The sequence below is a fragment of the Doryrhamphus excisus genome, chromosome 17 (assembly GCF_030265055.1).
Source record: "Doryrhamphus excisus isolate RoL2022-K1 chromosome 17, RoL_Dexc_1.0, whole genome shotgun sequence".
NCBI lineage: Eukaryota > Metazoa > Chordata > Actinopteri > Syngnathiformes > Syngnathidae > Doryrhamphus > Doryrhamphus excisus.
Genome location: NC_080482.1, coordinates 2,055,063 through 2,198,409, shown reverse-complemented (window position 1 = coordinate 2,198,409; position 143,347 = coordinate 2,055,063). Strand labels below are relative to the sequence as shown.

Sequence of the window (143,347 nt, the reverse complement as noted above, 5' to 3'; positions counted from 1 at the left end):
TCTGTTATTCATTCTGCCATTCATGCCAAGGTAGCAATGGCCGTCTTAGCATTCTTTGGCACATCAGCTGTGACGATCCAACTTTCACTCGCTAGCAACCATAGCCATGATACCCTCTTAAAAAGTCTTTGATGCACTCAAACGCTCAAACATTTAGGTTTCACGTAGAATAATTTCAAGTGTTAGGAAAACCGCAGTCTCACAGAGATGACAACCAAAGCCGGAGGACAAAAATCTCTGGGGAAACTTTTCCATTTGTTGTTTCTGGGGGGAATTTTCTTCGAATAATTCTTAAGCCACTAGGATTATGGTGATGTCCTCAACACACAAAGCTCAGCCACAGACAGTACAAGTATGGATATTGGCCATACTTTACTTTATTAGCTTGTGGTCGCTTTGATTCCCACGTAAGAACCACAAAAACCTACAACAGTAAAATATTTCGATGTTACAATGTGTTCACATTCTCCATTTATTGGGCTTCAAAACAACCTGATGGTAATTGTGAGACAACAAAGAATGTTTAATGAATACGCTGCTGGTCTTCCCATGCGTGTTGAATGTCTGGCAATGACATTTCATTGTCTGGTTTGCCCTTTGCTGCTATCCATTGTTCTTCACATTCGGTTTGGCGGTGGGATAACGTTCTTATGACGAATTAACTCGGCAATGTCTGCATCGACTTTGCAACTGTGGAATTTCATTTTCAGGTTACTTCTAGTTCGGGTTCTAGTTCAGGGGTCGGCAACCTTTAGTATCAAAGGAGACATTCATATTCGGTTTGGCAGTGGGATCACGTTCTTATGACGAATGAACTCGGCAATGTCTGCATCGACTTTGCAACTGTGGAATTTCATTTTCAGGTTACTTCTAGTTCGGGTTCTAGTTCAGGGGTCGGCAACCTTTCGCATCAAAGGAGACATTCATATTCGGTTTGGCGGTGGGATAACGTTCTTATGACGAATTAACTCGGCAATGTTTGCATCGACTTTGCAACTGTGGAATTTCATTTTCAGGTTACTTCTAGTTCTGGTTCTGGTTCAGGGGTCGGCAACCTTTAGCATCAAAGGAGACGTTCATATTCGGTTTGGCGGTGGGATAACGTTCTTATGACGAATGAACTCGGCAATGTCTGCATCGACTTTGCAACTGTGGAATTTTATTTTCAGGTTATTTCTAGATCGCGTTCTAGTTCAGGGGTTGGCAACCTTTAGTATCAAAGGAGACATTCATTTTCGGTTTGGAGGTGGGATAACGTTCTTATGATGAATGAACTCTGCAATGTCTGCATCGACTTTGCAACTGTGGAATTTCATTTTCAGGTTACTTCTAGTTCTGGTTCTGGTTCAGGGGTCGGCAACCTTTCGCATCAAAGGAGACATTCGTATTCGGTTTGGCGGTGGGATAAGGTTCTTATGATGAATTAACTCGGCAATGTTTGCATCGACTTTGCAACTGTGGAATTTCATTTTCAGGTTACTTCTAGTTCTAGGTCTCGTTCAGGGGTCGGCAACCTTTAGCATCAAAGGAGACATTCATATTCGGTTTGGCGGTGGGATAACGTTCTTATGACGAATGAACTCGGCAATGTCTGCATCGACTTTGCAACTGTGGAATTTCATTTTCAGGTTACTTCTAGTTCGGGTTCTAGTTCAGGGGTCGGCAACCTTTAGCATCAAAGGAGACATTCATATTCGGTTTGGCGGTGGGATAACGTTCTTATGACGAATGAACTCGGCAATGTCTGCATCGACTTTGCAACTGTGGAATTTCATATTCAGGTTACTTCTAGTTCTGGTTCTAGGTCAGGGGTCGGCAACTTTTAGCATCAAAGGAGATGTTCATATTCGGTTTGGCGGTGGGATAACGTTCTTATGACGAATTAACTCGGCAATATCTGCATCGACTTTGCAACTGTGGAATTTCACTTTCAGGTTACTTCTAGTTCTAGGTCTCGTTCAGGGGACGGCAACCTTTAGCATCAAAGGAGACATTCATATTCGGTTTGGCGGTGGGATAACGTTCTTATGACGAATTAACTCGGCAATGTTTGCATCGACTTTGCAACTGTGGAATTTCATTTTCAGGTTACTTCTAGTTCTAGGTCTCATTCAGGGGTCGGCAACCTTTAGCATCAAAGGAGACATTCATATTCGGTTTGGCGGTGGGATAACGTTCTTATGACGAATGAACTCGGCAATGTCTGCATCAACTTTGCAACTGTGGAATTTCATTTTCAGGTTACTTCTAGTTCTGGTTCTGGTTCAGGGGTCGGCAACCTTTAGCATCAAAGGAGACGTTCATATTCGGTTTGGCGGTGGGATAACGTTCTTATGACGAATGAACTCGGCAATGTCTGCATCGACTTTGCAACTGTGGAATTTCATTTTCAGGTTACTTCTAGTTCTGGTTCTGGTTCAGGGGTCGGCAACCTTCAGCATCAAAGGAGACATTCATATTCGGTTTGACGGTGGGATAACGTTCTTATGACGAATGAACTCAGCAATGTTTGCATCAACTTTGCAACTGTGGAATTTCATATTCAGGTTACTTCTAGTTCTGGTTCTAGTTCAGGGGTCGGCAACCCTTAGCATCAAAGGAGACATTTTGTGTCCATTTCAGATGCAACTCCAAACTCCCTTAGCTTTTTCTCTCCAGTGAGACTCACTGTCGACTTCTCGTGCTCACCCAATCAGCAGTCACAACATAGCCCAGATGCATTCACAGACTTGCGGCGAGTCGGATATTTCATATTCCTTTTCAAATTGCACATTTCCTATACTTCAGTGTTACAAAAAAAATAATCACAGGACTCAGCAAAGGGAGCCGCAACAAGGAGACTGAAGAGCGGGTTCCTGACCCCTGTTCTAGTTGAACAAAAATTGCGGCGAGTCGGATATTTCATATTCTTTTCCAAATTGCACATTTCCTATACTTCAGTGTTAAAAGAAATGACAGGACTCAACAAAGGGAGTCGCAACAAGGAGACTGAAGAGCCGCATGCGGGTTGCTGACCCCTGTTCTAGTTGAACAAAAATGTACAATTAAAACACAAAAATATTCCAAACATTCAACATTTTCACAATATAACAAAATCATGATTTTAACTGATGTGACAAAATGAGAATCCCGATTTATCAGCCGGAATGCATACAAGGAAGTGATCTTGGAATTGTTAGTTTGTGGTACATTTTGATAAAATACTTCCAGGCTCTTGGAAAAAAAACTGTGGCATACAACGTTGTCATCAGACAGTGACAATCTACCATCTCATCAAAAGCGGCAGTACGATGCCAGAACGTACTCCTCCGAGAGGCCGATTACCTCACACTGTGTTACAACATGTTCATTCATGGAATTCTGTCTCAAGATTATAACCTGCCTGGTCCTGATGGATGATAAATGTGCTTACATTGGGAGGAATCGACATTTTATTCATTGTCATTTTGAAAGTTTGCTTGGTTAAAGTATTCCAATTATATATATTTATTATACATACTGTTGTTCAACAACATATGTAGACTATCCTGTAATGGCGACATCTGTTTTCGGATCTCTCCAATGTGAGTAGCATGCAACGGGTGTAGGTTCTACAATGACCTTACCAGGTAAAGTCAAGTCAAGTCATGTCAAGTCTAATGAACAACCACGCAGTACAAAGAATCTTAATTCGAATCAACATGCTAGCAGGGCATCTGTCCATCAATCAACTGAGGTAAGTCGAGACCTTTGCCCTTTTACTCAGCTCTCTTTTCACTATAATAGACTTTTACAGCGACTGCGTCCCTAACCTGAAGCAGAACTTTGCTCTCAACCTGGTGAGTTCAAGGCTCCCCTTTCTGACCGAGAGCCCTGGTCACAGATTGAGGTGTTCCTGGTAACTTCATACATGGCCATGATCCGTTTCAACAAAAGCTCAACAATAAATGAAAGCAACAGAACCACAGTAACTCTGAACCGAGGCATTCAATAGCACGAGGAAGTAGGACCAAAACTTTGTCTGGTAGGGTACATGGTATACAGTCGGGCCCCCTGCTGTTTTGGAAGCCTTAATATGTGAGTAGTCCAGGCGTTTTTATGGTAATGGTAATGGTTTAATTACATTTGAACATGCATCAGATTACAATTGAGTGCATCCCATAATCAGTTCCCAGTTCCACATGTCCAAAAGGAGTAGGAAGAAGCAAAGCTTATTAAATCCTACCCCTCCATCTGGTACTTTTACAATCAGCAACCGTTACATTTGTTCACTTCCTGCTTTCTGTAATACAGTTTAAGGTTTTGTTTTATTTTTGTTTTTTTAAATTTTGTAATTTTTTGTCCCATACCAAAGTACGAGATGATATGACCATTGACCAATGACATAATGGGTACCATAGTAACTTTAGTATAGATTTTTTAAAATTTTAGAATAAATAATGCTTATCAATGAATTTGTGTCTTTTGGAGCTCTATGTAAGATTTTCCATCGTGGGATAATTTTTTTTTCAGGTAAATGGGAGGGATAGCTTCAGAATTACACGGGAGAAGCTTGTGAATGACCTTAAGGGTTCTGGGACTACAAAGGCTACAAAGATTCATATAAATAATTTAGGGTCCAAAAATGAATAGGACATTCTGTAACACTTTACAATAAGGTACACAAAATTAGAGTAGTTAATGAGAAACTACTCATTAGATTACATATTATATACATTTTACATACATTCATGTACTACCTTAGCTCCTCAGTAACTACTGCACTCATTAGTTCATCATTAGTTCCTTAGCTGTGGAACATCAGCAGTCAACACGGGACAACATTTCACAAGAGGAAATAACAGTGGAACCTCGGTTAAGTATGCCTGGAGAAACACCATTGAATTCCAGAAATAACTCATGGCAAAACATGAAGGTGGTGTTCGTGTTGATCTCTGCTCGCCGGCTGGCTCGTAGTCGCCTTTGTTAACAATCAAGTCTTCAATCAAGGCAATTGTGGCGCTAAATGATCATTTATCCCTTTCATTCATCATTCATAAATGCACTTTATTGTTTTGTCTTCATATTTTTGGGTCTCCGGAAAGCATTCATTTGATTTGTATTGTTTCTTACGGGAAAAAAATTCAATTAGAGCAGGCGTTGGCAGCTCTTACTATCACGAGGGTTGCAGGTATGCTGGAGCCTATCCCAACTGTCTTCGGGGGAGAGGCAGTGTACACCCTGGACTGGTTTCCAGCCAATCGCAGTCATTAATAACTCATTAGGTTAATTTTTGAATATGCTAAAAGCCAATAAGAAACAAGCAGTAGGCTGATAATGGCCCCCGGGCTGCACTTTGGACACCCATGCCTTAACCTATAGTCCTGGATTAAGAAGCCCTACCTTAGAATGTATTGTCAAGTGCTAGAATGGTCAACGTAGAGACAAAACCATCATCATTTCAAACGTAGTACATCTGCGGCGGTGTATAATATCTGTTGATATTCGGGATGCTGAGTTATTGCAAAATACTTGCCTTGACTGCGTAGCTGCGTCAGCCAGCTCCCGAGTTCAGCATCCCATTAAAACAAAACTCAGCCGTCTCAAAGGCGCAGAGGAGTACTTAAACAGGACGATTTAACTCAAAGGAAATGAGCCGGACAGTGCAGTACATTTTTCTCTTGCAGGCTCAATCTGCACACCAATTCATCAAGAGTTTGAGCTGCTCCGTTCAGCACAATGACACTTTGGGCTTGATGTTGAAACACAAAAAACAATGAGATGTTAGCGTTCGTTCGGACTTCTTAAATGCTATTTAATCACATGAAGAAGCAAGCGTAACCACGCAACCCAGCACTTAAGACTCCCTAATGTGCCTTAACTCAACTTAATTATTGGGAAGAAGGTTGATGGATGTGCTTAATAGCGGAGAGAACTAGACCACTTATGAGGACCATCAGTTTTAACCTACGTGGGAAGAAGACGACAAATCACTTCTCCGTATCGCTGCACCTTTTAGGGGGCCAAACCCTGAGATGAATTGACTCCCTTTGGAGAGACAATGAGATAGAGATCACAAAAATAGGAACGAGGTGGAGTGCAGGCAAACGGAGTGAAAGGACCGCGATGTATAGTGGGACGACTCTACAGTGGGGTCCCAATTTCCGTCATTAGTCTGTTCCAAAGCGTGTAAAAACAAATCGGAGGACACTAAAACTGATACTGGAATATCTTATCTTCATTTCTGCTAAAGGAAACAATGGAACGCCAATGAATGGGTTCCAGAATTCATCAAAAATTAACATTTAGGGCTCTAATTTCCTAGACCAGGCTTACAACCAGGCCTACCTCGCGCCAACGAGGTGTAGCCAGCGCAGTCTGGCGCAGCGCCACACCCCCACGCCTCCATCCGTCCCACCGGCGCAAGTGGCAAGAGACCCGACTAGACCAGGTCGGAACTGGCGAGCTTTCTCTGCACCTTTGGCGAGCTGTTTTGTCACAAAATTGTCAAGCTGAAAATTGGACTCCTCCAATGGTGCGCCACCACGCCCATCTTGGCGTAGTCCAGTCGACCAAATTACCAATAAAAAAAAAACCTTAATGGGCGGCACGGCGGTCTAGTGGTTAGCGCGCAGACCTCACAGCTAGGAGACCAGGGTTCAATTCCACCCTCGAGCATCTCTGTGTGGAGTTTGCATGTTCTCCATGCGTGGGTTTTCTCCGGGTACTCCGGTTTTCCTCCCACATTCCAAAAACATGCTAGGTTAATTGACGACTCCAAATTGTCCATAGGTATGAATGTGAGTGTGAATGGTTGTTTGTCTATATGTGCCCTGGGATTGGCTGGCGACCAGTCCGGGGTGTACCCCGCCTCTCGCCCGAAGACAGCTGGGATAGGCTCCAGCACCCCCGCAAAGCGGTAGAAAATGAATGAATGAATGAATGAAAAAACCTTAATGTCACTAATGAAGAGTCTTGAACCAGTCATGATGTGCTATCTTGACGGTTACTATGGTAACCATTATGTCATTGTATGGTCATATCACCTCGTACTAAATTAGGAAAGCAGGAAGTGAACAAATGTAACAGTTACTGATTGTAAAAGTACCGGATGGAGGGGTAGGATTTAATAAGCTTTGCTTCTTCCTACTCCTTTTGGACATGTGGAACTGTGAACTGATTATGGGATGCATTCAATTGTAATCTGATGCATGTTCAAATGAAATAAAACCATTACCATTACCATTACCATTACCATTACCATTACCATTACTATTACCATTACCATTAGCATTAGCATTAGCATTAGCATTAGCATTAGCATTAGCATTACCATTAGCATTACCATTACCATTACCGTTACCGTTACCATTACCATTACTTTTACCTTGACTTACGACTCTTCTTTGAAGGGACCAAAAATCGAGTCATTCAACGAGGGTATTCGAAAACCGAGGGTCTACCGGATAATTATTCTAAGGTCACATATCATATCCAATCAAAGCTGATTTTGAATATACACATACAGATATCTCACAAGATGATTAGCGGTCTTACGACTCGGGGAATTTACGGAGAAGTGACCGTTTGACCCACACAACCAAGTGTAACGTGTTAGCTTCATGGGACGCTACCGTACATATGGATGGCTTTATAAATCTGATGAAAGGAATGTGTGCGCACACTTCTGTCGGCGTCCATTCATACAGCTTTAGTCACAGTGTGTGATGCATTTAAAACCTTGTCAAAAAGTTGTAGCGTGTCCTACGTTTCAGCCAAATTCCATTCCGCAGCCATTTGTTACGACCACACAACTTTAGAGACGTTCAAACGGAGATCTCTTGACTGGGAGGTGTGCTAACCACTTCACCACTGCGCTGCCAGAAGAGAGAGAGAGAGAGAGAGAGAGAGCGAGGAGTGTGGTACCAGAATGACAAATCATTTTACATATACGTACTCCTTTGGAAAGTTTAGATGCTGAAAGTACTGCAGATCTAATCGTGGCTACTTTGAGTTCACAGTACAATTTAGAAATGAAGAACAGATGGCAAAAACGTTTACCTCCGACGTGCTCTTTCTGTGATTTGAAATAAAAAGCGAAAAGCTGTGTCTTTTTAATTTGGCTCTCGGAAAAAGGAGCTCAATGAATTTTTTATGAGTTTGTTTGAAAAAATAAGCCTGACCCGCTATCCCACTTCCTATTTCCTAACAAACACTATAAATCACTCATATTTTGCACCATATTATATCCAAGTCTGGCAGGTCAGTAAATCCCATGTTATTTGGTCACGGCTACTTTTCTCTACTCTGCTGATTAAAAAAAAACTCATGTTACTGCAACCGTATACTTGTGGTAGTTGGATATTAAGTATTGACAGAAACGGATCCTAATGTGATCTCCAGCTTGTGAACAGCTTAATAAGACTTTGGGGTCGAAACCAGGGTCTTGATACATTGCAAACTAATTTTTCCCTGACACCCTAGAAAAGGTTGGGGAGTTGTCGAGGTAGCAAGTGGAGACCAAAGCTGGGACTAACACCTGCTTGCAATTTTACTGAAAAAAAAAAAAAAAACTCCACATTTGGCGATGCTGGACACGGCATTGGAACACGGCGTCGTTTTCAGATCATGCTGATATTAAGCTGACATAAACGCCGGCATCCTTGGAGGACAAGCCAAGTGTTGACATTTTTGACACTCGGCCCGTTTAGGTATGGCTAAATTCGAGAGTAAGGAAGCGTGATGAATGTCTTTCGCTTCCCCATTTCACACTACTGGAAGTGAAGCTTGCCCATATGTACTCTGCATTCCAGGAGGAAAGAAAATACCACAAGACAAGTGAGATGTTGGATAGAATAGAAGAAAGTTTTTCAAGCAATCCTTGTCTCACACTGCAATGGTTACCTGAGCCAGTTTGTGTTTTCGTAATTATGCAAATTAAGAAGCCCGAAACTTGAAAAGTGTTCATGCTATGAGACTTAGATTTGTAATTAAATAAAATAGAATCATTATAATCGTATTATAAAATCTGAAAAACAGATTTGCTTACACATCTGAGTGCAAAAACTACGATGGTCTTGTGTGAGGGTTTGGCTGGCTGCTGAGTTTTTTGTTATTGGCACATTTACGCATCTGTTTATTTGCACTTTGAGACACTGAAAGATATGAACCAACCCAAACCACAGCGATGTGAATCCCTGGGACTGGGCCGTCTTTCTGTCTCATGCTCTACACTGACTTAAAAAAAAAATAATCATAAAAAATTTTAAAAGAAATGAAATAAATAAATTAATTAATTAATTAATTAAATAAATTAAAACCTTAAACTGTATTATGGAAAGCAGGAAAAAATTAAATAAATAAAATAAAACCTTAAACTGTATTATGGAAAGCAGGAAGTGAACAAATGTGAACAGTTACTGATTGTAAAAGTACCAGATGAAGGGATAGGATTTAATAAGATTTGCTTCTTCCTACTCCTTTTGGACATGTGGAACTGTGAACTGATTATGGGATGCACTCAATTGGAATCTGATGCATGTTCAAATGAAATTAAACCATTACCATTACCATTACCATTAATGGCCGCACCAGCACAGGCAATATCAGGCATTTGGCTCCAACTGTCGTGCAAGTTGGGCAAGCCTTCTCCATGGAATATTAGATATTCTGTTGAGGACTTCAGCGTTGGCCACAGTAGTGCAAATGTTGACAGTTTACCTCTTTTGATCCAACCCAAAAGACCCGCCACGACCACATCAGAGTCCACAGACACGCACAGATCTCATCTTCCAGATGCTCCACCTTCCAAGTGTTGAACTTTGTACAAGGTGTTCATGGTGACTGCATTTGGTGTACATTTCTTCCCAGCTGGACCAGAACCAGCTGCAGGCCAGTTGTGCTACAATTTAGCTTAAGAGGACTCGGCTTCAACAATGCGTCCAATTGTAGACCTGAGGGATGGTGCACAGTTGCACACATGCAGACTTAATAAACTATACACTATAAACTTATTAGATTTTCTATATTATCTTCTCACTAGCACAAGGGTACAGTTTCTTAGTTGTTTTGGGTTTTTTTTTACTGTACTTTCAGCCAAAAGAGACACAATTCAGCACCCTGGACAGCGTTAATTATGTAATTATATATAAAAAACTTAATAATTCTACATGCTGCTCAGCTGTCATCAGCTCAAGTATCATCTTATTTTACACTTGCACACATTTTGTCCCCACAGTGTAAGTAAGATGACGTGCTAGTGAGTAAATTCGTCACAAACTAGTGTAACGTATGTTTAAACCGCCCCCCTCCGTGTAGAAATGTAAAAAAAAACTACTTTTGAATGCAATGTGAACGCACCACGAATGCAAAATAATCAAACTAGCTGTCAAGTCGTAGGACAAAGTCGATTCTTACTAGATAGACAGATAGATAGACTTCCTTTATTTTCATTGCACAATAACACAGTGAAATTGCCAACAAAATGTCATTGTCTGGCTCCCGTATAATAATAAATAATAATAATTAATAATACTAAATAATAATAATAAGCCCCATATCGTGTTTTCTTTCAGTGAAAGCCTTTTCTCGAAACCATTTCTCGAAACTAAAAGTTGTTGGCAAAGGGCAAAATGGTATTATACTCAAGTTAAGGTATTTTTTTTAATATTAATTCTGATACTGTTCCCTTGTTGTAACCTAATACCGATGCTACATTTGAAATAACGTTGTTTTTAATATAATAATGTGGCTCAGTAAGTTAAGTACAAGATAATTCTTAGTCCCCATCAACCCCATCACCATTTTATCTGATACAGTAAACCTCGGATATATCGGATTCAATTGTTCCCACTGGTTTTGTCCGATATAAGCGAAATTCGTTATATGCGTATACCGGAAAATGTCCGTTTTACGCATATATCGGATTTATATCCGGTATATGCGTAAATGGGATTTTATCCGTTATAAAAAGGCACTTCCTTGACTATGTTTCCAATGTACCTGGACGCGCAGGCAACGCTGCAAACGCTGCAAATGACGTCGTATAGCGGCCTGTCACGATTCGGCGAATCGGAGCGCCACAATGCGGCCATGCGATATATGCGAGGGAAATTTAATGGAAATGCATTGGAACGGGACTGGAGATTTTGTCCGAAATAGGCGAAATCCGTTATAAAAAATCTGATATATGCAATGAATTTTTATTGGAAATGCATTACAGAAAAATTTGTTCTTTTTTATCTGTCCGTTGTGAGCGAATTTCCGATATATCCCAGTCCGATATATCCGAGGTTTACTGTATCAGACCAGCTATAAGTGGAGGTTTATTACAATATCTGACATCAGTCAGTCACATCGCATAAGCAATCAGGAGCAGGAATAGCTGGTCTTCTTATAATGATCTAATAATAGAAATAAATCTACTCGGTCTCTGCTCTTGCTTGCCTTCATGTGACGACAAGACACCCCCAGTACCGTGAGTCGAGATGAAAGGCTAGTCTTTCAACACAGAACGGAAGAAAACACACTGCAGAGACATCAACCCCCATCACCCCCCGTTCGAGCATTCTGTGTACCTTCCCATCATTCATAGGGGGAGTCCTCCAAGCCATCAGTCAAAGCAAAGACAACGACTGTTACTTTCCCATTAGAGTGGCCCACAAACAGCTCAATGATCTGCTCTCCTTGCTCTCCTGTCTAAACAAAAGTTATCACACGACACAGCAAGAGCAGTTCAAACAAACAATATGTTTCTTTTAAAATCACAACTATTGCACGTTGCATCTGCTCGGTTCTTTGTTTACTGCACATAGTGTTCTTCATTTTGTAAAACATTACGGTCTTTGCACATTCAGAAGATAAGCTCACATGGACATGGAGCGGCACGATACACACAAAACGGCAAAGTACCAAAATAATGAAAAAGGTTAGGAGGTACAGCAAAGGCAAACATGCAACTCACCATGGGAGGTGGCAACAGGAACGTGCAAGAAAAGGAGAATAATACCAGGAAACAGGAAAACAGCCAACAGAGATGCTGCGGAATGCATCAAACACAAAAGTAACCGTGGTCCAAAGAAAACTAACAAACCGGCGACAAGCAACGAAATAGAGGTCTGATTAGCAGATGTGGTAGAAAGTCCGTGTTTGCATGTCTCCAGTAAGGACATGCGAGTCCAATTCAAGTCGAGACAAACCAGGTTGGGTGAAGTCCGAAGCCCAGTTGACCAAATAAAATACCACGACTTTGTACTTAATTCTCCTGGTTAGCATGTTGACACATCCTGGTGTTAATCACTAACAGAAATATAAGCCACACCCTGGTTGGTTGTTCTTAAAACTTACTTAATACATTAATAGATGCATTCAATGACACAGATTATGTGGGAAAATTTGGTGTCTTGCTGGAAAATGGTCAATGGTATTCCACTTACAGTCACATTAATTGACTTCTTGAATGGGTACATATTGTCAGGATTGGCGTGACGGGGTTTGGATCCCAAATGCGGAGTAGATAAAAACACCTTCAATGTCTTAACATCAAAAAACATCAAAAAAGGTTTTGTACAAAAAGTGTCCTCACAAAGGGGTAAAAATAGTAGTGCCCCCCAGCCCCCTCTAACCAGAGTAAAGGTAATGTCGGTACAAACAGGATATGAACATTAAAATGTGCCATTTTTAGCTCATAGTTGAAATCCTGAATATTCTCATAAGCACATCAAATTTTAATTTAATCCAAATAAAACTCTGATGGTCCCCCTGTGAGTTCTGATAAGCACAGAATGTCTCCACCTAAATAAATACCACCGTGACAACGTCAATCTAAAATGAGCATTACTGACACAGAAATGACATTTATGCGCAATATTAATAGACGGCATTGACATTTTTAGGTGTTATAATAGACAACAAAATGAGCGGTAAATTAAAATATACAAGACATACTTCAATACGGAATCAAAAAATAAAAAAATCACTCTATACTCTATCAGTGTCTGCTTTTAGCATATCATACTTATTGTGTAGCGATATTGAGAAATAACAATAAAATTACACTTCACAAAAACGCATATTGTGTTCTGTGACTTTCTGGTGTATTCAATCTGTCAGTGATTGCTAGCTGCTAGCGATCATACATGCTGAATGAAGGCAGAAGTTACCTGGTTGTGCCCTACTTCCTTTGTCAGCTGAGTATCTTCTAAATCTTCAGTTCATGGAGGACAATAAGGAAGGATATGGTTTAACAAGGACATAAAAACACTACAGGCTAACGGCGCCTGAACAAGCCACAATCAGAGTCACTTAATTTCTTGTGTGCAATTTCTATTCAAATTCAAACAAAATTTGAAATAACAATTGTTTCAACATGATAGAATGCGATCAAACGTTAATGCCGGTCTGAGAAAAGTGGTGCGTTGTGGTGTGTGTAAGGGTGTGTTGTGTTTTAAGCAAGGATAAATTACCTTAAGAACAAAGTACAATACACAGACTGCAATGAATAACAATGATTTATTAATTTAACGTAAATACATTCAAAGATGCCCTTTGTGTACAACTCGTTCCCCGTTCAACCTTCTATTGTTCTCCATGACCTCAAACATTCCCAGAACTTCCTCGCTGACTTCATTTAGTGACTCAGGCGGTCTTCAGCGACCTCGTCACAGGGTACGAGTACGTCTGATCCCGAGATGAAAGCGTCACAAATCACTCGGTAGACCTTCTTGCTCATCAAGGAGAGGCTTGGACTTCAAACGGTGAAAGAACACCCACTCAAGGATGGAAAGCAACCACCTTCTGCTCCTCAACTTCCTGCTTATGTTTGTTCAATAACATGTTTTATGTTATGTTTTTTTTTTCATGAGTTAGACAGGATTCATTGCAATAATTTCCTTCTCTGCAAAACCAATGAGTGTACTTTTGAACGTCACACACGTATCAGGTTATCTGTGGGCTTGGTGCTCTTCTCATGGCTTAAGCAAAACACAGCAAAGAAATGTTGCCTGCACCCAAACATGCTTTAGAGAGCGTTCATCCCCCTTTAATCGCTTACGTTGTGAGTGTCGTTTCTCGACGAGGCGAGAAGCAGCGCCTGCATTGAGGGTCACTGCTGAGTGCGAACTGGTTCAGGAAGAGGAGACACATACGGGTGGGCTGGCGGTACCGTGACACAACACGTTGGCTGGAGAGTCACATCGATGTGTTGCAAATGTAACCAAAATGTAGCCCAGTGGTCTTAGCCTGGATGCTAACTTTATCATCGTCATGGACATTATCCTGCGACTGGAGTTACCAGTGATACCAGTGCCAAATCGGTTCCCTGAAGGCAACACTCAATGATGTTGAATGGAGGTCCAATTAAAGCTACAGCGACGTTTTTTGTCCACCTGAACCTTAGAAATCTTAGCCACATAGAAAACATTGCTGGATGCACCCAAACATTGGGGGCTGGAGCCTATCCCAGCTGTCTTTGGGCGAGAGACGGGGTACACCCTGGATACCTGGACACTCTCGCGAATGATGCATTCAAAGACTGATGAAATGATGAGTTCCATGAGACACAGAGGGAAAATAAATTAAATTCCCCCTCCCATTGTGTGTGGAAGTGGTACATCTTTGACTTCTTATTTTGTCCTTCTTGCCCACTCAGTTTAAAATAAAGAAATGGAGCTTGGTAGCATGCAAGGTATAAAGTGTGTGATTGCATTTTTAAAAAGTGTGGAAGTGAAAACACGGCCGTAATATTTTAAAAGGCGAGGGCCCTTCAGTCGCCCACTGGATTGACCAGAAGTTCAATAGAAATTCAGATTCATTCATTTTCTACCGCTTTTCCTCACGAGGGTTGCGGGGGGTGCTGGAGCCTATCCCAGCTGTCTTTGGGCGAGAGGCGGGGCACACCCTGGATACCTGGACACCCTCGCTAAGACTGATGAAATTATGAGTTCCATGAGACACAGAGGGAGAATAAATTAAATTCCCCCTCCCATTGTGTGTGGAAGTGGTACATCATTGACTTCTTACTTTGTCCTTCTTGCCCACTCAGTTGAAAATAAAGAAATGGAGCTTGGTAGCATGCAATGTATAAAGTGTGTGACTGCATTTTTATAAAGTGTGGAAGTGAAAACACGGCGAGGGCCCTTCAGTCGCCTACTGGATTGACAAGAAGTTCTATAGAAATTCAGATTAATTCATTCATTTTCTACCCCTTTTCCTCCCGAGGGTCGCGGGGGGGGGCTGGAGCCTATCCCAACTGTCTTCGGTTGAGAGGCGGCGTACACCCTGGACTGGTGGCCAGCCAATCACAGGGCACATATAGACAAACAACCATTCACACTCACATTCATACCTTCACAAATTCACAATTTGGAGTGGCTAATTAACCTAGCATTTTTTTGGAATGTGGGAGGAAACCGGAGTACCCGGAGAAAACATGCAAACTCCACATTGAGATGGCCGAGGGTGGAATTGAACATGGGTCTCCTAGCTGTGAGGTCTGCGCGCTAACCACTCGACACCCGTGCCGCCCATTTGGAAAACAATGAAAAGGAAATCAAACTCACACCTGAACACTACTATCACCCTGCTAAAGGCTACTTGGTAAATTCTCTGCCGCCATTCACTGATGTTCACTTCAGCTCTGCGAGATCCTGATGAAGTCATCAGTCGGCCAGACATCTTCAATGTGCGCCTCTCACGCTCAGCATGGGGCCATGCTACTGATTCCATGCATGCCTTCTCTGTGGGACGCCTCATTTTACATCAACTCTCCCCTTCTTGCTCTCTCACTAATTCCATGTTGTCTTTTGTTTATTTCTTGCCCTCTCAGACTTTGTCCAAACGGCTGACGTTGATGAATGCATGTAAAGGATACGCTGCAGGTAGGATACGGTTACAGGCTTAGCTAAGAGGGGAGGGAGATAGAAGGGGAGGAAGGGATGGAGGAATCGTTTTTTTTTTTTTTTTTAACTGGAGGTGGGGGGGTCAGGATGTTTGTCTTCCAATGAGCCGTGACTCAGAGAGAAAGACCAGTGGAGAGTGGGATGAGAGAGGAGATGAAGGGAGGCTTATGAAGGCCAGATGAGTGTCAAAGCATCTTGATTGACAAGGCAAGAAAAGGTTTTTAATGATATTTTTTTTAATGTGTTTTATGTATTTTTAGGTCATTGTGTGTGTCTGCTAATATTTTGATTGTATGCGATTTCGAATAGTGCAAAGGGAGTGTATTACCGATAGTTTGGCTACATTTTCGTAATCAGTTCTTGTGTTATTGATGTTCTACCATCACCTTCTGACACACTAACGGTGTGTCTGCATTGACCGAATCCGAATTGGGCTTGAATGTAATGGTTAGTAATTCACTTTTTAGCTCCCGTTCTGTAAAACAGAGTGAGATCCGACCTAGCGGCATCGCACCTCGCACATCCATGGTTCATGGATGCCGTCAGGGTGGACTGACTCCGCACTGACCACTTGCAGTCAACTGCCTTGGGGTAGCGTGGACCTCTCAGCAGCACCCGCTGCTGCTCACCGAGAACAGAAACTGCAGAACAATACGTGCTTTCAATTTGAAGTCACTTTTGAGAAAGTATGTCACCGAGAGGGTTTGGAACCTGGCAACACTGGCAACACTTGGCAACACAAAATTTACTCTGTCACACAATGAACAAAAATAAAACTTAAACCAGAATTGGCGTATAAAACCAGAGAAAGTATATTTTAGTGACGGTCCGGTCGTGGATGGGTGTCCCTCCTCCTCCTCCAGACCCGGAAGACGTGATGACATAAAAAGTGATGACATTAATGTGTTTTGATGTCATGAGCATTTTAAATCTCCCAAGAACAGGACATTAGATTATAACGAGTGAAGAAGCTGTTCCTTTTTATGGCAATAAAATGTACAATGTGTTCTTTAGTCGGCATTTTTGCTTGCAGTAGCGCTTCTTTTGCAAACACGATGAGAACACACTCGAAACATTCTGCATACATAAGAATGTGTCCACTCTTTAAATTGGTCATGTTCATGTCACAAGTAGTTTCAACGACAGTTGAGGGGCACCGATGGACCACGCTTCTAACAGTTTTCCACTGAGAAAGTCTACACCGCAGGTATCAAACTCAGGCCCAGGGGCCAAATCTGGCCACGCTGCTGTTTCATCTGGCCCATGGTACTATCAGGAAAATAGTATCGAGTTGACCTACTTTGCAGATCTGCATAAGTGATCATTTAAACTCCAGCAAAGCATGATTAATAGGCTTGGGGTTTCTGCACAATTAAGCTATTCTTCCAAATATTCCTAAAGCGTTGAATTGTTAGTCGTCATGTTGACAGCTTCTTTCCCAAAGCCATCTCTGCAATGAACAATCATAAATGATCAATACTCCTTATTTTATTTTTATTTTTTTCGTTATTTTGTATTTTTACTTTGTACATATATTTACATTTATTCTGAACAGCACCTGCCACTTTTTATATTTATATTCTTATTCCTTATTTTATTTTTATTTTTTCCTTTTTTTTTTTTTATTTTTACTTTGTACATATATTTACATTTATTCTGAACAGCACTTGCCATTTTTTTATTTATATTTGTATTACTTATTTTATTTTAATTTTTTTCATTATTTTGAATTTTTTCTTTGTACATATATTTATATTTATTCTGAACAGCACATGCCACTTTTTATATTTATATTTTTATTCCTTATTTTATTTATATATTTTTTCCTTATTTTGTATTTTTACTCTGTACATATATTTACATTTATTTTGAACAGCACCTACCACTTTTTTATTTATATTCCCATTCCTTATTTTATTTTAATTGTTTTCCTTATTTTTATTTTTTCTTTGTACATATATTTACATATATTCTGAACGGCACCTGCCACTTTTTATAGTTATATTCTTATTCCTTATTTCATTTTTATTTTTGTCCTTGTTTTTTATTTTTACTTTCTACAAAATGCACCATGGAGTTGCACTCAAATTTCGTTGTATGCAATACAATGACGATAAAGGCGTAAAGGCAATTCTGATTCTGATTCTGATTCTGATGTTGAATTATCCACAATATTAAATATAGCACTAATTATGCAGCCATTGTTGTGAAGGGTACCAGATTCATAACCTAAAGTAGATTTGAGTTTGACACCCCTGCTCTACACCATTAAAACTCTTATTTACTAGACTGGTTCCTCCTCCAAAACTGCGTGCACATTTGTTTTGCACACAGCATTGCACAGCCATAAGGTGCTGAAGATTAGATTCATATGCCTGTTTAATAATATGCCCGTTTGGCGTCATAACTATACCGTCAAGAGGAAGCAGCTTGATTAATCAGACCCAAGCATGTCATCACATCCAGTTCAGCACAGGATATTTATCATTTTCCATTCTCATATAAAACCTTAATACTTTCCATAAATCTCCTCTATTAAACTTACGCTGCTACATTTTGATGAAAAGTAGGAATATCGTGTCATTCCTCATAATGCATAGTGCATCCAGAAATGATACATAAAATACTTCCAACATATGGCCTGCCATCATAAAGCTAAAATGGAGCGGTTGTATATAGGCACACGTCTCTCTTTACATTCCTACGCAGATTATCAGCTTCTTCTCAAGCATCGAGTCTTGGATGAAGCAACGCTAGATTGCTGAATCATTCTTTTTTATAAATAAAGTAAACAGCCCATGGAGCAATGCAATAAAGCACCTTTTTATGACGCACATTTCAAATGGTTTAAAAATTCCTGTGACGAGGTATTTCATAACTGAGATAATACATAGCATCCATACTTTGGAGGTCATTCCACCCTTCCTCTGCAGTTACAATCCATTCCTTGTGTCAACTCATGCTTATTCATGGTGTAAATAAGGGGAATTTCCGAGGCATGATGAAGGGGGGAAAAAAAGAGTGTAGAGATCATAAATTCTTCTTGGCACAGAGTGAGAAAATGTTTTATCTGTAGAAAGCAAAACGTACATACACTCCAGCACCAGCAGCAGGGAGTGGAGCCGCAATTCAGCTTATGAACGTTACAGCCTAATATGTTTGATTTAAAACTGCACATTATGGATAGATCCAGCTGCATTAAAAAAATTTAAAAAGAACAAAAAAAAAACTTAAATTAGGAAAGCAGGAAGTGAACAAATGTAACAGTTACTGATTGTAAAAGTACCAGATGGAGGGGCAGGATTTAATAAGCTTTGCTTCTTCCTTTATAGAAATTATAAATGGTATGGAAATTATGATTGTATGGTCATATCACCTTGTACTTCGGTACCTGACAAAAATTTAAAAATTTAAAAATTTAAAAATTTAAAAATTTAAAAATTTAAAAATTTAAAAATTTAAAAATTTAAAAATTTAAAAAATAAAAAATTACAAAATTACAAAATTACAAAATTACAAAATTACAAATTACAAAAATTAAATAATTAAAAAATAAAAAAAATAAAAATAAATAAAAATTAAAAAAAATAAAAAATTAAAAAATTAAAAAATTAAAAAATTAAAAAATTAAAAAATTAAAAAATTAAAACATTAAAAAAATTAAAAAAATTAAAAAATTAAAAAATTAAAAATTAAAAATTAAAAATTAAAAATTAAAAATTAAAAATTAAAAATTAAAAATTTAAAAATTTAAAAATTTAAAAATTTAACTACATTAGGAAAGCAGGAAGTGAACAAATGTAACAGTTACTGGTTGTAAAAGTACCAAATGGAGGGGTAGGATTTAATAAGCTTTGCTTCTTCCTACTCCTTTTGGACATGTGGAACTGGGAACTGATTATGGGATGCACTCAATTGTAATCTGATGCATGTTCAAATGAAATAAAACCATTACCATTACCATTACCATTACCATTACTTTTTTGTCCCTCACAACATCCATAAAAACGACATCATCGCCAGTTGCAATCACACCATGACGTCCCTCCACAAAGAGATTGCAGTCCTACGGGAAACTAAAGTATCCAAGTATATAGTAGAAACCATTCTAACCATAATCTAGTACTCCCAGATAAGGATGATGTACGTTGCCAAATAAAGCATTCAAGTAAAACATTACTGTCAAGCATAGCCTTTCAGTTTTCATATTTCTGAGTCGTATGAGCCTTTTCCAACATCTAATCCTTTCCCTGTGGACGTTTGAGGACAGTCTCTATAACTTCACTGATTAAAAGAATTGCAGAAGGTTTCATTTATAAGCGAGCTTGCCATCTTTTATGTCATTTGAGGACTTCAGAAACTATTTGAGGCTCTTTGCCACAGATAAGCCAAGACTAGTATTGGAACACTGAGACACTGAAATGGGATATTAAATGTGAATATTTATGTCATTAAAGACTTAGGAATAAACACTGTCACACTTGGAAAGTGACGCTTCAGGAGGAAGGCACTAATTGGCGAGGCAAAAATGTCAAGATGTAGTTACTTCTTGGCGGCAGGGGGGAAGCGACGATCTGGCACCAAAGTTCCACTGAGTTCAGAGAGTGCATGGACTGATTAGCTGGCAGTAGTGCAACAACCTAAAAGTCAGACGCACACACACAAAAAACTTACTACAGAGACAGTTACTGTGTAAAAAAAACACTTATACTTCCTTCCTCGTGTATCGCAGTTGGTTTGTTCCAGATCCACCAGTGATAAGTGAATTTCAGCAAAGTAGGATTCCTTATTTATAAACAAAAAAAAAGCCTTCTTAAGAAGGTTTTTAACATTACGAGAGCCCTCCAGATATGCAATAACATCCCTATAGTTACCTTTACACTTGTATTACTCATTATCACATACTACAGTATTAATTAGCACTATACCCTAGAAACCGCCCATGATACTGTGTCAAAGCCCCGGGCCAGTGATACTGATAAAATATAGAGTTTAACCAAGTCCAGTATCATCACCACTAGCGCACTGCTCTGGGATCAGCCCCGGGAAACAACCAATCAGAGAAATCAGAGAAATATTACTGTTAATAAAAACATTCCTAATGCTTCTCCAGTCACCAAAAAAACAAAATTTTGTTTAATAGAACTTTAATTGTAAGACATATTGATAAGAATGTTGATAAATTTTAGTTAAAAGTTTACATATACATGGAATACATGGAATAAACTGAAAAATGTATTGAAATAAAATGGTCTTTTGATTAAATAGTATGTGATAATAAGATCGACCTTCGGTCCGGGGTGATACTGGCACTTGGGGGGCATGATACTGAGCCTGATACCAGACAAACCATGTGATCACCTATAAATATAAAATGTCAACAATGAAACACTGATCATTTATTACCAATAACTATTTTTTTGACAAAAAACACGATAGAGTGAGAGTGAATGGCAATTTGACAAAAACCTGCCACACAATCAGTGGGCATAGTATAAAAAATATATATACATATATACATAATAACATATATACAACAACAGAAAATCACCAAAAATATACCCCAACAATATGAAAGGGGGGGCGTGTTCTGGAAGTGACTTCACATCCTCCTCCTTCTCCACTCGCCAATTGTTTCTAAGTGGCTGAATATAACATTCAAGTGCACATCTAATGCAGGAAATATGGCTTTCGGTGATATTTTGCACGTCAAAAATAACAAGATTAGCTGGTATTTTGGTGTCACGAACACTTTAAATGTGGGAACAAACCACCAACCAGAACTCGGAACAACAGGACAGCAGATAAACACTTTAATGAGCATGGAGACTATTGCAAAATAACAGGAAACGACCCCCCAACAATGTTCTTTCTTTTATTTATTGTACTTTATGGTGAGGTTCAGTTGAAATGAATGAAAAGAAATAAAGTGCAGGTTTTTATTTTTTTATTTTTTTTTTCATGATGTAAATAATATATTATCTTTTGGCACATTCCAAGTCTATTTGATGATGGGTATCTATTGCGTTGCAAAAGACTACATCTGGTGATTTTCCTTTGGGCTCCAATAAATCAGCGGAAATACGAGTAACAATATACCGCTAAGTCCAAACGATAAAAAATGTTTTATTTCTGAATTACGTCTACCTCAGAAAAAATATACGGCGCAATCATCTCCCCGATATATCATTAATTATTTCCCTGTTCTACGAGAAAAGAGAAGACGTTTTCAAAGAAGATTTACATATTTGGGATTGTGCTGTCAAGACTTTTATTACCGTCAATCCAGTCGGGAATGTATAGCGGTGCTTAAAGTGGCGACCATGTTGAAGGGATTTGCCTAACACTGCGGTGTGATATGGTAATGGTAATGGTAATGGTAATGGTAATGGTAATGGTAATGGTAATGGTAATGGTAATGGTAATGGTAATGGTAATGGTAATGGTTTAATTTCATTTCAACATGCATCAGATTCCAATTGAGTGCATTCCATAATCAGTTCACAGTTCCACATGTCCAAAAGGAGTAGGAAGAAGCAAAGCTTATTAAATCCTACCCCTCCATCTGGTACTTTTACAATCAGTAACTGTAACATTTGTTCACTTCCTGCTTTCCATAATACAGTTTAAGGATTTTTTTTTTGTTTTTTTTATTTTTTTTTAATAATGCACCTTGTATCGAAGTACAAGGTGATATGACCATCCAATGACATAATGGGTACCATAGTACCATGACTGGTTCAAGACTCTTCATCCTTGTATTTAGCAAACGTTTGTTAGAGGGCCTTACTCAATCCATTCCATAGTTTGATTCCACATACTGAAATGCTATGGCTAGCATAACGTAGTCCTAGCATAGAAGTATTTCAAATGTACTTCTTCCCTGAGATCATATTTCTCCTCTCTTGTAGAGAAGTATTGGATGACATTTTTAGCTAATTGGTTATTTTTTAGCCTTATGCATTACTTTAGCTGTTTGAAGATGAACTATATCAGCAGGTTTAAGTATTTGTGATTTTAGAAATAAGGAGTTAGTATGTTCTCTGTAGGCGGCATTATGAATTATCCTTACTGACCTTTTTTGCAGTACATTTAGCCAGTGAAGATTGCTTTTCTAGTTATTAGCCCATATTTCCACACTATAATGGATGGATGGATGGATGGATCGATGGATCCCGTATAATAATAAATAATAAATAATAATGTGGAGAATAAATAGATGACATCAAATATGAACAATGTACAGCGTAAACAGTAATTTGTACAAATACTTTAAATAATTTGGAATAAATAATAATAATTTAAAGTTTTGTGATATAATAAGTAAGATACTGTAGAACCAGAGAGCAATAAATGAGTGATTTTTGATTGAGAACAAATTTTCAATATTTAATATTGAAATATTTCCGGCCACCTTATGTTGTATATCTACTTATGTAGATATATGTTGTATATCTACCTTGATATCTACTTCCTGTCGCCATCGCACTCGAGGTGAAGCCACCTTCACGCCAAGTACGACTTTAAAAATCAGAACAATGTTTTTTATTGTCTGATACATTGCAGTAAAACGTTGCTCCTGCATCACGTACCTTGTTTCCAACGGCGGAGTCACATGCGTAATTAGCCTACCATTGCTTTTATATGGAGGCCATTATCACTAGCTATAAACAGCCACTGTTGTCAGTCGCCTTTTCTTTTCGTCCAATGCGGGATCGCTGTGGTTTTACTGGCCCCATGTGCGCCACATACGTGGAACATGTGTGCGCTCAAAGGCTGGCTGGCGGGCTGGCTGGCACACTGTGTGAATTTCACATTTAGTCGGGGATTACGTCCAGATCGAATAAAGATAACGTCGCTCTTACAGACACTTGCTCAGAAATCCAAACGCATTTCTCCTTCCAATTCACTTTGTCAAAGTAGATCATTTTTCTATTGGAAAAAGTGGGAATATTTCATATGACGGCAGTCTAGTCGGCCCGCCATCGACAAAATCCTTTTCTCCACTAATGATTCCTAATTACAGATGTTATGATACGACTTTATTTATGTCTTCTACGGCTGCTTAGGACAACTTAAGATGTGGATTTGTCGTGCACGCAGCGCACCGCAATTGTTCTCGTTCAACTCCCCCACTCTGCTCATTAGCAGACATGAGCTTGCTTTGATTTTAAAAACAGCCGCCCTTGAATACCACTCATTTATGGGTTCTTGGTATTTTTATATGACTGTTTTTTGAACATGAAATGGCTTGCTTGTGTGAGAATAATCAACACTCGCTCGGCTTTATCGTCTCAGGTCCCGGGAGACGTTCGCCGTCTTTAGTTGGTTGAAATCGCAACATGCGACCGTAATCAGCGTTCCATCTGTAATAAATCTTTTTTTTTTTTTGGTGTCACCGCAGCCTGGTTAAATGTTGTTTTTTTGATGGGTTTAGATTTGTTACGTAATCTTTGTCGAGATGTGTACTTCTGTGTCAAAATGATAAACACATTCTAGTAACTCAGTGTACCGCCAAGAAAAGTCATTTTTTTGTGTGTTTTATGAATTCTGATTCAACCAAATTTATCTTGTACCACCCACCCTCACGCCATAAAGTTGGTATAGTCCACGATGGATGGCTTGGTCCAGACTTTTGTGGGCGTCAGAACATCAATAATAATCTTGACCCTTAATCAAACCCTCTAGCGCAGGGGTGGGCAAACTTTTTGACTCGCGGGCCGCATTGATATAACAAAATTTCCAGGGGGGGGGGGCAGACTATACGTATATTTTACACGTAACAGTCCACCTGGTATTATTGTATCTGTAAAATTGTCATGCAATCTGCTATTATTATTTATTATTTTATATTTATATTTAAATATTTTAAAAATAATTAAATATTATAATAATTAAAATAAAATTAAAATAATAATTATTATATTATTATTATGTAAAATATGCAAATATAACAATATTATTATATATAATTAATATAATAATTAGCATTAATATAATAAATATAATCATCATAATAGTTATAATAATAATATAATAATAATTATTTTAATTTTTATTATTATTATGTGCTTGTGTCTCTTTTTTCAGGAGCACTTTGTAAACAACAGACCATGTGGGCCATATTCAAACACTTGGCGGGCCGGATGTGGCCCCCGGGCTGTAGTTTGCCCACCCCTGCTCTAGCGCCACCATGTGATTGACATTTGTGGTTGGGAGTAAAATGACCAAAAAAAAAAAAAAAGTTGCACAGATTATCACGCAAAGTGCTTGAGCTTTTCCATTTCTGTGCCACATCAAAGTCTAGACAAGATGTGTGTTGCCGGTTAAATCCTCGCAAGGACACTTCCTAAAGCTGCGGCGGTGGAGATGTGGACAACGTGGAGCTTTGCAGGAACATACAGTATCTGCATCGCTTTGCCTATTTTCATTTATTATATGAATTAGAGTTATAATTATGCCTTGAAGATGAATTGAATATACACTTGGGTACTTACAGTGTGTACTGTACTGTACCCGCCACACAGACCACACACACATGTACGGATGCAAGGAGAAATGGCAGCTGAACGGTGGATGCACCTTTGAGCTTAGTTTCATGCAGGTTCGGTGCCCTGCTCATGGGCACCACAACAAATATTGTCATTTTAGTCTAAGACAGTAAAAGACTGACTGACTTCATCAATTTTCATTCATTCATTACCTTCACACCGCATGCAAGCAGCCATGGCACATCCGACACGACAAGGATTAGACTGCCAAAACAACAGGCTTTTATTGCAAGTTTGAATTGACTTTTGACTAGTAGGGTTAGACTTTGTTTCAGGTTTTTTTTCGGGTTTTGTTAACACATTTATTTATATCTTATTTTGAAGGCTGGAAGTACATTTTATGCTTTAAGGAAGTCCCTTGTCTTGGAACTTTTGCGTTTTGCTCTTCTGTCCCCGTCCTCCCATTGACATATTCCCGTAAACTGCTCATATTTTAACGTTCATCAGCTTCTTCGCAAATGCAATTTGCGAGAGCAATGGCACGTCCGACATGACACAAGGATTAGACTGCCAAAACAACAGGCTTTTATTGCAAGTTTGAATTGACTTTACTAGGGTTAGAGTTTGTTTCGGGTTTCTAATGATTCTCACTTTCTCACAAAAGAAAAGTACAAGTTTGTTTGTTGCCTCCATGTTGGTGTTAGCCATTTTTTATGTCAGCCTTATTTTGTTAACACATTTATTTATATCTTATTTTGAAGGCTGGGCTTGGTACTCCTGCGTTTTGCTCTTCTTTCCCCGTCCCCCCATTGAAATATTCCCGTAAAATGCTTGTATTTTAACATTCATCAGCTTCTGAACTTGACAATGGTGACCGTTCCCAAATGCAATTTGCGAGAGCAATGGCACGTCCGACATGACACAAGGATTAGACTGCCAGAACAACAGGCTTTTATTGCATGTTTGAATTGACTTTACTAGGGTTAGAGTTTGTTTCGGATTTGTAATGATTCTCACTTTCTCACAAAAGAAAAGTAGACGTTTGTTTGTTGCCTCCATGTTGGTGTAAACCATTTTTTATGACAGCCTTATTTTGTTAACACATTTATTTATATCTTATTTTGAAGGCCGGAAGCACGTTTAATGCTTTAAGGAAGTCCCTTGGCTTGGAACTCCTGCGTTTTCCTCTTCTTTCCCCGTCCTCCCATTGAAATATTCCCTTAACTGCTCGTATTTTAATGTTCATCAGCTTCTGAACTTGACAATGGTGACGGTTCCCAAATGTAATTTGCGAGAGCAGTGGCATGTCGACATGACACAAGGATTAGACTGCCAGAACAACAGGCTTTTATTGCAAGTTTGAATTGACTTTGTTTCGGGTTCCTAATGATTCTTACTTTCTCACAAAAGAAAAGTAGAAGTTTGTCTGCTGCCTCCATGTTGGTGTAAGCCATTTTTTATGACAGCCTTATTTTGTTAACACATTTATTTATATCTTATTTTGAAGGCTGGAAGCACATTTTATGCTTTAAGAACCACTTGTTGATGCTTTTTATGCTCTCCCAAATGCAATTTGCAAGAGCAATGGTATGGTCACGATTGGCTGTGACTTGTGCCTTTTACCTTTTATTTCTGTTATCGGGTGTGTCCGGGTTTTGTTGCTATATGGACCCTTAATGCTTTTCGGTCACCCTCCTTGAGTCGGGCGGAGCTACCAGACGAGCGCAGCTGTCCTCAATCCACCTCATCTCCCATCTCCTTCTTAACGCCCTCAGCTGCTGCAGGAGGGTGCTTAGGGTGGATGCGACACCCCGCCTCCCAGCTGTCCCCCTGACTATTGTGTCTTGCAGTGCTGTCCGAGCCCCCTTAAGGCTGATTTCTGGTTTTGTTGCTTTGTTTTGTACCCATGTGCACTCAGTCATGGTTGCTCTTTTTCTGTGCTCCGTCGTCCTGGGTTTGATTAAAATACATCAGTTTTACCTGAGTCTGCTTTGTCCTGCATCTTGGGATTTGATCTCCACGCTACGTAGCCCAGCCGGACAAAATGTCCGTTATTTTAGACTTGGAATACTGTAGACTTTTTCATATAACCTTAATAACCTATATCTGCAGAAAAAATGTTTTTCCTTGCCTCACCCCTGACAGTTGGTTATCAAACCATATCTTAATTTTATCTCCAAAATGCTCCACCTTATCTTTTATCAAACCTTCTACATGACACGTACACAAATGACGTGTGTGGCTATACAGTAATTTGACGTGTGTACGTATGTGCCTTTTATCATACGACTGCCCCCCTCCCCGGGAGGAATTCCCTCCCCAGGCCTGACTAATTTGGACAGGAGTGCGGCATTAACTCCACATTCCTCCTGAAGCACCGTCTCCACTTCTCCACCGCTCCTCATAGCCGGACTTGAAATAAACTATGTGCTACGCTGTTGCGAAAAGCTACCGCATTCTGGGTTTCACCCTCGGTGTGACCTTTTTTACGATGTATTTCCGTTCCCATTTGGTCTCGTTTTGGAAAAATCCTGCCCGTTAAAGAAATCCCCGAGTTTGAGACTTCTTTATAAATTGCAGAAAGTTAGTAAAAAGTGATTGAGAAAGTTTTGTGGGCAGCAAATGGAAGCACAATGGGAATCAATCACGGCTACCCAGGAAATTTTAATCATCCCGGTGACGCCACATTTTTCCCCCGTTAGCTGTCACCCAGCAACAAGCTAAGTAATCCCCAGGTATTCTCAGTGTGTGTGTGTGTGTGTGCATGTTTGTGTGGTACCGCCGGTGTGTATAAGAAGCGAGCTCTGGGTTATTTTATTAATCTGCATGGGGAGTCTTTTCTTTTCCTCCTTGATAAAACCCTTTGTACCTTTTCTTTAGACTGGGCCCCCCCCTCTGCCCTTTAGTATTGTCCCCAGATTGTTCAGCTCGGCAGGGACTCGTGTCAGACTCTCCATATAGATAGAGATTGGATCTCCAACACAAAGCACCGTGTAGTCTTTGCAAAGCTCTTTTATGAAAATCTGCTAATTTTAGTCATTTTTAGACTTTTTTTAAAGAACAAAATAATTACTCAGTCAAAACAAAAACAGATAGGATACAAGTGGTTCAATAAATGTAATTCATAAATATAACTGCATTTCCAGGCTGCACGGTGGTCGAGTGGTTAGCGCGCAGGCCTCACAGCTAGGAGACCAGGGTTGAATTCCACCCTCGGCCATCTCTTTGTGGAGTTTGCATGTTCTCCCTGTGGGTTTTCTCCGGGTACTCCGGTTTCCTTCCATATCCCAAAAAAACATGCTAGTTGCTAATTGGTGACTCCAAATTGTCCATAGGTATGAATGGGTTCTTTGTTTTCCAAAGAAAAACAAATTTTCCTGCATTTCACAAAAATTTTTTGCATTTCACTAACATTTGTATCCATTTCACAAACAATTAAAATTAATCAGATGATTTTCAAAGAAGGGGCTGCACAGCGGTCGAGTGGTTAGCACGCAGACCTCACAGCTAGGAGACCCGAGTTCTATCCCACCCTCGGCCATCTCTGTGTGGAGTTTGCATGTTCTCTCCCCGTGCATGTGTGGGTTTTCTCCGGGTACTCCGGTTTCCTCCCACATTCCAAAAACATGCTAGGTTAATTAGCCACTCCAAATTGTCCATAGGTATGAATATTGAGTGTGAATGGTTGTTTGTCTATATGGCCCTGTGATTGGCTGGCCACCAGTCCAGGGTGTACCCCGCTTCTCGCCCAAAGACAGCTGGGATAGGCTCCAGCACCCCCCTGCGACCCTCGTGAGGATAAGCGGTAGAAAATGAATGAATCTGAATTTCTATTGAATTTCTGGTCAATCCAATAAGCGACTGGAGGACCCTCACCCTTTAAAATATTACGGCCGTGTTTCCACTTCCACACTTTTTAAAAATGCAGTCACACACTTTATACATAGCATGCTACCAAGCTCCAATTTCTTTATTTTAAACTGAGTGGACAAGAACGATAAAGTAAGAAGCCAAAGATGTACCACTTCCACACACAATGGGAGGGGGAAATATTTTTTTTTTCCTTCTGTGTCTTATGCAACTAATCAATTCATCAGTCTTTGAATGCATCATTGGCGAGGGAGAAGTGTATTCCTTTTTGACCGCCCACCCAAACATCAACCTTGTCTTTTAACCTTCTCCTCGCACGACTCTGACCTGCCTTGCTCATGTGTGTACAGCTGACATCTCTCGCTCGCAGCGATTAGCTGTTCTTCACTGTTAGCGTAGCTCAATCTCGCTTACTTACCAACTGATCCCTTGCATCATACCAGCACACACACACACACACTCAATAATAAGGCCGGCCAACCTCTAACCTCCACCTGTCTTATCTTTGTCTGTATTAGTCAAATCATCTCCACCAGCAATAATATTTCAAAAATTCATTTTTGTAACTTCCAGATCCTTTATTTATGTGCACCAGTGCGTCTATTTCCATGCACCGCCTGCTGACCTGTTTATTGGCCTCACCGCTTGCTTCATGCTGAGGGAATGCACGGGATTGCCAGCGGGATATTTGCAGCTTCATACCACGCAGCATCAGGAAAAAAAAAAAAAAAGAAGTTGTAAGCGAGGTGCACGGCGGTCCGCGCTGAGCCCCGGCTAAGTCATAAGCTGGCGACAGGACAGTGGATCAAGACCGGCCATGTCATCTATGAATCGTGTGAGTCATCGCCTGCAGACCGAGCGGCTCGGAGGACATAAGCGGGAGCTTTACGATGCACTGGTACACGTGTTCCCCCCATGTAGCTGAGGATTAAGAGCATCATTTTCTTGAGAAGGTCGACATACATGGATTTGCGCAATGTCATGTGAATATAATAAATTGGACATCTATCCTAAGCCCGGCGATGTTAAGTGTAATTAGTTTCAGGTGGACTTCAGATTGCCGTCTCTTGAATCCATATATGACCCAGACTTGCCCTTTAAGAAGCTTTAAAGTTGAAATGGGACTTTTTATCCAGACTGTTTGGGTAAGACCTTCTTGAAAATGACTTTCCTGTTGCGCTGAATGTGTCGCTCCTTTGGTAGCCGCAGAGGTTAAACTCCATGTTGATTGTTTTTATATTTTAAACACCTTATTGCGTCATCTTTTAGATGAAGGAAAGATACTTGATAATATTTTGAGGGTTATGAGTTCGGTTCCTTTACAGTGGTGTACATCGGGATTTGGTGGCAAGAACATATAATACAGTAATAAAAAGATTAAATACATGAAAAATTTATTCATTCATTAATTTTCTACCGCTTATCCTCACGAGGGCTGCAGGAGTGCTGGAGCCTATCCCAGCTGTCTTTGGGCGAGAGGCGGGGTACACTCTGGACTGGTGGCCAGCCTATATAATAATTCTTAATTAAATATAATTTCTAATACAGGTTTTAAACCATCCATCCATGCTGGAGCCTATCCCAGCTGTCTTCGGGCGAGAGGCGGGGTACACCCTGGCCTGGTAGCCAGCCAATCACAGGGCACATATAGACAAACAACCATTCACACTCACATTCATACCTATGGACAATTTGGAGTCGCCAATGCAAACTCCACACAGAGATGGCCGAGGGTGGAATCGAACCCTGGTCTCCTAGCTGTGAGCTCTGCACCACTAACCGCTGTGCAGCCCCATACATGAAACAGACATTAAAAAAGAAGAACAACTCCTTAAGTTCACTGTGTGGTTTAATGGGAGGAGGAAGCAGAAGAGGCAGGAGAGCAAATAAAACATTAACAAGACCGCTGTGCTTAGTTATTACTGTCGCTTTCATAGGAGCACATGTTTTGGTATGCTGAAGGATACGATATGTATGCTCCTTGATGGCTTCTTCTCTTTGCTTTGAGCTTCTTATGCTGTTCATTTTCACTTCCATGGAAATGGTGTATTGTATTTCCACTGGGAATACAAAATGAAGTTTTCTGGCATTAACCACGAAGCGCCAAAAGCCGTCGAATACTTGCATAGGTTCATCTTCACAGTCTAATGAAATCTCATAGATCAGATGTATAAAACCAATGACTGTATATTACTAATTGTTCAAAAGTTGAATTTGAACTGCGTTATATAAATAGCCTCTGTCATATTTCCTTTGGTTTTACGCAGGGGCGTCACTAGGTTCTGAAGACATGGGGGGGGCTTAGCCCCCTGGAGGTGCACAGGATATGAATGAATGTAGTAGACATTCAAAAAAATCCAACAGATTGGACAGATTTAGTAGAGATACTCAATTTTTTTAGGCCACCATTAAATGTACACAAGTACACACAATATATACTGCAAAACCGCTGCTCAAGCTCTGCTACCATTCTGTCCAGTGGACAGTGATCAATGATATAATAATCATTATTATATTATTAATTAGCCTATTATTATTACTATCATCATTATTCTTCTTCTGATTATTACTACTACTACTACTGGTAGTAGTAGTAGAATAGTAGGCTAGTATTCGCCTGCTTATTGGCTTGCTTATTAGCCTGCTTTTGCCCTATTATATGAAATTTGTCAGAGATTTTTTTTTTGCTTGTAAAAAAAATCAAGAAAAAAATTAAAAAATCAAGAAAAAATATCAAATTATTTAAAATTAATATTAATTAATTAAAAAATATATAAAAATTAATTAATATTAAAATACGCCTAATGACGCCACTGATATTCACTATGTCTGATTTCTCCTCAGCATTTAAATGGGACAAGTAATCCAGATTGTCAAGGATCTCCGAGTTTCCAAGATGGCCGACACGCCTAGACTGCTTATGGTCGTCAGCGTGTGCCGAGTCAGATTTTAACACAGCATATTCACCAACTCGGGACTCAACCATTCCTTCACTTACCTTACTTTTGTTGTAGAATGGTTTAATCATGTTAATGTGGCAGTACCTTTGTTTTTTTACGGTCTGGTGTAGACCCCCTAAAACCCCCCTAAAGTAGGGGGCCTAATGACGCCACAGGTTATACGTACAGTACTTCCACCAGTGACAACAAGGACTGTTCTGTGTGTCCTCACAACGTTAATATATAAAAAGGAGAAGGAACATCCACACTTGAGCAGGAGGGCCCGTGCACCTGCCCGACTTCATTTTCAGGTGTGGACTGATTCTCTCGTCAGGCTGGACGTGGACTGACCAAGTGACCTTAACCTTCGGCACCCCGGTGCAACATACACAACACAACGTACGCACACCCAAACACACATATGCGCCCGCTCCGGGTGTGGAGAGTGGGACACAAAGGGGAGCATTATTCCTCAACATTGCTTGTTGGGATGGAGGTGAGTGGTGGGGGGTTAGTTACCTTGCGGTTTTCAACACAAAACATTTTATTATTGTATTTTCCAATGGAGATATATGGTATAAAAATGTGACATTTTCTGCCGCAGTTTTTTTCATATGACATAACACTCATCGGCCATTATCAAGGATCAACCGTGGATTCCGAGAGCAGCCTCACAGGAGGTGAAAGGGTTTAAAACAATGAATCAGTCTCAGTTACTCAGCTGTACTGTTTCTGGCCGGGTTGGGGGGGGCAAACATGGAAGCGGTGCCATAAAGACACAGACCACTCTTGTGTTTGCATTGATTTCCTCGGCACGGAGATGATGGAAAACCAGAAGCCGCAGAGAGCAGGAATACCGGACTCGTGTATACTTTTCTGCGTACACATCCACCCACTAAAGACAAACGAGGATCCAGGGCCTCTCTTGACTGCTCTGCTCGGATTTCATTCAACGAGGAAGAATGTCAAAGTCTCGGCATTGAAGCATATCTGAATGTGATTGTTGACTGAAGGACCGGTGGCGGTAATGACCGATGATGTATTTATAGGCGCTCGCCGTGGTAATTTAAGGGGAAAGAATGCTGAATGCTTTTTATTTCCCGGGCCGCTGCAGTTTGATAACACAAACAGTCCTGAGATGTGACTCTGCGAGGAAAGGTCAAGTGCGAGTGTAAGCTGGCCGCCATACACGCTCGCTTCTGTGTGCAGGGGAACTCGGCCTCAGGCTTCCATGGAGCTGACTCCCTCTAGAGGAGGCATCGCGTCGCTCCTTAGTGTGCAGATGCACAATGTTATATTACACAATATTAATTTCATAGCATGGCTACTTCTTATCTAAGATTACTTTGTGGTCCAGGAAGCAATACATTTGGAGTTATTTGGCAAGTTGCAACTAAATTTTAATTAGTTGTACTCTGCGAGGCTAGGAGACCAGGGTTCAATTCCGCCCTCGGCCATCTCTGTGTGGAGTTTGCATGTTCTCCCTATGGGTTTTCTCCGGGTACTCCGGTTTTACTTCTATATCCCAAAAAACATGCTAGTTGCTAATTGGTGACTCCAAATTGTCAATAGGTATGAATGTGTTGTTTGTTTTCCAAAGAAAAACAAATTTTCCTGCATTTCACAAACATTTTTTTTTCCATTTCACAAACATTTGTATCCATTTCACAAACAATTAAAAATTAATCAGATGATTTTCAGAGAAGGGGCTGCGCGGTGGTCGAGTGGTTAGCACGCAGACCTCACAGCTAGGAGACCCGAGTTCAATCACACCCTCGGCAATCTCTGTTCTCCCCGTGCATGCGTGGGTTTTTTTTTCCGGGTACTCCGGTTTCCTCTCACTTTCCAAAAACATGCTAGGTTAATTAGCGACTCCAAATTGTCCATAGGTATGAATGTGAGTGTGAATGGTTGTTTGACTATATGTGCCCTGTGATTGGCTGGCCACCAGTCCAGCGTGTACGCACCCCCACGACCCTCGTGAGGATGGAATATACCTGCGAGACCCTAGTGAGGCTATGGATGGATGGATGGATGGATGGATGGATGGATGAGAGGGATGTAATAGAGCCCCATAGGAACAAATGCGAGAGAGGAAAACAACATACTAAATATTACTAAATATTACTAAATATTGAAAGACAAGTTTTATGGAATATTCTGGTCCCAAGGCCGTAATGCTACATTCATGGGACATTACCTTGGATTACAATACCTCGAGTCGAGTCAGTCATTGCTCGTGATACTCCCATACCGTGTGGAAGTGGTAAGTTTTTGTTTTCTTACCTGTTTTTTCTTCCCCACTTCCGTTTCTAGCACTTTCTTAATGTTAGAATAAGTCAATTAAAAAGGTTGCTTGCTATGCTAGCAGCATCTCTTATGTCCCTGCGCATTGTTGTGTAAACATGCAATAAAAAGTGTGCAACGGTGACTATAGGGGTGTTATTTCGTTTTTGCAGGGCTCTAATAATGTTAAAACCTTACAGTATGTAAAATGTCATGAACAGGTTTTCTATGCTCTATGAAAATATTCAGTTTATTAATGTTGAATCCTACTTTGAAATTCATGTATCCTGGTCGGGTCAGGTACTAAATAACGAGGTATGTGATAAACGAGGGACGACTGCACTGTAAATTGCTGTGAGCTATAATGACATGTAAAATGTAAATGTAATAAAACAATAATTGTTGATTTTTTTGGTTTTTATTCATTAATTTAGTGTATTTGTTTGCACATCTTTTCTTATTTATTTTTTCTTTCATGTTTTGTGACACATGTTCTATTCTTTATCTCTGTATTAAAAAATAGCATTATTTGAACATTTTGCTGAGACTACGAGAACGAATGTGTTGCTGTTATGATGATTCTCATTCAGTCTTTTTCTACGCCACTTAATCCTCACAAGAGTCACAAGGTTTTGTTGGAGCCTATCCCAGCTAAGAGGTTGGACATGCCTACTGACAACTTAGTCTCCAATCAACTTAACATGTACTGTATTGTTTTGGACATTAAGGAGGAAACCAGAGTAACCGGAGTGAACACGCACACACGGATGCCCAACACAGATCCGAACACAGATCTTCCTGACTGTGTGGCCATCATGCTAACCACTTTCCACTGTGTTCTCATTAAAAATGAGGACAGCCTGCTTTAGGAGACAATAAATTGCCGAGCAGTGGGGTGGTCCCTTCAGTTAGTCATTTGTACTCGTATGACACTTTTACATCTTGGGAACATACTGTACCTATATGTACGTTTTTGGTTTAGGAGTGAGTGTAATATAATATAATAAAAAATAAAATAAAATAAAATAAAATAAAATAAAATAAAATAAAATTAAATTAAATTAAATTAAATTAAATTAAATTAAATTAAATTAAATTAAATTAAATTAAATTAAATGTTTATGGATTTGGGGCAACAAAAAATACATTTAAAAAATATTTTGCATATTCAAACCTTAGATATTTCAATACACAATACAGAAAGAATCTACAGAGCTGATCTATCAAGAGCAAAGAAGGCAGGGGAGTATTATTTTTTTTTCTCTTTACTTTCACTTTCTAATTATGCCATCACTTTAATGTCAGGCGCAGTGGGAGGCAGGAGCCCCAGAGAAGCTGCAGGAACATCTCTAAACCTGGTTGAAATGCATTCGCAGAACTCTCCCTCCACAGCGTCTCTCTCTCTCTCTCTCTCTCTCTGACACAGGGGGCTTGCCCTCTAAATAAACTTTAGAGCTCATATGGTGAGAGAGAAAGAGAGAGAGAGAAAGAGAGAGAGAGAGAGAGAGAGAGAGAGAGAGCAGGGGGAGTGAATGACTCCCGCACGCAAAGCAGAAAAGCGCTGAAAGTGCGAAGATGTTCTTTTTAGATTCCATTTGTCTGCCCTCAAGAGGACGTGCGAGTTTGAACCCACGGTGATCGAACAACCGAGCGAACAACTTTTGCTGATTGCCGATTCGTCCTATCGGGTGCTTGAACGTTTGATGCTCCGTGAAGAGGAGCCCATCGGCGCGCCACCAGCACCAGGACGCACGGCGCGTCTCCATCGGGATACAGGAGAGGGAGTAGAGGCCACATGGAGTTCTCCTCATGGAAATAATATCTTAAGAGTCATTTTGACCAAATGATATTGGTGATTTTTCTTTGGGGGGGGATATTCACCTATGCCTGACGCTTCGTCTTCTTGGTGTTCTTTGCACGCATGAAGATTCCGTGCAGGATGTTACAGTCCAAGGGGCCCAGGCATCATTGGGCCACTGTGCACTTTCACCATCACATATCACCACACTGTTGGGGGGCCCGTTCTGTCTGAGGAGACACCCACCATCCATTCTCTGCCCCTGAAAAAACGTCTTTTGACCCACTTGGTGTTTTTGGTGAACATTGACATTGGCGCCGTCTCACCTTTGGGCTACTATGCAATTACAACTGATCTCCTTTGTTTTGATCATCTTGCACGGCATGGATTACACTGGATGTCAGCAGCACAGCAGCTCCAGGCACCGGCAACACAAACGTGAGTGGGGTCCACACACACACACACACACACAAAAAAGGGGGCGCACATGGTTTAATCCAGATCCTGTACAAAACACATCAAATATGATTCAAATAATAATACATATGTGCCCTGCAACCAGTCCAGGGTGTACTCCGACTCTTGCCGAAAATTAGCTGGGGTAGGCTCCAGCGTACCCCCGCGACCCGAGTGAGGACAAGAGAAAAATGAATGAATTAAAATAAAAACAATAACATCATTCAATTAATTTTTATGAGTAGGAGTAATGTCTTAAAAATAATATAATTATATAATTATAATTATTATTATAATATAAATTATTATTTATTATTTATTATTTATTATTTATTATTTATTATTTATTATTTATTATTTATTATTTATTATTTATTATTTATTATTTATTATTTATTATTTATTATTTATTATTTATTATTTATTATTTATTATTTATTATTACGCGGTAGCCAGGCAACAACATTTCGTTGACAATTTCACTGCTGTGTTATTGTGCAATGACAATAAAGAAAGTCTATGTCTATAAAAACTATTATAAACAACTAATCACTTGTTTAATTTTTATTAATTCAAAAAATATTTTATATTTTTTTTATTAATTAGCTTTTAACTAGTGACTAATTTCACAAGCTCCAAGACCTTCTGATTTGGCTGCATTTCAGTCCTTCAAGCTTCAGAAAAACGCAAAAAAAAAAAAAAATGAATGAAGAGTGACTTACTTGTTGGAGGCTCATGGTGTTCGGTCTCCTGGTTCCAGTCGCTCCCTAGTGGCCACAACCAGGGGGGCCACCCTCGGGGCCGAGCCAGTGACCGTAGACATGCCCTGACTAGTGCTGTCAGTTCAAATAAAGACTGTATACTCAAAACCCTTTCTGGGAAATGATGTTATAAGGCCCGTGTGATCATTATGCAATGTTTTACATCTCTCGCTATACACGTAAAAAAAAGTTTCAAGAATGTGAAAGCTTGATGTTGTTTATGAGTCAAATATTAGAGTCAATGAAAAGAATGCCAGTATGGGCTCCGCTACAACTCAAGAGCAAGTAGTGGAATGTAATCATCTCCCGGGGGTCCAACAATGTGTCTCATCTCTTTAGCCCCCTTCCAGCATGCTGTAAAACAACAATCAATAGTGTATTTTTCCAATTCTTCCTACACCCACTTTATCACTGAGGGGCTCCAGATGTGTTATGTGAATAAGTCTGTTCGAGACGAGCTGATAACTGGGATATTCCATGCATCCCCTGCCAGCGTGGCAGAAACTGCGTCTGATCTACAGTACAATAATAGACCTGGAGTGATGTTTTTATCCCTGCCACCTGTGGCGGAATTTTCTCCCCACACATGTCTCGTTTTCTTTATGTCTCATTATCTTGCCCTGATCTGCTCGGTCCATAATAAAAAAGGACTTTCTGCAACCACCAAAGAGGAAATTTGGGAGGAAAACGCCTCCGGGGTTAACTATGTCCTGTATTAAAAGAGTTTTCAGGGGGCCCTGTGGTTGCATTTGCTTTTGGCAGATCTCTTCATTGCAATTTAGCTCAGCTATTGAGAGCTGAGCCTAGCTTTTCTACAGAATGAACCCCAAGTCTGGAAATTGGTTCAGACATCACCTCAGTCAGAGAATTTCACAAAACCAAAATAAAAACATTTCGGTAAAATGTTAAAAATATTTAGTGTTAGTCACAGCTCATACTTTGGTCAGAGTCCTTCAAGGAATTATATTTGACCATTTAAACTTGAGTCTGAGGGAGCATGTGACGTCTCAAAGCCAATCAGCTACGAAAGACTGAAACGGAAGAAGGTACAGCATCGTTACATACAATGAAACCTTTTAAATCTGTGTCCTTTAAAGGCTTAAAACCAGAGACCAAACTATGACTCAGTGAGAAAAAACGTCATAATTTCATAAAAACTGAAAAATTCCGTGAATATGCTCAGGCAAAATACATAATGAGAAAACTTTAAAATATTTTGTTTTCATTTTAAACTAAACGCAATGGTAGTTTGCATATTTCTAGGGTATTTTATATTTATAAGTGTTAAGTTGCTGTGTGATGAGTTGAATCAATCGCAACCAGACTGTTCAGATGATCCTCAGTTTATGCTCAAAGATCAGCTAGAACTTTATCTGTCCTATCTAGTCTTTCAGAATGAACTGATGCAAGTTCCTGCTCAAAGACTAGCTAGGATCAGAGCAGTCCTACTCCTATCAGGACAGAACTGACTTTGTCCTACCGAGTCCTTAAGCAGGAAGAGTTGAAGACTGCTCGGTTAAGAAGCGAATCATCTTCAAAGACAGTGATTCCCAACCGGGGGGTCCACATACCCCCAATTTCCAAGATGATAAGTAAATATTCTATAGCCATTTCATATTAGGCCAGACAATAAAATGAATAGAATGCAAGGGAGACAATAACATGTGGCATAGTTATTGTCTAGCGGAAACATGGCTGCTAATTAATTCCTACGACCTCTCTGACCACCAACAAACTTTAATTCACCGTCATACAACATCGTGGGCAGCACTGATATCACTGATTTAGTTTCCGTTAGAACACTGCATAGCATAGTTCATAATATATCAGTTTTCTATGCCACTTATCCTCAGTAGGGTTCCCGCTGACTTCAGGCGGGTACACCCAGGACTGGTGGCCGGCCAATGGCAGGGCACATATAGACAGATATAACATCCATTCATACCGATGGACAATTTGGATTACCACCCCGGATTAAACCCACGGGAGAACATCTGAACTCCATACAGAGATCCCCGAAACAGAGAACGGAACCCAGGTCTTCTCGATTTCCTGACTGTGTCGCCAACATGCTCACCACTCATCCATCGTGCGGGGTGTCTGCGCAGATTGTATAGTTCCCAATTACAGATATTGGAATTTGGGGTGAATGAGTACAGACCTCAGAGACACAGAAGGGGTTAAGAGTGACAAATATGTCACTGACCATTCAGTCAACTGTCCACAGCTACTCTGCAGTGACTAAGACCGTGTCCGGTCTGTGCATCCTAATGAGAAGTCATGGTTGTGCTGACATGAGACTGTATCATAAAGGCCTATACCAGGGGTGGGCAAACTTTTTGACTCGCGGGCCGCATTGATATGACAAAATTTACGGGGGGGGGGGCAGACTATATATTTTACACGTAACAGTCCACCTGGTATTATTGTATCTGTAAAATTGTCACGCAATCTGCTATTATTATTTATTATTTATTATTTTATATTTATATTTAAATATTTTAAAAATAATAAAATATTATAATAATTACAATAAAATTAAAATAATAATTATTATATTATTATTATGTAAAATATGCAAATATAACAATAATATTATATATAATTAATATAATAATTAGCATTAATATAATAATTATAATAATCTAATAATAATAATAATTATTATTATTATTATTATGTGCTTGTGTCCCTTTTTTCAGGAGCACTTTGAAAACAACAGACCATGTCAAAAAACGAAATTGATAAAACCATCACAAGGTTGGCTCAGGCCATGATGCCAGGTTGTATGTTGAGTTTAAATGAAATACTTTTGGGCGGGCCGTATTCAAACACTTGGCGGGCCGGATGTGGCCCACGGGCCGTAGTTTGCCCACCCCTGGTCTATACTCATGTGCTATATTTAGCTGTCCATTTATGATTAGTTATATGTGAACATCTCAGTATGTTAGACAACTAAGGTGGTGAGGGCAAAGCCAAATTTCTTCACCTTCAAACATCTGTGATTCCGGGCATGAACGACTGGGCGCTTGGTCAAAGTATGTGGAAAATAGCTACTAAAGTTTTAAAGCGATGTCAATATGCTACAAAGCAACTACCTGATCTGTTTATAGGAGGAAGGCATACCACACGGAACAGGAATGATTGTAAACATTACTGCCAAGATCCGATGCTCCATTGTTTGAAGGATTTGTGTTTGAGGCTCAAACTGGATAGCTGGGGCAGAATAATTAGTCAAAGTATTCGTTTGGATATTTTTACATAAAATTGTATAAAGGTGACGTACCCCCCACTTCGTCCTGTCAGCCAAGTTCTAGTCGGTTTTCGGTGACGAGGACCGTACCACAGACGTCAAACATAGGTTGGTATTGGAGGTATTGGGATGTTTCACTAAGGCAGATCATACAGTATTTTTATACACAGCTCGAGTATGTATGTATGAGCTGTAAATAAAGTCAATAATACAATACGGTGTTTGTGAATAGCACAACTGTAAAATATAAAAATAACAATCACAATAAGAGGCGCTGTGGAGAAATGGGAGGAATGGTTTTGATCATAGTTTGTGTTTTTGTCGCTCCGTTGGTTAACAGGATTCTACACAACTGTCACACAATCTCCATGAAATGAGTTCAGGGCTGAGGCAAAGAAGAACCTATTATATAATAATTCATATCCAGATAAAGATGCTTATTGAAAAATGTATATTATATTTTTGGCATATAGATACTGAATCTTCTGGATACCACGATTAACAATTTGTGATATTGAGTTAGACTACGAGATCCATGTGTTTTGCTCCTGTGTGGCACATTCATTGCCAGCTATGCCTCATTGTTGTCAGAGCATACACTACCGATTGCAGAAACTGCTGTTCAAAACACAAATGTGTTTTTTTTCCAAGCTTTATGTTTACAATAAGTTCAATTCTCTGTATGGAGTTTGCATGTTCTCCCAAAGCAAGTGGGGGGGGGGGTCTCCAGGTACTCCGGTTTCCTCCCACATTCCAAAAACATGCTAGGTTAATTAGCCACTCCAAATTGTCCATAGGTATGAATGTGAGTGTGAATGGTCGTTTGTCTATATGTGCCCTGTGATTGGCTGGCTGGCCACCAGTCCAGGGTGTACCCCGCCTCTCGCCCGAAGACAGCTGGGATAGGCTCCAGCACCCCCGCAACCCTCATGAGGAAAAGCGGTAGAAAATGAATGAATGAATGAATCTGAATTTCTATTGAACTTCTGGTAAATACAGTGGCCGCCCTTTAAAATATTACAGCCCTGTTTTCACTTCCACACTTTTTAAAAATGCAGTCACACACTTTATACATTGCATGCTACCAAGCTCCATTTCTTTATTTTAAACTGAGTGGGCAAGAAGGACAAAGTAAGAAGTCAAAGATGTACCACTTCCGCACACAATGGGAGGGGGAATTTAATTTATTTTCCCTCTGTGTCTCATGGAACTCATCATTCCATCAGTCTTTGAATGCATCCCCGCGGCCCTCGTGAGGATAAGGATGGATTTTGACATCACAAACACTTTGACAAGTCCACCCCTCATCCTACCATCACACATTAAAAATTCAGTGATAAAGTTGGCATCGCTGGCCGCTATTCCAGGACTACATCCCGCTTTTTTAATTATACCAACATTAATATGAAATTAATCTGTACAATAATAATACTCTTGTCAACAGAGCTCTCTGGTGTGACTTCAGGGTGCCAGCAGGGTGGCTGTCTGACCTGCTCCGACTACAATGGCTGCCTTTCCTGCAAGCCACGCTTCTTCATGCATTTGGAGAGGATTGGGATGAAGCAGATCGGGGTGTGCATGACTTCCTGTCCGCCGGGCTTTTACGGCACACGGTCGCCAGAAAGAAACACCTGCATGAGTAAGCTATTGCTTGTTTTAAATGAAGGCACGACATAAAGTATCTGAGCAGTAAAGCATTTTGGTGGACCATTAATCCATACCTGCATTTGCAAGTTATTTACGATACAATGTTTACATTTACAGCAGTATACGAAATTAGAACAACATTTGTTGCTGTAAAAATCATGCGTCCGATGCGTGCAATATCTGCAGCCCCAGTGGGATTCGTCCACACGGACACACACATAGTGACGCGGTGTATATTTAACACAGCAGAAACACACAATGATTTGTCCCATTTAAATAAACATTGCTGGTGGCTCTGTGTCTCTGTGTCAAGAGTGCTGGTCTGAGTGCGATTCCTGCTTCAACAAGAACTTCTGCACGCGCTGCCGGACGGGGTTCTACCTTCACCTGGGCAAGTGCCAGGAGATCTGCCCTGAGGGGCTAGTTCGCAGCGATACACAAAGGGAGTGTGTTCCAAGTGAGTACTCGCCTTATCGGTCAAGAACGGTAGCTCTTTTTTTGGCAATAGCCGATCACAAGCTATCAGGACAAGCTTGTCAATCTACTAGATCACATCATTATATATATAACAGTATGACCATTAAACAGTCTGACTCATATTTTAAAGAACACTAAACTCATCACACAGCACTTAACACTCAAAAGGCTGAGAAATGTACAAATATGTAGCAATACAAGTATTCCCGCGATGCATTTAATCTGAGCAGCGCATTCATTGATGCCTGTGAGTGCACTGCAGTGACTTCAGCCTCCCTCTGGCCTTTGGGCTCCTCTGGTTCCCTCCAGTGGACAGAAGCTGCATTACAGTGCCATCAATTTTCTACGCCGCTTAACTGATACATAATGAGAAAACTTTAAAATATTTTGTTTTCATTTTAAATTAAACGCAATGGTAGTTTGCATATTTGTAGGGTATTTTTTATTCATAAGTGTTAAGTTGCTGTGTGATGAGTTGAATCAATCACAACCAGACTGTTCAGATGGGCCTCAGTTTATGCTCAAAGATCAGCTAGAACTTCATCTGTCCCATCTAGTCTTTCAGAATATAAGTGTTAAGTTGCTGTGTGATGAGTTTAGTATTCTTTGTAAGACGATACCGCGAGTCAGACTGTTATACCGAGTAATGACTTCCTGCAATTTCCAATTTTCCCTTGAGAACTCATGATTGAACCCTGCCAAATAAAGGGCTGCCTAGTCCTCATGGACCAATCTTAGTGCAAATGTTGATTAGAGATCAGAGGAGAATGTCAACATCAAGCCACCAGGAGGGTTTGGAGATGGGGGGGGGCGTGGGTCATACATTTTCTTTGGGTCTGAATTATGTGTGAATTTTCGCCATTTGCTGATGGTCCCGGAGCGTATCCTCAGAAAAAAGTCGGAATCTACTGTAATAGAAAAAAAGTGTCATTGGACAAGAATGATTCTTCCCAGCATGCAAAACGTAGAATGGTGCAAAAACAATTCAATGAATTCATTAACCCTTCATATTTGCAGAGTGCCCTGCAGAGTGTGAGCTATGCGTAAACAGCGAGATATGTACACGGTGCCGGCCGGGCCTGTACCTGCTCAATGGGAGATGTCATCATGTTTGTCCAGAGGACTATGAACCCAATGACAAACTCATGCAGTGTGTGCCGCAAGGTCAGTCAGTCCAGTGTTTGCATGGACGGCATGAGAAATTGCAAATAAATCATACAAATGACATTACATTACATTCATATTAGTTATGACTATGAAACAGAACTATTTTCCACACTGGACGCTCCTGGATGAGTACTTTATAATGTGCAAATCCGTGCTAGAACTTTACTGTTCAATCATGACACACATCCTTCAATGCGTTCCGTTGCATGCTACCTACTTGACGTGTTTCTGCTGATACCTGGTAGTAGTATCTGCTACCAGGTACAAAATCTAGTATCTACTGCTATGCCAATATGGTTGACGTATGTGAATACGTATGTCACTAACTTTTGAGTATACATGTGTAGAAATGCTAACAATGCTAACACAGAGCAACATTTCAGCTTTTATTTCCAGGTATTTATATCTGGCTCGGATGCACAACCATTTTTCATGTGAGCAAAGTTTGGCAACATGTCAATCAATCAGATTGGGTAAAATTTTGCCTGTTTAGAGGTGAAAACAACATGAAAACTTCTGCTTCTTGTGTTTGTTGTGAATTTGGATAAGAATGCCATATACCAAATAGAATAATTAGCACGTATCATCATCAGCAAAAAAAACAGCAAAATGTCGTACTGTTGGACTACAACTACAAAATAATTATTCTTATTTTCATTTTAGTGCACTGCGAGGTGGCTGAGTGGAGCGAGTGGAGTCCCTGCTCCCGGTCCGGTAGAACCTGTGGCTTCAAGCGGGGCCAAGAGACTCGCACGCGCCAAGTCCAGCAGTACCCGTCGCCTTTTGGGAGACCGTGTCCTGAGATCTCTGAAATCAAAGAGTGCCTGGTTAAGAGGAGAAAATGCTTAGGTAAGCAAATACGATATGAATATGAGGCAGAACGCGAGAACGAGAGGAAGAACCATCGATTTATATACTTGCCTGTGCACCATCGTGGAAAATGACATTTTTTTTCCATATTTTTGCAAAGATTTTGGCTCTCAAGGCTGTGGTCTTCAACAGCCTTTTCCAGTTTTAGGATTGTTTTCACTAAATTATTTACTCCAAAAAAATTGCTATAACATTTAGTAGATCTAACTAGAACCTCCCGACCATCCAACCATCCAAAATGTAAATTCTTGCCATTTTTCCACCGGGCTTGACATTTGATCAGGGGTGCACATCCAGTATTAAAACGTCAAAAGTAAACTGCTCTCTTGTAGTTGTTGCTGCTGACCTGGCGCGCATTTTTTTGGGCCTGGAATTGGGGCGCACGGCCAAGTTTGTCCTCTCTATGAAGTCCAGACCTCGCTGCTTGTACAATCAGAGCTAGTCCTTCTTCCGTTCAGGACTAGGACTGTTTACTCAAAGGATTGTCTTTGTGGTTGGAGGGAGGACAGTGAAGGGGGGGTGGCACACATGAGAGATGTTGCAATGGGGATGTTGTGTGATTCCCACGAGATCTCGCTGCGTTTTTAAACAGTAGGATTCCCTACCTTGTGAATACGGAATTCTGTGGGAGAAAATGCCGTTTGTATATTAATCCCCAATCATCGATGGCTACTTTGTGTTGGGTGTCACCCGGGTTACAAAGGTGCTTGGTGGCTACAGCTGGTTGTTTTTTAGTCTGAGCTCCGTAGTGTTAAATGACAGATCGCAGACCGCCGAGATCCAGCCCCCCCTGGGGCCTCACATTTACAGAACAAACACGTGTGTGTGTGTGTGTGTGTGTGTGATGCTGCAAAAAAAGGAGTTCATTCTGGAGCAGAAACAGCCAGCCCAACATCAACATCCTCCCCCAGGGAGGCACGCGGCGACCAGGGGATCAGTATTGGTTTATCCCCACAGCTGCCAATAGACACACACACACACCAACACACAATTTCAGATAACCCCTGCACATTTCAAGCATGTGAGACAACTTATTACTGGCACGCTCAAACCACCGTTGTATCGCTAAAATAACAACACAGCCGTCACTCACAGTGATAACTCGTGAAGAGTCAACCGGGTGATTTGTAATACGGACTGCGACATGTGGACTCTGTCGCCCCCCCCGTTCCTCGCTCGCCATCCTCAACCCCTGCACACACTCCCTGCCACACCAAAGAAAACAGAGACCCCCGTGTAAGCTCCCTGCTAATGCTGCCTGTCAGCTGAATCGGGCATGGAACTTTATTGTGGCTCATGGATGTTGTACTTTGGATGTTTCTTACATATGCGATCTGCATTTTAGGACGATAACGACATAGACTACCGCTCAAAAGTTTGGGATCATTTGCAAATTTGTTTGTTTTCCAAAGAAAAACACATTTTCCTGCATTTCACAAACATTTTTATCTTAAATTTATCTTAATTTTTTAAATTTCTTACCATGCTGTTAACTACTCCCAGCACAAACTGGGTCTAACAAGGACATAAAAACGATGCACAACTGCGCAAGAAGACAAATATCTAAGTGTGTAGTTTAAGACAAAGACATAGACTACCACTCAAAAGTTTGGGATAACTTGCAAATTTCTTTGTTTTACAAAGAAAAACAAATTTTCCTGCATTTCACAAACATTTTGATCTTAAATTTATCTTGAATTTTAAAATTTCTTACCATGCTGTTAACTACTCCCAGCAGAAACTAGGTCTAACAAGGACATAAAAATGACGCACAACTGTGCAAGAAGACAAATAAGAGTGTGTAGTTTAAGACAAAGACATAGACTACCGCTCAAAAGTTTGGGATAACTTGCAAATTTCTTTGTTTTACAAAAAAAAAAGAAAAATTCCTGCATTTCACAAACATTTTTATCTTAAATTTATCTTAATTTTTTTAAATTTCTTACCATGCTGTTAACTACCCCCAGCACAAACTGGGTCTAACAAGGACATAAAAATGATGCACAACTGTGCAAGAAGATTAATATCTGAGAGTGTGTAGTTTAAGACAAAGACATAGACTGCCGCTCAAAAGTTTGGGATAACTTGCAAATTTCTTTGTTTTACAAAGAAAAACAAATTTTCCTGCATTTCACAAATATTTGTATCCATTTCACAAACAATAAAAATGAATCAGATGATTTCCAAAGAAGGATGTATATTTTTGCATAGAGGCCTACTATCAACAACTGTCAGTCCTCTGCATCAATCTCCTGGTATGGCTGCTAATCCAAGTTCATCATTTTATAAGGCTAATAGATGATTCGAAAACCAGTCTAAAACTCTAAACTAAAACTAAAATTTCTTACCATGCTGTTAACTACTCCCTTCAGAGAGCAGCACAAACTGGGTCTAACAAGGACATAAAAACGATGCACAACTGTGCAAGAAGACAAATATCTAAGAGTGTGTAGTTTAAGACAAAGACATAGACTACCGCTCAAAAGTTTGGGATCACTTGCAAATGTCTTTGTTTTCCAAAGAAAAAACAATTTTCCTGCATTTCACAAACATTTTTATCCATTTCACAAACAATAAAAATGAATCAGATGATTTTCAAAGAAGGATGTACATTTTTGCATAGAGGCCTACTATGGTAATGGTAATGGTTTTATTTCATTTGAACATGCATCAGATTACAATTGAGTGCGTCCCATAATCAGTTATTAAAAGTTCTTAAAAGCTTCTTCTTAAAAGCTTATTAAATCCTACCCCTCCATCTGGTACTTTTACTATCAGTAACTATTACATTTGTTCACTTCCTGCTTTCCTAATATAGTTCAAGTCAACAACTGTCAGTCCTCTGCATCAATCTCCTGGTATGGCTGCTAATCATGGCTGTTCATCATTTTATAAGGCTAATAGATTGTTAGAAAAGCCATCTAAAAAAAATCTAAACTAAAACTAAAATCTCTTCCCACGCTGTTAACTACTCCCTTCAGAGAGCAGCACAAAGTGGGTCTAACAAGGACATAAAAACGATGCACAAATATCTGAGAGTGTGTAGTTTAAAGTCGTCACCTGGCAGCTGCACTAAATAGTACTAATAGTACTAATAGTAGTAATAATACCCGTCAAACACCAGTGTCAGTATCAACAGTGAAGCGGCGACTTCAGGATGCTGGACTTCATGGCAGGATTGCCAAGAAAAAGTCAAATCTCAGACTGGCCAAAAACATTTCCAAGTGATCCCAAACTTTTGAGTTTGTTTTTAAAAATGTCCATAATGCTTTTGGCTCTCGATGTAGATCTCTTCTAGTAAGCCAATTTAATTAGCTATTGTTGTTTTGTCCGCTTTTTATTCAAGTATGATAGCGAGTGATCAGGAGTCAACTGTTCAAAATCAACGAAAGGCTCACTGAAGGCTTACTAAAAATATTACAAATGATTTTAAAAGATGCTTGTATGTTGTGACATAAAGAAAGTACCGTGTTTATCTCTGCTCGCTGGCGTGATTACCCAGTAGCCTTTGCTCTTAGAGGATCTGCGGTGAATGGGTCCTAATGATCTGTTTTGCCGCATTGTTTACGTTCTGCACACGCTAGGGGGTCAGTGTTCTGACCTCGGAGAGACCTCGGTAATCCTCCAGCAGCCCTTAGACACTGATACATCCTCCTTCTCCACTCCACTTTCTCAATTTGTGTTCTCCTCCCCCTCAAATCGCGTTACGCCTCCGCATCCTCCAGTAATGTCGTATCTTCATCTTGTTTCACCGTGCTGCTTCTACAGTTGGTTTGAATTTGTCTTGGATTAGGTGGGGGGGGGGGGGGTTGCAGAATCATGAGCACCTCAATGAAAAACAGTCAGAAGTGTAGGAAACCACCAGTCAGCTGAGCTTCTCAGTTGGGAGTACACAGCAATGGGGAGAGTAGTAGAAATAGAAGGCAGTACAAGAGCAATGCTGGTACACAGTACAATACTGTAAAGAACAACTTTAAAACAAGTATTTATACTGTGCCAAAGTCTAACATACTAACAAAAAACAACATAAAAATTAACAGTCAACAGTTCTTGGTTGGTACGACCTCGTTTTATACTGAGCATGACTTCAGGGTACCAATTTTGATGATGATCTGACCTACTGGATCTGAGTTATTGACATTTTTCTTCATCAGACCGACCATCAAACTTTGTCACCGTGCCCTGCCGACATCCTAGCTAAAGCTAAAACAAAATTCATTCGAATTTGAGCTGTGATTTTTTTATTTAGGATCATTTTGTCAGAATCCCTATCGGAGCACAAGCCCTGGTTTTTGCTCAAAATGACCATTCCAAACAAAATTAGCCAACTTCCTGTTCATTTTTGAACATGGGTTCTTGAGACTTTTATGTGCGTCCTGTTATGACAGACATCCCCACCAAAGTTTGTGACTATTCGTCAAACTGGTGGCAGGGGTTTTTTTTTTTTTTCAAAATAAATACAGGTCGCCGCAGAGTGAGTTTTGGCATAATATTCATATTCTTACCAAAGAATGGGTTGTTTTAATGCACTTTAATGGACTACAAATACAACTAGATTAAACTGGATAGTCTTAATTTACCGAGTTAATAATGCTTCACACTGATTAATAAAATTATGTATTATTTTAGTTCTATTATTTTAGTTCTCGTACTTCGGTACGAGGTACATTATTTAAAAAAACAAACAAAAAAACAAACAAAAAAAACTTAAAATGTATTATGGAAAGCAGGAAGTGAACAAATGTAACAGTTAGTGATTGTAAAAGTACCAGATGGAGGGGTAGGATTTAATAAGCTGTGCTTCTTCCTACTCCTTTTGGACATATGGAACTGGGAACTGATTATGGGATGCACTCAATTGTAATCTGATGCATGTTCAAATTAAATAAGACCATTACCATTACAATTACCATTACCATTACCATTACCATTACCATTACCATTACCATTACCATTACCATTACCATTACCAAAGTCAGTGGGACCCCACGTCTTACTGGTCTAGTCTACAAAAGGACTGGTCTTAGGATTCTTTATGACAAATTGACCACTATCTATTGGTCTAAATAGAGCCCATTGTCAAGTAGTCCAAGTAGTCCAAGTAGTACTCCAAAATGCCTTCCAGTTGGATGTGGTCGACTGTCCTCTTTAGAGGAACAAGAGAGAAAGTTGGCTCTGCCTGGGTGTTATCCACAGCTCAAGATTGGGAATGTTTACATAGACTTCCTCATCCGCTGCCATCTCTCTCAAGTTAATGCGGCCTAATTTGTCCTTCGATCGACCTGCTGTTCACCCCTCTGTATCTCTGTAGCCGGAGAGACTGTGTGCCTGCCCCCTTTAACCTTTTCACTCCAAACACACACACACAACATGACCACGCCGTTTCATGCAACTAAATCAACCGGACGCGATTTCGGAAACATCTAGAACGCATAGCCGAGTTCTGTTAAATACAAAATACATGTTTGGTGATAAACGTGCTTCTTGGACATTTATGTCTTTTAGTTACAGATCTTGTATTGGATATGGGGAGCTTATGTACCTGTACCTGTGTACACATGCTATACTGTACTTTTAAACTAACCAGGACACACACACACACACACACACACTGTACTTCATCATGACATTCTGGCAGTCTTGGAGCAGCCATTCCACTTTAATCCCACCATGGCTCCCGCCAAAATCTCTATGGACGTCAGAATGCCTGCCACAGAGGCCATGTCACCAATAATACACAGTGTGTATGCGTGTGTGTATGTATGTGTGTGTGTGTGTATGTATGTATGTGTGTAAGGCACATACAGTATATAAGAACACTTCTACTTAATCATTCATATTGTACTTCATGTAATTATTGGGGTTATTTAACTTGTTTTTAGTGGCGTCATTAGGTCTATTTTAGGGGGACTTTAGCCCCCCTTAAATGTTCTTAAGGCCCCCTAAATAATTTTATATATATTATTGATTTTCTTTTGATTTTTTATTGATTTTTTTATTGATTTTTTTTTACAAAAAAAATCTCACAAATTTCATATAATAGGGCAAAACCAGGCTAATAAGCAAGCCAGAAGAATAGTGATGATAGTAATAATAATAGACTAATTAATTAATTATTATATCATTGATCACTGTCCAGCGGTTTTGCAGTGTAGATTGTGTGTACTTGTGTACATTTAATGGTGGCCTAAAACAATTTAGTATCTTTACTAAATCTGTCCAAAAGTGAGAAAGTTATATCCCGATTCTTGTTCATTATTTGTTTTTTGGATTTTTTTGAATGTCTACTACATTCATTCATATCTTGTGCATCTCCAGGGGGGCTAAGCCCCCCGTGTCTTCAGAACCTAGTGACGCCCCTGCTTGTATTTATTAGTTGTTGAAACCTGACAAGATTTCTTGCTCACTCCTGGGCCTGGGATTGTAATAAATAATAATTAATTACACAATAAATTAAAATGAACGAGTGAGCCCTTTAGTCTGTCTTTGTCTATGTGGGTGGAGGCGGGGACAGTAGCATACACACAGAGTACGGAAGACCTCAATACCTCAGAATATTTTGGCTTTCGGTGAGAGGTGGAGATCTCCCACTATTGAGGTTTTACCGTACGATATATCTTCCATGACTTACAGCCGATGGAGCCGTTTAACCACGGCCAGTTCAGAATAGCGGTAGAACGTTGTATTGCATCATCGGCTCGCTCCACAGTCTTGCCAGCGCGACTTATTAAAACCTGGCTACGAGGAACGTGCTGAGTGTCTGTCGACCCCCAAAAAGGTGTGTCACCGGAGGCCCATTACACACTTGTCCGAACACAGTTTATAACAAGCTCATCAGAAACAGTTTCCTACAAAGCAAATGCATGTTGGTTTTGATAAACACTCTCCTAATCATCTCAACCTGGCATGGATTAGGTTTCTCCTCCGGCTCCACAAAAAGCCTACAGTATGACTAATCCAGCCAACTTGTAAATAGTTATGGTGTCAGGAGAGGAAAAACAATGAGAGCGAAGGGGACTTCCTGTGTTTATAGAGGACCGGGGGCAGACCCTCAATGAGTCAGTGCACCCGATTACAGTGCTTCCATCCATGCGTCTATCCATCCATCCTTGCACTCGTGTATCTTACTTTATACTGTCATAGAAATACATTAGAATGGAATCACATTCATCATTGTTGCAAAACAGTTAAAAATATTTTTTTTAAAAAGATACTAAGGAACGTCAAACTGCTCTGAGCTCATAATATTCCGCTAAAAGTGTTAACAGTGAGTAAAGAACCGGCAACTGTGTATCATTAGTACAAGGTATGGCATGGAAATACCACATGATTATGTAATTGTACCCCAGCATCACTGCACAACGTACTTTAAATTATAATAATTATTATTTAAAAATAACGCACCTTAACAAATATACTAATTTTATTGACGCTGTATTGAGTGGTATTTGTAAAAAATAAAAATAAAAATAAAAATAAAAATAAAAATAAAAATAAAAATAAAAATAAAAATAAAAATAAAAATAAAAATAAAAATAAAAATAAAAATAAAAATAAAAATAAAAATAAAAATAAAAATAAAAATAAAAATAAAAATAAAAATAAAAATAAAAATAAAAATAAAAATAAAAATAAAAATAAAATATTATTTTAGTTCTTGTATTTCAGTACGAGGTACATTATTTAAAAAAAACAAAAAAAAAACTTAAACTGTATTATGGAAAGCAGGAAGTGAACAAATGTAACAGTTACTGATTGTAAAAGTACCAGATGGAGGGGTAGGATTTAATAAGCTTTGCTTCTTCCTACTCCTTTTGGACATGTGGAACTGGGAACTGATTATGGGATGCACTCAATTGTAATCTGATGCATGTTCAAATGAAATAAAACCATTACCATTACCATTACCATTACCAATATGTAATCACCTTGTCGCAGCTCATTTTTTAATTGGCCCTTGGAATAATACGCAGGTAGCCCGTGTTGCTAGCTTGAGGGTGTGATGGACGCCTCGAAGCAGGGGTCACGAGGTGAGCTCTCCCCGGTCCAGCAAGAGGACAAAGCTGATTAATGAGCAGGCGGAAAGGAGTGGATGTGCGTAGGGGGTCAAACATAGCGGACAAGGGGGAGACAGAGAGAAATCTCATTCTGTCTCTCCCTTTATCTCCCTTTCGCGCTCTTCCCCGCGTACGCCGTGCCTACTGCCGACTTCAGCAGTTTCACAATCCCCCAAAGCGGCCCGGCAGGCAGTGCTGCTCCATGCCGCTCACACATGAACAGCGGCAGCACAACAACAGGAAAAAGGGCCTCTGTGTTCGCTCGCAGGTCCTGTCTCCAAGCTCCCTGAGGGTGGATCTTGTTATTATCACCAAGAACTGTAGCTCAAGCAGAGATAAACTTTCAGCATACCAAAACTCTTGGTATTGTTTATGATATGTTGCAAGAACAGATACTTGGAGTGGTTTATTTAAAGGTTTTCTATTTTGGACAATGGTCTGCTCATCCCCACTGGGGCGGGGGGGCAGCAACAGCTGATGAGTGCCGGCGAGGGAATTGATGTTGTTAAACACTGACATCTAGTGGCTAAATGTAGAATGACGTGAAAGTGCCTTCTATATTATTGGTAAGCTTTTTTATGTTTTTATAGTCGCACACGTGCATATTTTGTATTGTATATGAAAAGCTACACCTACACAATCTAATGAGATCCAAAATCATTAGCTTGGATAGGTATTAACTATATTAGAATAATATTTACGTTACAATAATATTTCACAGTTCCACATGTCCAAAAGGAGTAGGAAGAAGCAAATCTTATTAAATGCTACCCCTCCATCTGGTACTTTTACAATCAGTAACTGTTACATTTGTTCACTTCCTGCTTTCCATAATACATTTTAAGGTTTTTTTTGTTTGTTTTCTTGTTTTTTTATAATAATGTACCTCGTACCGAAGTACGAGAACTAAAATAATTAAATTTTTTATTTTTATTTTTATTTTTATTTTTATTTTTATTTTTATTTTTATTTTTATTTTTATTTTTATTTTTATTTTTATTTTTATTTTTATTTTTATTTTTATTTTTATTTTTATTTTTATTAAATAATAATAATAAATAATAATAATATACCTCGTACCGAAGTATAAGAACTAAAATAATAGAACTAAAATAATACATAATTGCATTAATCAGTGTGAAGCATTATTAACTCGGTAAATTAAGACTATCCAGTTTAATCTAGTTGTATTTGTAGTCCATTAAAGTGCATTAAAACAACCCATGGACCAAAGCGAGCATCATAAATAAAAGACATAATAACTACAAAGCACAGAAACTCCCAAAAAACAATAAATAATAACATCTGAAACAGCTAAAATATGGCTAAAAAATGTTGCCGGCGAGTCCAGATGACCTGAAGTGTGAACACTGGAATTCAGTTTGAATACTCTTAACTGCAGAAAGCCAAAGAACATGAAGATACGGACAAGTTCAACTTATTTGGAAACCCGCTAAGAACCCTTAGTTTAAAAACTTTTTAATATTAAATACATTCCAATAATACTGGAAATGTATTTAGTGGTAATTTGGGGGATTTTTTTGAAAATGTGTTCTTCTTTATGTTACTCAAGCTGCCTCACGCGTCGATGTGTCAAAGGCATACCCATAACTTTGATTTGCTCTTTCACCAGGAGAACCCAGGAAGAAGAAAAATCGCAACAACAACCGCAAAGACAACCAAGAGGTGCGAAGTAAGAAGAGACAACAGCGAGAGCGAGCCCGAGACGCGGGGGAGCGTGAAGATAGCAGGAACAAAACAGAGCACAGACATCGCCGAGGTCACGACCCGGACTCCGTCTCCCCCGAGGAGGGCCTCGTACAGTAGCTCTGTGGACACGTTTGAAGTCTAACACCTCCCCCCGAACCCTTCCTGTCTCCTGTTACACGCACCCACTGTCCATCCCTCTCAAGTCCTCCCCGTGGGGGGTGTCGCTGCTACCGGTACGATTTGAATAAACTCTTTATGCACAAGTGGGATACGGGCACAAGGGGCCTAAAAAGGCTTAGGCCGCTTTGGACTTTAAAGTGTTTTATTTTCTGTGTAGCTACTATTTCTTCACTTCCACCACTGACTCTTGTGTCTCCTTTAAAAAAAAAAAAAAAAAAGGAAAGAGACGCTGCTGAGACTGCTGCTGGTACTAACGAACAAGAGAAATGTCAGTGTGGCGTAGCAGTAAGCAGCCGAGGCGACGCTTCCTGCTTGTTGATATTATTTAATAGAGCCGTGGTACAACGTTGCGCTCTTGGATTTTGAATGTAGATTTTGCAACATTATGTAGAACTTGTTTATTCTTGTTCATGATTTTAGAAGCATCTACTTTATTTTATTTGGTGCCGAATTCATAAAGACAAAAAAATTAATAAAAAAAAAAAAAAAAAGAGGGTTTGATCTTGCCAACTTGTGACAACTTTACTGTTTCACTGTAAAAGTGACCCGTGTATATCTATCATGCTCCACCAAAGAATCCACTCGGTCACATTAAGACCACATGCTCTGATCCGGAAGGATAAATCCAATACATCAAGCACAATATTTTTATTTTTGTGTGAATGGTGAAACTGCTCAACAAAGCATCCAAACACATGTATGTCAAATAAAACTATATTGGATTTGTAGCTTCTTTGTCTCGCATCTCATTACATATTCTGGGAGATAATCATGTGACACAATCCACTGTCGTGATTGGTTAAATGGATAGAGTTTCTTCTAAGATTAAAAAATTATATTTATGGAAAATAAGCCATTTTTTTGTTAAGCATTGGGATTATTCTGTCTTTGTAGTATATATTTAGAGTTGGTATTAATAAGAAATGGCCATAGAACAATCCCTGATTAAAGGGAAGTGGTCAAAAACTATTTTCACGTATCATATTTATTGTATTAAAAGCAAAATGATTAATATCTTGGCTATTGTGGGGACATTTGAGTTGGATATGATCAAGGAACATTGAAATAGTTTCATTATTGTGTTAGATACAGTATTCATAGAACTGATTTGTCATTTAATTGTATTTTCATATTGTAATTATTGGCATTTTGTTCAGGAAATGCAGTATTTGCCATTAAAGGAGTCCATCAATCAGTCTAATAAACTACAGGTTAATTATATTGAGCAAGTATATCTTTTAAAACATCAATTCTTACATTAAGTATTTTAATTAATATATTAAAATTAAATTAATTTACACTTTCAATACTTTGGTAAGCCATACACTTACAGGAGGCCGACAACGCATATGATGTACATTATCCTGAATGTATTCAGTGAGTGTATTGAAAGAAAAAATAAACAGCCAAGACTAAAGGTGGATTTTTTTTAAACATTAAACTGTTTATTGATGACGACCAATGTTTTATGTTCACAAATAAGCATGATGACAATATTCCCTTGGTTGAATCCGGAATATGAAAATATGTGAATTTGATATTTGCAAAATTAAGCCGTAAAAATTGTAGCCAGGTGAGATAACGCCACATGTGAGATAGGATAGATGATACTTAAAGATGGGGCAAGCGCAAAGGTCAAACTCTGCACCGTTGCGTTGACATTATTTACCACGAGCTAAAAGAAAACCAGCAGAGGAAGAAGCACCGACAGAACCGGAGATTTGTCAAAGTGCTTTTTAATGTAAGACGAAACACATCAATGATGGCTGCAGGTTCCAGCTACATTCTAATGTCTCCCGTTCACTTCATGTTAGCCACAAAATCCTCGCCTTTCTTGATGGAGCCCTTCAGCTCGCCAATGGCGTCAGCCACCAGCTTCTCCTCAAAGGCAGACAGCTTGCCGAGCCCGAGGTTCTTCTCGATGCCGTTCTTGCCCAGGAGGAGAGGCGTGGAGAAGTACTTGCACTCGGTCTCCTCGGACCTGACAAAGGCGCATTCCACCACGCCCTCCTTTCCATTTATGGCGTCCAGGACGGCGAAGGTGAAGCGGGCACCGGCGTACGCCATGGAGAGGGTAGCAGACCCGGCTCCGGCTTTGGCCTTCACGACCTCTGTGCCCGCTTCCTGGATCCTGCCAGTGAGGGCCGACAACTGATCGGGAGGGAACTCCACTTTGGGGGTGCACTGAGAAATGAGCGGGATGATGGTCTTTCCGGCATGACCCCCGATGACGGGCACACTGACACGGGCCGGGTCAAGGCCTTTCAGCTCCGCAACAAAAGCATTGGCTCTGACAATGTCCAAGGTGGTGACACCAAACACCTTGTTGGGGTTATAGACGCCATGCTTCTTCATGACCTCTGATGTAATCGGGATGGTGGAGTTGACGGGGTTGGCGATGATACAGATCATGGCTTCCGGGCAGTGGCGGGCGCAGGCGTCGGCCAAGGTGGCTACAATGGTAGCGTTGGTGTTAAAGAGGTCGTCGCGGGTCATCCCGGGCTTTCTGGGTACACCGGCGGGAATAACGACGACATCACAGCCCTGGAGGGCAGCACCGAGTTGGTCGGGACCCATGTGGCCGGTGACCTGGGCCCTTGTCTCGATGTGGCTGAGATCTGCAGCCACCCCGGGGGTGTGTGCGATATCGTAGAGCGAGAGTTGGCTCACCAGAGGGCTGTTCTTGAGCAGCAGAGACAGCGGTTGGCCTATACCGCCCGACGCTCCGAGCACCGCCACCTTAGCGTTGTTCTGCGAGGAAGTGGACAAACTCCTGGCGAGGCTGACGGTAGGTCTTACTGCGCGGGAAAACATTCTGTATTAGTTTTGTTGTCTATTATTCTGGGTAAATGGAAAATAAATACGAGTAGCCCCTCTGCGCCGTGACACCAACGTCCTCTAGCGACGACCGAACAGGAAGACACGTGAGCTGGTTACGTCGAAGATAAACTCGCGTTATCCTACGTGAACTTGCGTAATGACGTACAGCTATGTTGTAGTTGCTGCGTTCAGGTTGTGTTCGGTGTCGGATCTTTACCCTTGCAATTGAAGAAACAGAAAATGGAACCGGAACGCTTTCCGGTCAAGTGTAAAATGCGATTTTCGTTTTAGGATTTCGAATTTAAATGTGCACCTTGCTTCCTTGGGAAGAAGCGGTAAATGTTAACGTTAAAGAAAACAAATCATTACATGGAGGTCACTACATTAATACATTGACAAATTTTTGGTTGTAATATTAGTTAAGTACTAAGTAAAACCAATTAAAGTACAACCAAACATACAAGGGGATGCATTTGTTTATATGTGGTGACTGGAACGAAAGCAACTCGGATGTGACGTCAGTTCCAATTTAAAAATTCCGAGCTTACCTAAACACCTCACCCCGAGCTGCTTTTTATACGAAGGAAAACAAAGGCCGATAACATTGGAATTTGGTTGAGTGACGCTTGATATTGGCGCCCGATTTATTAAATGTAGCTGTGTACCTGGGCTGGATAACGACATATAACAATACGGTATGTACGTAGAAGCTGTCTTGTCTCTGACGCAAGAAAACGGGTTCGCCTTGTTAATGTCGACCTGCTAAAATAAGCTAGCATCGTCACTCGAACCCGTCTATTTGCTGGAGTCAAATTACTGCCTTCGCCGAGCCAGTTGTAGCTAGTAGCAGTAGCTTAAACATGTTCAGTTGTGATTTTTTTTTTTTGCTAAAGTGTTGAGTTTTTCCACGTTAAACATTTAGTCAACTCCTACTAACGCATTTCAAATTACAGCGTATTGGTTCTGTCAGGTTTGCTTTCGGGCTGTCATTCACCAATGAGGTCCGTGTAAATATTACATGGCTAGCTCTTTGTTGTTTGCTAACGTTAGCAGTTGCTGCAATGGCTACGATAGGAAGCCACTAGCATGCATTTTGTCAGCCGACACATTTGAGTGTACGCTGTTGGACAATCAACAGAGCAGCCCTTTGTTTCTAACACTCGTCCATGTCAGTCACAGCTGTGATCACGAAAGGCGAGTTGTGTCAAAATGCTTTGTAATGTCGGTCTTAAAGTGCACCTCGGCTATTATTACGTGTATTTGTATGTTTTTTTTATGTTTACACTTTTTCTTAATGCGTGAGTTGTCTTGATAAGAACAGCAGTTTGAATGATTGATATTTCCTTTTACCTTTTGTACAGGTGTAATTTGGATGGGCCATCAGCACTCTCCATGATACATCACCATTAAGTCTACTTTCAGTGAGTATTCAGTTCATGTTTGAATGTTTGTGTGTGTGTGCAGAACATACAGATCATAATTTCATTCGGAACTGTTAGTAAGATGTCAACATGGCCCAAAAATCCCCACTATGTGAGCACATTTGCACTAGTTGTTCTTGAATGCATCAGAATACGTGAGGACAATGCACAGAATTTCATATGGTATACCATATGCTTCTACATAAATTAAATTAATTCAGCAGCAAAATACCACATTTTCACAATGGCTTCAAAACATACATTTATTTATCTTTTAATGCATTCTCACTGTAACCATTTTTCCCCACTTTCCCACCCCCAGTACTTGCTAAGGATGGCTAGTTGTGGAGAGGTAGACCACTCCGTTAGCTCACTTCCCCCCAGCAGGAAAGGTAGCAGCAACAACGGTGCTGCCGGAAGTGGAAACAGTGCGGAATCGTCGGGCTCCAGCAGCACATCGCCGGCCCTTTCTGTACCAGAATGCGCCATTTGTCTGCAGAGCTGCGTCCACCCCGTGCAACTGCCGTGCCACCACGTCTTCTGTTTCCTTTGCGTGAAAGGAGCATCCTGGCAAAGCAAGCGCTGTGCTCTCTGCAGACAAGAGGTGCCGGATGACTTCCTGGAAAGGCCCACACTTCTCTCTCCGGAGGAGCTGAAAGCATCAGCTGGGGGTCGGGGCGGGGCAGCGAGTGATCATGCCTGGTATTACGAGGGCCGCAACGGTTGGTGGCAGTATGACGTGCGGACCAGCCGAGAGCTGGAGGACGCTTTCTCGAAGGGCAAGAAGACGGCAGAGATGCTAATTGCTGGGTTTTTGTATGTAGCCGACCTGGAGAACATGGTGCAATACAGGCGCAACGAACACGGACGTAGACGCAAGATTAAGCGGGACATTTTGGATATTCCCAAGAAGGGAGTCGCTGGACTGCGTTTGGACACCGAGGGTGTCACGGGGGCAATCGGGGCAGCGGGTCGGGAAAACTCTGCAGATGGAGCCGATACCACGGTAACGGGTTTACAACAGCAGGCCACTGGCGTCCCATCCATCTCCACAGCCCCTCCGCCCGCAAGACCTCCTACTTCCTTGGGTGGTCAGCCTGACAGCAGCGGCCCCTCTCTGGAGGACGCTCTCTCACAACTGCAAATCAGCCACAGAGCCGCTCCATCCTCTGAACGGTCCAGAGCCGGTGAAGGAGAGGAAGAAGAGGAGGAGGAGGAAGAGGAGGCCTCACCCTCCAGGTCCTCTGATCCTCACACCTCTGTGGATGAATCTGGCTCTGGAGACTGGAGTGATGATGAGGAAGAGGATAATGAGGGCGACGAGGGGGGAGGAGGAGATGAAGAGCACGTCGAGCCATCGGAGGATCGGCCTCGGAGACAAAGACTGAACCCAGAGGACAGAGCCCTCCCCGGCGCCGAGTCCACCTCCCCACCCTCGTCATCTCGAAGCGGAAGGTCCAGACTGCCTGATGGTCAGTGTACAGTAACGGAAGTGTGAAGTTATCGGTGAAATTGTTCCTTAATCAGTAACGACCATGTTCCGTTTCATTAATTTATTATATCCTTCGTGCTCTCACTCGCTCTCACGGCTCGCAAACCGCTTTTCCGAGCAGCTCCGACTGACAGTTGCCTTTTAGAGAGTCATTTGGGTCAGTCCAATTCTAAGCTTAAACGCCATCATACGTGTAATGAAGACCTGCGACGTGAAGGAGAGCACGAACGGGTCGTTCACTCCCGTAAATGGAACTGTGTCATTGTCATCAACATGAATGGTTGCATTCTAATAATCTTTGAACTCTCTCAGCTAACATGGCACACAAACGGAGCCAACCATATGGCTTATCCTCCCTAACTCCCAAACGACTGCATTCATTTGCACACATTTAATCATGACGCCGTTTTCTCACGTTTCCTAGCGCTAACATAATTCCACAATCGTGTAAAATGGTCTGCCCGCCCTAGCGTCCCCAGTAGGAATAGGAACCTAATTCACGTTTAATGTTTCACATCTTGGTCAGTCAGTGGAGGCTGCTGCCCAATCAGGTTGAATCTGATCTTTCAGTTGCAGGAACTATTAAAAGGTAATGATAATTATAATCAATAACTCTAGACATAACATGATATTAAATGTATTTTAACTCTTTGAAGTAATTGGAACATTAATGTGAAGTATCGCTGTTTGTCATTTAAAAGTTGTGGCTGCAGTGTTCCCGACTGCTGTTCCACTAAACTGGAAGACGCGTGCATGTTTGACGAGAGAGTTATTTTAACGCTGCAGGTTGGAACGATGCAATTGGTATTTTAGGTTTAGTGCGGATAAATGTTCTGGTTTTTCTTTTTGTTTGACATTTGGTTTTAAATCTGGTATTACCTGTGACATGCAAGGCCGTATGAGACGTGTCATCCCAAATCGCGACGTTTTTTTTTTTCAAGTCCTTTTTATTTTCTGGGCTTAGCTCATCTCAGACTTTCCATTCTGAAAAATAAAAGTTTTGTAACAGTTTTCGCTTGGCAATTTTTTACTTGGTTTGTAACTTAATAAATTGTCATTTCATCATTCTAAAATCTGGGGTCTGATCTTTTTATAGTAATAGTCTTTGGGAAACGTTGCTATTGATTAATCTCATTTACCATAGATTAATCATAGATTTGAATGAGTGTGGATGTGGAACAGTGACTATCTCCACTAAGCATCTGTACTCCATCTTTGATACTTTCCAGTTCTTATCATTTGCATCAAAGCCTCCACATCGTAGAACACGGATACGTTGACAACTATACAAGACCTTGATTTCACCCCAAGTCCAATTCCCTTTGCTATGTTTAGCAACACGGCTGCCAAAACCTCCTCAGAGATCTTGAATATACAAAAAGCAGACGTTGTAAGTCATCCCATAATTGGAGATGTTATCTTCACTCTTGGATTTGGGGAATAGGCCATAGCAGCTCCACACACTTTTAATGAGAAGAAATGGTATCTTGCATAGCTTTAAGTGCTGCTGATGCCCGTCTGCACCATCCCGATATCAGCACCACAGTAACGTACTGGTGACCTGGACTCCAAGGCTTTAACACAACGGTAAAGAAGAGCATGAAAGCTATGACCCGCTGAGCCTGAAGTGTACTCATTTGTGTTTGGACTTGCTCGCTAGTGCTTGAAGATTAGCTGGACCACCCCACACGGTCCCAAACACATCCTTCTCAGTTCTCAGAGCCTCAGCTAGAGGGAGCTCTCTCCCTGCCAGCACTACCTTCTTCACCGCCTGGATCACTGCTGGTGGCCCTTTGGTGCAATTACCGAGCCAGTTTTCAGCTTGCTGCAGGAGAGTCCCTGCGCTCTCACCTCCCAGAGGATCCTCAAGAACCCCATCTGCCAGTCTCATCTGGAGCCCAATTTCAGGGTCTACTTTTGAAGCGCTGCCGAGCAGCTGCAAGGAATTCTGGCTGCCAATAAGTCGGATTAGTCGAGCAGCTCCACCCCAGCCTGGAACCAGACCCATGTGTTTGTGGACAAACTGGATCACGCTGCCGGGTGCCATTAACCTAAAAAGGTAAGCATCACACCTGAATGATCTTACACTTACATCTTATCTCATCTTGTGTTGATTGGAGCAAACATTACCTGAAATCACAAGCGGTAGTGAGTTCTGCTCCTCCTCCGAGGGCTCTCCCCTCCACAAGCGCAACAGAGATGAGCGATAGCCTGCACTGAGAACAGCGTATATTGTTGCAAATGTGAGAGCAACAACCCCAATGAAAAGAACTGCATCACTAAGTTCAAGTTACGAGGGAACAAGTACTCCTACCTGAGTAGTCTTGTGAGAGTATTCTGCATGAACATGCACATCTTCATGCCATCCTGTAAGATGAAATTAACATCGCTTACAATTAATAAAATTAATTCATTGGCATGCAATCATCATCCCTCGTCACATTGCAGCTTGAATTTTGCGGCTTCCTTCTGTTGCAGTTTTTCAAACATGTTATTTAATAAGTCATGTTGTTTCATGGTCGAATACTGCCTATAGTTAAAAAATATAATATAACAATATTAATAATAACAATCCAGCCAAAATTTCCTGAAGACATTTATGGCTTATTTATTCTGATTATGTCTATTACTGTATTTTGAGGGACAAAAGTGAGTACGTGGGTTATTTCATGACTAATGTTAAAAACTGTATTTAGAAGACCGTAAATGGGTTTTCTATGCCATAACTATGAAAATATTACACTTACTACTAAATTCAATTAGGATGGAGGCTTGGAGTCTTACTTGGGGGTTGGATATTGCTTTAACAGCATTAAGATCGGATCCAGAGCAAAAGGTACCAGCAGCACCCCGGACTATGAGGCCCTTTCCATTTGTCCACTGCTCCAGTTGGGTCACCTTCTCTTCCAGCTCCACCATCATAGTACCTGGGACGTAACACGACAATACTGTTTTTAATTGAACGCATAATAATCCGGTTCCGAGACGTGATGGGAGTGGTTCTTGAATCAAGTTACCAGAAAAGGCGTTCATGCGGGAAGGGTTGTTGATGGTGAGAACAGCGATGCCGGAGTCCTGTTTGGAAAGCTCAATAGAGCCTCCAGGGAAGACACGCAGCTTCTCCATGATCTCCTGCTGGTTGAAGTCCGTCTCGGTGTAAACACAGTTGCTGGTCTGTCTCTGCCACATCCTTGGAGTATACGTACAGTGTTGTGTGAAAAAGTGTAACTGTTGATCGGTGTCAATTAAAACGCCATTTTTATCTTTCTTTAGACATTTTTGTTGCACCTACTGTATTTCAAGTCATGTCAAGCATATTTTACATAAATACCTTGTCCAGCTGCCACAGCTGCTCCTCAGGAAATGATGCCTCATTGCAGAGATAACCATGATACTACAACATGGAGGAGATAAGAGAAAAGCATACATGTTACATCGCTGTTTTTGTGATGGCATACGATATCATAAATATTTTAGAGCATCACAACTTCATCAACATTAACAACAACAACTCTTAATTTTGTATGCAGTTTGTATGTGTGTGGTTTTGTAAATTGTGTTAAGTGTCTTAAATAAATGAGCGTACTTTGCAAAATGGTGTTTTAGCGATTTGAAAAGACTGTAAACAGAAGAACTATAAGACATTTCATACAAACCACTTACAATATAGACCTACTGTATGTGAAATTACGGCAAGCCGATGTATTTCTACACAGCGGACCACAACCGATTTATCAGTTAAAAAGTACAAGTTAAAAAAAACATCTGCTTACGAGTAAGAAGAGATATGATATCTAACAACAAGCCAATCAGTTTCTCAACAAAAACAGAAACAGCAACCTTGGTAGTTTACCTGTGTCACACTAAAATAGTTCCCCCGGAAAATGAAAGTTCTTTCCAAAGAGAGTATAATACAAAGAGAGACACGACTCGCCATCCGCTTCCGTATTATGACCTGGCAGGGTTTGGCCGCCATTACAGAGAGCAGAATCCAGAAAACTCTATGGAAAACTGCTCAGCCATTCATTGCGCAAATAGTCTGTCCAAAGGACCAGATTTGTCATCTTTCAAGTTGCCCAGAAACAAAGACAGGTATGTCTAATATAAATGATGTTGGGGGTCTAACACTGTGTAAATAAACAGAATATTGGACTTCGTATTGGACTCCATATTGGACTCCAAGACTTGTGTGTGTGTATATATAAAGTGTATATTTACATTAAAGTCTATAGAATGTAGTAAATATTCACTGTGTTCATTAAATAACAGCCATCCATTTTATCAAAGTATATGCACAGCGTATAACTTTATTTTATACTCAGTTTAGTGCTAGTGAATACATTTTATTCTATTGCCTCAAGCTTCGCCCACCTGTTTTGTTTTCTATCATGGCGGACGTTCTGCTCCATGACATGAAGTGTATGTTCCTTTCGTTTGCAGTAGATCGCTCATCCTGTTCTTAACTCTACAATCTTTGGGTCTGTCATCTGTTGCTACGGAAAGTGAATGGAAGAGGCGGCAAAATGTCCCATGAAACTAATATGCAATTCTATTGGCTAATGCTGGTGCTAAACCAATCAGAGTTATTTTTACTCAGCACGGAAAAAGCCGAAAGAAACAAACAAATAAAATACATTTGTGAACAAGGCAACGAAGGCCACTTCTTCATTTACGCCACAAGAGAGCGGCATTATCTTCACAATTCTAGTAAGCTACCTCATTCATTCACCATTATGAATTATCCCAGTTTAATAGTCTCCCAACGTTGGCTTCAACTATTGAATACCAGACACCTAGCAATCTTACAAAACGCATATAAAGTGCCTCTACCAAGGGTGTCAAACTTGATTGAAAAGCATGAAATTAAAGCAAATTAATTGCAAAAAGAGGCAAAGAAAGCCATGCGTTCACATCAAACATTTAGATGTGTATATGTCTGTTTCTGCATTAAGTGCTGCATTAATTCACAGATTAATATACAGCTGCCCTGGGTGACACAGGATGTATGTATGATTATAGAATGTGCTACAGTCAGCAGACAAGCGTCTATTTCAGAGCACGGAGAATGGCAGGTTGGCAGGTGTCTCTCAGGAGGGTGAAGGTTTCCTTTGAGGAGTGAAGGCAGGTCAATGGGGCAACCCTTCATATAGTCCAGCCCTACGAACAATGTGGGGCTTTCAGTTAGCCTTGTATAATACATATTTATGGACTGGAATAGACGTACTGTGGTTCATTTGTGATTGGAAAATAGATTAAATTGATAGATTATCCAGCCTCCCTAAACATAACACCGGATACCATCCAAACCCAGCATCAGAAAGGGATAACAATATTTATATCTATATCGCGTCACAGCAGGGGTAGGATTACTGGCACCAAACATTATTGCACCTGTTATTTCAGTCTTAGGGGGGGGATTTCATTTTCTGTGTTTGTACAAACAAATGTATTCCAGTTCCCACTTGCATGAAACTCATTAATAAATGAAAATTAATGACGCCCGATATGAATCATGACCAAAACACAATTATGCCTGGAAAGCAAAGATTCATACAAGAGTCCACAGATGCATACAAATATGCACACTCACTTCCTGTGTCATAGCACCGCAATATCACTCGGGAAAAGACACCTCAGTGTCACCTGAGATGTCAGTCAGCAAGATTGAAGACATAATCAGTCACTAGTCTTGCTTAAGTATTGATTTAGATTCCTCTTGACGGAATCACAGAATTCGGAATTGACTGAACTGCTCCTTCTAGAAGTCAAACTGTAGATGAAAAACATTTCTTATAGTGAACAAGTTAATTCACAAATGTGTAAGCTAAAAAGACACAACAAAACGCAGAACTGTATTAGTGATATCGTGACAAATCTGCCATGTGAAAAGAGAATGCACGGATAAAGAGAAATAAGCACTAATAGGTATTTAACTTCTCTCTTAGTCCATGTTTATTACACAAAATGAACAGCAAAAGCATCACTTTTTATGATTAAATGGCTAAATATTCTGACCCAATAAGCCGTCCTGTTCAGCTGAGATACAGTACGTCCTAATGTGTGACCGATGCTCCATGAAAGAAACATTCAACACAGAAAGACTGAGATGTCATTATAAATAATACTTTTCAAACTAAAGTCAAGAAATGCACAAAACACAACCAGCCTTTTGTACAAAGTTAGAAAAGACAACTCATATTTTTAATCTGTGATTACCAAAGATCGAAGATGAAGAAGTCACTGATGTATTGAAATGAAAACGTCACAGCGAAGGTACAGTAAAATATATTCAGTTCTATTCCTGGCAGAAACCTCACAATGTAATATTAAAGATATGTTGAAATCTAGAACATGATGCTAAACTAGTGGCGGTTTTAGATCTGGGCCACATGGGCGACCGCCTAAGGCGGCATTCTCTATGGGGCGCTGCAAGAATGAGTGGGATTAAAAGATACATGAAATCGTAAAAATCCTGGAGGCAGTGTTCCGGCATATTCATTATGTTTGGGCGCAATGATGGAAGGGCAGCCTAAAAATCATAATTACGGGTTTTAGCGTTTTATCCGTGGTGGAATATATCTATGTGGGGAATTAGCGCCCTCGTGTGTTGTGTGGGCAACCATGTGGCTGCGCTGACTATAGGCGGGGACGGAGCGCGTGGCTTGCAATTCTTGGGACATTGTTTTCCTGAGCTTCAGTAATCACGTTGTTGACTAGCTATTTAGCTTCCTGTGAAATTAGAAGTGGAAAAAAGGCAACATCCAGATTGTTGTTCGAGCTGGAAGAAATATTTTGCAGCATTTTTATTGTACGCTGCTCAATTTGCTCCAAAAAGCTGACCAATCGCAGGTCTGTGGTCGTGGGGAATGATGGTCTTCAGGACTACTAAAGCTAGAACTGCCACTGGTGGTACAAACCATACAGTGTCTATTGATAATGAACTTGAATCACCTTCAGGTGCTAATACAGTATGTCGGAAGGAGGTACATGGTGAAGAATTGTTAGTAGATCTGCAAGGCTTCTGTAGTCAAGGCTAGAGCACCGACCTGAGTGTAGGAAGTCTCATGTTTTTCACCGCCCTTTGAAGCATGAGCAATGCTTGGCGGGTCGGTGTGAGCACGTCGTTGCACAACTGAAGTTGTTTTGGAACCTTTTTTTTAATTAGTCAGCTTGGCTCCAGTGAATGCCAAATACATTCTGAAGGAGAGTTGGAAAAAATTCACAACTAAAGCACTTCAAAGTGTGTGAAAGAGGAGATCTGGCTTACTATGTACAACAGTGGTGAAGATAAAAGTGGGTACATCATGGAAGCACTCACGGAGATCAGGTAATCACGGTCTCCGTGTGAAAGGCATGTGAGTAAGAGAAGGACGGAGTGAGTTTCTGAATGGGGACGTGTGGAGGTACAACAGGGGTGATGCAGGGCAACGTAAAGATGGAGGAAGTTGGGGACAGGTTGGCCCATCGGGACGGCAGGCGTCGATTGGCTGGACGTGCAGGCTTTGTTAAAGCAGTCTGGTTGGAGGAGATGGAAGTCTCTTCTTTGTCCTGTGGAAAAACATACACATTAACCTTAAGGATGATAACACCATTCTATCAAGGATGAAATCCAGCCACATAGATACTTTACATGAAGTCATGTTTTCCATCTGTAGTCTTCTTGGCCCTGGGGAAAACAACATGTCACATTTCAAACGGCATTACACTTTCCTGTGAAAACAATGGCAAACGCAAAACTCCTTTGTTCCAGACAATACAACTGAAAAGCAACCAAAATATCCCCAAACCAGACTTTACTCAGTTAACCATTGAGCTTTGCTTGTTTGAACAATTATTGAAATATTTCTGTCAAAAACGCCAACCTCTTTATCCTCAACATTCTAACCAATCAATGGAAAATGTCCATGCATCAGACCCACCTGGACTGCAAGCTGTATCTGCACCACTCCGCCGGTACTATGACTGTTGTGAGCGGTGATTGACTTCGTGAGTGACGACTGTCTCAGAGACGGGTTCATGTTCAACCCGACGGTACTTGAAGGTGTCTCATCCTGTTGGCTCGGATGCTGTTGAGCCCGAGATGCACTCTCATAGTGTTTGAGAATTCTTTCAACCGCGCCATAGTTAGACCGCGAACCCTCAGGGCGCGGATACGCAGCAAGGGTAAGGGGCTTCCAGGGGTGATCGCTCAATATTCGAGGTCCGATTTTGCATCCATCTGGAGGCACAGATTCGGGTTTTGACTGTACTGTCAGTCTTTCTTTGCTCTGCGAAGAATACTGTTGGAGTGAGCTTTCAATCCCAGCAGAGTGAGGCTTTGATCCTGAGGAATAGTCCTTCCTGGAGATGATGTCCTCCACATTCTGACCAGAATGGATATTTGTAGACAACACAGGCTCAGAAAGAGGAATGTCTGTGGCTGCTTTGTGTTGTGTTTTCCTGGAAGGACTACTTGTTGTTGGAACCTTTTTCTTTACCTCAGAAAGGTGTGCAGGACCATGAGTGGTTATTGTGTTTGCCTCCCTGATTGCCAGATTTGATTTTTCAGGTGCGGTTGTTATCACAGTTGTGATATCGTTCTTTTCTCCGATCTCTTGAACATCCGGGCTACATCTGATTTGATCTGGGGTGGAAATGCATAATTCGACTTCAGTATTGACATCCAGGACACCAGTGATTTCATCAGGGAGATACCTGGGAAATAAAACCTCGTTGGTCACAGAATCTGGTTGGCAACCCATAGAATGTCTGTCAGCTTCTGTAACACCGTCTCGGTCCTCTACCCCACGGCCCATTTCCGCCTGAAACAAAGTCCTGTTGAATTCTGCGGTTTTTTGTTCCAGTGTGATGTTTCTCCTGGAAGCTTGTAGTTTGGGGTTGGCCATTTCCAGCGAGGACAACAGCAGATCGACGGGTAATTCTTTCACAATTGGAGGAATTTGCAGCTGACGGTTGTGTACATTGCCGACACCGGGGTTATAATACGAGCAGTCTTTTGTTGAAGTCAATATGTTGGCTTCAGATAAGCTTTTCTGGACCGCCCCGCACGTGGACAGCTTACTGCTAGTACACTTGCTCGCGTCGCAAGACCAGCGGTTGTGGCAGCAGCCGATGTTACAGTTGGAATTTGCAGGAGTGAAGCATGATGCTACCACACCATCGATGAAAACCTTTCCTTCGTTTTCTTGGAGCATCGCCTCAAACTTCCGAACAATGGAAGGGCTGCTGCACTTTTTGTCTACGATTGCACATGGGCTGTGGCACTTTGTCATTGTTGTCACGGGCGATTCAGGGATGTGGAGTTCTGTGTCCGGCTGGGAGGAAGAGCTCAGATTCCGAGAGAAGCTGCGGGGAGGGACAGGAGGGGCGGCTGTATCCATATCAAAGAGTGCTCCCAGGCTTGTCTGTACATCTCTGCAGCTGTCGGTGGAATTCTTTTCCCAGGAATTGCGTGACCCCTTTTTGGCCCGCCAGGTGTAATCTGGTGACAAGGTGATCCAGTTTTCCCTCTCCAATTCCTTCAGTTGGTTGTAGATTTGGCTGAGGTCACATGGTACCTGATTTGAGTTCAGCTCTGTGTTATCCATGCCCAAGGGAATGTTCTTCTCTTCCGAGAGGAACAGCAAATCTGGATGATTTCTGAAACAAATTCAACCATGCAATTAATATTACAAGTACTGTAATACTTTCTGATTATTTTTTACTGTATTTCTTTCTGAATAAAACACGCAACCATACATGTATGTGTTTCTGTATGACCTACCAATCCGTCGCTACACAGGTCAGTTAATAATTCAGAGTTAGCGACAATAGCTGTACCATCGCTAGAAAGATTTATTTACTTTTTATCCACGCTCTTCTTTTTGATCTCATCCTGGTAGCTACAGAGCTCTTCACTGACACGTGCAATCTCCTTCAGAGCCTGGAACAAACAGAAAACGGAGATGGAAAGATGTCTGGGAATTGTTCAAATCATTTGAAATTATTTATTTTGAATTAAGAAAAACTCACGGCATTGAGAGCAGTGGTGCTTTTTTTCTTCTCGCTGGCATAAGACATCTCTGCCGATACAGGACTTTCTTGAAGGTTATGATGAACATTTTTTTCATTCCCGTTGGAGACGTTTTCCGGTGCCGTTCCGCATCCCAACGCTTTAATGACAACAGCTTCAAGCTCGGAAGTGTCCACAGCTTCTTTTCTATGAAGTACTGAGTCTTGAGATCTCGATTCAGGAAGTGGACCTGGATCATTCCGTGCAAATGGATCACCTGCACTCAGTTCACAGAGACTGGTGGTGGAATGAATCTCACCCCGCCCGCCGTTGATAATGTTGCAGCGGCCATAGCCGGGTAAAGGCTGTGATTGACTGCAGCTGCAGAGTGGCTGTGAAATGTCACTCAGCACGCTGGAACCAGTGCTGAGGGAACATACACTGAGGTGATGCTCTTCTCCTTCGCCCCGCCGGCCACCAGCCAATCCAGTCCCCTGTCGCTTGGCCCTCACCTCACAGTACAACTAAAAATAGGAAGAAGAAAAACAATGTAAAGACTTGCCATATATTTAATATTTGCTTGCCCCCATTTCCCCTCAACAAGACCATGTAACCAAAGCAACCAATCGTCCTCTCCAATGTAGACCCTTTGTTATTTATTATTATTTATTCTTCTAATTTCTAATTTCTATATTTTGTATTGTCATACTGTCTTGCACTGAAAATAGAGCTACTGCCATTTCATTCTACTACAGTAAACCTCGGATATATCGGAAATTCGCTCACAACGGACAGATAAAAAAGAACCGATTTTTCTGTAATGCATTTCCAATAAAAATTACTTGCATATGTCGGATTTTTTATAACGGATTTCGCCTATTTCGGACAAAATCTCCAGTCCCGTTCTAATGCATTTCCATTAAATTTCCCTTGCATATATCGGATGGCCGCATCGTTATGTTAATCTTGTTGATGTCACTGGCTATTGTCTTTCTCCTGGCTCCAGATTTAGGACAAATATAAAAGTGAGTGACGTCAATAATACTAGCACAGCAGTGAATGAGATCTTAACCTCACTATTGGAAATAACGTAGGCCTGACGGGCGTAACAGGGCCTAGCTTAATTAACAATTTGTTATGCTCAGAGTCCAATAAAGTTAAATTCTCATTACCTTACGTCTCTTTTCATTGCCCAGTCCAGGTACATTGGAAACATAGTCAAGGAAGTGCCTTTTTATAACGGATAAAATCCGATTTACGCATATATCGGATATAAATCTGGTATATAAACAACAACCAAGTACTAGACTATTGTTTACAAGTACCCGCAGGGCATGCTTTGTAGTCTTGTGTCAATGGATAAAACATTGGGTCTCAGGAGTATGTGAAGGTCTTTCCTTGTTTACTTCCCTGACGACCTCCTCGATATGCAATCTATGTACAGCCTATGTATGTACAATATGAAATTTACAGTCTACATCGACATGCAATCAAGCAAAAATGCAACATGTTGGGGGAGAGAGTGCCACAACTGTTGCTCCTTTCCTTCCACTACATCCTACCCTCACACTTTGCAGCTGCACGGTTCAGGACTATTGTTTTGACAGTGTCACCAGTCTACAGGATGACAAGTAATGGGGTAGAGGAAGCCATGCATCATATACACAAATTAAACACAGCATTATCTTATTTATAATTCTAATTTGTAGTCAATGGCGTACCTCTTCTATTTTCCTCTGCATATCTTTTAGTTGGCTCTCCCATTCCCTTCTTTCCACGTCAAACCTCTCCAGTAGCTCAGCTTTCTCCTTCAACCAGTCCTTCTGGTTGTGCTCCAGACGACAGCGCAGCTCCATGGTGGTGGAGTGAGTGTCCGCCAGGAGCCTCCGCTGCTCCTCTTTGTCCCGATGGAGCGTCGATGTCGAAGAATAAGAATCTGTTGCAACCTGGGCACCTCCACTTGTCGACCTACAACCTTCTTTGGCTTCCAGCTGAAGATACACAGAGAAAGCAGACATCAGACGAAAGAGACAGTGGGAAAACAGTCAGGGGTTTGCGATGGATTGAAAGAAAAGAAGGATGAGAGCCAGATGGGAGAGAAGAATTGTTAAAAAAAGAAAAGGAATGAAGAGAATGAAGGAGTGGCAGGAAGAGAGGTGGAGGAAGTGGGGAAGCAATGTACCATGGGGATGAATGTTAGCGGGTTCAGAGAAGATTGAAAGATGAAAATATCCTGTGAGCACTCACACATGGGGTTAGTGGGTTCAGAGGTCAGACCTGTTGTCTGCGGTACTTCACCAACACAGGATACGGTTCAGACCCATAAGTCAAATAGCAATGAGCTGGATTTCACAATAACACCGCAGAGCCTTCCTGTATACGAATATCCACGTATTTCTAGCGATTGGATTTGGTTCAATGTGACTCATTTCAATAATGTCATGAGTCAATGGCGTGCTGCCTCATTGATTTCATAAAGGCCGCAACACGTTTATGACATTATTGAGTCCCAAATAGGGAAAGTATTGAGCATTGAAGTTCTTTTGTGTCTTCAACAAAACAGAGCTACTATAAGGCGATCCTTTAATTGGTGAATTCTGTGGCGAATACTGTAAGGGCAAAGGATGTTGTGATATGATTAAAATATGTGCACAACAATACTGTACATGTATTTGTTTATGCACAACGAGAAGCAGCAGAGAATGCATGCAAGTGAGTCTTAAGTGTGTTATTTCAGTATTGAGTCACAAAGCCCTCTTACAAGCCTCAGTCATGGTGCTATTTCTGCCTGCGGCCTAGGGTCAGGAAATTATAGTCTTGAAAAACAAGTCACCCCTTTTCTGTCTGCATGAGCTTCTTCTTAAAGTTATCTTGCATTACTGACGGTCCATGATGAGTGCCTTCGACACCAGGGTTTATGTAAACATCCGAATGTAAACAAATAGTACAATTTGCAAAAACAAATTGACTGAAAGTAAAATGTCCGAGGTGGATAAGCTGCCAAGTAACAGAAAAAGAAAACTTTCCCCAGAAAGGAAATCCTGAAAATCTGTACATGCAAACAGGAACACGGGTCTGCCAAATTTCAGCAAGTGAAAAAGAAAACAATGTCAAGTTTAGTGTGAAAATGCACTCAGTGACCACGTCTGTGACTGTGCAGCACAGAATATATATATAATGGTAACCGTGTCACCACGGTGACCCACTATTTATAGTGGACACTAATGTCACATTCCTAGGGGTGGTGGGGAGACTAGGTAAAGGCAGGAGGGGGATTTTGGCTGCTGAGAAACAGTGAGATGTCTCCTCGCTGCCAGCAATGTTCATAAATCAGCAGCACACAGAGAAATCTGCCCGGAAATATCTGGACTAGGACCTCCAGCCTGGATGCTTGTCTTGCATTTGGTGGTGAAAGAGCCCAAAAAGAACGCAGAAGCTGAATACTCAGTCAATTGTTGGAATGCATATTTCTGACAATGGTGCAAGAATGCGATCCTTTTTAGTCATTAAAACAATGGCATACTACAATATGGCAGACTCAATTGCAAAACAATACAAGCCAGTGCTCTTAAATTTGGATCCACTCTGCTTAAGCGAAACATAGACGGATTAACTCAACCCTACTTAGATGCTGCTGCAGTTTGATCTGTGAATGAGGACTAAATTGCACGCATTCTTTATTGGTAAACAGGCAAGAGCGTGGCAGGATGTACCATTCCGACAATGGAGCAAAACCCCACCCAGCATAACTTTGCTGCAAGGTCATATTTCCTTTGGTCTGTTTATTCAATCAATATTATAAAAAGCTGGAGCAACTATGCCCATGTGTATTAGTCATTAAGAAAATAACATCCATGTGTTACGTAAGCCTCTAATATGTTGTAATATAACGTCTGTTTATATAATGTGTGCATGCACATGCATGTTATTCCTGTATTGCTGTGGTAATTTAGTGTTTTTGGTTGAATTAATCAATTGTGGGTTTGTCTATATGTGCCCTGTGATTGGCTGCCGACCAGTCCAGGGTGTACCCCGCCTCTCGCCCGAAGACAGCTGGGATAGGCTCCAGCACCCCCCTAGCGGTAGAAAATGAATGAATGAATAATCAATTGTGGTACCTAAGAAACTGTAACACACAAAACCCGGTAGCTCTTTGAAGTGAATGTGAGGATGCACGTTTAGCACATGTCCTTGTGTTGTGTTCTCGTGTCGTTGTTGTCGGCCAACCTCTTTAATTGTGTCTCTTGCAGTGTCATGTTGGCATGCCTTCAGAGGATTGACAAGATTTGGGCTTTTTGGTAAGTAAATGACCAATCAGACCTCTATCACTGACGTTTTTAACCCAGATTCACACAACAATGCATGGTCTGCCAAGTGATCAAGCAATATGTCAAACATGACGGCATGCAAACGTAACGTTCAGGTCATGTCAGTAATGAAGGTTAATCATTTATTCAGTTGATGTTTTATGTTTGTCAGCTGTTGTTTCTAGGATAAGCTGGGAGAACCGCGTTTAGCTCCGTAAAGTGCAAATCTTTTGTCTAAGTTGAGGCAAGAGTTGGACGGGTTCCACGGCAACTGATGACCCAGTCATGTGGGTGGCAAGATGGCCTTCTGACTTTCACCGAAACCAGACAAGAATAACATCTGTGTTTTGGATAATTCCACACACTCAACTCCAAATAGCATGCAGACAGGAAGAGAAAAACCAAATATAGTCCTTTACCTGCGCAATCCTGCACTTGAGCTCGGCCCTTTCCACCTCCCAGCCACATCTGTCTCTGGTGTACTGCAACTGGAGCTCACTCCGCTTCTCCTCCTCTTTCTTCACCTCCACCTGCACTTCATCCAAAACTGTCTTCAGGTCCAGCAAAATTCTACGGTTCTCCCCTCCCTGCACACATCGAAAAGAGTTTTAAAAGGACCCGATTTGCCTTTCTCAAACGATTTGAATTGAGCACACAATTCTGGTCTAATTATTTTACACCTCAGCTTAATTGCACCACGTGAGAAACCTGCACAGGTCACGTGATAAGACGGCAATAATGCTGAATAAAATGAATAGCATGCTGTAGTTACTTGGATGTCAGCCACTTCTCTTAACAGCGACTCCTTCTCCCGCATCCATTCCTCTTTGTCCTGTACATGCCTCTTTTTCAGATCCTCAAATTTCTTTTTTAGCTTTGTATGTTGTTGCAGCGGGGCTTCGGGACCCGGAGACATTGGTCCCTTGAGGACTTCCAGCTTTACCCCCGTATCCCCCTCACCTCCTCCGGGTGAGGCGCCGCTTTGGGGCTCGTAGATGTGACTAAAGACGGTGGGCGGAGAGGAGATCCTCCTCATCGGGCTGCGGCTTTTGCCTCTGCCTCTTTCCTTCTTCTCCATGCGGTTGCACGGCACAAACTCCCATCCCTGAGACGGGACGTAGCCCCCGCTTGCACCGCCCCCGCCGTGCAGCCCCGTTCCGTTTAGAAGCGCGCTCCACATAGCACGTAAAACTTAACAATGTCAATATGATTGCAATGGCGTTAAGTTATATTTACAACGCGACGTTTTGGTCATTGAACGCAGCAGTACAGAAATGGTCCAATTGATCCGAATCCAGCCAAATCCCCCCAGGACCAGGACAGCAGACGTCGTGCAGAATTTCATAGTCCCCTCCATGTGTGCACAGACGCATGATTAAGCCTTCATCCCGTTGCCTGTTTCCCCTCCACTTTGCTAGTATATGTCACTTTTAAGGCACATGCGACGACAGACGCCTAGTAACCACGACAGCACTCGAACAGGAGAAGGGGCCAAAAATATCACGCTGCCCACTCGTGTAAATATGGGAGAGAGGGGGTATTTTTACACCGGGTAACCATGACTTTACTTTCCAAACGCCAAGAGATGAACCAAGTTAGACAGACACACCAATCAACAGCACGGTCGCCATGGCAACGAATGAATTTGCACAAGGGTTGAATAACTAAATTAACTAAAATAACTAAATGAACTAAAAATGCTAACCCACCTGAGGCCGTGTCAAAACAATGTTTCTGCAACCACAAATTAGCTTAACGAAATAACCCGGCTACACCACACACAAATACATAATACATAGCCACGGGTGTCAAACTCAAGGCCCGGGGGCCAAATCTGGTACGCCCCATCAGTTTATGTGGCCCACAGAAGTGTGGAAAACTAAATTAACTAAAAATGCTAACCCACCTGAGGCCGTGTCAAAACAATGTTTCTGCAACCACAAATTAGCTTAACAAAATAACCCAGCTACACCACACACAAATACATAATACATAGCCACGGGTGTCAAACTCAAGGCCCGGGGGCCAAATCTGGTACGCCCCATCAGTTTATGTGGCCCACAGAAGTGTGGAAAACTAAATGAACTAAAAATGCTAACCCACCTGATGACATGTCATAACAATGTTTCGGCAACCACAAATTAGCTTAACAAAATAACCCAGCTACACCACACACAAATACGTAATACATAGCCACGGGTGTCAAACTCAAGGCCCGGGGGCCAAATCTGGTACGCCCACCAGTTTATGTGGCCCACAGAAGTGTGGAAAACTAAATTAACTAAAAATGCTAACCCACCTGCTGCCATGTCAAAAAATGTTTCTGCAACCACAAATTAGCTTAACGAAATAACGCAGCTACACCACACACAAATACATATTACATAGCCACAGGTGTCAAACTCAAGGCCCGGGGGCCAAATCTGGTACGCCCCATCAGTTTATGTGGCCCACAGAAGTGTGGAAAACTAAATTAACTACAAATGCTAACCCACCTGATGACATGTCAAAACAATGTTTCGGCAACCACAAATTAGCTTAACAAAATAACCCAGCTACACCACACACAAATACATAATACATAGCTACGGGTGTCAAACTCAAGGCCCGGGGGCCAAATCTGGTACGCCCACCAGTTTATGTGGCCCACAGAAGTGTGGAAAACTAAATGAACTAAAAATGCTAACCCACCTGATGACATGTCAAAACAATGTTTCGGCAACCACAAATTAGCTTAACAAAATAACCCAGCTACACCACACACAAATACATAATACATAGCTACGGGTGTCAAACTCAAGGCCCGGGGGCCAAATCTGGTACGCCCCATCAGTTTATGTGGCCCACAGAAGTGTGGAAAACTAAATTGACTAAAAATGCAACCACAAATGAGCTTAACGAAATAACCCAGCTACACCACACACAAATATGTAATACATAGCCATAGGTGTTAAACTCAAGGCCCGGGGGCCAAATCAGGTACGCCCCATCAGTTTATGTGGCCCACAGAAGTGTGGAAACCGTCACTTGTCGTCTGGTAAAAATGCGTCCGACCAAACATCACGACATCATGTGCGCTTGTAGTTTTTCCTTTCTTCTATTTTTTTCCCAGCTGAGATTTAACATAGATGATATATAGTAAACAATGTCAAAAAGGTTCCGGGACGTTTGCTGCAAGGAGACAGCATTTCTGAAAACTTTACTGGACTACGACTCATGAGCAACACGACTCCTTTGTTAAAACATACTGCACACAAAACACATGGAAATAGGTTAGAATCCGTTGCTTTGCTTTTGCTGCCAAGCTGTGCCAAAAGTGACGCCCACCAACAGAAAAGTGTCCAAATAGACCCTCACCTCTAAGTCCAGCGTAGCCTTGACGGGCGCGTGTATTTCCAGGCAGCTACTAAAGTCCTCGTGTCAAGCAGAGAAGTACAGCAGCTTATTGGCTGAGTTTCTGTTCAAAACAACTGGAGCGGTACTTCCCACAGCTAGAATCATGTCATTAAATAACAAATCTCTCTCTCTCTCCCTCTCTCTCCCTCTCTCTCTCCCTCCCTTTCTGGGCAAATAACACAATATTGTCTTTCATTCACTTTCAGAAAAGGAAATACAGTATTTACAGTACACAATTGATTGTATGGTTTGACTGAAATAAGGAATTGAACCAATAAGAGTGTAGGCTAAAGGTCAGAGGTCTGACTCTTGCTTCAATTTTCCCATTTTTTTTTCACAGGCTTCGTAATATGATGTTTCGAAATTGAGTTTTAGTATTGCGTCATGAATTATTATAATGTCCTCCATTTTGGGGATTGACAAAGCTTTTGTTGTATAATTTCTCAGCTAGCAGAAAATTTATTAAATCCAATTGACTTACAGTAGATGTGGAATACGGCTCCACACCTGCTGATTATCTCTTCAGACTCTTATGTGTAATTAAACAATTTACAGCAGATGTTGTGTCATAATCCCATAGATGCACTTTCAATGACCCGTGACCTTTTAGAATTTAGGGGCAGTTAAATTAAATGAATTTACCACACAGGAATGTGCAGCGGCACAGCGGTTAGAGATCACTGGCCTGGAGAATATATGTAATTATACACCTACCAGGTTACATTTCAAAGTTAATGAAAATCCAGGACGTACTCACCTGGCTGTCCACTATCTCCCAAAGATGGTTGTACTCCAACAGAAAGCGGTGAAAGCGTCGGAATTGATGAGTGGCTTGGGTCGTACTCGGAAAAATGATAATGCCTTGTACCTTGAGTGACCTTGTGTAATAATAATATGTTCAACATAACAGAATTCAAATGACTACATAAATGAAAAAGAAAAGAAAAAATGCACAATGTGTGAATTGTGAGCCCTACAGAACAAAGAAAAGGGTGAAAAGAAACACAAGTTTAAAAATGGTGGCATAGGAGAGTGAGGAAAACAGAACGAGAATGAGGATCAGCAAAATAATGGGCTGAAACATCTTGATGAGTGAAACGGACAGGGGAGGAGGAGCAGATTGACACGTAGTTAGAACCAAGTTTGAAATCGTCATGTACAATATGAATATTGTATTGATGTACAATATTGTGCTAAAGTCAAAGGCAACCTAAAGCTTTGCTGTTTCCTTTTTGTGTTATTAATTCATTAGTTCTCCATTACATTAACTGTCTGCTAATGGGGACCTATTATGCTCATTTTAGGCCCTTTGTGTTGAGTTATGGGCTCCTATCGAGAAAGCTTTCTAGATCTTCCAGAATCTGTACCTATTATTATTCCTTGGATTTCCAAAACAGTGTTTTAACCTTCCTCTTGTGTTAGCTTTCTAGTATCATCTCTTATGTTACCGGGTCGGTTTTGACCCATGTATTAAATCAACTATAAAATACACTAAAAACAATAAGTTACCATCAAATTTGCTTCTCATGTCTTGGTTACCTTCTTAGGCTTCCTCATCCATGAAAATGTTGGTTTTAATACTTTTGGTGTGGGCATGTAGGCCTTTTTTGTCACTATACCCCTCCATTTTAATTTCCAAAAATGGTACAATGAACCTCAAAAGAATCATATTCATAAATTGAAGGTTCTTTTGTTACCTGGCTATTACTGAGGGCTATAGTAGAACATATCTTTTAAATCAATTAGTTTGATTTATTTTCTCATTTTAGTATTAATCACTAAAGAAACATATATGGTGTTGGGGTGAATTTTGACCCATATATATTAATGTCAAGAAAAGGTAGAAAAAGTTATTGTTTTCAGCAACAGAACTTTAGTATAAAGTGAAATAAAAAAGCAGAACAGGTCCAGATCTTTATAGATCTTTATAGATCTTTATAGATCTTTACAGATCTTTATAGATCTTTACAGATCTTTATAGATCTTGCTTTATAGTCATATTATTATAACCGGGTCGTAACCGACCCTCACAATATAGTGGTCATAATGTCAACCAGACCGTTTTAAAATGTAGTAAAAAATATTTTTTTGGTTTTATTTTGTTGAAATAGAGTTTTTCCTGACAAAGTCAAAAAGCCTTGATGCAATAAACAAATGTTATGTGATTCTTTTTATGCATTAAAATGTAAAACGGGTCGGTGCCGACCCCAACACAAGAGGATTTATTCCACCCACGGCCACGCCCAGTCTGCTGTGATTGTTCTTCCCTGTTCTTGTGCCCATATAAGGAAGTCCAACTGATGCAAACCACATTACCTGAAACTTTGACATCGTATTATCTTTTTTTATCGAAATGAATGTAGTCAATCAAATAGTGTTAGTCCAGGTTCCATATACCGATAGAATTAACACAATAATGACTAAATAGCAGATATTCTAATGAAAACAGCAATACATTTGTAAACATATATATGGTTATTGGCAAATACATCAACGTGATAGTGCTTTATGTGGGGCAACAAGCTTACAGATAGAGGTTCCTCTGGTTGTTTGTCCTCTTGTTTAGGAACATCCAGCCGGTCAATGAAGCTTTGTAGCTCCTTTCTAAAGGCTTTCATCTGCGCGTTGATACGATATAGCAGCTCATGTTCTCGGATCCTGAGAAATACAGTAAATGATAACACTGCAAGTCATCCTGTGGGGGGCACTTTTGATCAAGTTCACCTCTTACGTACCTGCCACCTTCCTCGTCATCATCCAGCCTGGCAAAGAGCTCACCGTTGGTAACATAAACCCGAGCCTCAGCAATGATGGTGCTGGTGTCAGCGATAAGCCTGTCGATGGTCCGGACCAGCCTTTCGGCCTCGATTCGGATGTCTATCATCTGCTGCCGGTCCTTCAGGCTTCTGGATAAAAAACGGCTATCCACCGGCGAGTACAGGGAGCGCGTCGGAGTAAGGCAGCGGATGTTCCTGACTTCGTCCGGATCGCTCTCACCTCCAATCGGGCCCTCCCTTTTACGGTGGGGCGGTAGTAAGCGAGGTGACGAGGCCGAGGGCGTGTCATCGTCCCGCCCTCCGTCACTCTCAGCATCGCTGTCTCGGGGGCTGGCTCGGATGCCCAGGTGGGAAGCCAGGTCGTAGCGCTGCATGTTAGATAGCAGCACTCGATTCTCATACTGGAGCTGCAACACTTTGCCACTCAGCTCGTTGACCTGCAGACGGGCTGCTTTGAGCTCCTCCTGGAGCACCTCCACTTTAGCGGAGTCAGCACCTCCTGGGGTTTCGGAACAAGCCAACAGTGAAAAGTGGGACACCTGAAAATGAAACTTTAATGTGCTCCTCTTGGGGGCCTTATGAAGCCCATTTTTCATCAAATACACATTTTTGATTGTTTTCTTACAAATATCTTGACAAACGGAAAACACACCTCCATGTCTGGAGCCGGCTTCGTGGGATCCTGCCTTGTACTTCAGTTTGTTCAGCTCATTGGTCACCTAAACACAAACAGCAACATCAAGTCCCCGGTTTCAACTGGGAGACATTCAATCCAATTAAAGGCTAAAAAGGCGAAAAGGCTAAAAATAACCAATTACCTAAAAATGTCATCCAATACTACTCATATTGATGATATGATAAATATGATCTCAGGGAAGAACTAAATTTGAAACACTTCTATGCTAGGACTATGTTAAAAAGCCATAGCATTTCAGTATGTGGAATCAAACTATGGAATAGATTGAGTAAGGAAATCAAACAATGCACAACGATACAATACAAGCAGTTGATGTTTGCTAAATACAAGGATGAAGAGTCATGATGTGCTATATATATCACTATATTGACACTTACTATGGTACCCATTATGGCATTGGATGCTCATATCACCTCGTACTTCAGTACGTGATGAAAAATTTTAAATTTAAAAAATTAAAAAATTTTAAAAATTTTAAAAATTTTAAAAATTTTAAAAATTTTAAAAATTTTAAAAATTTTAAAAATTTTAAAAATTTTAAATTTCAAATTTAAAAAAAATTAAAAAGTTATATTAGGAAAGCAGGAAGTGAACAAATGTAACAGTTACTGATTGTAAAAGTACTAGATGAAGGGGTAGGATTTAATAAGCTTTGTGTGATGCACTCAATTGTAATCTGATGCATGTTCAAATGAAATACAACCATTACCATTACCAATTAATGGAACCTAAAAAGGACATGAGATAGGAGATGAAATCCTGCAGTTCTGGAATTAAGCAGCGGTGCTGATAAAATAACATGATAATTCACCTTTTTGTTTTCCTCCTCCACATCCGCTAGATTTCTGCGCAAAAGCTCTGCTTCATCCTCCACCAGTTGCAGCTGCTGCCTGAGCTCTGAGAGCGCCTCACCCTGCTCCCTGCACTGTTGACCTCCACTGCCATCTCCATCCACTCCTGCAGCCGCCAGGCTGCAAGTAGAAGAAGACACAACTGTTGACTCGTAACTGTTGGGATTGTCTGCAGCCTCAACAAAACAGTTGAATAAATATGTCATATGATCTGATGCTATGCCATTTTATCATAACATTCATCACCTGTCCTCTCTCATGTCATCCAGCTCAGCCTTGAGTCCCCTGTTCTCCACCTCCAGCTCCACAATCTTTCTCCCCAAGATGTTGGCTTCCTCCTCAACCAGACGCAAACGGAGCTTCAGTTCAGACTCCCGCGTGGTGGGAGGCCCCCCGGCTTCACCTTTAGGTAGGGGGCTGTCCACGTCTCCGTAGAAGGAGCGGTATTTCTGCAACTCCTGCTCCAGGCGGTCCTTCTCCTTGTCTATCTTTGCCATCTTTTTTCTCATCAAGACCGCCTCCTCCTTGATGAAGGCTAGCTGGCACTTTAGATCTTCATTTTCTTCCTATGATGGCGAAAGATCATTTGATAAATGGTTAATTAGGGAGGGAAATGTTTGGTGTCATTGTAATACTCCCTGTTACTTTTGACTCTTTATCACGCCTTTGCTGCAGATGTTCAACTACTGACTCACCTCAACTGGAGTCTGCACAGCCTTTTTCTCTTTCTGGCCATCTTTGTTTCCCTTTCTTTTCAGCGAGAGCTAATAAGAAACAGAAGTTACATTACTACACGCTCATCATTACCACCCTCGTCATCGTCATTTGCTATTTCCGCAGCCTGCAGGGACTCAATGGTGATCAGAATCACAGGGCACATATAAACAATCTATCATTCACACTCACATTCATCATTTTTTTTTACAGTTTACAGCCTCCAATTAACATAACGTGCATATTTTTTAAATGTGGGAGGAAAACGGAGCACACAGAGGTTCGAAGATACTAACCCAGATGACTTTGTGGCCAACATGCCAACACAAATTGTAGGTACTCAATGAAAATATACTTGAAGGTACTGTTGTCTTGTGAACGATCACTCCCTCAACCTTGACATTATATGAAGTCACCTGATACGTACAGTGGCCTCCTAAAGCTGTATTTGTGCTGTAGACTGAATACCTTTGGGTTTATTTCCAGGTGCTTACATCTGGATCAGACGCGCAACTTAGAAGATTGCGTTTGAACCCACTTATTTTTCCCGTGTGTAAAAGTAACAGCATTTACTTCCAGATAGTTACAACTGGATGGAAAACACAACTTAACTTAAGATAACACATTTTGTTTCAACCCACCCATTTTTCTTATGGGCAAAAGTATTGGAACGTGACTGACAGGGGTGTTTTGTTTTCCATTGGTGTCAATGAATCATCACAATCATTCATTCATTCATTTTCTACCGCTTTTCCTCACAAGGGTCGCGGGGGTGCTGGAGCCTATCCCAGCTGTCTTCGGGCGAGAGGCGGGATACACCCCGGACTGGTCGCCAGCCAATCACAGGGCACATATAGACAAACAACCATTCACACTCACATTCATACCTATGGACAATTTGGAGTGGCCAATTAACCTAGCATGATTTTGGAATGTGGGAGGAAACCGGAGTACCCGGAGAAAACCCACGCATGCACGGGGAGAACATGCAAACTCCACACAGAGATGGCCAAGGGTGGAATCGAACCCTGGTCCTCCTAGCTGTGAGGTCTGCGCGCTAACCACTAGACCACCGTGCCGCCAATTCAATTGAACCCATAAATCAAGCTGGAATTTGTCAAGAAATACAGACATAATCCTCCATTATTATCCTCCATATGACGTTTATTAGGGGCTGCACGGCAGTCGAGTGGTTAGCGCGCAGACCTCACAGCTCGGAGACCGGGGTTCAATTCCACCCTCGGCCATCTTGCATGTTCTCCCCGTGCATGCGTGGTTTTTCTTCGGGTACTCCGGTTTCCTCCCACATTCCAAAAACATGCTAGGTTAATTAGCCACTCCAAATTGTCCATAGGTATGAATGTGAATGTGAATGGTTGTTTGTCTATATGTGCCCTGTGATTGGCTGGCCACCAGTCCAGGGTGTACCCCGCCTGAATGAATGAATGACGTTTATTAAAGGTTTTATTGTTGAGGCAAAGTCCTGCCTGACCTCCCTACTCTCGTACTACGGTTCTGACTTATTTTTCATCTTCTCTCAGATTCACAATTGGTTGTTTTTCCAACCATAGATTTTGGTTTTCATGTTGTTTTCACCTCTAAATGCAGTCTACACAGGCAAAAAAATATCTTACCCAATCTGAAACTGAGAGTAGACATTCAATGATATTTATTGATTGACTAATCAATACACAACAAAACATCTTCCAATGCTTTTGCTGGAAATAAAAGTATTTTAGCCTCCTCACCTCTTTGGCTTTCTCCAGCTCATTTTGAAGCGCTTGTTTGGTGACCTCGACTTCTATCAGCTGCTGTCTCAGCTTCTCATTCTCCTCTTCTGTCTTTGTCCTCTTCTCCTCCACGTTCTCAAGTTCATGGTGCAGACGTACCGACACGTCTTTTGCCACCTTTGAACAAACGTGAGTGAAAATGAAGCCCTGACAAACAGCAATCGGTGTTGTTCTCATGTTAGAGTTCACCTTCAGGTCTTGCTCAAGACTTCTCAGCAGCTCTCCATCGACTTGGCCGCTCTCTGTGAAGCGGAGCCGTTTTCTCTCTGCCTTCTTCAGACGATATTGGAGGATCCTGCAGTTCTTGTTTGCTCTCTCCAGCTCTCTACGCATATCCTGCAGCTGGCAGGCGTCTTCCTCGTAGAAGGTGTCTCGCATCTCATCCATCTCGGCTCGCATCTCCTCGATTTCGGTCTTGCAAACAATGCATATGATTGAATAACTTGTCTAAAATTGGTAATTATTATGCAACATATATATATATGTAAATACACACATGACAGGTTTTCCTTTGTACAAGATGCAGTCTTAATATTCCAAAATGTAAGAAATTTACCTTGAGATCGTCATTTTCGTCCTCAAGCCGGTCAATCTCCTCCAGCAGTGTCTGGTCTTGCTGGGGGGCTGGTTGTGGACCCTCGGGCTCAGGGGACAGCTCCAAGGCAGGGGGAGAGGCCGGCTTCGTCTGCATCTTTGTCCCTTTCTTCCCCAAGCTTTTATTCAAGTGAAACTGAATCAACTCTGATTGTAGGCACCCCTCCTTCCAGAAACCGGGACCGCAGCCGACTGTGCCCTTGGAGCTCTTCTTAGAGGTTTCCCCTCCTCTTGTGGTTTTGCTTTTCAATTTGGGGGATTTGGATGCGCAGGGCTGGTCCGACACGACTCGGTTCGGATCGGCTCTGGAGGGGGAGGAGGCATCGGTGCCGAGGCGTGAGGAGTCATCGGATGTCTGGATGCCGCTTCTGTCCGTCGCCGCCGCCGCCCGGCTCAACGTGGGGCTTTCAGCACCGGCAACTTGGACAGCGGCCGCGCCTTTCGATGCGGGCGCGCCCCCCCCGGCCTGCCGATCCCGGCTGGTTGATACGGGAGAATGACCTCGGCTGCTTCTCCCTCCCCCAACTCCTGTTGCTTGCTTGGGGGCGAAAGGCTTTGACGGGCTGCTGCTCCCTTTCTGTGTCGCTTTAGATCCGCCGTCTTTGAGGCCGGCCGGGGAGGAGGAGCGTGGCTGCTTCCGGCTGCTATTGTCGGCGGAGGATGATGGCTGCATCATGGTGGCAGAGCATCAGCTCATCCTCGACAACATCCCGTCCCCTCCCTGCAGCTGCAACATAACATCACGCTGACTGTGTAGGTGAGCTTTACCGTCACTTTTACCTTTTGACGACCCACAGATCAGACAAATAAAGCATCTTATGAGGCCCAAAAGAGACAAGTCAAGACACTTCGGCCCCGGTTTGATGACATGCATGTGGGATCAGCTGCAGCTCGGCCAATTACATCAATAATTATGTAGGTTATGAGCATAAAAAATGATATCCGGCGTGCAAAAATAGTAAGAGTGAGATGTCTCCTTATCTTCTACCCGGAAATTCCATAATATAATACAATATAATATAACATATACCGGTGGAATCCATTTCCTGTCTCCTTCCAACGTGCACGATGACTCATTATTACTCTTGGAAGATGAACTATAAAAGTATGACTGTTTTTACGATGACTTAATAACCATCAAAAATCATCTTCAACCATTTCCCAACCAGCTTTGAATCAATAACGACATCTCACTCCGTACAAGAAGTACATCTTCAAGTACTTTTATTCCACGGTGTCTTTAAACTGACCCATTGTGGAAACAATAACTCAACCTTGGAGGCCAGACAGTCTACAGCCCATAATAATACCGAACCGATACCGGTTGTTTCGAAGTAGTCACATCCGACTTGACACCAACTGGGACAATGAGCAGAAAAAAATGTTCTTTTCTTACCTTTTTAGACGGATGCTGAAGGGTAGCCGTGATGAAGGCAGAAGGGATGCCGACTCCACAGCCTCCCATCCACCAGCCAGCTCATTTGCATATTCATGACATTACATCATCGCTGGAAGGGCTGCTGTCATTGGTGGACTGAAACGGTACAGGAAACACACGGTGTCTGTCCCTTTAATGGACCAAAATGATAATGGTACTGGTTTTATTTCATTTGAACATGCATCAGATTACAATTGAGTGCATCCCATAATCAGTTCACGGTTCCACATGTCCAAAAGGAGTAGGAAGAAGCAAAGCTTATTAAATCCTACCCCTCCATCTGGTACTTTTACAATCAGTAATTGTTACATTTGTTCACTTCCTGCTTTCCTAATATAATTTACGTTTTTTTTTTGTTTTTTTTTTATTTTTAATTTTTTTTTATACGAAGTACGAGGTGATTTGACCATACAATGCCATAATGGGTACCATAGTAAGTCAATATAGTGATATATATAGCACATCATGACTGGTTCAAGACTCTTCATCCTTATATTTAGCAAACATCAACTGCTTGTATTGTTTCTTGAATTGGCTCATCGTTGTGCATTGTTTGATTTCCTTACTCAATCCATTCCATAGTTTGATTCCACATACTGAAATGCTATGGCTAGCATAACGTAGTCCTAGCATAGAAGTGTTTCAAATGTAGTTCTTCTTCCCTGAGATCATATTTCTCCTCTCTTGTAGAGAAGTATTGGATGACATTTTTAGCTAATTGGTTGTTTTTAGCCTTATGCATTATTTTAGCAGTTTGAAGATGAACTATATCAGCAAGTTGAAGTATTTGTGATTTTAGAAATAAGGAGTTAGTACAGGGGTGGGCAAACTTTTTGACTCGCGGGCCGCATTGATATGACAAAATTTCCGGGGGGCAGACTATATATTTTACACGTAACAGTCCACCTGGTACTATTGTATCTGTAAAATTGTCATGCAATCTGCTATTATTATTTATTATTTTATATTTATATTTAAATATTTAAAAAATAATAAAATATTATAATAATTAAAATAAAATTAAAATAATAATTTTTATATTATTATTATGTAAAATATGCAAATATAACAATATTATTATATATAATTAATATAATAACTAGCATTAATATAATAAATATAATAATCATAATAGTTATAATAATAATATAATAATTATTATTTTAATTTTATTATTATTATGTGCTTGTGTCTCTTTTTTCAGGAGCACTTTGTAAACAACAGACCATGTCAAACAACAAAATTGATACAACCATCAAAAGGTTGGCTCAGGCCATGATGCCAGGTTGTATGTTGAGTTTAAATTAAATACTTTTGAAAGATTGGGCGGGCCGTATTCAAACACTTGGCGGGCCGGATGTGGCCCCCGGGCCGTAGTTTGCCCACCCCTGAGTTAGTATGTTCTTGAAACCTGATATTGCTTCTTTAAACATGTTTCTGACTGTCCATCTTGACTCCCACAATGATCTGTTTTTTCCTTAAGGACCAAAATGAGCATATTTAGAGGCATTTTAATCAGACACTTCCTAAAGAAATGATCCCTTAGTTTTATCAGATATATACTTGACTGTTTTTACAAAACCAACCAAAAGTAAAAGTATGACGACAACTGATTCAACTTTGAACTAAGCTTTGCTGTCCTTCGGTACTTGAATTGTGAAACAGTCATGAGATGTCGATGATGACATTCAAAGCCGAACAGCAACATTGACTTTTTTCCAGCCAAGAAATTCCTGATGCGACTGCAACGATGTGTTTAAGTGTGTGGAATACAAACCCCGGCCTTGTGTAATGCAGTCAGGGGACTCGTAATAAAGTGTCACTTGAGGTTCTGCCTGCCAAATATTTTCTGCTAAAACTTTTGTGACTTCGTTGTGGGGAAAGTTCCAGAAGATCAGCTATGGTCCGTCTCTCGTTTGCTATTCCTTTGATAGGAATAAACATTCTGCTGTGTGGAATTGTTAACATTATATAAGATCATGTACTTAGCTACAAGCCAAATACAAAAAAACAGTTTTGTCAGGAGGTACAAATCAAAGGAAGTACAGTTGGAATAGGCGCAGATTCTGGAAAATGTAAAACGTTTTCTGTGCGGGTTATTGTGTGTACCTGCTCTATAGGAGTCCACAACTGAATCCAAAGCTGGAATAGGTGCAATAGCTGGAATAGCTGGAACAGCTGGAATAGGTGCAGATTCTGGAAAATGTAAAATGTTTTCTGAACGAGTTATTGTGTGTACCTGCTCTATAGGAGTCCACAACTCAATCCAAAGCTGGAATAGGTGCAATAGCTGGAATAGCTGGAACAGCTGGAATAGGTGCAGATTCTGGAAAATGTAAAATGTTTTCTGTACGAGTTATTGTGTGTACCTGCTCTATAGGAGTCCACAACTCAATCCAAAGCTGGAATAGGTGCAATAGCTGGAATAGCTGGAACAGCTAGAATAGGTGCAGATTCTGGAAAATGTAAAATGTTTTCTGTACGAGTTATTGTGTGTACCTGCTCTATAGGAGTCCACAACTCAATCCAAAGCTGGAATAGGTGCAATAGCTGGAATAGCTGGAACAGCTGGAATAGGTGCAGATTCTAGAAAATGTAAAATGTTTTCTGTACGAGTTATTGTGTGTACCTGCTCTATAGGAGTCCACAACTCAATCCAAAGCTGGAATAGGTGCAATAGCTGGAATAGCTGGAACAGCTGGAATAGGTGCAGATTCTGGAAAATGTAAAATGTTTTCTGAACGAGTTATTGTGTGTACCTGCTCTATAGGAGTCCACAACTCAATCCAAAGCTGGAATAGGTGCAATAGCTGGAATAGCTGGAACAGCTGGAATAGGTGCAGATTCTGGAAAATGTAAAATGTTTTCTGTACGAGTTATTGTGTGTACCTGCTCTATAGGAGTCCACAACTCAATCCAAAGCTGGAATAGGTGCAATAGCTGGAATAGCTGGAACAGCTAGAATAGGTGCAGATTCTGGAAAATGTAAAATGTTTTCTGTACGAGTTATTGTGTGTACCTGCTCTATAGGAGTCCACAACTCAATCCAAAGCTGGAATAGGTGCAATAGCTGGAATAGCTGGAACAGCTGGAATAGGTGCAGATTCTGGAAAATGTAAAATGTTTTCTGAACGAGTTATTGTGTGTACCTGCTCTATAGGAGTCCACAACTCAATCCAAAGCTGGAATAGGTGCAATAGCTGGAATAGCTGGAACAGCTAGAATAGGTGCAGATTCTGGAAAATGTAAAATGTTTTCTGTACGAGTTATTGTGTGTACCTGCTCTATAGGAGTCCACAACTCAATCCAAAGCTGGAATAGGTGCAATAGCTGGAATAGCTGGAACAGCTAGAATAGGTGCAGATTCTGGAAAATGTAAAATGTTTTCTGTACGAGTTATTGTGTGTACCTGCTCTATAGGAGTCCACAACTCAATCCAAAGCTGGAATAGGTGCAATAGCTGGAATAGCTGGAACAGCTGGAATAGGTGCAGATTCTGGAAAATGTAAAATGTTTTCTGAACGAGTTATTGTGTGTACCTGCTCTATAGGAGTCCACAACTCAATCCAAAGCTGGAATAGGTGCAATAGCTGGAATAGCTGGAACAGCTAGAATAGGTGCAGATTCTGGAAAATGTAAAATGTTTTCTGTACGAGTTATTGTGTGTACCTGCTCTATAGGAGTCCACAACTCAATCCAAAGCTGGAATAGGTGCAATAGCTGGAATAGCTGGAACAGCTGGAATAGGTGCAGATTCTGGAAAATGTAAAACGTTTTCTGTGCGGGTTATTGTGTGTACCTGCTCTATAGGAGTCCACAACTCAATACATAGCTGCAATAGCTGGAACAGCTGGAACAGCTGGAATAGGTGCAGATTCTGGAAAATGTAAAATGTTTTCTGTACGAGTTATTGTGTGTACCTGCTCTATAGGAGTCCACAACTCAATCCAAAGCTGGAATAGGTGCAATAGCTGGAATAGCTGGAACAGCTAGAATAGGTGCAGATTCTGGAAAATGTAAAACGTTTTCTGTGCGGGTTATTGTGTGTACCTGCTCTATAGGAGTCCACAACTCAATCCAAAGCTGGAATAGGTGCAATAGCTGGAATAGCTGGAACAGCTGGAATAGGTGCAGATTCTGGAAAATGTAAAATGTTTTCTGAACGAGTTATTGTGTGTACCTGCTCTATAGGAGTCCACAACTCAATACATAGCTGGAATAGCTGGAACAGCTGGAACAGCTGGAATAGGTGCAGATTCTGGAAAATGTAAAACGTTTTCTGTGCGGGTTATTGTGTGTACCTGCTCTATAGGAGTCCACAACTCAATCCAAAGCTGGAATAGGTGCAATAGCTGGAATAGCTGGAACAGCTGGAATAGGCGCAGATTCTGGAAAATGTAAAATGTTTTCTGAACGAGTTATTGTGTGTACCTGCTCTATAGGAGTCCACAACTCAATCCAAAGCTGGAATAGGTGCAATAGCTGGAATAGCTGGAACAGTTGGAATAGGCGCAGATTCTGGAAAATGTAAAACGTTTTCTGTGCGGGTTATTGTGTGTACCTGCTCTATAGGAGTCCACAACTCAATACAAAGCAATTTCATTAAAATGCCTGAAATTATATTTAGGAAGAAAATAAAAATGAAACTATGGATTGACAAACAACCATTCACACTCACATTCATACCTATGGACAATTTGGAGTCGCTAATTAACCTAGCATGTTTTTTTTGGAATGTGGGAGGAAACCGGAGTACCCGGAGAAAACCCACGGGGAGAACATGCAAACTCCACACAGAGATGGCCGAGGGTGGAATCAAACCCTAGCTGTGAGGTCTGCGTGCTAACCACTCGACCGCCGTGCCGCCCTAGCCTTTACTTAGCAAAAATAAAAAATACTTCATGACGGACAAGCGTTCGTCTTGCTATGTTGTGTTCTTCCTGCGTCCACTGACGTGTTGATGCTAAGGTCACGTGTGTTTGTCACATGACAACCCAGAAAGGGCCTTTTCTGTTACGAAGCTCTATTTTAAGAATAGAAGAACCGCTGAATGATAATTCCCACTCGTACAATTTAACCTTAAAACACACATTCACCAATTCCACCATCACATACATGTATACGTACATATCACATACATGTACACGTAGTACATGTGTATCACATCCACCCACTGATGGACACGGAGACCCCAGCTGGTTCAAGGAGACTTTGGGGGGGAAGGGACTGAGGGGGCGGTCATGGGAGGAGTTTGGAAGAACAAGAGGGTGGGTGGGGGGTGGGGTCCGGCAGCTGCTGTGTACGGTTACCATGGAAACCTTTGTTAAATACTATGAAAGTGGGTGGAGATTCCCTCAGGGACGGGCCAGCATCCTTTCAAAATGAATATTTTAGAGGTTGTACTTTTGATGGATTGCAGTTTTGTTTGACGAACCTCCAATTTTTAATGGTGCATACTCGGAGGGTACATTTTATAACAAATAAAATATATTATAAATATGATGTATGACTGATTGAGAGACTGTCTTTACAGTATATGAACGAATTGTGGTATGGCTCAACAACGCCCCCCAGTGTTCAAAACTATATCATCATGTCTAATGTTTCTTATCTTTGTTAATAACTTGGCATTGCGTTTATGATGTGACATAAGTGACGGCCAAAGAAGCCAAAGCGTGTACAGGCATTAGATTTAATTTGAAGAGAGTTCAATTATACAATATATATAAAAAAAAAATCACACATAAGCAATGTGGACATTTATGTGGACGTTTCAATGTCCGAGCCAACAAGCCGGGAGCGTTCCCAATGCAGAGTACAAAAGATCACGATGTAATATGTACAACACAAATACACGACAAGCATTCTCAGAGAGATAATTAAAAAAAAGATACGTATTTATACAGCCAAAATAGACAAAAAACAACCAATAAAAAGGAGTCCAGTGGCTGTTGGTGGGAACTGGATAATTGACTGACATTTCATACTACAGACACAGCAGTTGTTTGTTCAACCTGTATGCAGTCTTTTCCAATCAATATTAATTTGATGATGTGTTTACATTCAAGGCAGCACAAGACAAAAAAAAACAAGTCTGGAAACATATCATAAAGGCTTGAAAATAAATGAATGTATTTGATAAAAGGAGATAAAAATTGATTTAAAAACAAGTTATAAGCTCGCTTTGGATATGCTTAAAAACATAACTTTTGATCTGCACGCATGCAGACAAACGATGCCCGCAAAAATATAATGATCATTTCAAGAGAAAAAAAAACATCTTTACAGTTGACATATTGGCGAGGGTGAGGCTTTGGGAATGACGTACCGTATCGGGTCCACGTTGCCACATTACACACAAGTAGAGACAAAACCTAGAATACCGACAGAAAGCAAATATATTACACTGTTATATCACTTAGTAACGTCCACACGTAATGGAACAATCCCGGTCCAAAAGGATTAGAAATGATTACAGTTTGTATGATCGCTTATAATTCACCACTTCATATTGAGGTGCTTCATCTTTAATGCTTAGCGAATAATGAATAGCAAAGACGTATACTGTATACGGAGATGAAATGATATTTGTATATCGCAGATGGAAAAATCCGCCGTGTGAATAGTGGCGTCATATAACAAGTCGCCTGAACTGCATGATCCGTTTCATGGGGATGGCCTGGTTCGAAATTAAACAGACATGATTGTTTCTTTTTGGATTGTTGGATTGATCCAATTTCATGTAGTTGGTATAAATAAAAATGTCTCTTTGCAAGGAGCATTGACAGGCAGAACAATAGAAGGTATCCCGTATAATTATCCCGTGTATCCATCTGTTGCCATTTATATATCGCTCTGTGAAATACATGCCTTGGCTCAATAACGGTTTTAAAATTGGAATCTTATGGAAAATGAGTTCCTGTTGTCGTAAATCTATTTATTTCCAGCACGCTGCGGAGAAATAATATTCATTTCTCAACCGCTTTTTACACCACTTGGCACCTCAATAAGATACGGGATACTCGGATCCCACGCTAATTTTGGCTTTTTGTGACCACGGCTGTGACGCCTCAACAACGCCCTCCTGACACCAACCGGTCTCGTACGGAATATCTACATCAACTCAGATCATGGCTTGAAATAAATACATCACACTGTACCTCATCCATTCTTTCTCTTTGACGAAAATTCCAAGAAATCAAAGCAGGTCAGCCTCACCAGTCATCGTCTAATCTCGTTTTGCTCTTCCTTTCCTCTTTCGCCTGCCGGTGTTTTCCTGGGGTTTGTCGTCTTTGCCCCCCGCCGCCGTTGCGCCATTGGCGGCCTTGCTGAGTCCATTGATGGCCCCGTTGGAGACGGCTTTGCTAGCTTTGGACGAAGAGGCGTCACGTCTGGGCTGCTGGCGGCGGTAGGTCTGGTAGTAGAAGTTGCCGAAGAGGATGATGAAGGTGATGGCGTAGCAGATGAGGGAGTAGTGCATCCAGTGGGGAAAGTCGCAGTTGACGTAGAGGGACAAGGCCGTGTGGCCAATGGTCACATGGAACTGGATCTGAGAAACACACGCATATCAGATTACGCCACATCGTTGCAGCGCGTATCCTGATCTTTTACGCCGCACGGTACGTCATATTACGCACTAAAGTTCGGACGTTCATTTTGCTCTCCCTTAGTTTTCACATCGTTTCCTGTTTCTATGGTCTTATTTGGGTTTTCTGTTTCCGGCTGCTTTGTGTTTCTTATTAGCAAACATAGCAAAAGCTAACACTTTACAGTCATCGCTAACGTCATATTTACAATCTGAAGGTGAAACACGGAGCTAGCTGCCCTGTGGAGGACTTTGTAGTCTGATGAGGTGTCACTCATGCACCGATACCATTATTATCAGAAAATACCCATAAGAAAAAAAAAAATAATAATTTTTAAAAGAAAATACCCATACAAAAAAAAATAAGAAAATAAATACATAATGAATAAATAATTTAAAAAAAGAAAATACCCATAGAAATTTTTTTTACAAATAAATAATACAAAATAAATATTTTTTTAAAAAAGAAAATACTCATAGAAAAAATATAAAAAATTAAGTCATAAATAAATAATAAATAAATAAATAATAAAAAAAGAAAATACCCATATAAAATTAAGAAAATAAATAATAAATAAATAATTTTTAAAAAGAAAATAAAAATTAAAAAATAAAGAAAATGAATAAATAATGAATAAAATTTTTTTTTAAAAAGAAAATACCCATATTATACCCATATAATACCCATAAAATGTTAGCAAAGTGAAACTAAGTTACTCAGTCCATCACCCCCTGCAAACCTCACTTTTTCTTTAGCTTGCGATCACGCCAATGCACAACCAAAAAACACCATCCGGTCTCTGATTGATTTTACCATCTGGATGATGGTCAGGTACTTCTTCCACCACAGGTACTTTTGGATCTTCGGTCCGCAGGAAGCCAGGCCGTAGTAGAGGTACATTAAGACGTGGATGGCTGCATTCATGTGTGCACCAAAGAATGCTGGGAAAAAAAAGTTGATATTAGTTTGGTCCTGGTCTAGTTCTTAATGCTGAGCAATTTATGGAGTCACCAGAGCCCATTGTTGTTTTTATTATAGCGAAGTTATTAAATATGGCGGTGAGGGACACGAGGCACTCACACTGTCCTCCTGCCACCCATTTGATGCCGATCCACCAGAGCGTGAACATGGTGCAGTGGTGGTAGACATGCAGGAAAGTGACTTGGTTGAACTTCTTCCTCAGGATGAAGAAAACCGTGTCCAGATACTCGATGCCTTTGGAGATGAAATACCACCACAGGGCTCCTGCAACCTGAAGATGGGGTACATTGCAGATATTTGTCTTGAACACTTTGTCCTGGATGTAGTCCACTTTTAGCCAAAGTCAGCTGGGATAGGCTCCAGTCTAAGCTGTAGAAAATTGATAAATGGAACCCGGACTGAGGTTCCTGAGGTTCCATAGACTGCATCGCATACTTTACGTCATGTACTCGATGCGGATCACCTGAGACCGGCTGACCTTTCGGTGTCTGGGGTTTCAGGTGTGGAAATGACGTCATGGAGACAGACGACGTAAACAAGAAGGACATTGAAAACTGACACCCTTTGTGACCCCCTTTCCTCCTTGGTCCTTTCTTGGTAAGACACGGCGCTAGAGCCGACACTAATTAGGGCTGATCGTGTTGCTAAAACGTAGATCGTTTAAAACTACATCCGCCCAGCCACCCATTTTCTACCCCGGACAGGACATGGAAAGGCCCCACAAAGAGGTCCCAATGTATATCCTGGATGCCCTAAGGCAGACTTAATTGAACTTTTTAGAATTTTGCATCATTGCACTCACCCTGACTTCATTGGGGTCGTCCGAGTAGTCCACCGGTTGGCAGATGTAGCTGTACCTCGCTGCCCGAGCGGCCATAAACAGCTAAAAAAAAACAAGCATCGTCTTTGAATGAGTATCTGCTGGATGATTAAAGCAGGAAACATCAGACACAAAATGGCTCATCTAAACCCACAGGACACAACGCAGTGACGTTGATGCACGGAAAAAAGAGCACGACGTGACGCCTTTACCTCTTTGAAAATGAAGAAGTTGAGGAAGACCATGCTGAAGTTGTAGACGATGAGGGTTTTGCGGAGCTGGAAGGGCTCCCTGTTCTTCATGTATTTGGGCCCCAGCCAAAGGAACAGAAGGTAGGATGTACTGATGGCCAATGTGGGCAGGGGGTTGTTCATCAGGGGCCATTTCTCCACTCGTTTGTCTGTGGGACAGATGTTACCAATTACTGACTTGCATGAACACAGCTTTGGGGGTTATTGAATGGATGGGCCTTAAAGAGACACACGGACAACTACAACTAATACAACTCGGAATTCAAGTGTAATGGTAATGGTAATGGTAATGGTAATGGTAATGGTAATGGTAATGGTTTTATTTCATTTGAACATGCATCAGATTCCAATTGAGTGCATCCCATAATCAGTTCCCAGTTCCACATGTCCAAAAGGAGTAGGGAGAAGCAAAGCTTATTAAATCCTACCCCTCCATCTGGTACTTTTACAATCAGTAACTGTTACATTTGTTCACCTCCTGCTTTCCATAACACATTTTAAGGTTTTTTTTTTTTTATTTATTTTTTTTAAATGTACCACATACCGAAGTAGGAGGTGATATGGCCATCCAATGACATAATGGGTACCATAATAAGTGTCAATATAGTGATATATATATATAGCACATCATGACTGGTTCAAGTGTTGGCTTCTTCTTTGGCTTTTGGTTCATACCCAAAGCAGTAACAATCAATGGCTATGGCACACTATTTATTCATTCATTTGGTACACCCTGGACTGGTGGCCAGCCAATCACAGGGCACATATAGACAAACAACCATTCACACTCACATTCATTTGGAGTCACCAATTAACCTAGCATGTTTTTGGAATACCCGCTTTCATAAAGAGAACATGCAAACTCCACACAGACATGACCGAGGGTGGAATTGAACCCTAGTCTCCTAGGCGCTAACCACTTCACCCCCGTGCAGCCATTATGGCACACTATTTTGCACCAAAAAAGTAGAAAAAGCGTTGTTGTTACCTGCAATGGTTAAGGTCCACTTGTAGAACTCTATGGTGTCATTGATCAAGTGCGTAACGATCTCCATGTCTGATGACCTGAATGGAAGGAGACAGCTGAGTGACGACTGACCTGTCAATCAATCCGGCTATTAGATGGAGTCTTGAGCATCATCATCATCATCATCATCATTAGCTACATCTACCATGACTAAAGTGACTAAGGTGAGTACAACCCTCACGTTTCAGTGACCATTTGTATTTAGAGCTGTGAAACGTTTTAATCTTTAATCAGATTAATCACGGTTTTTAAATTCCATTAGCAACTATCTCTGAATGATGCCCATTCTAAATGTATTTATTGTATTTATTATTATTTATACAACTGTATTGTTGCACTTGGAGATCATTCATTTGATGTAAAGTGCATTATAAATTGAATGTATTATTATTGTTATTATTATTATTATTATTATTATTTACGTCACAGATAAACGCCAGCATTGGATTATATATACAATATATTTGTATATATTAACACCTCTGAATGAAGTGAATATTTATTACTAATATTTATTACTTTATTTTTATGAGAGGACTGAAATTTCATGTATGCTGTATGTCACGCATGTATAGCAATAAAGTTGACTTTGAATTTGAAAAAAATAATAATAATGATGATATGTCAGACAAGTCAAAATACATTAGCCTGTTTAATAGTAACAGCAATGCGGGGTTGCATTCAAAGACATCACGTAATTTAAGGTAAATCTGGTTGTTTTCAGTGTATTTTCCAGCATACTTACATATTACAAAGCCCTTTCTGTGGAGTGTTCCTGAATGCATCTCGCATACTTGCAATAGTACATCGCTACTGCTACACTGACTACTCTAAAGCGTATCCAAGTGTATCGTTGTATCGTCCCTTGGGAAGATTGCGTAACGTGAGCGTTGTAGTCACTTTTGTGAGCTATGTGCTATATTGTTAACATCTTAGGATAGTGGACTTAGGATCTTAGGATAGTGGACTGACGAAAAGCCACATAAGAGTCCGAGCCAGGCCACAGGCCGACCACTGTGTGCAAGCACTAAGGCTGGGATGCGCACAAAGGCAGGGAGCATCTGCCGGTACAGCGCATGTGTCAGCACATATTTGGGGGGGTGGGGGGGCAGAACACAAACCGCTATACCATTCTGCCATTGGTGATTATCTGGGGTGGGGTGGAGGGGTGCACCATCACCACTTAAGAACCCTGGCGTTGATTTAATGTCCCTAAAAAAACTGACATGGAGCCTCCACCATCAGCCTCCACTCTCCTCATCATCAGAGCCCTGCAGCATCCGCCATCCAATCCTCTTATATGGCCCCACTGCACCCCCCCAATTAATTATACAGCACATTTTTATGCTTTATAATCATAAAGGCGATGTGAGTCTTAGAGTTTGGACATTTCTGCGGCATGCACTTGGGCCTAGCTCGGACGGATAAACGATGCTATGAAGAGGTGATGTGGCTTCCTCCATTGTGGTCTCAAATGGCAATGGCCACCGTTACAACATGTACAGGCTTGCCCTGTGGAACACGCACTGACATAATAGCGACTCTAATCTCGCCATCTCAATAAGGATGCTCGTTACCTGGTGGTGTCGATGGGTTGTTGTTTTTTTGTTGTCCGTTTATGATGACATTCACAGCAAGGTCATACAGCGTTCCGCCTCCTGATTAATCGATTTGACTTTTTTTTTAATAGTTACTCGGCATCTGCGGCGAGTTAAACGACGGTGGCATGAATGTGTCGTCCTGCAGCCTCCCTCCACTGTTGGTCTTCCGAACAATTCTCCTCTTCAGCCTTCGCAACAGCGCAATCAAGCTACCATACACTGACCCTGTTATGCTTTCTTATCCGCATTTCAAAATAAAACATTAATTATTTTAGAAGTAAAACACATTTTATGATATACACTGTACTGTTTCATTGTTGGATTTTTGTTTTGGTTCATGGCGTGTCGTTCAACGAATTATTGTGGGCGTAGAAACAAAGAAACTCACCAAATTTCCGGTTTGCTGCTTTCTGTTATATGTAGCTTGATACGGCTGCTCTCGGCGCGTGAGGCTGGTGGAAGGATGCTTTGCGCATGCGCACAATAGAAGGCGGATGCAGTGGAAAGCGGTCCACTGGCATCGCCAAGTGACTGAGCTAACACCAGAAATGGAGCGGGGTTGCCTTCAAAATTAAAGTGACTCTCGACATCGTTTGTGGTTAATGATAAAACTTTGTAAGAACAGAGTTGTTTAGACTTTGATTCTAGTCGTGTCACACATTTGCTACGAGGCAGGTGTGGACGGATGGAGGGCTATTGTGAATAAAACATGATTGTGTTTTTCATGTAAAGTCATAACATTCATTTCAGTACGCTAACGGTAAGCATGGTGTTTTATTTTGAAAATCCTGACGTGAACCTGGCATTTTGTTGGACTGGCTTTACATTGATGGCGTTAAGACGACGCCGGCTTTAGTTCTTGTTTCCCTCCTCCACCACCACATCCTCCAGCATCGTTATTTTTTCTTGACGTCTGTTGCCATCGCCCGGGAAACAAGATGACATTCCCCGCTGTGAATTTCCACTTTTGACGCTCTCGGAAGAGCATCGTGATCACGGGACTGATGGTGGGGCTCCCAGGCCCAGCTCACTGATCACTGAGGCACCCACTCGGGGAAGACAAGGTCACGACTGCAGCTTGAAAATATGAAGATTTGGAGTACTGAGCATGCGTTCAGGTGAATCCATACAGAGCTACATGTGATGCTATCAGGCCTGTTGGTGATTGGAGTGGGCGGATCGATCCATATATCGATAGTATTGATATCTGTATAAGTTATCGTCACAGATGTGGTTTTTTTTGTTTTGTTGTTCATTGTTTGTAATGTTGTAAAACACCTGCATAATAATATTGGTGATAATGCTACATTAAATGTAAAAAAACAATGTTTTCGTACTTAATTTGCTGCTTTGTGTGAAGTTACCCATGGGAGACGGTGATCAAGGCCGCCATGAGGAAGTATCCCAACCCCATGAATCCACATGTGGTGGGCGTGGACGTGCTGGACCGCCGCATGGACACCGAAGGACGCCTGCACAGCCACCGACTCCTCAGCACCGAGTGGGGCCTGCCGGCGATCGTACGAGCGGTCAGTTGGTCACACCGTCAGCGTTCTGCAGGGTCAGAGGCAGTGCTGGAAAACACGCCGCAATACGCACGTCGTGATCCTCACCGTGTGCTACGCTCTTTTGCAGATCCTGGGAACCGCCCACACGCAGACGTACGTGAAGGAATACTCCATGGTGGACCCTGAGGAGAAAAAGATGGAGTTGTGCTCAACAAATGTAAGGCATTGGCGATCCATCTGGACGTGGATATGCAAAAGAGACGATTCGCTGAGTCTGAATGTTTGCTTTGCCTTGCAGATTACGCTCACCAACCTGATATCGGTGGATGAGAGGCTCCTCTACCGGCCACACCCTGACAACCCTGAAGTGTAAGTTCTTTCAGTTCTGTCCCGGTGACCTTTCACCTTTTATATGATCCTGTTCAAAGTGGCACCTCGCTGGAGTCAGCTGACTTTGGGCAAGAGTTCCTCGGTCACTGAGTCGGAACTAAACTAAACTAAAACTCATTTTTAATCTCTTTTGTGCACCTCAGCACCATCCTGACTCAGGAGGCCATCATTACAGTGAAGGGGGTCAGCTTGAGCAGCTACTTGGAGGGGATGATGGCGAGGAGAATGTCCGCTAACGCCAGAAAGGTAACATTTGTAGATGTTGTTATTACAGATGCTCAGTTTTAGCTTTCTTAGCTAGAGAGTCCAGCACTTCGTTACCGATACCGATATAGCTAATATCAGGTGAACACATTATGCTTCCTTTTCTTTTCACAAATAAACAGTTTGTGCAAAATGCAATATGCGATAAATGTTCTAGAAAAAGTGCCATATTTTACAAAATCTTTCAAAAATCACGACTAATAGTCAAGTTAAATAACACACTCTCTTCCTATCAGAACACAGTAGTCTTAACTCAATCAATACCAAAGACGTAGTTGGTGTGTTTTTGTGCTATGCTTGATAGATCAGTCAGAAAAGGCCAATACTGAAGGGGGTGCCTTTTGAAAAATATCTATGATTTCATTTATGGTGAATTCATTCACAAATAACAAATTTGGCAACGCTACCATTTAGAAAGCTGGTCATTTCTATATGGCACAAACATCTGTATAAGAACCACGGAAAGTGCAAAGTACTAATACAGTCAGTGAAATTATAAACTGGGCTTTTTTAGCATGTTATGCATGAAGTACTCAATAACCAGTACTTTTGCAAATTGCACATTTACAATCCAAAGGTGAAACTCGGAAGCAATTCCACACCAAGGACAAACTGCACTATACCAAGCTTTGTTGCTGTGTGTGTAACAAACGATACCGATATAACAGTTATCTATTTTTATGCCAGTATCGGCCAATCCATATCAGCCAGGCAAGCCCTACTCATGCACATTGCTCTGTAATCTGTAATCTGTAATCTGTAATCAATCCAATTTACTTGCATGCCATTTCCTTGCCTCTTCATAAATGTTCTGACTTTGGTTCAACCTTTACTATCCATGACTTTTCTCCTTGAACCCTTTCTCTCTCTCTCTTTGTGGATCTGTAGGGTTGGGATGCTATTGAGTGGATTATTGAGAACTCTGAAAGGGAAAACATGCCTCTCTGACATTTATTAACATCGGTAATCCTGAGCACCTTTTTCCTCCTTGATGAAAAGCATCATAAATAACATTAGTCTTCTTTTACATACTGTACCTCATTTTAACTCTTTTAAAACTTGCAGGGCTGAGAGTCCTAACGTGAGCAAAACCTCAGTCGGATACCTGTGGAAGTCGCAGTGGGCTTTCACCCCACACTGGCTCCTCTTTAGCCGTGGAGCACATCACGGAGACGAGATGGAGAGCAACTCGATGCTCAACTACTTCAACGATAAAAGGATTATGCGGAGAATAAAGTCAAAGATGAGGCTGTTCTTTGAATGGACTTGACAGGTTTGATGTTATCTATTTATACCTCCAGCTGAGAAATATACTTGATGGGGATGGCAAACACAGTGTGACATCGTTGGTGCTGTTCTGGTATCAAATACATTTCTACTTATTTAGCATGGTAACAGTAAGAAGAAATAGCGTAGGTAGCATGGTAGCTAGCTAGGGTTTATACGGTTCTCTGAATGGGAGCAACAATACACCAGCTCGTTGTGGACGTATCATGTCAGACGATCATACCTCAAACCTCGTGCTTTGCGATGGAGTTCACGAGGAACTGTGTTGTCATCACTGCAGCCTTTAGACATGCTTCCAAGTGTAGACTTAAACCCCAAACTAAAGAATTGGGGGGCACCATGTTGAATAAACAATGAGACAATATCAGCAGTGGACTATTTTCTGCTGAGTAGTATTTGTTTTGTGCCTCTGCAACAAATAAATACATTATGTGGCGGAACTTACATTGTTGGAGTTTCTTGTGGATCACGTAAAGTATTCTAGACCCGTCATTTATTTGCGTTTCTCCGTTTCTATTGATCAGAAATATTATTAGCTACAGTATGTTCTAACAAGGTATTCATTTTAGGATGCACACTTTCAGTTTATAGTAAACAATAGTCAAACAATTTGGAAAAATACACAAATCCATTAGTTTTTTTTGTGCTTTCACACAAATCCATTTCCATATAAATGTGAAATACTCTCTACCATCATCATATGAAATCTGGCAACAAGCAAAAGTAAATAAGTTGCATTTAACTAAACCAAATACAGTATACTGACTCTTGCAATTCACTATGTATCCACAAGAGAGCGCTGTTCTTAGTGGACGCTAGAATTGGCAAAAGCAGCGTTGCCAGATTTACGAAAATTGTCGCATCAATAATTACCCAAAAAACACAAAAAATCCATACATTTACTGCTTTAATACATGGCTAGGATACATTGTTGTGCATTGGCTTACAATTCCTCTTTACAGCCACGTGGGGGTGCTGTTCTGCCAGGTGCGTTCAATTTATTGGTTTTATTGTAGCATGCGGTTCTCAGCAATGTCACATCGGGTATGTACTGTATTATTCCTCAAAATATGACCATCTGAAGATGATACGAGCCAATATGCAATTATGTTGACGCCATACAAGTTATTCTCAAAGTAAATATTTTATTCATATTCCAGAACATTAACAAAAGGCATTGCATAGCATGTACATCACTGTCTCAGCATCCAACAAGTTGAGCTACTTTAGCAGAATGTGAACATAAATGCAAGCAGGGTGCTGCTTTGTCATGCATGAGGCTTTAGAAGACAAAAAAAAAAACAAAAAAAACTCAACTTTGGTATGCGATAATACACACGATTGTGTTCATGTTCAAGATCTTGGAAAAAAAAAAATACAGTTTCAAGTTTGCAATAAGGCACACAAAGTATTGTCAGTCAAAAACTACTGAAATAGCAGCCACAGCAGAAAATGAACACATTAAAAAAAAAGGTACCAAATCTTTATAAAAGTGAAAAAAGTATATAGAAAACATTATGCATCAACACCAAGCTGCTTAAATCCCCAACACTGAAGCCTTCAGATGAGCACGGCCAAACAATCTTATCAACGTTTGCGCTTCAGACAATGCAAATCATAATTCCACATGAACTCAGACTTCCCATGTTGAAATAAACCATAATCAGGTTTTTGAGGCAAACACTGACTGGAGGAACAAAACTCCACAAGTATGTGCCTGGAATTCAAATCCCCCCAAATAAACTGACTTTTCCCTTTGTGTACCCCCCGTCCATCTTGCATTAGAAGCGTATTCTTCCAACATTCCTTCTCTTTTCACTCGCCAACGACAGCCTAATAAAAGTCAACCAGCAACAAACAATAATCTCAATTGCATAATTGTCCCACTGCCTGGTCACCATGGAGTCCCATCTCAACTGGAAACACTTTATACATGTGTATGTACATTATGTACACCCACTTCAAGTGGGGGGGATCAGAATTTGAAAAGGTTGATAAAGTCCTGTGGGGAGAGGGCCATGGTGCAGCTCTCCGGGTTGTTGGCGGTGCAGGGATGATTTGTGTCCTGTGGGCATAAACATGTGAAATGATGTGAAATGATCAATATTTGACATTTTTTTATTAAGATTAGTTTCATTCAAAAAAAAAAAAAAGCGTGTCCGTACCTTCCAGAAAAGGATGTGACAGTGTGAGCAGAAGTGCAAAGTGTCGCTGTATTGTTCTCTGTGAGGATAGCATCGACTCAGCTTGAAGTACATCTTCTTCCACTCAAGGTGACCTTTGTCTGACACGATCAGGCGCTTTCGGATCTAAAGAGGAAGAAGACATTAAGCCGCTTGTATTTTTCATTCTTGCACACACAATCCCATTAAATACTTTTTTTTTGCCTACAATCAGCGTAACCCACTTTAGCAAGTAGCTTACTTGCTTATCAAGTGCTTATTTGTGTGCACGGTGTGAGGTAAGAAGTGTGCCAGTATACACGCACTCTGCAGCCTCACACTTCCCAGTATCAAGTCTCGTAGTGCTCGGACATCAGTGACCTTGCTTTTGGTACAGTATATTATTATATGTTTCCCATACATTCAATTATTATATGTTTACCATACATTCAAAGTAAGTCAACACAACAATGAAATACTATTCTATGCGGGTATACTACCATTCATTCATTCATTCACAAGGGTCGCAGGGGGTGCTGGAGCCTATCCCAGCTGTCATCGGGCGAGAGGCGGGGTACACCCCGGACTGGTGGCCAGCCAATCACAGGGCACATATAGACAAACAACCATTCACACTCACATTCCTACCTATGGACAATTTGGAGTCGCCAACCTAAGCTAACCTAGCATGTTTTGGGAATGTGGGAGGAAACCGGAGTACCCGGAGAGAACCCACGCATGCACGGGGAGAACATGCAAACTCCATACAGAAATGGCCGAGGGTGGAATTGAACCCCGGTCTCCGAGCTGTGAGGTCTGTGCGCTAACCACTACCAAACTACCATACTACCATTCATTCATTCATTCATTTTCTACCGCTTTTTCCTCACGAGGGTCGCGGGGGGTGCTGGAGCCTATCCCAGCTGTCATCGGGCGAGAGGCGGGGTACACCCTGGACTGGTGGCCAGCCAATCACAGGGCACATATAGACAAACAACCATTCACACTCACATTCATACCTATGGACAATTTGGAGTCGCTAATTAACCTAGCATGTTTTTGGAATGTGGGAGGAAACCGGAGTACCCGGAGAAAACCCACGCATGCACGGGGAGAACATGCAAACTCCACACAGAGATGGCCGAGGGTGGAATTGAACCCCGGTCTCCGAGCTGTGAGGTCTGTGCGCTAACCACTACCAAACTACCATACTACCAAAGTGCTAAAAACCAACATAATTGTTTTTTTTAAGTGCCTGCAAGGCATGCTGGGTACACCAGCAACAACTGCCGTTGTGTTCATTTCTTACGGCATTAAGTTTTTACCAGTCTGTGTTTTTGAAAATCTCAGCTTAGACCGGAGTTTTCAGCAGTCATGAGCAATTATGCAATTGACATCATCTAGCACACGCCCCCCCCCCCCCCCTCCCCCCGCAACCCAACACCACAGATAGATATCTTCACGAATGACTGACTGGATAATCTTCACATGCCTGCCTGTCTGTGAAGTGGTACTGGCAGAGTCTCCTCCAGAGCAGCCGGTCCTCGGCTAGTCCCCCCAGTTCTGGACAGACCTGGCCCAGACAGACCAAATCCCTGCCGTCTGTCAGACGCTGCATGATGTTCAGCTGCAGGCTGGCAGGCAGCTGCGTCAGCGTCATGCCTGTCGATGTTGGCTGCAAGAAAACCATAAAAGGTGGTACTTGAGAACTTCCTATGAGCGGTACTACGGACCGAACAGACACTTTCTGTTATCTGCTCTCACTCTGTTGATCTGGATGTTGTCTAGCTGCTGCTGCCACTGCAGGATGTTCTCCATGCGATGCACCCAGATGTTGATGTTCCCCACCAGCACCGACTTGCCCATGCCTTGAACCAAACTGCAGAGCGACACGTACAGCGTCTGCAGGAGCTCCTTGATGGGACGGACATTCTGCTGGTCATCGAGCACTGCGAGCAGACGCATGGACAGAACCATGAGAGACGGCAAACAAGTTAATATCTCTTAATCAGGGGGGGGTCGCCTCCTGTGATGTTTGGCCAGAAGGTTTCATAACAGCTCAACAAGATCCAGATCTGTTTAGCAGTGACAGCGTTTGGTTTATGTGGCTTGCTAAGGGATCTGGTGACCGTCTGCTGTTTGCCGGTTCTCTCCGCAGACCGAAACAAAATACGCTATTTGTTCATGTCGTCGTGTCAAAGTGTTTTCCACCTTCCCGATTTCTTCGTTTTTTCATGTTTGTCACACTTAAGACATTGTTATTTATGTGAGAACGTGATTGGCCCACAGTGGAAAAGGTCATAAAGCCATTTCTAAGAATTTGGGACTCCAGCAAAACACAGTGAGAGCCATTCTCCACAAATGGACAAAACACGGTACAGTGGTGAACCTCCCCAGGAGTCGCTTGACAATCCATATTACGGCAAAAGCGCAGAAACGACTCATCCAAGAGGTCACAAAAGACCCCACAACAATATCCTGCCAATAAAGACCTGCATGCCTTTTGCTCTGTTATTTTTGTATAGCAGGTTAAGAAGCATCTTGGCAAATAACTCACCTTTCTGCACCACTCTCTCCAGAATATTCATGTAGTTTTTCTGAGCCACGCCGCTGAGGGAGGGGAGCTGCGACTTGGCGATAAGCTCCAGGAGCTTGAGCAGAGAGAGAAAGAAAAAAGAAGAAAAAAAAAACATAAATTTCCTGTCAAGTGAGAGACTAGATGTTCCGTGTTCCTCCTTGCTTGAGGTGGGCTTGGAAGTAAAACACAAACACACTCCTGATGAGAATGATCCCCAATCATTTGGCTCCAGTCCACCAGCCCGGTGATGGGGAAGAAGCTGCTGGGAAGCATTTGGCCGCCAGCCCATGAAGCCAAAAAGCTTCGGAAAACAAGATTTTCATAGCCTGTCAGCTGATTCTGTCATGTCATGTTGCTGAATTTATTTCCATGTCAATTCGCTAGCAAATTAGGCAAGCAGTAGGTACCCGGTTGGTCATGGTCATGGTTCCTCTTTTCAAATATCAGGGCTCGACAGTAACGATGTACCGATGGCCCGGGGCAAGTTAAAACAAAATTGGGGCAAGTAAATCCAATCAGTGATATTCCCGTGGGGCAAGTGTACTTTAGCATGCCATACTGCCAAGAGTTGTTTTTTTAAAAGCGGTTCTTGTTGGGTGTTGGTAAAACACGGACTGCGTAATTCCGGTGGTAATTTGCAAAGCAATCCTTGCAAATCTTGAAATGGACCAATCAGAATCGTTTATTTAGACCGCGTTCCGTAATCCACAGTCCGCGTTTTACCCACACCCGTTGTTCGCGATCAACCAATCAGCGATGGTTTGACTACGAAAAAATCCGTCATGGCGGCGCTGCCAACATCGTCTAATTCTGAAGGAAACAGCAAAAAGTGATGAACCAGTGCCTCCTAAACAAGTATTTTATTAGCGGTTAGCAAATCACATGATGGCAAAGGTGAGTGAATCACATTGCTGTGACAATTTGAAGTGGTCACAATGAAACACCACCCATTAGATCCAATACCAAGTGCTGATTTTGCACAAGCTACAAAATCTAGCGCTTCCATTTCTCTGTGTATTTTTCTCACCTTTGCTTCACAAATTATTGTTTGACCATTGAGCATTTTTTTCTGGATTAAAAACACTTTACTAGTACACAAATGTGTCTATTCAATAATGTTTCATTGTGGTGCACAACTTATAATAACAAATATCACTGCTTACTACGACTACCATGTGTAAGGTAGTATGGTAGTACTCTCATTTCATCTTTATTTGAGATTCTCATGTGATGCCATAAAAAAATTACATGATATCATTATGGCAGTCTTTTCATTTTACATGGGGCAAGTTGGGGCAAGTAGTTCTCACCTTAAGGATTCCCCATGGGCAAGTCATTTTGTTTTTTAATGTAGAGCCCTGAATATCTTTGATGTTAACATCATAAAGTCCAGAAACCGCAACATAAACCTTCCTCGCTGCCAAGCTGCTTCATAGACCAAAATCTAAAAGCTTCTCTTCTCGCTCCTGATTCCTTTTCACGTTTTTCCCAGCAGCATTCCAACCAGCTAAAGCCGTGCCCTTTTGTCTTTTAGCAGCTCATCAAGCCGCTCCGTGCTTTGTAGAGCAGCCGGGCAGAACAATGTGCCTTTCCGTATCTACTTTTAGACCTCGTGGCTCATGAAACCGCACTTCATCGCTTGGCGCTCACCTCACATTTTTTCCACAAACACCGACGGTATTAAGACGCCTGCTCGCCATTACATAAGTTACACCTTCAAGTAACCCGCACGTGTCTCTCGTCGCAGAAGACACACGAGCGTCTTCTTAACAAACTTGATCAGTGAAAGTGATCCCGGGTGAAATGAAGCCACCGTGAGCACGGCGTGTTCCGACGACTTGATCATGTTACACGCTATTGTTGTGGTGGCTGAAATGTCTTTCCTATGCAGAAATAAATGATTTAAAAGCGGCAAGCGTACATTGGAACTGTTGCGTAATACTACAAATGTTCATTGAGGTGATGGTAGAACCTTCCTGACCAGAACAAAGTAGTTGTAGGAACACAGTGTGTAGTATTATCACACGTAGCTTGTGTGTGGATCACCTGACAAGCACCGGGTCTGGTTTCATTAAGCCTGAGGAGTGGTCTCATCTCACTGCACACATTTAACCCCCCCGCGACGCCCCCACCAGAAGAGTTTTCCTTGCGATATCCCAATTTTCAGATCCATTAGCATGACCTGCTAACACTCAGATACACAAACATGCACCGTCTGGGTCGGTATCGTCCCTGCAGTCTGCATAGCATTGATAAGAACCTACACACCCCTCCACGAACAAAAACACTTCAACAAGGAAGTAGGACTCACTCTGACGACGTAATTGAACCTCCGGGTGTCCTTGATGGCGCTGCAGAAGTCCAAGCGGTTGAAGGCCTCTCCCAGAGTACAATATCCATGGCGCTGTGAGAATTTCATTAACAAGCCATTTAAAAAGGAGTCGTCTCAGTGTTTACGTTGGACAGAAATGCTACAGGAGCTAAGGCTACGTGTTACCTCCTTGGTGCTTCCTTTATGAACATAAATCCACTTTTCCCGGTGGAAATCTGTGAGAAAGTACAATGTTTATATTAGTGGCTAGAAATAGAGCTCAGGACATGAGGGCAAATGAATCAAAAACATCGTTATTCGTTTGTTTGGAGCATCGCCTGCTAATATAAGACCGGACGTTAATTAGGTCCGGGGTGGTCTGCACACTAAAAAGCCAAAAGGCCATTTTGAGGTTCATACAGACCAGCCTAAGATGTTATAAACAGTATAGGTGACAAAATATTTAACATCAGCACTTTCCACATTTGTTCAATTTTACACCGTGAACAGGAAACGGCCCCCGAGCCGCACTTTGCGGTCACTCACATGGAATCTTGGTGTTGTTGTTCATGTGGTCTTTTTTCCTCTTCTTTGCAGCCATGTCATAGCTGAGGGACAGCAGCAAGTTCTCCTTGTTGAAACATTCCTGCTCCGCTTTGCAGAAGCTTTAAAAACACACAAAAGACCACATTTCACTTCATTGTGGTGGAATCAGCAAACACCAAGATACTCCAGTTACTATTTTAAAACATTTTTTTTTGCTATGTTGGTGTCTGAAAGACGACTAAACATCTGGATTGAAGTTTTAAAAGTGACTCAGCAGGCGTAATTCGGCTAATTTGCGGTTTTATTAATAGTTATGTGCAACAAAAGGACATGAGATCATAGGGATAGATATTTAAATACACCACGCTGCTTTTATCCAAAAGTCCCATCGTCTACTCGACGTCATTTATTTTGCTCAAACTGATGACTAACCTCTCCACCGTGACGTTGTTGTTCTTTTCGTCCACCGCTGTCTTCTTCCATCCTTCCTCGGTTTTAACCCAACTTTGCCCCGGCGACCTCCAATCTTGTCCCAGGAAGGGCATTCTCTTCTGGACTAATTCGAGTAATTGACGAAAAGCGAATGCGGAAGTGTTAATACGAGTGTTTCTCCACGGAGTGTCTCGTGTTGTTGTCAGTACGCAGCTTCTTATAGGCTCCCCTGAAGCACGCTGGCCCCGCCCACCTCGGAAACTTCCCCCCCAACAGCACGTGGCTTTGTTTATCTACTTGAGCGTTGCAAAATGTCGACGAGGAAACAAACACACACGGAAACGTCACGACACACACTTAGGCACGCACGCACATATTTCATACACGACGTTAGAGGATCAAAATGAGAACGGGAGACAACCAAGAACGTTTTGTTTTTTTATTCCAGCTCGGCTTAGGAGACGATTACGTAACCGCCTCGGCTGTGACCAGAAACTGTTTCACCTTAAAAAAAACCTCGTGGTTTACTTCCATTCCATTAATAATTTCCATTTTTTTAAAATAAATGCCTGCCTCGTTCAAATGCGGTGCAAATATGAGTCACGCAGTCAAAACAGTTGTTGTTTGGAGTGTGCAGATCGATACCAATATCGATGGCAATGATACCGAAGGTGGTATCAGTATCAGGTAGATACTAACTTCTCTCCAATTTATATATATATATATATATACCTCTTTTGAATGACAGCAACAGTAGTTTTTTCTACTGTTTATGATGTAATAAAAGGGAATTATGTATTATTTTGTTGCTATTGTTACATTTTCTTATATTGTTGTATTACATTATGTAAAATTGCTCATAAGTAAGCATGTTGATACAAATATTTTTGTTTGCACTACTGTTTTATTGTAAAAGTTGAAGTAAAACGTATTGGCGATACTGACCAATACTGATTACTGCAAGATACTGCATTATCTTGGTGATTTAGATGTAGTATATGTTTTTAATATCTCTCATTGTTGTTTGAACAGAGCATTATTGTTTGATTCATCACGTTGCTACGGTGTAGCACACGGACAGAAGAAGAACAAGATGTTCACCCTTGCTCAAAGGAAACATGGCTGTGTAGTCCCATGATCTTTAGTCACTCCTGGAAGTATAAATAGATCCAAGTTGTCCTTCTGATTCGGCAGGGTATTGAGTTACCTTTTATATATTGTGCGTGAGTGTTTGTGTGTAGTAGTTGTGGTGGAGTTCATCCCATTGTGTTTCTACGGATTCCAAAGCACCAACTCCTGCCTGACTTCCACAGGTTCCACGTTGAGGGGCGGCGCTACGGAACATGTAGCGTGTGCGAGTCCATGTGCTCGGGATTCAATGAGTGTTTTCTTCCATGTACTACACAGCACGTCTGCATGAAGGAGTGCGGTTTCATGGCGGCTATAATTCATAGCAGCGTACAATCTGTCAAAACATGTCAGCAGCGGCAGGGTCTCACTTTACTATAAGGTACTTAAAAATACAGTAGTCACTGAGGAACTAATGAGTAGAGTTTAGGGGTACGTAGGTGTGTTTGTTATGAACTTCTATCCTTTTGTGTACTTTATTGTAAAGTGTTACCTGCAGCACATGGATGCTCCTGGATGCTCAGCTTGTTTTTTTTTTTTTTTTTTGCGCGTTCTTCTCATACCACACACTCAACACAGTACAGGAAAGTTTGCCAGAATATGTGTGAAAACCATTAAATTGTTAATTTCTTATCCCATGTGGCTGCTGCTTTAGTAACAGGTGCATCTGCAGCATCATGTTTGGGGTTTTCATACAACACCCCCATGTAGGTGAAAGGTCACACACATGCAACATGCTTCGTTCTTGTACTCAACGTCACACGCAGCCACACGAAAACGATGCATTCTATTTATGCTAGCATATTAATCTTGAAATGAAACAGCTGTGTAACAAGACTGTGTCGTGTTAATAAAGCGGAGCTTCCTGACTTGAATGTGTGCTATGGTGTGAACTGTGGGGGTGAACGATTCCCTGATGTGCAATTAGTTCTATTTGGAGAGAAGACCAAACGACAAGATGGCAGAGAAAGTCCCCAACATGTGTTCAGTCAGATGGTGACAGAGAGTAAATAAGCACCGACTCATATGTGACTTTTACTCATCTGTACACAACATTTATTATTTGCACTAAAACCCATTCATCATATGCACTAAAATTAATATATATTCCGGTGTCTGTGCAATACATATCTGCTCCTATGCAATATTATGTATATATCTTGGATATGTTAATGGTAATAGTTTAATTTCATTTGAACATGCATCAGATTACAATTGAATGCATCCCATAATCAGTTCCCAGTTCCACATGTCCAAAAGGAGTAGGAAGAAGCAAAGCTTATTAAATCCTACCCCTCCATCTGGTACTTTTACAATCAGTAACTGTTACATTTGTTCACTTCCTGCTTTCCATAATACAGTTTAAGATTTTTTTTTTTTAATTTTTACTTTTTTTATTTTTTGTCCCATACCGAAGTACGATGTGATATGACCATACAATGCCATAATGTGTACCATAGTAAGTGTCAATATAGTGATATATATAGCACATCATGACTGGTTCAAGACTCTTCATCCTTGTACATATCATGTCTTTTTTTAACTTTTTGTATACTTTTTTACTTAAATATTGCACTGAAATGAGAAGCTCTCCAGTCCTGTTGTACATCTTGAATAATGACCACGAAGGCCATTCCATTCCATACGCAAATTATCATAATTTTAAGACCAGTTACATTTTGCATTGTTGGATTTTAAAGGGATTTAAGCTTCTGCATACAAAAAAAGGAAACAAAATAAACATTTTTCAGTATGTCATTTAATGGCATTAAAGGAGACGAGGCCTTTGTCTTCTAAAAACCCTCCTTTGGCGGATTCTGTTTGATGGTTATTGGACTGCACTTGGCACCCTTACCAGTCTTCATTTGGCCCCATGGAATCCTCCAGGTCTGGGCCGGTGACATCTTCTTGGGTACAGTCACATTTAGCAGCAGGAGAAGTGAGTTATAGTCGCCTCTTTCACACAGCAAATTGGTGAAAAAGTACAATATTTTAGTACTCTTTCCACTTCTGTGTATATAAAAAAGTGCTGGGCAGCAACAATTCCAACACCACAGGGTGGTTTGAACGCCACACGCCCCTGTTCAGATATTACAACATTCCCCTTTCACACAGATCCTGCACTTCCTGACTCTGATACGACCTCCAAATGCAGAATATTTGGCATTTCAATGTATACATAACAGCAACCTGAAAATATTAATTGGGGAATGGACCATTCCAATCATTTGCTGGTTAGCTTGTGATCTTGGCTCTTTGGAGGACCGGGTTCGGATCTCTGTAGAAACATCTGCGTGTGGTTGGCATGTTTTCCCCATGCGTGGATGGCTGATAAGCTAGAGATTGTAAATTATCAATAGCTGAGAATGAGTGTTGTTATTGACTGGTGACCAGTCCAGGGTGTACCCTACTGTACCGTCCTCTAAAGTCAGCTGGGATAGGTTCCAGCCTAGTTACCTGTGGCCTAAACAAGTCATTCATTCATTTTCTACCACTTATCCTCATGAGGGTGCTGGAGCCTATCCCAGCTGTCTTCGGGCGAGAGGCGGGGTACACCCTGGACTGGTGGCCAGCCAATCACAGGGCACATATAGACAAACAACCATTCACACTCACATTCATACCTGTGTTTTTGGAATGTGGGAGGAAATCGGAGTCCCCGGAGAAAACCCACGCATGCATGGGTTTGAGAACAGAGATGGGCGAGGGTGGAATTGAACCCGGGTCTCCTAGCTGTGAGGTCTCAGCGCTAACCACACGACCACCGTGCAGCCCCCAAACAACAAGTGGTACAGAAAATGGATGCATGATGTAGCAAAATGTGGCCTCAATAACAAACCAGTCTACAACATGGCCGCTATACCAGGAAGTCACTCACAAACATAAATCTGATGATCCAGGGTGTTTTAGTTGGATGTGGCTTGGGTGGATGTTGGTTGACAGCATTCTTACTTCACCCCCCCCCCCCCCCCCCTCTAATTCTGTCCATCATCTTTGTTTTTGTTGTGGTGTTGTGAGCAGACCAGACAGCTGCTCCATCTGGCTCGACTCTCCTCGAGCCTGAATCACCGACACACACATCCGCACCTGTCGCTGCTGCTCCCGGATGGGTTTCATCACTCGCTCACATTTTCTCTTGTGAAACCCCCCTCCCGCCCCCGGTCCGCTCTCTGGCCCCTCGCTCACATCTGCCAGCCCGCTCGACTCACGTGGGGTACCAGTCGCCTTCTTGTTTGTGGCTGGAAATAACATCAGCTCACCTACGTATAGTTTTCCAACACCCACCACCGCCACACCCCCACCACCCACCACCCACCACCCACCGTCCCCTCGACCGTACCATCTGGCCCCATGACTTTCACAGAAATTCCCTCTCATGCCGGTCACATTGCGTTCACCTAACAGCTGACACGGCCTCCCAAATGTCATAGATGGACCGTGAGTCATCTGGTTGGATAATGCTGACTTTGCAAAATAACTTTAGTGTTTATAAAACATGAGACACTCCATTGCTGAGATTTCATTAAATGATCCTAAAATTCAATATAATGGATGCTCCCTGAATAGATAATGAAATTATTACTACAGCTAAATTACACTTGGATACATTCCTCCTATTTTCCCGTCCACGTGCTTGGAAATCAAATATCCAGCATTTGACGTCTCGATCAAACCTGAGCTCTGAAGGTTCCATGAAGGAGCAGATGAATTTCAGCGTTGGAGATGATTTAAGGTTGTTCTTTGTAAAATGATACATTTTTTTTACCACACAATCTTGTGTTGCTTCTGTGGACGATGCCAAGGACCTGTCTGGGCTAAATAAAGGTTCCGTGTGAGCAGCATCACACATGTTGACACATGTTGGATTCATGTTCTACTCGGACAACACACATAAATACATGAGTGGAAATGATTAGTGAAGTTATTTTATTCGTGAAGTAAAAATATTGTAGGAGGCCTACAAGAAAAATACAAATAATTTTATCCAGCACCATACAGTGGATCCCCGATACTCTCAATTCTGATCCCGAAGCAGCAAAACAGCATCAGACCACCACACTACCACCACCATATTTTACTGTTGGTATGATGTTGTGTGTCTGAAATGAAGCGTTACTTTTCAAGTTGTAATGGAACACACATCTTCCACCAAGTTCAACTTTTGAGTATTTTTTTTAGTGTTTTCCCAAAGGTCTAGGAGATCATCATGATGTCTTCTGGCATAATTGCGACAAGCCTTAATGTGGTTTTCGTGTCATAAGTCTGCCATGCACGCTGTTTCAGTCCAGTGTTTTTCTTATGGTGGAGTCATAAGTCTTGGATGAGACGTCACTGCGCTCTTGGGGTAACTTTGGCGGGCTGGCCGCTCTTGGAAGGTTCACCGCTGGTCCATGTTTTTGCCATTTGTGGTTCACTGGAGTCTAAAAGCTTCAGAAATGGCTTCAAGACTGGTAGATCTCAATTAATATCAGTGAATTATGTTTTAATCAATCTTTTTCACACAGGGCCATTTAAAAATGTTTTTAAAATATAATAATAATAATAATAATAATAATAATAATAATAATAATAATAATAATAATAATAATAATAATAATAATAATAATAATAATAATAATAATAATAATAATAATAATAAAATAAAATAAAATAAAATAATAATAAATAATAATAATAATAATAATAAATAATAATATAATAATATAATAATATAATAATATAATAATATAATAAATAATAAATAATAAATAATAAATAATAAATAATAAATAATAAATAATAAATAATAAATAATAAATAATAAATAATAAATAATAAATAATAAATAATAAATAATAAATAATAAATAATAAATAATAAATAAATAAATAATAAACATTTTCATTGCATTTTGTGTTCAGTTGTGTTGCCATTGATTAATATTTAAATTTGTTTGATGATCTGAAACACTTAATTGTGACAAACGTGCAAAAAAAAAAAAAATCAGGAAGTGGCAAACACATTTGACCAATCTCTAAATCTCTAAAACCTTATCATTCATTGGGGGGGGGGAGTACCTGTAGATTTTATCATTTACAATTCAACAAGGGTTGTAGAGCTGAAACTAAGAATTACAACAGACACTTTTATTGCAAATGTTAAAACATTGGAGAACATCAATGTTGACTAGGATTAAAAAATATATACATTTACAAGTTGATTATCTCTTATCTAAAAAAATACAGCTAATGTTGCTTGCATGTGTACACCACTTAAGTGGTTAATTTGCATGTTCTCCCTGTGCGAGTGGGTAGAACTTTACAGGTTCTCCTTCCCTTCCATCATCCTTCCACATCCCAATAAATGGCAGCCATTATGAATTACCCTCAGCTACGATTGATCCCACGTTTGTGAGACACAGGTCAGAGTCAGAGAGCCGTGGTCAAAGAGTTTATATGGCAGCGTCCCCTCGGACGTCCAAGTGTCTGTCTTTGGGTCGTAACACTCCAAACTGTCTGAGTCCTCAATGACGTCATGGCCGTTGATGTAACGTCCTCCGGTGATGTAGAGTTTGTTGTTGAGAACCGTAGCTGAATGGTGCATCCTCCGCTCCTTCAGACTGGTGCACTTGATGAAACGGTTGGCCTTGGCGTCGTATGCAATCATTCGCCTGGTGTATCCTGGACGCGGGAGACATGCTCGTCAGGGAGGTTGCTAGTATGGACTCAAACAGGAAATACTCCAGGACAGACACATTGAGAAACGCGTCCAAAAGGCCCCCCGCATATTTGAAACCTTAGTTATCCAGTACTTAGTTTGTGGTTGACTATGGCCTACTATTAGTCCAAGAATATTCATGTCTGGTTACTAGGCAACAGAAATGTTATGAGACATGACATTACGTTTTACGCTGCATGGAGAATGAATACTGAGCTAGCAGAGCCGAGCTGGCATGCTACGGCTGAGATTTAGCGAAGAAAAAAAAAGTTATCCTCTCATTCCGTGTGGAAGTGGTAAATTTTTGGCTTGTTTGTGCTTATCTTCCACTCTGTTGGAAACACTTTCTTAAGTTTAGAATAAGTAAATTGAAAAGGCTAACTAGACCAGTCCAGGGTGTACCCCGACTCTCGCCCTAAAACAGCTGGGGTAGGCTCCAGCACCCCCACGACCCTCGTGAGGAAAAAGCGGTAGAAAATGAATGAATGAACGAATGAAAAGGCTAACTAGATAAGTCCAGGGTGTACCCCGACTCTTGCCCCAAGACAGCTGGGATAGGCTCCAGCACCCCCGCGACCCTAGTGAGGAAAAATCGAATAGAAAATGAATGAATGAATGAATGAATGAAAAGGCTAACTAGACCAGTCCAGGGTGTACCCCGACTCTCGCCCTAAAACAGCTGGGGTAGGCTCCAGCACCCCCACGACCCTCGTGAGGAAAAAGCGGTAGAAAATGAATGAATGAACGAATGAAAAGGCTAACTAGACCAGTCCAGGGTGTACCCCACCTCTTGCCCCAAGACAGCTGGGATAGGCTCCAGCACCCCCACGACCGTAGTGAGGAAAAATCGAATAGAAAATGAATGAATGAATGAATGAAAAGGCTAACTAGACCAGTCCAGGGTGTACCCCGCCTCTTGCCCCAAGACAGCTGGGATAGGCTCCAGCACCCCCATGACCGTAGTGAGGAAAAATCGAATAGAAAATGAATGAATGAATGAATGAAAAGGCTAACTAGACCAGTCCAGGGTGTACCCCGCCTCTTGCCCCAAGACAGCTGGGATAGGCTCCAGCACCCCCACAACCCTCATGAGGATAAACGGTAGAAAATGAATGAATGAAAAGGCTAACTAGCTTGCTATGTTAGCGGCGGCTGTCTGTTATGTCCCTCAGTGTTGCCAACTCCTCTGTAAGAAAAGTAGCTATTGGCTGACCTAATAGCTAATTTACATATTATTTGCATATTTGCATATGATGTTATAACAGATACCCTTAGGAAAATAGCAAAAGAGACAAACAAATGGCTACCAAATGCGGCGTTATGTAACCACCAGTACCTCCAATAACGTAGATTTTGTCATCCATCACAACAGCTGGAGCAGACACGTTCTTCACTGTTCTGTTCTCCATCTTGCACCACATGTTCCTGGTGATGTGGTACACCTGCAGAGATCCAGTAGACCCAAATGAATCAGACCCTTCCACAGGAAACCTTTACAGCTCCATGCTAACGCTTACCTGAATGATTCGGACCGGGTTCTGCATGGCGTCTTCCCCACCGAACACGTAGATCCTCTGGTTGGTGGCGGCCACCGCAGGGTGCAGCACGGCCTCGGGCATGGGGGCCACGGACTCCCACTGGTTGAACATGCTGTTGTATCTGAGAACATGGAAATGAGTGATGCTGGACATACAGCTCCTTTGCATCTTTTCCCGTCTCGTGTCACCTTTCCACGCCGTCTGTCAGTCGTCTATGAGACCCGAGCCCCCCGAGAACGAAGATGAAATGGAGGTAGGAGACACTCTGGTGCGCGAAACGTGGCTCCAGCATGGGCTCGGCCGCACGCCACTCGTTGGTCTTGAGCGAGAGGGTGTAGACGCTTGTGCTGACTTGGCCGTATTTGGTGTTAGTCCTCAGGCCGCCAAGAACGTAGACCACGCCGTGGAGGGCCACGTAGGACGCTTTGTAGAGTCGGATGGGCACCTTGGACAGACGCTGCCACTTCTGACTCTTCTCATGCAGAACCAAAGCTTCTCTTGAGGTCTGCTCGTTGTTCTTCCTTCCTCCGACTACAACGAGGGTGTCGTGATAGGTACAGCGTCTGGGTGCCACCCAAAGAGGTTTGAAACCACACGTGGAGTCGTCCAAATATTTGGTGCTGACAGAAAACATGAGGCGCCGCACCCATTCGATGAGCTCAACGCAGATGGCGGAGGACTGGACCAGCGGGTCGTTAGCAATGAATTGGAATAAATAAGTGGGATGGATGTAGCGAAGGCGTACTTTCTTGAAAAGGTCGCCGATGGCGCCGCGTCTGGATAAAGGATCAAAGTGGATCCAAGCCACAAGAGTCTCAAAGACTTGCTCCTCCTCAGCACAAAGGCTGTCGTCCTCCAGGTAGCCCATGATCTCCGGCAAAGACAGCTCATGTAGATCCTCCGAAACTGACACACGGGAGAAGCTCTTCATGGCCATCTCCTTCGCTTTGTGTCTCAAAGTGTCACAGTTCAGGATCTCAGAGAGCCTTAACATGCTCAAGCAGTTCTCAGGGCTCAGACGTTCCTGAAGGAAACTGGAACAGGCCTCAAAAAGACGACCGTACTGCAGCATGGAAGCGGCTTGCATGAAGATCAGCACGTTATCCACGCTGATGTTAGCCAACCCGGTGTAGACGTAGTCGATGATGCCACTCAGGACGCCCGACGGGATTCCCTGCAGGTTGATCCTGTTCTGCTGTCTCTCGATGAAGTTGTTGCAGAACATCGCTCGGAAGTAAGGGCTGCTGGAGACCAGGACGTTGCGATGGCAGGGGATCTCTGTGTTTTCGGAGCAGAGTAGAACATCTGTCAGAAGCTTCTCCTGTCTCAGGCTGTTCAGCTGGAGGAGCAGGTTGGATGACTGCTCCTTGTCTTGGAAGAGGAACACGTCCGCTCGCTCCATCCTGGAGAAACAAAAACCAATTCAGCTGATGTTGATGTTTTTCTAAGGGTCAATAAGTCAAACAAGAACATTTGTTATTGCATCACATCTACTGTCAATAAGTTTCCCAAAAAACTCTGGGCCATATTTTGTGTTTTCTGCTCAACTACTAAAATAAAAAGCATTTTATTTACCTTTCAAAATAACTGAAGTTAGCTTAGCGTGTTTGAAAAGCCGTAGTGCTTCCTCTGGAGTCTTCTGGCACAGCCACTTTGAAAAAGTACCATTGATTTTGTAATTGCACACATTCAGGAGTGGGGAGACCCCCCCTGGGGGGGTCACAGAGCAGTGTTGGAGGTGTGTGAAAGGCAGGGGGGTCTTTATTGGTCACGGCTGGTCTGTTAGTGTTTTTATTCACACTTGAGCAATGCGAGTGCCTGCAACCCATCCAGTGGTTTGTATAAATAAATCATTAACATGACAATAGTATTTTATTTATTTTTATTTTTATTTTTATTTTTATTTTTATTTTTATTTTTATTTTTATTTTTATTTTTATTTTTATTTTTATTTTTATTTTTATTTTTATTTTTATTTTTATTTTTATTTTTATTTTTATTTTTATTTTTATTTTTATTTTTATTTTTATTTTTATTTTTTTCACTTTTTTTCACAGGGCCCAATTGAAAATCAAAAAAATGTCTGCGGCCCACCTTTGTCCTATGAACAGTACATAGATGAAATGCTACGTTCTCAGAGCACTTAACTTTTATTTTTATATTTATATTTATATTTATATTTATTTTTATTTTTATTTTTATTTTTATTTTTATTTTTATTTTTATTTTTATTTTTATTTTTATTTTTATTTTTATTTTTATTTTTATTTTTATTTTTATTTTTATTTTTATTTTTATTTTATTTTATTTTTATTTTTATTTTTATTTTTATTTTTATTTTTATTTTTATTTTTATTTTTATTTTTATTTTTATTTTTATTTTTATTTTTATTTTTATTTTTATTTTTATTTTTATTTTTATTTTTATTTTTATTTTTTTCACTTGCATATGCTGATTTTTATTTTATTTTTTAAAGACAATAGTATTTTAAATCAGGAGGGGGGGGGGTCTTTTGTGGTCTTTTGTGGGGGCATAACCAAAAGTAATAATGGGACTACAGTCGTCCTTTGTCCAAAACTAATTACTCCAACTTTTACCATACAGACTTCATTATTTTAGTCAACATTTGTTCCACTATCAATCACAATCCATCTGGAATTATTCCTGAAACATCAACCTCACCGACATAAAGCTCTGCTGTTTGCACCAATGACTCCTTGTCTGAGCATTCAGTCACATGTTGTGCTATTTTTACAGCATTGTCATGTGGTCTCTGTTGTGTTTCATGTTGCTTTCTTTTTCAGTTCCATCCATTTAACTGCAATGTCTACCATTTTAATACACTCCCTTTATTAACAGGCATAATGGGGAATGGGCAATCTATTTATAGACTCATTGTTGACATCAATTGTTCATGTGCATAATGTATATTCATTCATTCATTTTCAAACGCTTACCCTCACAAGGGTTGCGGGGGGAGTGCTGGAGCTTATCCCAGCTGTCTTTGGGCGAGAGGCGGGGTACACACTGGACTGGTGGCCAGCCAATCACAGGGCACATGTAGACAAACAACCATTCACACTCACATTCATACCTATGGACAATTTGGAGTGGCTAATTAACCTAGCATGTTTTTGGAATGTGGGAGGAAAACCGGAGTACCCGGAGAAAACCCACGCATGCACGGGGAGAACATGCAAACTCCACACAGAGATGGCCGAGGGTGGGATTGAACCCTGGTCTCCTAGCTGTGAGGCCTGCGTGCCAACTACTTGACCGCCGTGCAGCCCTGCATAATATATATATAATAAAAAGATTTGATTCTATATTCTATTTTCATTTTCCATTTCTATTTTCATGTTGGAATATTTTACATCATCTCCTTATCAGCAATTTAGTTGAATACATAGCAAACGAAAAAGCACACGCTGCACGGTGGTTGAGTGGTTAGCGCGCATCACCGCGAGTTCAATCCCACCCTCGGCCATCTCTGTGTGGAGTTTGCATGTTCTCCCCGTGCATGTGTGGGTTTTCTCCGGGTACTCCGGTTTCCTCCCACATTCCAAAAACATGCTAGGTTAATTAGCCACTCCAAATTGTCCATAGGTATGAATGTGAGTGTGAATGGTTGTTTGTCTTTATGTGCCCTGTGATTGGCTGGCCACGAGTCAGCTAGGGTGTACCCCGCCTCTTGCCTGAAGACAGCTGGGATAGGCTCCAGCACCCCACCGCGACCCTCGTGAGGATAAGCGGTAGAAAATGAATGAATGAAAAGGCTAACTAGTTAGCTTGGTAACTTGCTATGTTAGCGGCGGCTGTCTGTTGTGTGCCTCAGTGTTGCCAACTCCTCTGTCAGAAAAGTAGCTATTGGCTTACCTAATAGCTAATTTACATATTATTTGCAGTGAGGATAAGCGGTAGAAAATGAATGAATGAATGATTGAAGGAAACAGCACCTCCGCTGGTTGCAAAGTAGTATTGCACTTCATTTTACTTGCTCTAAAACAGAATGGAAAATATTCCAAGTGTCACAACATGAAGTACACATCCATAATCTATAATAACAGACATGAGAAGACCTGCATCCACTATGATGCATGTACAAAAGTTTTAATAATCAATCTTGATTGGAGCTGTGTGTTTATTATGGTGGTTGGAATTGTGGAAAAAGTGAGGTGCGCCATTCAGAAGTGTTTCTAATATTCCTAAATTGGTGCAGTATTGCACCAGTACTGCAGTATTAGGAATGTCAGTAAAAAGTACAACATTATTGTTGTAACAGCGTATGTGGTGGATCGTATTCCATGTGTGCAGCAGAGATAAATGGCTGGTTGACATACATGACTTTTTCATCATGTATGACATGTCCATATGACAAGCCCGTTGGAAATCAGTCCAAGACCCCCCTCCCCATGCCGTTAGCAGCAGCTTACCTTCTTCTGTCTGTTTAGGTTCTGAACTCTCAGCAGAAAAAATGATATCTTGACATTTTCTTGTACTTTCTCCTTCTTTTCTCCGATGTTGCTGCTGCTGTGTGACTCTTTCTCAAGCGTGCTGCTTGTTATGATCTCTTTCCACGAGGCCTCTGTGTACATTCCGACACTAAAAATAGTGCCTGTTTGGCAACACTACCGCAAACCCACATGTGACATGCGGGTGAGCGTTCTCAGTATCCACCAGACTCCATCCCTGCATCATCATCATCATTATCTGTTTCATGGCTGTGGCAGGAATTATCCATAACACTCATGTTGTTGACGTCTTTGTGCCGCTCGAACACAAACACAGAGGCCTGCATCCTTGGAAAAAGGAACGCTCTGTACTGGCCTTGGCTACTCATCTCACATAAGTCATTTAAAAAAACATTTAAAAGGTTTACATTGGCAACAAAAGTGGATTTGTTGGACAGGAGTAGGTGTAATCATCTGTAATTGAAGTGTTCATAAACAGTAAACCATTCACCGCTCTGTGTTTGTTGAGTTCACTCCAAACTAACTTCATTACGTGCCTTAAAGATCAGACCTTATGTTGGATGTTACTGAAAACTAATAATAATAATCCTTTTTCACTCATCGCATCATCTTGGAGGAAAGAGTTACTTGAGCCAGCAGCATATTTCCCTCTTTGACCCTAATTGCACGTTTTCTCATTCCAAATCCTCTCAAATGGTGACAGTTTGGACCTGCTGTGTTAAAAAGTGAAACATAGAAGCCTCTGAGCTTCAACAAAACATCAAAAGCCACTTTCTTCAAGGTGAAGTGAACATAACATGGATTTTTGCACAGTGAGGTCACGCAAGGAAGCATGGACTTAAGAAAGGACGCAGCACCATCTAGTGGACAATAAAGGGATTACACAACAACAGGAAATAGTATGAAGTGATTTCGGCTTGTGATTAAACATGCACTATTTCCCTGATAAATCACCTTGACTTTATCTCTTTGCCGCAGCGAGATAAATGTGATTTGTACTATTTTGTCACTCTGTCACGTCTCTTTAAGTGTCTTCTCCTCATGTCCGAGCACCAATCCTACGCTTGACTTAGTTTGTTGACTAAGTCTGACGAGTCTTACTTCCAGCAGAGTCGGTTAAAACCCCCCAGGCCTTTGGTGACTCTTTTTGTTGCCGACACTTACCGTCACACTGCATCAGCACAAAATGTATCCTTGTAGTTCAGTAAATATCATACATGGTGTCAGAATGAGCGGCCATTATATTTTGTATCTGATTGGTGCAAGTGGAGTAAACAAGTTTGAAGAAAAATGGCATCCCTCCCAGAACAACTCCATTGTCATCCACTAGATGTCAGTGTTAGGTCACAATATGGACACTTTAGATGACCTCCAGTCTGACCTGACGGAACTCTAAGGGTCAATAAGTCAAACAATAACATTTGTTATTGCATCACAACTGCTGTCATTACTCTTAATCTATCACACGAGAAGAAGAAAATGAAAAAAAAAACATATTTTTCCCCCAAAAATAATATATTTTGTGTTTTCTGCTCAACCAATAAAATAAAAAGCATTTTATTAACCTTTCAAAATAACTGCCACTTTGAAAAAGTACCATTGATTTTATAATTGCATACATTCAGGAGTGGGGAGACCCCCCAGGGGGGGTCACACAGCAGTGTTGGAGGTGTGTGAAAGGCACGGGGGTCTTTATTTGTCACGGCTGGTCTGTAAAGGTTTTTATTCACACTTGAACAATGCTGGTGCCTGCATTAATCATCATTAATATGACAATAGTAATTTAAATCGGGGGGGTCTTTTGTGGGGGCATAACCAAAAGTAATAATGGGACTACAGTGGTCCTTTGTCACTTGAATTTTGAGGCTTCACCCTATTGTGGGTCTTCAAAAATATTTGAATTACTATACTATTACTATTAAATATGTATATAGAAGCAAAGTTTACACATTTCTTTTGCCTAAATTAAGCATTTTCAAGTGTACATATGGCTAAATGAACTCAATACAAATATAAGGCATTCAAAAGATGCATTCAAGGACACTGTGAATGATATGTACCGCATTTTCTGGACTGTAAGTCACTCTGGAGTAAGTCACACAAAGCCAAAAATGCATAATTATGTAGAAAAAAACATACATAAGTCACACTGGAGTATAAATTGAATTTTTTGCTGGTAATTTATTTTAACTACTTGACCAAAACAGACATTACGTTCTCTTGGAAGGCAAGTTCTAGCAATAAAAGAACAGAGAACAGGCTGAATAGGTGTAAGATATGCTAACACAATGCTTATTCTTATTAAAGGTGTCCAGTATTTATGTAAAATAAACACTTTTTTTTTATTTATAAGTCGCAGGAACAGCCAACCTATGAAAAAAAAATGCGACTTACAGTCCGGAAAATCCGGTAGTATTCCACACTGGTCACTAGGTGTCAGTGGCAGGTTTGAATTGTCTCACAATAGCCATAATAATGGTTTAATTTCATTTGAATATGCATCAGATTACAATTTAGTGCATCACATAATAAATTCACAGTTCCACAAATTAATCCACAGTAATCCCAAATTAAAATCCCTAATAAAAAGACGGGTTACGGTTGCGGCTGAGCGACTCAACTGGTCGCCTGTCATTCCACTCCCACGAGGGAACTTACCACATACGAGCATGAGTCTTATTTACGTCTTATATACGACCCTATATTGGGTAATCCAGGTGTAAAGGTGATGCTTGGGATTGAGTAAATAGAGTAAATTAGCCAATGAAGATATCAGACACATGCAGCACTCGTGCTTTAGAACAGTGGACTCAGACAGTGGGAGTCATGTACGTACCCCTGTGGTGGAAAAGAGGTACCGGCCGCAGGCACGAAGCCACGGGCGCCAGGCCAACACTTAGCGTTTTAATGTGGCTCTGATGGAAAGACATCCATGTTGGATCAACAAGTGAGGAGGCGAGAGACGAGGAGGTTTGAAGGGTGGCCTACAGAGACAAAGCTGCGTAGTGGGAAAGTGTGTGTGTGTGTGAACATGCACCCCGAAGAGGTCTTAAAGGGCTTACAGTTAGCTGCTTAAAATTCTTTTGACGTAACCAGCACATGCACGTTGTGTTATTTTGGATGAAAATGGCGCACGCGTCGTTTTGTCCTCCTTTTTTTACGGTGGTCACGTAAACACCATGACAGCCTCCGTTTGTCTGCTCGGAGCGCCCACGGTGGCGAGTGTGGACATTTGGGTACCGGCGTGTGTGTACTGGCAGCCCGTATTGATATTCCTCTTGCAGCGCAGGCTGAAGCTGATGTGTTTAAAGTGTCAGGCCTGAGCAGGCAGCGAGGTGCGGCGAGGTACAGACGAGAGAGAGACGGGGCAAGTGAGGAAGAAAATAAAATCCAGAGTGAAAGACAGAGGGCATGAAAGGGAGCAAAGATGAAGAGACACGCCCAGAGAGATTGTGCAAAGTGTTCCAATGAGAGAAAGAACCTTCTGGATTCCTGGAGGTGACATTAATCACAAATCCCAAAGTAACTTTTGGCCTTCCGGTGCTCAGGTTGACCAGCAAGTTGGGGGCCAATGGAGGAAATGTCACTTCGGGGGGGTGTTGGAGGAAATAATGCAGTGGAGAGTCAGACGCAATCTATACCGGGATGCTGGGTCACCCTGGATTTATAATATACATATGGGGTGAAATACTAGTTATATTAATATATGCATGGAAAAATAATAGTTTTGCATAGAATTGTTGCTTTGTTTTTCAGTTTCATTCATTCATTCATTCATTTTCTACCGCTTTCTACCGCTGTCTACAGGCGAGAGGCGGGGTACACCCTGGACTGGTGGCCAGCCAATCACAGGGCACATATAGACAAACAACCATTCACACTCACATTCATACCTATGGACAATTTGGAGTGGCCAATTAACCTAGCATGTTTTTGGAATGTGGGAGGAAACCGGAGTACCCGGAGAAAACCCACGCATACACGGGGAGAACATGCCGGGAAACGGAATTCGCAGAGAGTCGTGGTTTGATGCACCAAACCCACCATAAAGTCATCCCTGGTCCCAAGGATTAGGGTTATGGGTTAGGGTTAGGGGGTTAGGGGGTTAGGGGGTTAGGTGGTTAGGGGGTTAGGGGTTAGGGGTTAGGGGTTAGGGGTTAGGGGTTAGGGGTTAGCGTTAGCGTTAGCGTTAGCGTTAGCGTTAGCATTAGGGGTTAGGGGGTTAGGGTTAGGGTTAGGGTTAGGGTTAGGGTTAGGGTTAGGGTTAGGGTTAGGGTTAGGGTTAGGGGTTAGGGTTAGGGGTTAGGGTTAGGGTTAGGGTTAGGGTTAGGGTAGGGCTGAGCCCCCCTGCCCCCTCTATTCGGGGGGACCCCTGCACCAGTGTCCATGTTGGTATACCGGGTATTAATTGTTTATATATATTTTTATATTTTTTTAATGTTCTGTATTTTTTTCTTTTATATTTATATTTATATATTTAAAGTCATCCCTGGTCCCAAGGATTAGGGTTAGGGGGTTAGGGGGTTAGGGGTTAGGGTTAGCGTTAAGGGTTAGGGGTTAGGGTTAGGGTTAGCGTTAGCGTTAGCATTAGCATTAGCGTTAGGGGTTAGGGTTAGGGGGTTAGGGTTAGGGTTAGGGTTAGGGGGTATTAATTGTTTATATATATTTTTATATTTTTTTAATGTTCTGTATTTTTGTTTTTATATTTATTTTTTTTACTTTTTTTTAGAATTTTTTAATTGTAACGAATCTCAAAATAAACAAATAAACGGACACACAAACAAACAAGTAAACAAACAAACAAAAGAATAAACAAAGTTTTTTAAACAAAAAGAGACCTTAACAGGTTTGCTACGTGTGTCCTTGCGACGTTTCGGTACTTTTATGAACATTCGCTTCTTCTTGTCTTATCACTCTTGAGGTTTCCTGAACGTTGAGTGCTTGAACCTGTTGCACCTTTCTCCCACTCGTTCATTCCTCTCCCCCTCCTCCATTTGTAAACACCGTCCACTATGATAGGTACTGATAATGCGGCGCTTCGGCCTTGTCCGTGGGTGAGTTTGTTTTGTGAAACAGACGTGCCGTTCGGGAGTTTGCCTTCACTCAAATGAACATTGGAGTCTCCTTCTGCAAACAATGATAAAGCCCATCTGCAGCACACATTCAAACACCAACAAATGAAGCGTGACTCCTACTTGAGAAACTATTTTCCAGGCCTTGACATTTTTGGATGTTTCTTATGTAACGTAGCCGCGTGTAATAGGAGTTAATGTGATGTGTGACTTCCATTGAGCTCCTGCGCTGATGCATTTCTTTGTTAAAATGCATCGTGCTCGCTTTTCTCAAGGTGGCTGGGAAGTGATGTCATCTCGTCTCACCCACATTACCGCTTTGGTTTTATTTGCATTCCCATCTGCATCCCCCTGAGCCCTGTCTGACTCGCTGGCGACTTTGTAACCGCTACTTATCGGTCGACGACAACGTCAACGACGACTGGTTACAATGGCGGCGCTCGGCAACTTTGGAACAATTTAGCTTTTTATCTATCAGGGTGTTGTGTTGGCCTTTTGGAAAAGAGAAACATTTATTATGCACTTTTTTATAATAGCATATGAATGTGTAGTGTGTTCTGCGTCCTGATTGGCTAAGGGACTGTAGAGCATTGTCAATCAATCTCCTCCGTGCTTTCCTGTGCAGTACAGAATGCGTTCGGTTTACCAAATTTACATAAATGTTCAATCTCTAGCGATGTGACTCTGAAGTTCACACAAAGTCGTATCCCCGACAACATCCGTAATGTCGACAAAACATTCTGCACCATCAAAGGCACTGGGGGGGAAGAGGAATTTGCATCTGTTGGGTGCCATTACTGAAGGCGGGGAAAAAAAACGGGAAATATATGGAAAATATATCGGAAAATATGACAACAAAAGCGATGTTTTAACAAGGAAATAAAAACTCTACAGTACCACGAAACTGCACCAGGATGACCAAGAGGCAAGTTCCTAGTAGTGAAATATGTATGGCATCATTGGAAATTTCTTGTGTCCAACTTTGTGGGTTCATTCATTCATTCATTTTCTACCGCTTTTTCCTCACGAGGGTCGCGGGGGGTGCTGGAGCCTATCCCAGCTGTCTTCGGGCGTAAGGCGGGGTACACCCTGGACTGGTCGCCAGCCAATCACAGGGCACATATAGACAAACAACCATTCACACTCACATTCATACCTATGGACAATTTGGAGTCGCTAATTAACCTAGCATGTTTTTGGAATGTGGGAGGAAACCGGAGTACCCGGAGAAAACCCACGTATGCACGGGGAGAACATGCAAACTCCACACAGAGATGCCCGAGGGTGGAATTGAACCCTGGTCTCCTAGCTGTGAGGTCTGTGCGCTAACCCCAGACCACCGTGCCGCCCACTTTGTGGGTTAATTATTAAAATTAAAACAACGTTTTGAACTTTTTTTTGAAGTTTTTAAACAATAGAGAAATGTGAGAAATGCGTACGGTGGCGGGGTTTACAGCCTTAAACGGGACCTATTATGCTCATTTTCAGCCCTTTGTATTACACCGTGGACTCCTCTAGAGCAGCTACACACAATAACCCGCACAGAAAGCCTTCTAGAGCTTCCAGATTCTACACCTATTCCAGCTGTATTTCCGTAGATTTCCAAAACGATCTGTTCTTAATTTATTCCACCCACGGCCCGCCTATGGGCACGCCCACTCTGTTGTGATGGATCCCACTCAGAGCCGGTAAGAATTAGAGCCGTCAAAAATAGCCCGTTAACGGCAGTGAGTAATTTATTTAATGAATCACCTTGGCAACAAGCATGTCTTCAGCGAAGGTAAACGGAACCTGAAGTTATTGCTTTCACTTTCAATTGGTTTCCAGATGATTTCCTCCAGTGTAGAACCCACAAAGCGTTACAAAACTTACGACGCCGCCGTGTTTCATTCATCGCCCACACGACTAAACGGCATTTTTATGCGATATTAACACGAAGAACCTGACCACATTTGTGCATTTGCGAGTGGACAGGGGGCATTGATGGGGGTTCGACCTCTACTTAGTAAAGCAAACTATCATCATTGGTGCTGGGAAGAAGCTGGTGGACCAGGATTCCGTGTGCAAACATCACAGAGCAGAGTGGGAGGTCTCCAGGGATGAAGTCTAAAACGCATCCATTATTCATTCATGGCCAGTCAATCACAAGACACATACGGACAAACATTGACACCTATGGATATACGTTGGTCTCCCGTTAAACCAACACGGCGCCAGGAAATACACAAAAGGATGAGTAGTTTTTTCCTAAAAATGTCACTAATAACGATGAACATATTTTAGTGAAACCTTTCAAATTTTTAAATGGAGCTAAAGTACCTTCTGTGTAGCGTCCTAAGGACTACATCTATGGAACACAGAGTCCTTCTGAGTAAAGACACGTCATACTCAGAAAAAAAACAGCTTTTCTATATTATTACATTTCTATTTGATAGCTGTGTGCATGAGGACACAAGGGTCTCCTCAACGCGTAGTGGGGGGGGGGGGGGGGGGGGTCATGCTGGGTGAAGCACATAAGTGCACACTGAAGGCCTGATGTTAGAACACTGCTCTCTTTTTTATGTTTTCAGGTAAAACCTTTTCAAATATCAAACTTGTAGGGAATAATTATTAAGCATTTCACGGCTAAATTGGAGAATTTAAACATGATTTATTTGCTGGTTTGAAAATGACAAAGTGAATGTTGAAATGCTGTTGAAAACAACTCTTATAGAGGTCATTAAAAATATGATTCATTTTTGGAAATATTATTTTAAAAATTATTTTTATTGTAAAATATTTATTGCACAATAAAAAAAAATGATAGGCCCAAGTAATAACCTATTGAGTGTTATTTTAGGAACTTTATACAGTTTATGATTGGAAAGTAGCACACTGGTCGTCATGCCAGTCTTTAATGCGGTTATGAAAAGTATGAGAATTAATTAGATTAAAATTTTGGGCTTCCTTTATCTGCTTTCATTTCAATCCTGACTCTTGAAAATAATAATAATAATAATAATAATAATAATAATAATAAGAAGAAGAAGAAGAAGAAGAAGAAGAAGAAGAAGAAGAAGAAGAAGAAGAAGAAGAAGAAGAAGAAGAAGAAGAAGAAGAAGAAGAAGAATTTAAAAAATTAAAAATAAAATAAAATAAAATAAAATAAAATAAATAAATAAAATAAATAAAATAAATAAAATAAATAAAATAATAAAATTAAAATCGCACATGAAATTAGTTTCATCCATCCATCCATTCTCCTCTGCTATCCAGGTCCAGGTCATGAAGGCAACATCTCAGAATTTCCGCAAAGTAGGATTCCTCCTTTCTAAATGGAATATTTTCTGTTTTGTAAACATTATAGAGAGATCTATACATAAAATAACACCCGTATAGTCTCCTTTACGTATGTATCACCCAACTTAGTAGATATCATCAGGCTTCAGTAAATTTACACTTGATCAAACATACTTAAGATTTGTCAGCTCAAAACATGATCGCTGCATAAGACGTCCAAATATGTGCTATTAGCTTCAATTTCCGAAAATTTCAGTTTCTGCACTCACCATAGCATCATGGCAGCGTAAACATAAAACCAATCTACTGCAATCTGATTGATATGTTCCTTTACGTACAGTAAGTCCACGTCAACAGTTGATAGCATCATGCTAGGTCACGCATGCTATGTTATTATGACTCAGCTAAGTTGGCTTATTTTATCATCGTAGTTTTCTATCCTTTTCTATCGTCTCATTTCATTCTTGTGAACCTCATACCGTGTATTGCGTAAAATGGACCAAGCGGCCAAATGATTCTATTGGCCTCCAGTCTGTCCCGGGTCTTTAACCTAAAATAAAAACCTGTAGGAGATGGAATGAAGAGCATTGATCCAAACTCTATGTGACTTTACCTTATTACACCGCCGGCTCACCCTGACTCTCTTTATATATCTCACTTCTTCTCTCCACTTTCAACCTGTAATCCAGCCATCAGTTGTCCAGGCAACCACCCTGACTACGGTGGGGCCACGTGCACCCTGCTCTGGGGTCAGGATAAAAGTGCCTGCAGGGGATCCATGCAAATCAACCACCGCACCTGTCTGCGTGCACGTCGCCGCAGACACGGGTTTCATCCGTTTCATGGAGGAACAACAAAATACACGACTGAATGAACAAATGAGTTTTTTAGATGCCTTTTGCTTGGATTACTCTTATCTAGCGGGGGCTGGGCGGCGGGAATAACAAAGCCTGCTGGCAGCAACGGCACGCTGGGCTTGGTGACGTCCACTTGGAGCCTTGCAATGGGACGGATGGTTGATGCAACAGTCGAGTTGAGTTCACCTGCAAAGGTTGTGGTGCGTTTTAGGCCCCGCCTACACGGGAACGTTCTTGGGATGGATTTTTTCAGCTTTTCAAGGCTCATCTAAATTGTGGAATTACATCATTTTGGGAGTGTAAGTGCAATGACGTCATTGTTTTAAAATTTTAATGGATTCGTTAGTACATACGGGAACAGCAAAAATTAAAATTAAAATTAAAATTAAAATTAAAATTAAAATTAAAATTAAAATTAAAATTAAAATTAAAATTAAAATTAAAATTAAAATTAAAATTAAAATTAAAATTAATAAAAATAAAAATAAAAATAAAAATAAAAATAAAAATAAAAATAAAAATAAAAATAAAAATAAAAATAAAAATAAAAATAAAGTGCTCTGAGAACGTAGCATTTCATCTATGTACTGTTCATAGGACAAAGGTGGGCCGCCGACATTTTTTTGATTTTCAATTGGGCCCTGAGTTGGTCAAGTTTTGGAACCCCTGCTTTAAAAGCCTAGTGAAGTGAATATGGCAACATCGCACATGAAATTACTTTCATCCATCCATCCATTCTCCTCTGCTATCCGGGTCCAGGTTGTGGGGGCAGCACTGTACCTGTGCGGCGGGACAGCACTGCCCACATGGGAACGTTCTTGGGATGTATTTTTTCAGTTTTTCAAGGCTCATCTAAATCGTGGAATTGCATCGTTTTGGGAGTGTAAGTGCAATGACATCATTGTTTTTAAATTGTAATGGATTCCTTAGTCCATACGGGAACAGCAGGGCGGTTTCAGGTCACCCAGAACGCCTGAAAGGCTGAAACCCTAAAATACTTGAAGTGAACACAGAACGACTACACATTTATAAGGATTGCTGTGATTGATGGCGAAGCGTCCCGTCCTGGAACGTGGCGGTCCAATGCGTCCATTCTACCATACACATCTAAGTGCATGGTTGACTGCATTGTGTGTGTGACGCTTTACATTTATCTATTTTGTCAGTAAATAAATTAATTTTTCTTAGATTTCATTATTTGCAGTGTAAAAGGTGGATGGGAAATTGGACAAATGTGTCTGTGGAAATGTGGACACGATGTACCTGTACGCCGATTACACTATCACTGCCGCACACACACACACACACACACACACACACGAATACGCACATAAACACAACGCTATCTTGGTATAGCACCAACAGCTCAATGTTGTTGAGGAATTAGCTCGTAACCTTGTGCATGGCACCTCGCAAGCTGCTGCATAATCTCTTCTGCAAACTTTGGGTGAACCCCCTCCACACATAATACCTTCATGTGGGACTCAAGCGCACGTGGAACAAAACCCCCAGGCAGTTTGTAAACTGCTTTTTATGCCACAAGTCTGAATAATGCTCTGATTTTAATCCAATAATTCCATGATAATACATTTGCATATTATGGATTTTTAGTGTCACGGGCTACTGGTCTACGGGTAACTAAGGGGTCTGCTTCAACACCTCGTTGATTAGTTACTAATTACAGGACGTGTAATATATTCAAATATTGAAATCAAACATGTGCAGGTACAAATACTTGAAATTCCACACACCATTTGTTTTTCAGAGCGTAGACCAGAACAGAAGAAAGTATTTGTATGCGGTGTGTTTCCCTCCTAAATGAGCTCTGAGTGGAAGTGAAAAGAACTCTAACAGGATGTTTATTCTGCAGCGTTACCTTCCTCCCTGAGTCATTTAGCCTCATTTTCAGCCTTTTAGACACTTCTTGTGTCCTGTGTCTGATGAATTCTCCACAGCAAGAGCTGACACGTTTGGTTGTCATACAGAAGCAGAAGAAATGAGAAAGTCTTGACCAAGTACATCCCGTGATCCCCTTGGTGGTTTTTCCTGGTGGTAGCCATTGGCGTCATTAGGCCTATTTTTAAAAAAATCTTTAAAAAGTCTATAAGCTATAAGCCCCCCTAATAATTTGATACTTTTTATAGATTTTTAAATTTTTTTATAGATTTTTTTTATTTTAAATCTTTGAAAAATCTATAAAAAACAAAAAAAGCTATACCATTTTTTTATCTATTAAAAATATCAAATTATTAGGGGGGCTTAAGAACTGAAGAATCTATAAAAAAATTAAAAAAAATCTATAAAATGTTTTTTTAATACATATGAAAAATATCTAAATTATTAGGGGGGCTTAAGAACTGAAGCCCCCTAATAATTTGATATTTTTATAGGTTTTTTAAATATATTTTTAAAAGATTTTTTAATTTTTTTATAGATTTTTAATTTTTTTATAGATTTTATTTTTGTTTTTACAAAAAAAATCTCTGACAAATTTCATATAATAAAAATCTATAAAAAAATAAAAGAGCTATAAAAAATGTTTTTTAAATCTATTAAAAATATAAAACTATTAGGGGGGCTTAAGAACTGAAGCCTCCCAATAATTTGATATTTTTATAGATTTTTTTAATATAGATTTTTAAAAGATTTTTAAAAAAAATTGCAGATTTTTAAAAACTTTTTATAGATTTTATTTTTGTTTTTACAAAAAAAAAAGAATAATGATGATAGTAATAATAATAAGCTAATTAATAATATAATAATGATTATTATATCATTGATTACTGTCCACCGGACAAAATGGTTGCAGAGCTTGAGCAGCGGTTTTGCAGTATAGATTGTGTGTACTTGTGTACATTTAATGGTGGCCTAAAACAATTGAGTATCTCTACTAAATCTTTCCAAAAGTGGGAAAGTTATATCCCGGTTGTTCCTCGTTATTTGATTTTGTGGATATTTTGATTTTGTGAATATCTACTACATTCATTCATATCCTGTGCATCTCCAGGGCTGGATGTCTACTATCTTCGGGACTATTTTCTTGTACACACATCTTTATATTTTGTACATGAAAATATAAATATGTGTAGTTTAGATAACTGAAGTATTACAGTATTAACCATGTGAAGTACTGTCTGTTGGACTAAAAAAATTCCATTTTCTGCCAAGCATCCTGTTCTAGGTTTCGGGGCGCTGGAGCCTATCCCGGCTGGCTTCACAGGAACAACACAACTAATACTACGTATTGTCTTATGATGACTCTTATGAAGAACCCATGTTTACCTCAAATACCCCCCAGGGCCCCCCACGGAGTAAAGAAACTATGTGGTGAAATCCATTGGGAGAGAGCGAGTGTTGTAAAATCATTCCAGACTTCTTATCTCCATGACAGCCAAGCGGGATATGGGATGACACATGAAGAGGGAGCAGCGTGGCGTGCTGGCCCTGCTCCCAGACAAAGAGCGTGATCGTGACTGGCAGGTCCGACGCAGCTGAGATGGCGAGGCCAGAGACTAGAGCTGCACGAGTAATGCGTGTCACATCGATGAGGCCACGCCAGCACACGTCGGGATCAAGGTCGGCCTCGCATCCTGTCTCCCAGTGTTCGAACACTCTTATTTTATTTAGTCTTTATCAGGGAGTCTTTTTCAGTCTCGATCCTTTCTCTGCCTCTACACACTTGACAGGATTCATCTGTCACCCTTGTCTTCATCTCCTCTTCTGGCCTCCAAACCTTTCATAATTCATTAAGTTCTAAACTTTTCCAATAAAGAACTCAACTGTGCTCCTTTAAAATGCATGGAGTGGCGGTTTTGTTGGAAATGAGGCAGCGCTGTCACATGACCCGTCTTTGTAAACAGTCAATCAATGCGATCAATACATAGCAACAGGAAAGATGATTATCACAGCTAGCACTATGAGTAGGATTCACTATTAAAAAATAATATTTTCATAGTTAGAGACCTGTAGACCTGAAATAGCACCCCTATAGTCACCTTTGCACTCATATTATTCTTTGTTTGGCAGCTACAGCCGCATGCTAGCATGCTAACTAGTTAGCCTCCGATTTATTAATTCATTCATTCTCTACCGCTTATCCTCACGAGGGTTGCCGGGGTGCTGGAGCCTATCCCAGCTGTCTTCGGGCAAGAGACTGGTGGCCAGCCAATCACAGGGCACATATAGACAAACAACCATTCACACTCACATTCATACCTATGGACAATTTGGAGTGGCTAATTAACCTAGCATGTTTTTGGAATGTGGGAGGAAACCGGAGTACCCGGAGAAAACCCACGCATGCACGGGGAGAACATGCCGGGAAACGGAATTCGCAGAGAGTCGTGGTTTGGTTTGGTGCACCAAACCCACCATAAAGTCATCCCTGGTCCCAAGGGTTAGGGTTAGGGGTTAGGGTTAGCGTTAGGGGGTTAGGGTTAGCGTTAGGGGGTTAGGGTTAGGGGTTAGCATAATTAACCTAGCATGTTTTTGGAATGTGGGAGGAAACCGGAGTACCCGGAGAAAACCCACGCATGCACGGGGAGAACATGCAAACTCCACACAGAGATGGCCGATGGTGGAATTGAACCCCGGTCTCCTAGCTGTGAGGTCTGCGCGCTAACCACTCGACCACCGTGCAGCCGCTGATTTATTCATACCCAACTTAAGAAAGGCTTTAAAAACCGACTAGGGACCGAAGAAGTCTTTTGGATGAAAGGTGAAACGTCAACAAACGGGAGGTTGCCTCCGTTTCCATGACCCCCGATGACTGACTGGGAATGTACACAAACAAAACGTCGGTGAGAAAGGTTCCTCTGAGGTTGCATAAAAGTTCACTACAAAGAACCGATGGATGAGGTGAGACCTACTTCTGCCTGTTTGGCTTCTTGGAGCTTTTTTGGGATGCTAATTGTCAACAAGGGTTATTTTAGAGAAGGAGACTTCATCCTGGAAGCTAGGTATGTATATAAAGTTGTATAAACTATAATAACTTTATATATGAAGTACTTCCATGAATGTAAAACATTGTAGAGTGGATGAGGGTGGATGGATTGGATTCATTATTTCAGTTGCTTTTTTGTGCTGCTTTACATGATTTAATAAGTCATAGTGAGTCACATGCATATCAAAAATGAATGAATGTGTACATATTCATAACCTGGTCGTGTTGTTTTGGAGCCATTTCCTTATTTCCTGTTATTGTAAAAAAAAAAAAAAACATTGGCCTCGTCTCGTCTTCCAGTCATCGACTTCAACTGGTCCAAGATGGAGCCGCTCGCCTGCTAACTGGGAATAAACGTTCCCAACACTTCCCTCCACTTCATTCATTCATTTTCTACCGCTTATACTCACAAGGGTCACCGGGGGTGCTGGAGCCTATCCCAGCTGTCTTCGGGCGAGAGCCAATCACAGGGCACATATAGACAAACAACCATTCACACTCACATTCATACCTATGGACAATTTGGAGTCGCTAATTAACCTAGCATGTTTTTGGAATGGGGGAGGAAATGCTGAGATGGCCGAGAGAGGCGGGGTACACCCTGGACTGGTGGCCAGCCAATCACAGGGCACATATAGACAAACAACCATTCACACTCACATTCATACCTATGGACAATTTGGAGTGGCTAATTAACCTAGCATGTTTTTGGAATGTGGGAGGAAACCGGAGTACCCGGAGAAAACCCACGCATGCACGGGGAGAACATGCAAACTCCACACAGAGATGGCCGAGGGTGGAATTGAACCCTGGTCTCCGAGCTGTGAGGTCTGCACGCTAACCACTCGTCCACCGTGCAGCCCCACTTCCCTCCAATTCATTCATTCATTCATTTTCTACCACTTATGCTCACAAGGGTCGCGGGGGTGCTGGAGCCTATCCCAGCTGTCTTCGGGCAAGAGGCGGGGTCCAGCCAATCACAGGGCACATATAGACAAACAACCATTCACACTCACATTCATACCTATGGACAATTTGGAGTGGCTAATTAACCTAGCATGTTTTTGGAATGTGGGAGGAAACCGGAGTACCCGGAGAAAAATGGGGAGAACATGCAAACTCCACACAGAGATGGCCGAGGGTGGAATTGAACCCTGGTCTCCTACCTGTGAGGTCTGCGTGCTAACCATCATGCTCATCCACAGTGCAGCCCTAATCCCCTCCACTTATTTATTATAAATAAACCTTGACCCTACTTCCTGTTCCTGTCCGTAGTTTGTCATTCAAACCGTTTTCATTGGCCCATGGGGCAGTTATGACGGAGCCCCATGAACCCTGCCCAGCAACAAGTGTTTTTTATCATTGCTATATCTATTATGGATTCGATTATGTGCTGCTGAAAAGAGAACATGTTTTTTTTTCTTAAAAGCACATTAGATGAACGTCGTGTACTTAAGAGCGGTTGGCGCCCCTCTAAAGTCCGCTGAAGACACCGCGTCCCTGTGGTTAAAACCCTTAGCGATAAGCAAAGTCAATCCTTATCTCCCTCTTGGAATGCAAACTGCGAGGCCGGTCTCCCGAAGGAGTACTTTGGTCCGTGCAAACTGTGTATTTCCATTTTGGATCGTCTACTTTGGGATACTTTTCCATCAAGGTTTGCTGTTTGATTCCGGTCTACTCCCATATGCAATCCTGGGTGGGCCACAACGAGGCGGCCGCTCCGACAAGCTGAGAGGAGCTTAGGATGTAAAGAAGGGAAAAGTATGCCAATCACTCCCCTTCGCTTCCCGCCTACATTCTCTGGTGAAATCAAGCGGCTTGCATGGTGATGTATTGTTAAGGACTCTTAATGGAACTTGAGGATTCTTCATGTGCCATCATTCAAATACTTGGTGTGTGTGCTCAATGCCGGTCAGGCCAAATTGCCCTCCGTGCTGCATTAATCTCCACCTCCTCCGCTGCACATCCATTCAGCTTTCGGGGGGGGGGGGAGAAAGGGCTCTGTGGCAGGTCTGTGATGTGCACCCGCAGAGGGGAGGAAGGCTGACTCCTAACACAACACAGGGAACAAAAGCATTGGCTTGGTGTCAGTTGGGAATTTCACCCTCAGCCAGCGAGAAGGTGAGCGAGAAAGAGAAAGAGAGAGAACGAGAGAATGAGGCCAAATCAGGGAAGCCAGAGAAAAAAAGTTATTGAAGTAGAAAAAAGGTACGCTGACATCAACGGCATCCCAAGCAGGGCCCCAAATTAGCCGCATGCAGGACGGGTCGCCAACTGAGGCCCCGTGTGCGACGCCGCCAGGGGATTAGCGCCGTTTCAGCAACTGACACAGACGGGATGAGCGTCACGGGCAGAATAAAGAGCGACGTTGGATTAGACAGCTTTCCCGACACTCCGCTAAAACTCATGGAACGCTTCAGGGCCGTAGATGTAATTAGTGATCGGACGGACAGACAGAGGGGGGGACGTCTTTTTTTTTTTCTTCAGTCTGAACCCCCAAGGTTGCTCCTTAGATTTTTAATGATCATACAGTCCATGTCCATACATTAAAGGCACTCAACTAAACACCAGACAGACACTAACTAACTCCTTATTTCTAAAATCACAAATACTTCAACTTGCTGATATAGTTCATCTTCAAACAGCTAAAATAATGCATAAGGCTAAAAATTAAAATTAAAATTAAAATTAAAATTAAAATTAAAATTAAAATTAAAATTAAAATTAAAATTAAAATTAAAATTAAAATTAAAATTAAAATTAAAATTAAAATTAAAATTAAAATTAAAATTAAAATTAAAATTAAAATTAAAATTAAAAAAACTATATTAGGAAAGCAGGAAGTGAACAAATGTAACAGTTACTGATTATGAAACTACCAGATGGAGGAGTAGGATTTAATACGTGACAATCGGTACGTGAAAAAAATAAAATTAAAATTTTTTTAAAAAAAATGTAAAAATTAAAAAAAAATTTAAAATTAAAAAATACAAACTTAAACTATATTAGGAAAGCAATTTAAAATTTAAAATTTAAAATTTGAAATTTAAAATTTGAAATTTAAAATTTAAAATTTAAAATTTAAAATTTAAAATTTAAAATTTAAAATTTAAAATTTAAAATTTAAAATTTAAAATTTAAAATTTAAAATTTAAAATTTAAAATTTAAAATTTAAAATTTAAAATTTAAAATTTAAAATTTAAAATTTAAACAACAAAAAGTATATTAGGAAAGCAGGAAGTGAACAAATGTAACAGTTACTGATTGTAAAAGTACCAGATGGAGGGGTAGGATTTAATAAGCTTTGCTTCTTCCTACTCCTTTTGGACATGTGGAACTGGGAACTGATTATGGGATGCACTCAATTGTAATCTGATGCATGTTCAAATGAAATAAAACCATTAACATTACCATTACCATTACCATTAACATTAACATTAACATTAACATTACCATTACCATTACCATTTACACTGACTATCAACGTTAGCTTGAATTATTTATCTGGGGGTCGTGTGTAAAATGCCAAACATATTTAGGAACGTTTGTACGCCTTTGTGCTGACCTGTCAGGTAAGAAGCCCGACTAAAGGTTGTAAGGCAAATAGAACAAATGGCTGACCCCCCCTCCCCCAAACTCCTACAGAGACCGAATCTTCTTGGCCTCCTCGCCACCGTGTCTCCAACAAGCAGCCCCGCAGGGATTTGACACCAAGATAACCTTTGTGGCGCCCAAACCCGTGGAGCTAATATCATTTGGGATAGCGCCGAGCAGAACTAAAAGTTGGCTGAATCGGGACAATCTGACTTGAAACAACCCCCCCACGCTGCACGCTCCATTATATGAGCTGCCTCTGAGGCAATGGGGGGGCGGGGGGGTGACATGGACAGGAAGGCACGTGGAGATAAGTGTGCCTGTTGTTTAGGAACATGCGCTTATCGTCCTCCTCTTCCTCCGTACTAATGGAGTCGTTATCGCCAGTGACTTATCACCGGTTCGCCGCCGCAGATCAAGAGCGCAAGTGGGTTCCGCTGAGGGGGCTCGCTGCTCTTTGATGAACTTTAGTCAAAGTTGAATTGAAGTCAACAGAATGTCAGCTCGGCCGTGGCCTCCTTCATGAAAATATCTTCATTATCTTCCCATCGGTTGTTTTGGCCTTAGCGCCCCCCCCCCCCTCCTTTTCCTGCAAACTACTCCTCCTCCTCAACGTACCGTAGTTGTCCTCTATCAACCCCAGCGCCCCCTCCCTGGGGCTCTGGAGGAAGTGTGTGCGTACACGCCCTTCTGTCAACAAATATATATATACATTTGATGCCGCTAGCGTTCCTTCTGTGAGAAGATACAGGAAGTAAATAGCAGCCATGTTGGAATCAACGTCCTCTTCAGGCTAAGTAGTACAGCTATGAAGTTGTAATACTACTGTATGTGACTTGAAATACTTCAAAATATGAATTCAACAATATTAGGAAAGCTTTATAGAGCACTCAAACGATTGCATATAGACACGGTTATATATAATAATAAATATATGATTAGAGCCTTTTAAAACATAAAAAACTTGTGTTTTTGTGTGTTGCAATAAATGTGTTCCGGATGTGTGGACAGGAAGTGATGTTGGGGGTTTTATATGCCTTGTATTTGTCTTTTCCTTCGCTTTTGTGCTTGAAAATGTTTTAATTTAAGCCAAGAATACATATTTTTATTTTTATTTTTATTTTTATTTTTATTTTTATTTTTATTTTTATTTTTATTTTTATTTTTATTTTTATTTTTATTTTTATTTTTATTTTTATTTTATTTTTATTTATTATATTATTATTATATTATTATATACATATTATTGTCTCATGACCATTTTGTATGATATTAATGCAAAAGAAAGTCACAAGGTGTCAAAATTTAAATTTAAATTAGTTAATTCATTTATTTATTTTAAATGACATCATATGTTTAACAGTGACCATAGGAGTTTTATTTCACTGTTAAAAAATTAATATAGAAGGTTTTCTATGCTCCACAAAATTAAAAAAATTAAAAATTCCATGTACAGTGTTCCCCCGCTCTATCACGGCTCACCTTTTATGTTTTTTTTGTTTGTTGAAATGAAGCAGAATGCATTATGGGAAGTTCAGTGTCTCTTTCTCTTCAATCTCTGTCTGTCTGTAGCATCCATTGAGTGCTGTGTCCTGATTGGCCGTTGACCGTTGTCAATCAATCTTTTTTTTTTTTAATCTCTCACCAGCTTGCTAGCTTTGCGGTGTTTGTGTTTTTGCAATTTTCTTTTTGTGGAACTTCTGTCATCATGTTGGAGTCAGGAACCAATCAGCAGCCATAAAGGAGGAATTACTGTTCATGTGAAAGATGATGAGATGATGTGCACCAACAAGGAAGAAAATATTTAAAAAGTCACATTTGAAGACAATTCAGGGCTACCGTTTCATAAAAACGCATCTTAAGTCTTTTCTTCATCCTCGTCATCCTCCATGTACTGCTCTCCAAAGGGTTCAGACGT

The 143,347-nt window shown here is 41.1% G+C and overlaps 10 protein-coding genes and 1 long non-coding RNA gene across 18 annotated transcripts; 4 read left to right on the top strand and 7 right to left on the bottom strand.

Moving 5' to 3' along the window:
- Window positions 1-35,995: 35,995 nt before the first annotated feature.
- rspo3 (R-spondin 3) lies at window positions 35,996-55,863 on the top strand. 2 transcript variants are annotated; one of them, XM_058054024.1, is made up of 6 exons: window positions 35,996-36,676; window positions 42,174-42,347; window positions 42,669-42,812; window positions 43,850-43,996; window positions 44,663-44,848; window positions 54,560-55,863. In XM_058054024.1, the coding sequence occupies exons 1-6, from the start codon at window positions 36,577-36,579 to the stop codon at window positions 54,751-54,753; spliced, it is 945 nt and encodes a 314-aa protein (XP_057910007.1). In that variant the 5' UTR covers window positions 35,996-36,576; the 3' UTR covers window positions 54,754-55,863. The 2 variants fall into 2 exon arrangements, with proteins under 2 accessions (XP_057910007.1, XP_057910005.1); XM_058054022.1 differs by having other exon boundaries at window positions 42,153-42,347; window positions 54,560-55,862.
- Window positions 55,864-56,237: 374 nt separating this feature from the next.
- Window positions 56,238-57,750, bottom strand: mdh2 (malate dehydrogenase 2, NAD (mitochondrial)). Its single transcript, XM_058053320.1, has one exon. The coding sequence runs from the start codon at window positions 57,628-57,630 to the stop codon at window positions 56,617-56,619; it is 1,014 nt and encodes a 337-aa protein (XP_057909303.1). The 5' UTR covers window positions 57,631-57,750; the 3' UTR covers window positions 56,238-56,616.
- Window positions 57,751-58,151: 401 nt separating this feature from the next.
- Window positions 58,152-61,560, top strand: rnf146 (ring finger protein 146). Its single transcript, XM_058053432.1, has 3 exons — window positions 58,152-58,331; window positions 58,998-59,057; window positions 59,380-61,560. Exon 3 carries the CDS (start codon window positions 59,392-59,394, stop codon window positions 60,553-60,555), a length of 1,164 nt encoding a protein of 387 aa, XP_057909415.1. The 5' UTR covers window positions 58,152-58,331; window positions 58,998-59,057; window positions 59,380-59,391; the 3' UTR covers window positions 60,556-61,560.
- echdc1 (enoyl CoA hydratase domain containing 1) lies at window positions 59,393-64,473 on the bottom strand. 4 transcript variants are annotated; one of them, XM_058053436.1, is made up of 7 exons: window positions 64,226-64,391; window positions 63,881-63,943; window positions 63,567-63,739; window positions 63,334-63,476; window positions 62,864-62,916; window positions 62,680-62,760; window positions 59,393-62,600 (listed from the first exon to the last, which is right to left on the bottom strand). In XM_058053436.1, the coding sequence occupies exons 2-7, from the start codon at window positions 63,937-63,939 to the stop codon at window positions 62,183-62,185; spliced, it is 927 nt and encodes a 308-aa protein (XP_057909419.1). In that variant the 5' UTR covers window positions 63,940-63,943; window positions 64,226-64,391; the 3' UTR covers window positions 59,393-62,182. The 4 variants fall into 4 exon arrangements, with proteins under 4 accessions (XP_057909419.1, XP_057909418.1, XP_057909417.1 ...); XM_058053435.1 differs by lacking the exon at window positions 64,226-64,391 and adding an exon at window positions 64,403-64,473 and having other exon boundaries at window positions 59,394-62,600; XM_058053434.1 differs by having other exon boundaries at window positions 59,394-62,600; window positions 64,323-64,397.
- A 25-nt stretch (window positions 64,474-64,498) lies between these two features.
- Window positions 64,499-87,466, top strand: LOC131105388 (uncharacterized). The gene is made up of 6 exons (XR_009119927.1): window positions 64,499-64,641; window positions 74,791-74,838; window positions 82,559-82,756; window positions 82,838-82,977; window positions 86,258-86,423; window positions 87,071-87,466. It is a non-coding gene; the product is annotated as an uncharacterized LOC131105388 (long non-coding RNA).
- Window positions 66,490-78,406, bottom strand: soga3a (SOGA family member 3a). Its single transcript, XM_058053431.1, has 7 exons — window positions 78,205-78,406; window positions 72,262-72,531; window positions 70,561-71,064; window positions 70,392-70,471; window positions 68,469-70,188; window positions 68,180-68,215; window positions 66,490-68,097 (listed from the first exon to the last, which is right to left on the bottom strand). Exons 2-6 carry the CDS (start codon window positions 72,394-72,396, stop codon window positions 68,186-68,188), a joined length of 2,469 nt encoding a protein of 822 aa, XP_057909414.1. The 5' UTR covers window positions 72,397-72,531; window positions 78,205-78,406; the 3' UTR covers window positions 66,490-68,097; window positions 68,180-68,185.
- On the bottom strand, window positions 75,289-87,274 carry LOC131105382 (protein SOGA3-like). Its single transcript, XM_058053430.1, has 12 exons — window positions 87,063-87,274; window positions 85,629-86,393; window positions 85,262-85,486; window positions 85,031-85,189; window positions 83,264-83,332; window positions 82,815-83,134; window positions 82,529-82,688; window positions 81,673-81,739; window positions 80,979-81,519; window positions 80,772-80,901; window positions 79,001-79,327; window positions 75,289-75,434 (listed from the first exon to the last, which is right to left on the bottom strand). Exons 2-11 carry the CDS (start codon window positions 86,340-86,342, stop codon window positions 79,217-79,219), a joined length of 2,496 nt encoding a protein of 831 aa, XP_057909413.1. The 5' UTR covers window positions 86,343-86,393; window positions 87,063-87,274; the 3' UTR covers window positions 75,289-75,434; window positions 79,001-79,216.
- A 5,311-nt stretch (window positions 87,467-92,777) lies between the features above and the next one.
- elovl4a (ELOVL fatty acid elongase 4a) lies at window positions 92,778-99,613 on the bottom strand. The gene is made up of 7 exons (XM_058053592.1): window positions 99,347-99,613; window positions 97,731-97,807; window positions 96,704-96,891; window positions 96,474-96,554; window positions 95,771-95,942; window positions 95,504-95,631; window positions 92,778-94,653 (listed from the first exon to the last, which is right to left on the bottom strand). Exons 2-7 carry the CDS (start codon window positions 97,795-97,797, stop codon window positions 94,333-94,335), a joined length of 957 nt encoding a protein of 318 aa, XP_057909575.1. The 5' UTR covers window positions 97,798-97,807; window positions 99,347-99,613; the 3' UTR covers window positions 92,778-94,332.
- A 577-nt stretch (window positions 99,614-100,190) lies between these two features.
- Window positions 100,191-103,251, top strand: prelid3a (PRELI domain containing 3A). Of its 3 annotated transcripts, none has more exons than XM_058053593.1 (7): window positions 100,191-100,488; window positions 100,731-100,899; window positions 101,006-101,095; window positions 101,177-101,247; window positions 101,412-101,514; window positions 102,421-102,495; window positions 102,598-103,251. In XM_058053593.1, the coding sequence occupies exons 1-6, from the start codon at window positions 100,457-100,459 to the stop codon at window positions 102,478-102,480; spliced, it is 525 nt and encodes a 174-aa protein (XP_057909576.1). In that variant the 5' UTR covers window positions 100,191-100,456; the 3' UTR covers window positions 102,481-102,495; window positions 102,598-103,251. The 3 variants fall into 3 exon arrangements, with proteins under 3 accessions (XP_057909576.1, XP_057909577.1, XP_057909578.1); XM_058053594.1 differs by having other exon boundaries at window positions 100,731-100,931; XM_058053595.1 differs by lacking the exon at window positions 102,421-102,495.
- Window positions 103,252-103,944: 693 nt separating this feature from the next.
- Window positions 103,945-111,060, bottom strand: fbxo32 (F-box protein 32). Its single transcript, XM_058053947.1, has 9 exons — window positions 110,849-111,060; window positions 110,417-110,535; window positions 110,057-110,106; window positions 109,871-109,963; window positions 107,539-107,632; window positions 106,746-106,930; window positions 106,474-106,656; window positions 104,985-105,128; window positions 103,945-104,884 (listed from the first exon to the last, which is right to left on the bottom strand). The coding sequence occupies exons 1-9, from the start codon at window positions 110,959-110,961 to the stop codon at window positions 104,795-104,797; spliced, it is 1,071 nt and encodes a 356-aa protein (XP_057909930.1). The 5' UTR covers window positions 110,962-111,060; the 3' UTR covers window positions 103,945-104,794.
- A 5,810-nt stretch (window positions 111,061-116,870) lies between these two features.
- On the bottom strand, window positions 116,871-124,863 carry LOC131105306 (kelch-like protein 38). 2 transcript variants are annotated; one of them, XM_058053293.1, is made up of 6 exons: window positions 124,849-124,863; window positions 123,646-123,797; window positions 119,400-120,614; window positions 119,191-119,332; window positions 119,010-119,115; window positions 116,871-117,636 (listed from the first exon to the last, which is right to left on the bottom strand). In XM_058053293.1, the coding sequence occupies exons 3-6, from the start codon at window positions 120,611-120,613 to the stop codon at window positions 117,347-117,349; spliced, it is 1,752 nt and encodes a 583-aa protein (XP_057909276.1). In that variant the 5' UTR covers window position 120,614; window positions 123,646-123,797; window positions 124,849-124,863; the 3' UTR covers window positions 116,871-117,346. The 2 variants fall into 2 exon arrangements, with proteins under 2 accessions (XP_057909276.1, XP_057909275.1); XM_058053292.1 differs by lacking the exon at window positions 124,849-124,863 and having other exon boundaries at window positions 123,646-123,976.
- Window positions 124,864-143,347: the final 18,484 nt, after the last annotated feature.

Coding starts and splice junctions, on each gene's coding strand:
- rspo3 (XM_058054022.1), top strand. CDS start 36,577: ATGCAATTACAACTGATCTCCTTTGTTTTGATCATCTTGCACGGCATG. Junction 42,348..42,668: donor AGAAAGAAACACCTGCATGA/GTAAGCTATTGC, acceptor CTCTGTGTCAAG/AGTGCTGGTCTGAGTGCGAT. Junction 44,849..54,559: donor TAAGAGGAGAAAATGCTTAG/GTAAGCAAATAC, acceptor CTCTTTCACCAG/GAGAACCCAGGAAGAAGAAA.
- mdh2 (XM_058053320.1), bottom strand. CDS start 57,630: ATGTTTTCCCGCGCAGTAAGACCTACCGTCAGCCTCGCCAGGAGTTTG.
- rnf146 (XM_058053432.1), top strand. CDS start 59,392: ATGGCTAGTTGTGGAGAGGTAGACCACTCCGTTAGCTCACTTCCCCCC.
- echdc1 (XM_058053435.1), bottom strand. CDS start 63,939: ATGGTTATCTCTGCAATGAGGCATCATTTCCTGAGGAGCAGCTGTGGC. Junction 63,740..63,880: donor AGCTGTGGCAGCTGGACAAG/GTATTTATGTAA, acceptor GTATACTCCAAG/GATGTGGCAGAGACAGACCA. Junction 63,477..63,566: donor CCGCATGAACGCCTTTTCTG/GTAACTTGATTC, acceptor GTTACGTCCCAG/GTACTATGATGGTGGAGCTG.
- soga3a (XM_058053431.1), bottom strand. CDS start 72,396: ATGGAGCTGCGCTGTCGTCTGGAGCACAACCAGAAGGACTGGTTGAAG. Junction 70,472..70,560: donor GCACCACTGCTCTCAATGCC/GTGAGTTTTTCT, acceptor TGTTTGTTCCAG/GCTCTGAAGGAGATTGCACG. Junction 70,189..70,391: donor AAGAAGAGCGTGGATAAAAA/GTAAATAAATCT, acceptor AATTTGTTTCAG/AAATCATCCAGATTTGCTGT.
- LOC131105382 (XM_058053430.1), bottom strand. CDS start 86,342: ATGATGCAGCCATCATCCTCCGCCGACAATAGCAGCCGGAAGCAGCCA. Junction 82,689..82,814: donor GATGACATGAGAGAGGACAG/GTGATGAATGTT, acceptor TTCTACTTGCAG/CCTGGCGGCTGCAGGAGTGG. Junction 81,740..82,528: donor TGGAGGAGGAAAACAAAAAG/GTGAATTATCAT, acceptor GTTTGTGTTTAG/GTGACCAATGAGCTGAACAA.
- elovl4a (XM_058053592.1), bottom strand. CDS start 97,797: ATGGAGATCGTTACGCACTTGATCAATGACACCATAGAGTTCTACAAG. Junction 96,555..96,703: donor ACTTCTTCATTTTCAAAGAG/GTAAAGGCGTCA, acceptor GTTTTTTTTTAG/CTGTTTATGGCCGCTCGGGC. Junction 95,943..96,473: donor ACGACCCCAATGAAGTCAGG/GTGAGTGCAATG, acceptor CCCCATCTTCAG/GTTGCAGGAGCCCTGTGGTG.
- prelid3a (XM_058053593.1), top strand. CDS start 100,457: ATGAAGATTTGGAGTACTGAGCATGCGTTCAG. Junction 100,489..100,730: donor AGTACTGAGCATGCGTTCAG/GTGAATCCATAC, acceptor CTTTGTGTGAAG/TTACCCATGGGAGACGGTGA. Junction 100,900..101,005: donor TGCCGGCGATCGTACGAGCG/GTCAGTTGGTCA, acceptor GCTCTTTTGCAG/ATCCTGGGAACCGCCCACAC.
- fbxo32 (XM_058053947.1), bottom strand. CDS start 110,961: ATGCCCTTCCTGGGACAAGATTGGAGGTCGCCGGGGCAAAGTTGGGTT. Junction 106,657..106,745: donor ACAACATCCAGATCAACAGA/GTGAGAGCAGAT, acceptor GTTTTCTTGCAG/CCAACATCGACAGGCATGAC. Junction 105,129..106,473: donor ACCACTTCACAGACAGGCAG/GCATGTGAAGAT, acceptor CTTCCTCTTTAG/ATCCGAAAGCGCCTGATCGT.
- LOC131105306 (XM_058053293.1), bottom strand. CDS start 120,613: ATGGAGCGAGCGGACGTGTTCCTCTTCCAAGACAAGGAGCAGTCATCC. Junction 119,333..119,399: donor CTGACAGACGGCGTGGAAAG/GTGACACGAGAC, acceptor CCATGTTCTCAG/ATACAACAGCATGTTCAACC. Junction 119,116..119,190: donor ACCCGGTCCGAATCATTCAG/GTAAGCGTTAGC, acceptor GGATCTCTGCAG/GTGTACCACATCACCAGGAA.